The 142,829-nt window shown below is 51.2% G+C and overlaps 1 protein-coding gene and 2 long non-coding RNA genes across 5 annotated transcripts; 1 reads left to right on the top strand and 2 right to left on the bottom strand.

Moving 5' to 3' along the window:
• Positions 1–38,888: 38,888 nt before the first annotated feature.
• LOC128831852 (uncharacterized) lies at positions 38,889–98,382 on the top strand. Of its 3 annotated transcripts, XR_008443858.1 has the most exons (5): positions 38,889–39,029; positions 73,923–74,005; positions 83,160–83,340; positions 97,349–97,497; positions 98,017–98,382. It is a non-coding gene; the product is annotated as an uncharacterized LOC128831852 (long non-coding RNA). The 3 variants fall into 3 exon arrangements; XR_008443857.1 differs by lacking the exon at positions 83,160–83,340 and having other exon boundaries at positions 38,893–39,029; positions 97,273–97,497; XR_008443856.1 differs by lacking the exon at positions 83,160–83,340 and having other exon boundaries at positions 38,903–39,029.
• On the bottom strand, positions 49,271–52,707 carry LOC128831853 (uncharacterized). The gene is made up of 3 exons (XR_008443859.1): positions 52,418–52,707; positions 51,622–51,781; positions 49,271–51,072 (listed from the first exon to the last, which is right to left on the bottom strand). It is a non-coding gene; the product is annotated as an uncharacterized LOC128831853 (long non-coding RNA).
• Positions 52,729–55,847, bottom strand: ARC (activity regulated cytoskeleton associated protein). Its single transcript, XM_054018658.1, has one exon. The coding sequence runs from the start codon at positions 55,337–55,339 to the stop codon at positions 54,122–54,124; it is 1,218 nt and encodes a 405-aa protein (XP_053874633.1). The 5' UTR covers positions 55,340–55,847; the 3' UTR covers positions 52,729–54,121.
• Positions 98,383–142,829: the final 44,447 nt, after the last annotated feature.

Genomic DNA, 142,829 nt, shown 5'->3' with positions numbered 1-142,829 from the left:
CTCTCAGACCAGGCAGGTTGAGTGTGGCACCATGTGACAGCGTCGGTAGCTCACCGCTGTGGCGCCTCCTCCTGGCCGCTTCGGGGAATTAGTTTTGCGCCAGTAGAGCGCCCTCTTTGGGTGGTGTTCCGCCTGTCGTCTCGCCTCTGTGGGGTGCACGGATTTGCGTTGCTCCCGACGTCGGTGTCCTCTTCCGGAGCACTGCCCTCCGACAGTGTCCCTTTGTCCAATCACACCCCCTTCCGGGGGGGGGGGTAAACGACAGCCCCACACCTTCAAGTCCGATCCTCACCGTCTAGGATCTGGTGTGGTTCTGACCAGCCGCTCCCTGCGGCCCGTGGCTGCGCGTGGGGTAGCACAGCAAACAAAGGGGGAAAAAGGGGGGGGGGGACTCAGGCCCGCCCACTACTCTGAGTCCCGGTCCAGAGGCCCTCGTGTGACAGTCTCACTGTCTTCCTTCTCCTTCCTCCTCTGACTATCCCTCTGGACCGCTTCCCCAACTGCCCTTCACTACGCTAGGACTCCTCCTCCAAGGCCTGCTGCCTAGCAGGCTATGGAGTAGGGCCTTCTCCCACTCTCTCAGGCTGGCCTGCACTGCGCTGTCTGTGGTGCTGGCCTCCCAGCTCTGGAGACAGACCTTCCCCTCTGAAGGCCTGGGACAGACTGACTGCTCCTGCTCTGGGCAGCCTTTTATATGGCTAAGCCGGGCTCTGATTGGCTGGCTCCAATCTGTCTTCCTATTGGCTCCCAGTAAGCCCTCTCCTGATTGGCCGCGCGTCTACGCAGGCGCCTAGGCCTGCCGCAGCCCAGTCTCTCTAGGTGTGGGGTAATCGCCCCACCACACACCCTCCCCCTTAAGAACCCTCCGGGGGGTGGGGGGAGGGTTATCCTAACCGACCTAATGGCCTAGAGCACGGAAAGCAATCTTTGTCCCGCAGCGGCTCAGCTTACCGGCTCAAAGTCTAGAAACTTAGCCCTTGTCACTGGGCCTTATGGCCTACTGGCCCCAAAGTTCTGGAAATTAGTCTTTGCCTATGGGCAACCCGGCTTATCCACCGTCTCAGCGGGGGGGTCCCACCGAAACACGCTGAGGCTTACCGGGTCCGACGTACCAGTCCGTCTCGTCCCTTAAGCTGCCTCCTATCTGCTCCACTGCTGGAGTGTCCCACGGGTCTCCTGATTCTCCACAGGTCTCGTGGTTCACCGCCTCGGCTGGTCCCCCCCAGAGTGAGGCTCCCTCTTGACCTGGAGAAGTCGCAGTTCTCGGCGGTTCCAGGAGAGTGGGCTGGTCCTCCACCAGGGCTTCCTGCAAGGGTTCTCCTCCCACGGCCGCCTGCCTAGGCTGGGGTATGTTCCCTCCTCTCGCACTCTCTGTGCATTTGAGACACACCCCGTACAAGCGTGACGGATCCTCTGCTGTCAGGGCTAACTGTTTAGGTCCTCGGCAGTTGTGGGGGAGCCTGACAGCCCCCTCACGGACCACCCCCTGCGCTAAGGATCCCCCTCCTTGATCCGATTCTTCGCCCTCCTCCCCTAGCCTGGAGAAGAAATCGGCGTTAGTATGGGCCTTACCCGGTCGGTGGAGCACCTGGAAGTCGTAAGGCTGGAGGGCGAGGTACCACCGCATAATTCTAGCATTCGTGTCTTTCATGCTGTGGATCCATCGCAAAGGGGCGTGATCCGTGATTAATTTAAAACTATTCCCTAACAGATAGTAACGGAGGGCGTCGATAGCCCACCGTACCGCCAAGGCCTCTTTCTCTATTGTTGAGAAGTGTCTTTCTCGGGGGAACAGCTTCCGACTTAAATACAGTACAGGATGTTCCTCCCCGTCTACTTCCTGGGAGAGTACTGCGCCCAGGCCGACTTCCGAAGCGTCTGTTTGGAGTATAAACTCTTTCGTGAAGTCGGGGTGCCGTAGTACTGGTTCTTGAGTGAGCCGTTCCTTGAGTGTGTTAAAGGCTCGCTCGCATTGTGTAGTCCACTGTACCTGTCGAGGCTGGGAGTTCTTCGTTAGATCTGACAGGGGGGCGGCTATGGATGCGAAGTCTGGTACAAAACGACGATAGTACCCAGCTAATCCCAAGAACTGACGCACTTGTTTCTTCGTTGTGGGAGTGGGTACATCTCTGAGGGCTTGTACCTTGCTAATCAGGGGTGTTAGTTTCCCCCCTCCTACCGTGTATCCCAGGTAGGTCACCTCTTCTTGGCCTAAGTGACATTTCGCCGGGTTAGCTGTTAGGCCGGCCGCCCTGAGGGCTTGTAGCACTGCTGCCAGGTGGTGTAAATGGCTCTCCCAGTCAAGGCTATAAACCACGATATCGTCGATGTACGCCGCCGCGTATTGGTCGTGGGGCTGGAGGACCTTGTTCATCAGGCGTTGAAACGTGGCTGCGGCTCCGTGCAAGCCGAACGGCATGGTTACGAACTGGAAGAGGCCGAAAGGCGTAGGGAAGGCCGTCTTGCTCGGGAGTTTGGCGTCAGTGGGATCTGCCAATATCCTTTAGTTAAATCTAAAGTTGACAGGTACTTGGCTCCTCCGAGGCGCTCTAACAGTTCATCCACTCTCGGCATTGGATAGGCATCAAAACGAGAGATAGCGTTGACCTTTCTGAAGTCGATACAAAACCGGGTCGCCCCATCTGGCTTCGGTACTAAGACGATAGGGCTTCGCCACTCGCTCGTCGATTCTTCTACCACTCCCATCTCCAACATCGTCTCCACCTCCCGCCGGACGGTGTCCCACATTTTCTTGGGTAACGGTCGATGGTTGTCCGTCACTCTCTTCCCGGGGTCTGTGGCAATATGATGACTCATTAGGGTCGTCCGGCCTGGGCGGGCCGATAATACATCTGAGAACTTCTCCACCATCTGCTGCAGTTGTCCTCTCTGTCTGGGGTCGAGGCCTGACCCCACCACAGCCGGTCCGGGGTCGGGAAGATCTCCTGCTAGGGGTCCAAGTTCCGCCTCTGGGGTGGACGGGCCGATGAACATGGCTTCCCGGGTCTTCCAGGCCTTTAGGAGATTAATATGGTAAATACGGGTCTCTTTGCGTCGACCAGGTAGTCTGACCTCGTAATCGACTGGTCCCACTCGTCGGATCACTTCGTAGGGACCCTGCCATTTGGCCAGGAGCTTCGACTCGGAAGAGGGCAGCAACAGCAACACCCTATCGCCTGGGGCGAACTTCCTCCCTCTTGCCCTTCGATTATAGAGGCGCTCCTGACCTGCCTGGGCCCGTTCCACGTTTTCACGGGCGAAGGCCCCTAACGTTTGGAGTCGCTCCCGGAGCTGTAGCACGTATTGTGTGGTCCCAAGGACCCGTGTCTCCTGTGCTTCCCACTCCTCTTTCAGGAGGTCCAGTATTCCTCTGGGCTGCCTGCCGTATAGGAGCTCGAAGGGCGAGAACCCCGTCGAGGCCTGTGGTACCTCTCTTATCGCAAACAAAAGGGCCGGCAACAAGGTGTCCCAATGTGAGGGGTCCTCCTCCACAAACTTCCGCAACATGGCTTTTAGTGTACCGTTGAACCGCTCTACCAAGCCATCGGTCTGCGGGTGGTACACCGATGTCCGGAGGGTCCGGATATGGAGGAGGCGACATAGCTCGGCTATTAACTTGGAGGACACATTGGTGCCCTGGTCCGTCAATATTTCACCGGGTATCCCCACCCGGGCAAAAATCTTTACTAGTTCACCCGCAATGGTCGGTGCCATCGCTGTCTTTAGGGGCACGGCTTCGGGATAGCGTGTGGCGTAGTCCACGACTACTAGTATAAAGCGGTTCCCTGTCTTGCTTCGCTCAAGGGGGCCGACGAGGTCCATCCCGATCCGTTCAAAGGGTACCCCCACGACTGGCATGGGTACCAGGGGTGCAGGAGCTACCCCTTTCGGTCCGGCTCGCTGGCATTCTGGGCACGAGGCGCAAAAGTCTGCCACTTCCCGGTGGATGCCTGGCCAGAAAAACCGGCGGGCCACCCTCTGTAGGGTCTTCTCGCGTCCCAGGTGTCCAGCACAAGGGTTCGCGTGGGCTAAGTGGAGGAGGCCGGCTCGCAGTCTCCGGGGGACCAACAGCTGGCGGAACGTCTCTCGGGTCTGGGGTTCCTGCGCTATTCGGTACAGGCGGTCCTGCCATACCTCAAAGCGGGGGCCCTGCGGAGTCTGTACCATCCCGTCCCCCTCAACAGCAGGGTTGGTGGCTTGTTCCCAGGCTCGGCTTAGGGTTGGGTCTTCCCGTTGCTCACGTAAGAAGTCCCCGTTGCGCTCTAACTCTACCCGGGTGTCCTCCACCGAACGGGGTCTGGCTCCCGGACCACTCGCAGGGGTCTCCGCCGTCGAGGAGGTCCCCTCGCCGGGGTCATCCCTTAGCCTGCTCCCAAGCAGCCCCGTTCCCGGTGCTATAGTCCTGTCTGGTCGGGGCTTGGGTGGCTGATATCTTAGGAGGACCTCTCCAAAGCCGGGCCAATCTCGTCCCAACACCACCGGGTAGGCCAGCCTAGGGGCCACTCCTACTCGGAGACCCTCCTCTCGGCCGCCTACTCCCATCTTGACCCAGGCTGTGGGATACTGGCGGATGTCTCCATGCACACACTGCAGGTAGATCGGGGGCCCCGAAAGATTGAGGTTTGGGACCAGCCCCTCTCGTATGAGGGTCTGACTACACCCCGAATCTACGAGGGCATTGGTGGGGTTCCCTTCAACCTGGACCGGGACTATCAATTTTCTTACCCTTTTCTGCCGTGCCCGTTGTCCGGCCATCCAGGCCTGCCCGTAGCTGCAGTCCATAAAAGGGCAATCTCGACGGAAATGTCCTTCTTGACCGCAGTCCCAGCACCTCTCTCGGGACTCGGCTGGGCTTGTGCCTCCTCCGGGGGCGCCTGTTCGCTCTGGGGGCTGTCGCTCCCTCCAAGTCGTCCCCGGTAGTAACTTGGGTCGGGGTTCAGGGTTGGGAGGCCTCGGACGCCCATGGCTGTGGCCTGCCAGTGGTTCGGAGGCTCCCGCCCCACGAGAATTTACCTTCTCTGCGCCGCCCTTGCGACCAAGGCTTCCGGTCGCTCGGGGTGGTGCCTCCGCCCCCTCTGCCGACAAGTAATCCTCCATTAAGGCCACTGCTGCGGAGAGGGTGGCCGGGCGATGCCGTCGTACCCAGGCCCTCCCTCCCGGGGGTAGGATCTGGGTGAACTGCTCTAAGGCTACCATCTCCGCGACCTGGGGCCCCGTCAGGCCCTTAGGTTCAACCATCTCCAGCAGTGGTCTCAGATGCGTTGGGCCACAGCGCGGGGTCAGGCCCCCGGAGGATATTGTTCCTTGCGGAGACACTGTCGGTAGGTCTCTGGGCTAATGCCGGTATGGTCTAGGATGGCCGCCTTGACTCGGGCGTACTCGAGCGCTTCCCGGGGGTCGAGGCTCCGATATGCGGCCTGAGCCTGCCCCGTCAAATAAGGGGCTAGTAACGTGGCCCAATGTTCTGAGGGCCACCGGGCAGCAGTCGCCACCCATTCAAATGTCACCAGATAGGCCTCTGGGTCATCCTCGGGCCCCATCTTGGTGAGACGTATCGGTAGTGCCCCTGGGGTATCCCCCAGTCCGGTTCCCATGGGGACAGCAGGGGTGCCTCCTGCCAGTCGTAATAGTGCGGCCATCTGTTGCACCAAATGTTCCTGCTGCACCCGCTGCTGGGTGGCCAACTCTCGGAGGAGCTGCTGCTGATTCCCTTGGTGCTGAGTCATCATCAGCTGCTGCTGAGTGGTCATTTGCTGCAGCATTTGCATCTGCTGCTGGTGCTGCTGGGCCGACTGCTCCTGCTGCTTCTCTAGCAGCCATTTTAATAACTTCTCATCCTCCATGTTGGGGTTCAGCGGGTTACTCCCGGTTCAATCCCCACACTCTGGACCCCTTTGGTGGGTCCGGGTCTGTACCCACAATCTGGGTCGACCGTCTGTCCGCGCAAGACACTGTTCTGGGCAATAGTCCGCAGTCTTGGCGCTGGCCCCTCGTATCAGGGGTGGACCGCTATACCCGCATTCTCCACCACGTGTGACAGCGTCGGTAGCTCACCGCTGTGGCGCCTCCTCCTGGCCGCTTCGGGGAATTAGTTTTGCGCCAGTAGAGCGCCCTCTTTGGGTGGCGTTCCGCCTGTCGTCTCGCCTCTGTGGGGTGCACGGACTTGCGTTGCTCCCGACGTCGGTGTCCTCTTCCGGAGCACTGCCCTCCGACAGTGTCCCTTTGTCCAATCACACCCCCTTCCGGGGGGGGGTAAACGACAGCCCCACACCTTCAAGTCCGATCCTCACCGTCTAGGATCTGGTGTGGTTCTGACCAGCCGCTCCCTGCGGCCCGTGGCTGCGCGTGGGGCAGCACAGCAAGCAAAGGGGGAAAAATGGGGGGGGGGGGACTCAGGCCCGCCCACTACTCTGAGTCCCGGTCCAGAGGCCCTCGTGTGACAGTCTCACTGTCTTCCTTCTCCTTCCTCCTCTGACTATCCCTCTGGACCGCTTCCCCAACCGCCCTTCACTACGCTAGGCCTCCTCCTCCAAGGCCTGCTGCCTAGCAGGCTATGGAGTAGGGCCTTCTCCCACTCTCTCAGGCTGGCCTGCACTGCGCTGTCCGTGGTGCTGGCCTCCCAGCTCTGGAGACAGACCTTCCCCTCTGAAGGCCTGGGACAGACTGACTGCTCCTGCTCTGGGCAGCCTTTTATATGGCTAAGCCGGGCTCTGATTGGCTGGCTCCAATCTGTCTTCCTATTGGCTCCCAGTAAGCCCTCTCCTGATTGGCCGTGCGTCTACGCAGGCGCCTAGGCCTGCCGCAGCCCAGTCTCTCTAGGTGTGGGGTAATCGCCCCACCACACACCACCATAATTGAAAGCTCAGACCAGGGCTAATTTTTATAAATCCCTTTGTCTCTTTTTGTGCCAGTGGTGGATTTTTCAGTTCAAAATAAAATTAGCCCATAAGAGTTGAATCCTGGAGAGGCAGAGGCACCCTGGATTAGGGGGCAGGCACACAAGGAGCGACTGGGGGAGGCGTTATATTTTCATAAAGCATGTTTCCAGATGTTTTGTACTTGTATGAAAGACATAATATTGAAATATGGAAAGAGTAAAATGATCAATAATAATGCAAAACAAGAAGAGGTGTTCAATAAATGTTTCTGTTCTATATTTGGGGAAAAACAGATAATGTAGTTTCATCATATAACGGTGATAACACTTTCATTCTCACTAGCATATCAGGAGATGATAAACAGCAGCTACTAAAGATAGACATTTTTCAGTCAGCAGGTCCAAATAACTTCTATCCAAGAGTTTCAAAAGAGCTGGCTGAGGAGTTTGCTGGATCATTAATATTGCTATTCAATGAGTCTTGGAACACAGGGGAAGTTCCACAAGATTGGAAGAAAGCTAATATCATGCCAATAGTTAAAAGTGATAAACGGGATGATCCGGGTAATTATAAGTCTGTCAGTCTGACATCAATCCCAGGCAAGATAATGGAGCGTCTGATAAGACAGAACTCAAGTAATAAAGAGTTAAAGGAGGATAATATAATTAATGTCAATCAACATGGGTTTATGGAAAATAGATCCTGTCAAATTAATTTATCTTTTTTGATGAGATTACATGTCTGGTTGATAAGGGTAATAGTGTTGGTGCACTATACTTAGACTTCTGTAAGGTGTTTGATTTGGTATTGCATAACACTTTGACAAAAAAACTAGAACAATATACATTTAACATGGCGCACATTAAATGGATTAAAAGCTGCCTCACTCATAGGTCTCAAAATATAATTGAAAACTGTGAATGATTATTGATTGTGTGTATTTCTAGTGAGGGCCCCTCAAGGATAAGTTCTTGGCCCTATGCTATTTAACATTTTTATCAATGACTTGGAAGACAACATAAAAGCACCACTGATAAAGTTTGCAGATGGCACAAAACTGGGGGAGTGGTAAATAATGAAGAGAACAGGGCACTGATTCAGAGTGATCTGGACTGCTTGGTAAAGTGGGTGTAAGCAGACAGTATGTGTTTTAATATGGCTAGATGTAACCGTGCACATCTATGAACAAAGAACTTAGGCCACACTTACTGGATGGGGACAGTATCCTGGAATGGAGAAAAAGATTTGGGGGCCGTGGTGGATAATCAGCTGAACATGAGCTCCCAGTGCAACATTGTGGACAAAAAGGTTAACACGATCCTTGGATGCATGAACAGGGGAATCTCGAATAGGAGGAATGAGGTTATTTTCCCTCTGTATTTGGCACTGGTGCAACTGCTGCTGGAATCCTGTGTCCAGTTCTGGTGCCCACAATTGAAGGAGGTTGATAAATTGCAGAGAGTTTGGAGAAGAGCCACAAGAAAACCTGCCTTATCGTGATAGTCTAACATGAAGGTGAAGACAGACAAATTCAGACGGGAAATCAGGTGTCCATTTTTAACAGTGAGGGTAATTAGCCATTGGACCAGCTTACCAAAGTTTGTTGTGGATTCTCCATCGCTGACAATTTTTAAATCCAGATTGGCTGTTTCTCTAAAAGACCTGCTCTAGGAGTTATTTTGGGGGCAGTTTTCTGGCCTGTGTTACACAGGGGGTCAGACCAGATGATCACAATGTTCCCTTCTGGCCTTGGACTCTACGAATAACCTCCTCTCAGGACTAGCTGATGCACGGAGGTAGGTTAGCCCTTGGCAACTCTGCCAGCCCCCGAGCCACCTCTCCTGTGGGCGAGGCAGCACTGTCAGCACTAGGCCAGCAATAACCTCCCAATGTAGACATTGCAGCTCGGGCTGGAGCTCGGGCTCTGGAGCCTTAGGGGGTGGGGTGGATTGACACTCCAACCTCCAGCCCAGGATGCAATATCAAAGCACCGTCTACCAGCTATTTTGAGAGGGCTAGTGCAAGCCCCGCTAGCCCAAGTCTGTGGACTGGGACTGGGAGGCTCCCTCCCAGATGCAGAGTAGACGTGCCCTATAGCGCCCATAGCTGCAGTGTCTCCGTGCTTAGCAGTGGTGGAGCCGTCTCCTTCACGGGCACATTGGGAGTGGAAGAGCATCGCCGCCGCCTCCCATTCCACCCCTCCCAGCACAGAAATCCCCCATAGTGCAGTGTGTCCAGCTGTTGTATTTGGAGCCCGGCCAGTGCCCCTGTGACCTGTCACATGCTCAGTATGGTTGGACCTGGTCGGTCGTTGCACGGGAGAACCTCCTTGGAAGACTCAGATGCTTGTGACTAGGATTCAGTGCCAACCGCCACCTCACCCCTCATAGTGTTAAAGGGGTATCCTATTGTGGAGCTTGCTGGGCGGGGGAAGGGCTCCCAACACACCACCCCAGAGACAGCCACAGTCTGACTCTTAGCACTTCGTGTAACTGCAGACACCGCCCCGGCCCTGGCTGTGATTGTTAAATCCCTATGTTTGCCCTCAGCGCGATGAAAATACTGCAACAGGCACCTTTGGAGCACGTCCCTTTCATATGGGATGTAAAATTAAGCCTGGAATTTTAGCAGGCAACGATCAACAAAATCCAGCTTTATGGCTGAAAAGATCAGAAATGGCCTCATTTGCGAGTGAGGCGTGTCCTAGCATGACCTATATCCCGGTATAATTACAGGCGTGAGATTGTGTCAGGCTCAGGAACAGCTGCTCACCGGCACTGTAGTCCTGCTTTATGGCTTCTGAGCAGTCACTGAGCATATGCATACTCCGAAGCTGTAATAGGTTCAGAGCTGTGGATAAAAAACACCCCAGCGGAAGTACGTGGGGCTGATTTGCAGTGAAATAACCCTGGGTGGAAACAGCTGAAGTGTAATAACCATTGAATAAAATACCGCTTGACTGTGAGCAGCATCTTTCCTACAAACCGCACCCCATACCGCTTTGGAGGGGTAAGTAACGTTGCTGCGGAGTCAAACAAAACAGGTATAAATAAAAAACTAGCAGCGAGAGAAAGTCCCTGGAAGGCCCAGGCCAGCCCCAAAATGGCCGCTCAGTTTTGAAAATCCATGGTGAGCGGGGAAAGGGGAGGGGATGCACACGTGGTTCCAGGTGGCAGAGAAGGGTCTTGTGCCGGCCGTGGGGAGGTGGCATCAAGGGACAGAGTGAAGGAAGTGGATGGAGATGCGACGGGGAACGGGTCTCTCCTCCCACGACTCCCAGGCCGACACAGCTGAGCTTGCCCAGGGTTGTGGTCATTGGACGCTGGTCTAGATCAGCAGCAAATCACTTCCTCCCCGACCCTGACTGGGGAAAATTTGTGACTCAGAGGGTGACTCTGCATCACAGAGCCTCTTCGGGGAGGCTGATCATTCATCCTTGCTCAGGGGTGTGCCTAACCTCCCAATTTAGCCCACGCTGGGTGATTACGCCCCCCACACTCACATCAGCAGGTTAAATTCCACCCCTTGGCATCATGAGTTCTGCTCGTCTGTACCAGTGAATGGGACGCTTTGTTTGGCTTGGTGCTATCTGCAGCCAGGATCTCTGTTTACAGGAACACTGTCCGCTGATCTCCCGTTACAATGGCTGTCAGGCTGGCTGCGTGAACCGTCAGAGACAGCAGGACCGGCCCCGAGCACAAAAGACAGTCGAGGTGTAATGGACTTGTTAAAGGCAGGCTTTAAAACATGTACACACGTTGTATGAACTGGAGGGGAGGCTGTTCCTGCCCCTTCCTTCAAGGCCTCTGCTGTGGTGACCCAGAGAGTGGCAGGAACAGAGGTGTCCTTGAGATTCCAGTCTACCGTACTGGGAGGCGAAATACACAGCTTGCAACCAGCACCAGCTACTCCTCATTATTCTATGTGTTGCAGCAGCACTTAGACACTCCAGCTAAGATCTGGGCCCCGCTGGGCTCGGTGCTGTCCATGGCCCAAAGCGCTGCGTGCTAAACAAACAAAGGAAATGCTATTCTCTTCATTTTACAGATGGGGATCAGAGGCAGAGAAATTTGCCTAAGCCTATACAGGAAGTGATTGGCACAGCTAGGAACTGAACCAAGCATCCCAGCCCAGTGCCATCGAAACCCACACACCTCCTGGGCGTGGTGTTCTGTCCCATCTAGTGGCACCAAGACCATTTAAAAAGAGAGATACAATGAGTCTGCTTTACAGCCTTAGCTACCAGCCAGTTGGCTTTTAGCTCATTTGGTAGAGGCTCATGCCGTAAGCTCCAAAGGTCCCCGGTTTGGTCCCACCGCCGATGGCCGGGGTCTGTCGGTGTTACACTATCACCATAAACCCATCCTTCTTCTACGCCGAACCTCTTCCATCCAACGATCTCAAAGCGCTTCACAAGCATTGCATAATTACGTCCCACAATACCTGTAGGAAGGGAGGAATAGATCCACTTCGTAGGTGAGATACAGGGAGGTTCTGACTTGCCCCAGGGAATGGGTTGGTCTGGGGGTTAGAGCTCAGGAACGGAATCCAGGAACTCCTGAATTCCAATGCTGGCACCCGTGTAATCCTGGCCAAATCAACCGCAGCTCCTTGGTAGCTCATGCTGCAAAATGAGGATAACAATGGGCAGTAACCTCTCACCCAGGAGTGCCACATGAGGCATAACAGGTTGATGTTTGTACAGCGTGCTGAGCATAGAAAGGCCTGTATACATGCTAAGTATCATTAGCTACTAGACTCTACCATCTCCCCTGGGAGTGCCCTACCGCACTACCGTATTTGGGACTCCCATTCTACTGACAAAGATTAAAAACACATTGAAATTGAATAAAGACAAGTGCAAAGTACTACACTTAAGAAGGCCAAATCAAATGAACAACTACGCGGTGGGCAATAACTGGCAAGGTCAGAGCGCTGCTGAATACGATCTGGGGGCTAATAGTGGAGCACAAATTGAATAGACGTTAACAAGGTGATGCAGTTGGGAAAAAAGGCTAATCCCATTCTGGGGTACATTAAGAGGAGAGTTGTATGTAAGACACGGGAGGTCATTGTCCTGCTCTCCTTGGCACAGGTGAGGCCTTAGGTGGTGTACTGGGGGAGGGATAGCTCAGTGGTTTGAGCATTGGCCTGCTAAACTCAGGGTTGTGAGTTCAATCCTTGAGGGGGCCACTTGGGAATCTGGGGCAAAATCAGTACTTGGTCCTGCTAGTGAAGGCAGGGGGCTGGACTCGATGACCTTTCAAGGTCCCTTCCAGTTCTAGGAGATGGGATATCTCCATTAATTAATAATCAGCTTCTGGGTGCTATACTTTAGGAAAGATCTGGATAAACTGAAGAGAGAGTCCAGAGGAGAGCAACAAAATTGATAAACGGTTTAGAAAACCTGAACTATGAGGAAAGGTTAAAAAACCTGGACATGTTTAGTCTTGAAAAGAAGACTGAGGGGGGACCTGATAACAAGTCTTCAAATATATTAAGGGCTCTGATTAAGAGGACGGTGATCAATTGTACTCCATGTCCACTTACGGTAGGACAAGTAATGAGCTTAATCTGCAGCAAGGGAGATTTAGCTTAGATGTTAGGAAAACCTTGCTAACTTGAAGGGTAGTTACACTCTGGACTGGGCGTCCAAGGGAGGTTGTGGAATTCCCGTCACTGGAGGTTATGAAGAACAAGTTGGACAAACACCTATTGGGATGGTCTAGGTTTCCTTGGTCCTGTCTGAACACTGGGGGATGGACATGATGACCTCTCGAGGGCCCTTCCAGCCCTGCATTTCTATGATTCTATGAAAGAGAACTGTCTATGCAATAACATGAATCCTCCGCAGTTTCCATGTAGCTCCCAATGGGTCTAATCTCTGTTCCTCAGCTGATAGATCAGTTTCAGATCTGTTGGCCATTGGATCCATGTGAAGGATGCATGGCCAAGTTTGCCAAGGATTCATAGTGTTGGTGTCACTAGACATAGCTACCAGGTAACTCGGGAGAATGGAAGGCCAGAAGTGCCGATGAAGCTCTTCTGCTCTGGGTCTAGGTGAGCCACAGTAACTCCATCTTGTGAACATTACCCAGCCTAGAGTGCTGACAGCCTAAAAAGCAGAATATGTAATGGTCAGCTTTTCTAGCACATAGCTGCTGTTTCGTTCATACTAACAAGGTCAAAGATAAGCAGACGAATGGGAATTTTCCTAACTGTAACTGCTTGAGGACTATGAGTCGACAATGTGACGTGGCGGTGAAAAAAGCCAATGCTGTCTTGGGATGCATTAGGCGAGGTATATCTAGTAGGGATAAGGAGGTCCTGCTTCCGTTGTATAAGGCGCTGGTGAGACCTCATTTGGAGTACTGTGTGCAGTTCTGGTCTCCCATGTTTAAAAAATGAACTCAAACTGGAACGGGTGCAGAGAAGGGCCACTAGGATGATCAGAGGAATGGAAAACCTGTCGTATGAAAGGAGACTAGAGGAGCTCGGGTTGTTTAGTCTGACAAAGCGAAGGCTGAGAGGGGATATGATTGCTATCTTTAAATATATTAGAGGGATTAATACAAGGGAGGGAGAAGAATTATTCCAGCTTAGTACTAACTTGGATACAAGAACGAATGGATATAAACTGGCCGTGGGGAAGTTCAGGCTTGAAATTAGACGAAGGTTTCTGACCGTCAGAGGGGTGAAATATTGGAATGGCCTTCCGAGGGAAACGGTGGGGGCGACGGACCTGTCTGGTTTTAAGATTAAGTTAGATAAGTTTATGGAGGGAATGGTTTAATGGTAAAACATAGTAGTCAAGGAAAACCAAGCAATGGTAGGTAAATAGCATAATGGCTTACAGGGGGCAGGCTGGAGACTCTTGCCTATATGCTCGGGGTCTTACTGATCGCCATATTTGGGGTCGGGAAGGAATTTTCCTCCAGGGTAGATTGGCTGAGCCGCTGGAGGTTTTTCGCCTTCCTCCGCAGCATGGGGCAGGGATCACTAGCAGGAGGGTCTCTGCCGATTGAAGTCACTAATAACAGGATTGGGGACTTCAGCAGCAGAGTCCAGGGAAGGGGTAGGGACGGTTTTATGGCCTGCAGCATGCAGGGGGTCAGACCAGATGATCATAATGGTCCCTTCTGACCTTAAAGTCTATGAGTCTATGAGTCTATGAGGAGGGAGGGGACGGAGGGGTAGGGGGTAAAATAGACAAAGGCTTGCACAGAAACTGCTTGGAATATAAAAGGAAAAACTTGCTTGTATGTGCTGCGCTTGATTTGAGACATGCTGGTTTCCTAGTGCCTATTGAGAGATCTCGAATAAATTTGCTTTGTTTCTCCACCTCAGTGTCTTCATTGGTGCAAAGCACACCGGGCAACGGACCCTGTTGCCCCCTCAGGCCTTCTCTAGGCCGGCAACAGTTTTGGCACCCAACGTGGGGCTCGAGGCTGAAATTTAGCCTTGCCCGGATCCCTCCTGGCGGCCAACGGATTACAGTGACGACCGACGCCCAGCGCGCACCGGTGACTTCATCGGGGGCCTCGGCGGAGACATGGTTTGCTCGACCCCAGAGGGCACAACGGTGCAACGCACTCAGACAGTGGAGAACCAGCTGCGGGCGACGGTGAGGAACCGGTCCCGTGGATAGGGCGACGGTGCAGAACCAGACCCTTGGATAAGGTAGGAACAGTCCAGTGGGGACTTTACCTGTTTTGACCTGGGGACGCCCAGTGTCTCCCCAGAGTATGGGGCAGGGACAGAGTACAGCCGGCAGGGTACAGTGTACACCCTTAGAATGCATTCTGGTGAACTGGAAAGTGTTTGGATCAGACCAGTTGATTAAAAGTAAATTGAAAAGGTTCTGTACAGTTGATTGGCCTCAGTATCAGCTAGAGTGCCAAGAAAGGTGGCCACCGGAAGGATCACTTCATTACAACACGATCCTTCAGTTACTTTTGTTTTGTCAGAGAACAGGTAAATGGAATGAATATCTCTATGCGTATATGTTTATGGTGTTAAGAAATAGGACTAATATTTTGCACAAGTGTCATTTGACTCCGACAGGCTCGGTAGTAACGGCTGCTAAACCTCCGAACCCTCCCACTGTTGTAATGGCAGAATCGGTGTCCCCTCCGGCTCCTCCACCCCCACAGGCCCCAGAGAGTACCCCGTCGGTGGGATTGTATCTGTTGATTACTGAGAGTGTGGTAGCCCGTCCAGGAACACAGGAGCGTGCAGCCCAGATTGTGTCTGTGTATTCTCATGTTCCTTTTAACCCAGTACACCTAGCTGCTTTTAAGGCAGAGGCAGGGAGTTCTCGACGAATCCAAGCAGGTTTATTTCAATCTTTGAAGGGTGTCTGGCTAGCCATAAGCCTGACTGGGATGATTGCAATATACTTATGAGAACCTTGTTGTCTGAAGTGGAGCGGAATCAGGTTATAGCTAAGGCTAGGAAGGAGGCACAGAAGAGGCATGATGAGGATAGAGAAGGCAAACCCTTGCCGGAGGTCGCTGTCCCCCTAGTGCACCCCTGGTGGAATCCGAATGAAGAGAGGGATTTGAGGCTGCTTAACTCCTATAAGGAACTGCTTATGCATGGCCTCCGGCACTCAGTTGTCAGACATAACAATTGGGCCAAGCCCTATGAACTAATCCAGGACTCGAAAGAAACTCCAGGGGCTTTCCTGCAGCGTATTTGGGATACCATCAGGCAAACTACTAGTGCAAACCCAGATGATCAGGCAACTGAGGCAATTATAAAAGGTATCTTCACCAGCCGTGCGGCCCCTGATATTAAAAGGAAACTGCAGAAAAGGGAGGATTTAATGGGAATGTCTATGACTCAGATTTTGGAGACTGCAAATAGGGTTTATACCCTTAGAGAGGGAGAAGGAAAAAGAACAGAATGAGTTAACTGGGAAAATATAGCTAGCAAGCTCAGTCATGCTGGGCCTATCCAAGGACATTATTCACAGCTAAGACTTGGCTGACAACCAAGAAAAAGGGGGGCCTGAATGTGCCCAAGCAACTGTGAGATCTGCAAAATACTGCCAGGCACAATGAGGACAACAGAAGGGTTAAAAAGCAGCTTTGCTGGACAGTGTTGGCCCAGGGATTTAAAAATTCCCCCACTCTGTTCGGCCAGGCTCTGGCCAGAGACTTGGAGGAGTGGGACAATGAGGACAAAGCCCTCCTCCTGCAGTATGTAGATGATTTGCTAATTGCTGCTGTGGGTCTAATCCCTTGTCTCAAAGCCACTGTGAGTCTCCTGAACTTTATTGGACTCCGAGGATACAGGGTAGCTCGAAGTAAAGCTGAAATTGCACTCCCTGAAGTTCAGTATCTGGGATTTCACATCAGGCAGGGACAAAGAAGACTCTCAAATGAAAGAAAGGAGGCTATCTGCCAAGTTCCTATCCCTAGCAACCGTAACCGGTTTAGAGCATTTTGGGGCATGGCAGGTTTTTGCAGAATATGGATCCCAGAGTTTGGACTGTGGGCTAAACCTCTGTATGAATGTGTTAAGGGAGCGGATCATGACCCCTTTCACTGGTCGCGGACAGGGCATTTAAAATCTTGAAAAGGAAGCTGATGGAAGCCCCAGCCCTGGGTCTGCCAGATCTCTCTAAGCCATTCCAACTGTATGTACATGAAAGGAAAGGGATAGCCCTGGGAGTGCTTACTCAGCTATTAGGTGCCTGGAAACGTCCGGTAGCCTACTTTTCTAAGCAACTGGATCAAATTTCAAAGGGTTGGCCGGCATGTTTGAGGGCGGTCGCAGCCACTGCCCTAGTGCTTGGGGAAGCTGAAAAACTGACACTGGGAGGAACTGTGCAAGTGTATGTTCCCCATATGGTCCAAGCCTTGCTGGACACTAAGGGTGGTCTCTGGCTCACACAGGCTCGGGTTGCTCGGTACCAGGCAAAACTGTTAGAGAATCCTGAAGTTACCCTGCTACCAGAGACAGAAAAGCAGGAACATGACTGTCTGGAAATCATAGATGTCCAATACTCTAGCCGCCCAGATTTAAAAGATCAACCACTTCCGAATGCTGACTTGGAATGGTATACCGATGGCAGTAGTGCTGTTGTGGATGGGCAAAGGAGGGCTGGTTATGCTGTTGTGTCTCTCCATGATACCGTGGAAGCTGACAGTTTACCTGCTGGGACATCTGCCCAGCTTGCTGAACTAGTGGCCCTGACTCGTGCACTCGAGCTGGCAAAAGACAAACGGGTTAATATCTTTACTGACTCAAAGTATGCTTTTGGGGTATTGCATGCTCACGCTGGTCTGTGGAAGCAAAGGGGAATGCTAACAGCCCAAGGTTCTCCGGTCAAGCATGGGTCTCAAATTCTCCGGCTGTTAGAAGCAGTACAACTCCCCTCAGCAGTAGCAGTGGTACATTGCAAAGCCCATCAAAGAGAAGATCAAGATGTAACCAAGGGCAATGCCAGAGCAGACAGGGAAGCCAAGCGAGCTGCTACCCTGAAATCAGCAACTGAGGAGAATGCCCAAATGCATGCCCTCATCCCATCAGTAGGTAAGCTTGCAGCCCCTCACTACTCCCATGATGACAGAAACCTGGTTGACAGGCTTGGTCTCCAGGAAAAGGAGGGATGGCTTTATTCCACAGAGGGAAAAATCCTCCTGCCCAAGGGCCTGATTCGACTAGTGTTGCAGAAACTGCATCAAACCACACACGCAGGCAGAGAGGCTCGTACCCAGCTTATGAATAAGTATTTTCTAACCTCTGGACTTAAACCCCTAGCACCACAGGTACAGGCTGAATGTTTAATCTGCCAAAAGAACAGCCCTCGACCAGGAGTAGCAGTGCCACCAGCCACCCTGGAACCTACCCCAGGCCCAGGATTGGTGCGGCAAATAGACTTTACTGAGTTTCCCAGGACCCAAGGGTACAGGTACCTCCTCGTCTTGGTGGATCGATTCAGTGGATGGCCTGAGGCCTTCCCATGTCGTAACAACACTGCCAAAACAGTGGCTCTTAAGTTTGTCAAGGAGATCATTCCTCGCTTCGGCCTCCCCCAGTGGATGGAATCTGACAATGGAACACACTTCACACCTCAAATTGTTCAAAAGATATCAAGTGCTCTGCAAATCCCCTGGAAGCTCCACACTCCATGGCGACCACAAGCCAGTGGAGTAGTGGAACGCACAAATCAGACACTCAAGCGACACCTCTCAAAGGTCTGTCAGGAGGCCTCTCTTAGGTGGCCTGATGCTTTGCCCCTTGTGTTACTCCGCATTCGTGCTCTCCCCAAGGGCAGGTTAGGGCTTAGTCCCTTCGAGATTATGTTTGGAAGGGCATGGCCTATGAACGGTACACTGGTTCTGGCAGAAGAGTGGGAGATGGGGTGTGGTTTCTTGTCTCAGTACATGTGCTCTCTGTCTGCTGTTCTTTCTTCTCTTCACAGATACACCAAAGATTCACAGCCTCTTTTGCTGAATGCCCCGGTCCACTCCTTGCAGCCAGGCGATTCTGTACTCGTGCGGACCTGGAAGGACGAGCCTCTCCAAGAGAAGTGGAAGGGACCCCACACTGTCCTGCTTGTTTCCCATACAGCAGCAAAGGTCGAAGGACACAAGAACTGGATTCATCACTCTCGACTGAAAGCAGTACCCGCTCCTGAACAGTGGACCGTCCAGCCTGCAGAGAAGACTGCCAGTGACGATTTGGAACTGAAGCTGTTATTCAAAAGACAGTAAGGGACGTTGGGAATGCTTTGTAATCTCTCTGAACAGCCACAGCACACTCCCCGTGAAAAAACCTTGAGTATTTGTTACGCATAAGTTCTGAGCTGTATCAGCTTCGACTGCTGGCTTTGCAAAACCGCCAGGCCCTAGATTATGTGTTAGCTTCACGGGGCGGGGTCTGTGCCCTTATTGGAGAAGAATGTTGTACCTATGTCCCAGAGTTTTCACAGGATATTAACAAGCATATCTTGTCAGCCGAACAGGCCTTGAATCAGTGGAAGTCCCAGGAAGGGGAACCCACTATTTTTGATTCCCTTTGGGGTTGGTTACCTAGTCTAGGAGGACTAGGGGGAGGCATTGTTTGCATCTTGCTCACAGATGTTTTGTCCTTTTCCTTTTGCTCGCTTGCTGTAAAGTGCTCATACATAAGATTTGTACCTCCCATACCCCAGAAGTTCCCTTATACCCTCTCATTGATAATCCTGATTGCTTGGAGCTTAATCGCATTTTGTCTTGAGAGTATGAGAAAACTCTGACAAAGGTTTGTTGAGTGTTCTCAAAGGAGGGATTGTTGGTGTCACTAGACATAGCTACCAGGTAACTCGGGAGAATGGAAGGCCAGAAGTGCCGATTAAGCTCTTCTGCTCTGGGTCTAGGTGAGCCACAGTAACTCCATCTTGTGAACATTACCCAGCCTAGAGTGCTGACAGCCTAAAAAGCAGAATATGTAATGGTCAGCTTTTCTAGCACATAGCTGCTGTTTTGTTCATACTAACAAGGTCAAAGATAAGCAGATGAATGGGAATTTTCCTAACTGTAACTGCTTGAGGAGGGAGGGGATGGAGGGGAGGGGGTAAAAGAGACAACGGCTTGCACAGAAACTGCTTGGAATATAAAAGGAAAAACTTGCTTGTATGTGCTGCGCTTGATTTGAGACATGCTGGTCTCCTAGTGCCTATTCAGAGATCTCGAATAAATTTGCTTTGCTTCTCCACCTCGGTGTCTTCATTGGTGCAAAGCACACCGGGCAATGGACCCTGTTGCCCCCTCGGGCCTTCTCTAGGCCGGCAACAATAGCCACGTTTTTCTCCAGTTGCCTATATGCTGGCAAGGAAAGAACCCACTTTCTCCATGGGATACTGGAGAAACATTGCACATTCTAAGTGCCTTTCTGACATCATCGTTACCGAGGGCCCAGTTATGACCTATGGCAATCCCCAAAACAATACAAAGCAGCTAGGGCATACTAGTGAATCTAGCCCATAGAAAATGTTCAGTGACCAAATGACTTGATTTGAGCTGGTTAATTTTTGAGACCACAAATTTTTGATGGTATTTTGCATGAGTTAATCCAGCTACCGCCTCGGCCATGACCTCACTGCCTTGATTCAATTAATTGAATCACAGCATCCTATCTTGACCTGGATGGCGTGCGAGAGAGATCCATCACCCTTCTCTGCGATTGTCCCATCTGTAATATGGATGTTTCAAGAACAAAGAAAGAACTTTTGCATGGTGCCTCCTTAAAGGAATCATACATAGGATTTGCATTTTGCCCAGCAAATCCTAGACCCATCATGATTCAGCCAAGCTCTGTGGCTGAGGCTTAAGTAGAAGGAGAAGTGATTCTTCCCCAAGTGGCTTCATAATGCCCTCCTGTGCCCCCTGTCATTTCTATTCTTCCCCTCCCCTTACTCTTTTCCTTTTCTTCCGTGTGTTTTTACAAGATACTAGTTAACTCTATGAAGCCCATATCAGCGGCTGAACTGAAGACAACATGGGGCAGTCTCTGTCCACTGTCGGGCTCTATCTGTTGCATATTGACCGCTGAGTTATAATCCACATTCAGCATAATCGCAGCATCTCATTCCGCTAGAATATTAGTGGGTCGGCTAGCTGAGCAAAGAGCTAGACATTTCCAATTGATACCAGGTATTCAGCATGGGAATTATGGATGATACCTCTCAAGACCAGCTTGATGCAAGGGAACATAGAGGCATATGGGACACTGTGAATGGCAGCTCAGCCCAATCTGTAAGGAACATCAAGCTTCTCCGCAAAGAGTTCTCCCACCATCCAATGAAGACAGATGATCCTTGTTGGGGATTCAATACTCAGAAGAATCGGAATAACATTCTGCAAGGGACACACAGATAGGACGCTTTGCTGCCTTCCCAGAACCAAGAGATGAGATGTCATTCTGAGACTGAATAGGCTTTTGAAGTCGGTGAGAAAGGTTCCATTGTTGATGGCTCATATTGGCAATGACAACACTGCGTTGCAGGATCTCTCACAGAGAGCAGATGACTTCTGGGAACTCAGACGCATGCTGAAGAAGAAGAATGTCCATGTGATCTTTTCGGAGATCCTTCCTGGTCCCTGAGCAAAGGAAGATGAAAGATTCTGGAAGTGAACCACTGTCCAAGTCAGTGAGGTAGGTTGTAGGGATTTGGTTTTGTGGAAGATTGGTCCATCTTCAATGAAGAGAGGGGGCTGTAGAGTCTGGATGGCCTCCACCTCAGGAGAATGGGAACAATTTTCTCAGGGACAAGCTGGCTAAAATAGACAGGAGGACATCAAACTAACAAGGGGGGGGGAGAAGAGGGAAGATCTGAGGACTCAGCACAAAATTGAGATGTTGAGTGTAGAATTAATCAAATAATCAGAGGACATAATGAGAAGACATTCTTTGATTGCCAGTGCTAGGAGCCTCAGGAACAAAAAAGATAAATTGGAATTGCTCATTTATGAGCATACATTTGATCCTGTGAGCGTTACTGAAATCCAATACTATTGACTGCATACCTGGAATGTTAAAATCAACGGTTATAACTTATTTAGAAACTCTATGACCCTAACACTTTGCAGGGTTCCTTTGGAATTGTGGTGTATCCTGGAGTCAGCACAGAATTCTTGCAGGGGAAAAGATGAATGTATGTACAGATCGGTGACTTTCCAATGCAGAGATGATAGAAACTCACTTTGAATGGGGGGTGGGTTAATGGGAGAGCAGGGTGGGTGCTCTCTGCCTGGGGAGTGACGGGAGCTGAGACTCAGCACGGGGAAGTGGGTAAGCCCCGAAATGACTGGGACTCGGGAGAGAGAACATCTCTCCGGTGTGTGGGGCCCAGGCCAGAGAGTGGAAGGACCTTGCCCTGGGCTGTGGGGTGCGAGTGAGGTGAATCTCAGCTAAGGTGCATGGAGGGAGCTGCAGGGTCTGTGCCTCGGAGATGGGGGAGACGTGCCATGGTCAGTGGAACCCATGCTCTTTACAGGGCCTGCTATGGTGGGACCCCAGGAAAGCAGGAAATGTGAGGATTTGGGCTGGTAGCAACTCAGCCACACGGCCAGAGAAGCACTCAGGGCTTAACAAAGCTCCACTGGTTCGGCTTAACCTGCATTCAGCTTCCCTCAGTGCTAATGAGACACAGCAGCGGCGTCGGAGTGGGGAGTTCTCTGCAGCGCAGCAGCACGAGCTGGGGGACTCAGCCTGGAGCCCCCCGGAGCTCAGGATCTTGCCGACACAAGGCCAGGCCAGCCACGGGCCTGCTGGAAGGAGGAGTTCCAGCCGCTCACAGACCTGGCCATGCAGGGGGGTGACACTGGCAGGAAAGCAGAACTGTTACGTAACTTTTCTTCAAGCCTCAGAACAGTCCTAAGGGCCCTGGGCAACTGCTGCTCCCCAAAGCCAAACCGAGCGGTGGCGCGACATGGATTTTTCACTGGAGACCAATCCAAAGGGGAGGGAACAGACCCCGGTGTTACAGCCTGATGCACACTGGCTGCTACTTGCAATCTTGGAGACTGTGCGCTTTCTCCCCGGCTGCCCCTGGCTCTTGGGAGGAGCTCCACATGAACGCCTGCACATCTAACTCACTGGCTTCCTTCAAAATCCTCCTTACAACTCTCCTCTGCCGTGATGGCCACCATAAACTTAACAGCCAGGCTGCTGACATCCTGAGACCACAGCCTATCATGCTGACTGCTTTTGTCGCACTGTTTCCTTGTCCTCCCCAGTATGTCTGCATCCTTCTGTTGTTGCTCGTCTTATATGTCGATTGGAAGCTCTGTGGGGCAATGTAACGGGGCGGTTACCCCGCTCCAGCCCTGAAGGGGTTAAAACCAGCCCTGGGAAAGGGCTGCTCTGGGGAGACAACAGGGTAGGCTGATTGGGGAAGCAGCCGCATCAGGGGCCACGCCCCAATCAGGCCACAGCTGGCCTTATAAAAGGGCTGTGAGGCAGGTGCTGAGAGAGAGTCTCTCTCTGGAGAGAAGGACTGGGCTGCCCGGGAGCTGAGCAGGGTACCTGAGGCTGAGCAGGGCTGGGGAAAGGCAGGGGAGCTGGGGAGCTCCAGCCTGGCAACTCCCCAGGCTGAGGCCTTGGTGAAGGCCCAAAGCAGGTACTGGGGTTGCAGAGATGCAGCCCAGGGATAGGCAGGGGCAACTGGTCTGACCCCCTTGCCAATGATGAGTGGCCATGACGGATTGCAGTTTGCCCCAGTGAGCGGGGGCTAGATGATGACTGGCAGTAGCCACTGAGGCGAGGTGGGGATAGAGGGTTGGAAGTTCCCCTGGAAGGGGAGACCCAGAGATTGTGAGGGTACTGCAGGGGGCAGAACCCCGAGGGAAGGGGCACCGGAGGGACAGGGGGGCCTGAGGCAAGCGGGACATCGGCCTGCAGAGGGTGCTCCAGAGCTGGAAAGCTAATTCCCAGGATGACCAGCAGGAGGCGCCGCGACGGTGAGTCCTCACATCGCTCCAGGCAGGGGACTGTCTTTTTGGTCTGTGTTTGTACAGCACCTAGCGCCCTGGGCTGTGATTGGGGCTCCTATGCACTGTACACAAACAATAAATAATCGCAACTAGTATTAGCTCTCAGAGGATTGGAACAGAATAGTTTTAAGTGAAGGAAAATGTAAGGTTCAAGTAGGGGAACAAATAACCCTGAGAATTGTTAATAATTTTTCTCTGAAATGTGACAGAGTTAGTAAAGCTACAATAATAATTCAGTGCTCCCACAATCAAACCCCAGCCAGCCAATTTCCCTTGCGCCGCATGCACAAGCCGCCAGCTGGGAGAATGTTCTGGGAACTGCTAGGCAACTTATTAGCCCACTAAGCATCTATTTCCAAACTTCTCTCTCCGGAATGGAACAGAATGTACCATTGCGGTTGGCATTGATCTCATTCGCATATTTACATATTGACTCTGTCTCTGCTTGAAAAACGCCTCATCCTGGAGACTTCCGGCCCTGATTCTGATCTACCTCACATTAGCTTTACGCCGGTGTAACCCCGTTGAAGTCAATGTCGTTACTCCTGATTTACACCATTCTAAATGAGATCAGAACTGGCTTCCAAATGTGCATGAATTTCAGGGCTTCTTGGTAAGGGGAATAAAGCCTTTTGGTTCGAGGTGAAGTGCCCTTCAGTTGCGTGCTTGGACAAGGGACTAAACTCAGCCACGGGTAATTTCTCTGCTGGAGCTGGGTTTATGCAGGGACGTATCCAAATGTGTAATCAGCTCCTCGAGAGATCACCAGTGTGTGGGAAGATGGCCTGACCATGGTGCAACTGGGTATAAACAACCCAAACCAACATCATAACGGTCTGGAGGTTGAAGGAGAGGAAAGCTAGACCCCGTTCTGACTTAACTTGGGAATTCACTGACTCCCGTCCATCGCCATAGTATCTGGGCTCCAATTACTCTGCGATGTTCTCAGAGTTCGGGCATCAGCAACTGCACGCTGGAAGAAATGATCCGTTTTGTGAAGGAACAACTCAGTGAAACAAGTCTACCGCTCGGACCGCAGGTTGGGAACTTGCTGCTTTATTCAACTGCACCACAACAGATGGAGGTTGGGGGGAAATAATCTCCCACTAACTAAAACAGGTCGGAAGGAAGGAGGTGGAGCATGGCTCCATGCCAGAACACCCTGGGTAGCCTCATTAACACTGTCATGACCACTTTACTATGATATACAAATAAGCATTCTTCCTTGCTTCCAAATCCTTGTATCCCATACTGAAAATTGTTCCTAGGAAATCAGAGATGTTGGTAGAAAAGCTGAACCACCACCAACAAAACCACCTATGGCAGGTGTGACATTAAAGGACCCAGATGCATGCTAATGACCGAGAAACCCCCATGTCTCTCGGTCACCAGCGGGGCTTAGAAAACAGCCAAGAGTATTACCATCTGGTGGGCCCATTTATGGCTTACGTTCAAAAGAGTTTGGTGGGGCTGAGTCCAGTGAAAAGTGAGTGGTAGTGCCCAAACATTTTCTGTTGTGACCCCCTTACCCATAATGGAACCTGTCTACGTGCCCCCCACCCCCGAATTGCTGTCGGGAGCTGCGGCTGGGAGCCGGGCCAGGAGCTGGGACTCGCAGTTGGGGGCCAGGGCCTGCAGTCAGGGACGCGGGGCCAGGAACTGAGGCCAGGAGCCAAGGCTAGGGCTAGGAGCTGAGGCCAGGAATGGGGCCGGGAGCTGGGGCTGGAGCCAAAGCTGGGAGCGGTGCCGTGGGTGGGGCCAGAGCAGAGCTGGAGGCAGGACCGGAGTGAAGGGAACAGGGAACAGGGAGTTTCGCAAGGGAGTTCTCCAGGTGAAGGAGGAGCAATACAGCAACCTTTTGGGGTAAGTGACTGTCTGTAGTGTGTGTTTGTTTGTGTTTGAGGGTTACTTGCTGTGAGCTGAGCTTGTGTTTGTCAGTCTGTTTGTTTGTTTTGGTTGTTTGAAGGACCGTGTGCTGTGGCTGGCAGTTGGAAGCTGTGAGCTTCAAAGGAAGGTTTGAAAGCTAGAAGCCTCTGGTAAGTGGCTGAGCCTTAATCAGTGGGCGGGGCATTCATACAGGCCAGGGCTTTATAAAGCAGCGCACAAGCGACCAGGGGCTGCTAACAGGGAGTTTCGCAAGGGAGTTTGGAAGGGAGCAGGAAGGGGGCGAGGGTCCCTTGCCGGTTCCATCTGTTTTTCTCTTGATTCCCCTTAATACCTATAAAGCAACTACATTCTAACTGTTTGCTTAAACAACCCTTTCAGCTGACAGGGGGCTGCAGACGGGAGTTTGACAGAGGGAGGCTTACGATGGTTAGGAAGACCCGGAACACCTGTGCCAGCACTGCTGCTGTCTCCTCCACCTGTGCCTGTAGCCAGACAGAGTGCCTAAGCATGGATGCCTCTACCCAGATCCTGTACAAAGACTGTAACTTGCAATTTCCACTTACTGATATCCAGGCTGGGGGGACCATCCAATGTGAAAGGTGCCTGCTGGTGGAATCTCTCAGGCAGCAGGTGGGAGAGCTACAGGAGGAGGTGGCTAGGTTGAGGAGCATCCGTATCCATGAGCAATTCCTCGACAGTGTCCATGTGGAGACAGCTGAGGTAGCTGTCCCAGTACACAGGACTGCTGATACACCACTGGTGGAGGAGGAGATGGCTCAAGGTGGACGCTGGCAGCTGGTTACTTCTGGCAGCAGGCAGTGCTCCACCCTTGCTCCGAACCCTCCTGCCGTGGTTATAGGTAACCGTTATGCTCTTCTTGATACAGGAAAGAAGGAATCACTCCCTACAGTAAAGGAGGAGAAGCCTCGTACCCCTAAGGCTGGAGAGTCTGCTGCCACCACTGCGAATAGGAAACGTAGAGTAGTGGTGGTCGGGGACTCTCTGCTGAGGGGGACGGAGGCGCCCATCTGTCGCCCTGACATTTCATCTCGGGAGGTATGCTGCCTGCCGGGGGCCCGTATCCGAGACGTTACGGAGGCATTGTCGAGGATTATCCGGCCCTCTGACTACTACCCCATGCTACTCATCCATGTGGGCACAAATGATACTGCGCGGTGTGACACTGAGCGGATCAAGAGTGACTACAGGGCTCTGGGAGCACGGGTGAAGGAGTTTGGAGCACAGGTGGTATTCTCTTCAATTCTTCCTGTTAAAGGTAGGGGCCCGGGCAGAGACAGATGCATCATGGAGGTGAATGCCTGACTGCGAAGATGGTGTCGCCAGGAGGGCTTTGGCTTCCTAGACCACGGGATGCTATTCGAGGAAGGACTGCTAGGCAGAGATGGCGTTCACCTTTCGAGGAGAGGGAAGACCCTATTCGGACACAGACTGGCTAACCTAGTGAGGAGGGCTTTAAACTAGGTTCGACGGGGACAGGTGAGCAAAGCCCACAGGTAAGTGGGGAACATGGAGACCGGGGAAATGAGTCGGAAACAAGAGGGAGTGTGGGCTATATTGGCAGAGAGAAAGGAGAGTCAGGAAAAAACTGGGAGGAAAGATCAAACCAGTATCTTAGATGCCTATATACAAATGCGAGAAGTATGGGGAATAAGCAGGAAGAACTGGAAGTGCTAATAAATAAATACAACTATGACATTGTTGGCATCACTGAAACTTGGTGGGATAATACACATGATTGGAATGTTGGTGTGGATGGGTACAGCTTGCTCAGGAAGGATAGACAGGGGAAAAAGGGAGGAGGTGTTGCCTTATATATTAAAAATGTACACACTTGGACTGAGGTAGAGATGGACATAGGAGACGGAAGTGTTGAGAGTCTCTGGGTTAGGCTTAAAGGGGCAAAAAACAAGGGAGATGTCATGCTAGGCGTCTACTACAGGCCACCTAACCAGGTGGAAGAGGTGGATGAGGCTTTTTTCAAGCAACTAACAAAATCATCCAAAGCCCAAGATTTGGTGGTGATGGGGGACTTCAACTATCCGGATATATGTTGGGAAAATAACACAGCGGGGAACAGACTATCCAACAAATTCTTGGACTGCATTGGAGACAACTTTTTATTTCAGAAGGTTGAAAAAGCTACTAGGGGGGAAGCTGTTCTAGACTTGATTTTAACAAATAGGGAGGAACTCGTTGAGAATGTGAAAGTAGAAGGCAGCCTGGGTGAAAGTGATCATGAAATCATAGACTTTGCAATTCTAAGGAAGGGTAGAAGGGAGAACAGCAAAATAGAGACAATGGATTTCAGGAAGGCAGATTTTGGGAAGCTCAGAGAGCTGATAGGTAAGGTCCCATGGGAATCAAGACTGAGGGGAAAAACAACTGAGGAGAGTTGGCAGTTTTTCAAAGGGACACTATTAAGGGCCCAAAAGCAAGCTATTCCGCTGGTTAGGAAAGATAGAAAATGTGGCAAAAGACCACCTTGGCTTAACCACGAGATCTTGCACGATCTAAAAAATAAAAAGGAGTCATATAAAAAATGGAAACTAGGACAGATTACAAAGGATGAATATAGGCAAACAACACAGGAATGCAGGGGCAAGATTAGAAAGGCAAAGGCACAAAATGAGCTCAAACTAGCTACGGGAATAAAAGGAAACAAGAAGACTTTTTATCAATACATTAGAAGCAAGAGGAAGACCAAAGACAGGGTAGGCCCACTGCTTAGTGAAGAGGGAGAAACAGTAACAGGAAACTTGGAAATGGCAGAGATGCTTAATGACTTCTTTGTTTCGGTCTTCACCGAGAAGTCTGAAGGAATGCCTAACATAGTGAATGCTAATGGGAAGGGGGTAGGTTTAGCGGATAAAATAAAAAAAGAACAAGTTAAACATCACTTAGAAAAGTTAGATGCCTGCAAGTCACCCGGGCCTGATGAAATGCATCCTAGAATACTCAAGGAGCTAATAGAGGAGGTATCTGAGCCTCTAGCTATTATCTTTGGAAAGTCATGGGAGACGGGAGAGATTCCAGAAGACTGGAAAAGGGCAAATATAGTGCCCATCTATAAAAAGGGAAATAAAAACAACCCAGGTAACTACAGACCAGTTAGTTTAACTTCTGTGCCAGGGAAGATAATGGAGCAAGTAATTAAGGAAATCGTCTGCCAACACTTGGAAGGTGGTAAGGTGATAGGGAATAGCCAGCATGGATTTGTGAAGAACAAATCATGTCAAACCAATCTGATGGCTTTCTTTGATAGGATAACGAGCCTTGTGGATAAGGGTGAAGCGGTGGATGTGGTATACCTAGACTTTAGTAAGGCATTTGATACGGTCTCGCATGATATTCTTATCGATAAACTAGGCAAATACAAATTAGATGGGGCTACTATAAGGTGGGTGCATAACTGGCTGGATAATCGTACTCAGAGAGTTGTTATTAATGGTTCCCAATCCTGCTGGAAAGGCGTAACGAGTGGGGTACCGCAGGGGTCTGTTTTGGGACCGGCTCTGTTCAATATCTTCATCAACGACTTAGATATTGGCATAGAAAGTACGCTTATTAAGTTTGCGGATGATACCAAACTGGGAGGGATTGCAACTACTTTGGAGGACAGGGTCATAATTCAAAATGATCTGGACAAATTGGAGAAATGGTCTGAGTTAAACAGGATGAAGTTTAACAAAGACAAATGCAAAGTGCTCCACTTAGGAAGGAAAAATCAATTTCACACATACAGAATGGGAAAAGACTGTCTAGGAAGGAGTACGGCAGAAAGGGATCTAGGGGTTATAGTGGACCACAAGCTAAATATGAGTCAACAGTGTGATGCTGTTGCAAAAAAAGCAAACATGATTCTGGGATGCATTAACAGGTGTGTTGTGAGCAAGACACGAGAAGTCATTCTTCCGCTCTACTCTGCTCTGGTTAGGCCTCAGCTGGAGTATTGTGTCCAGTTCTGGGCGCCGCATTTTAAAAAAGATGTGGAGAAACTGGAAAGGGTCCAAAGAAGAGCAACAAGAATGATTAAAGGTCTTGAGAACATGACCTATGAAGGAAGGCTGAAAGAATTGGGTTTGTTTAGTTTGGAAAAGAGAAGACTGAGAGGGGACATGATAGCAGTTTTCAGGTATATAAAAGGGTGTCATAAGGAGGAGGGAGAGAACTTGTTCACCTTAGCCTCTAAGGATAGAACCAGAAACAATGGGTTTAAACTGCAGCAAGGGAGGTCGAGATTGGACATTAGGAAAAAGTTCCTAACTGTCAGGGTGGTTAAACACTGGAACAAATTGCCTAGGGAGGTTGTGGAATCTCCGTCTCTGGAGAGAGATATTTAAGAGTAGGTTAGATAAATGTCTATTAGGGATGGTCTAGGCAGTATTTGGTCCTGCCATGCGGGCAGGGGACTGGACTCGATGACCTCTCGAGGTCCCTTCCAGTCCTAGAATCTATGAATCTATGAATCTATGAAGTTGGAAGCAAAGCAGGGCTCCTTCCCCGTCTCCCATGAGGCCATGCCCCACAGTTTGTGGAGCATTACCATAGACTGAACGGGCCTTGGAGACTCAACGGTCCTCTATCTTTTAGGTTGGTCCAGCCAATTAAGGACTGGGATGGTACTTTTGTGATTAGCGGTACTACCCAGTGGCCCCAAACACGATCTGGATCCCATTTTGCTAGGTGCTGTGCAAACGCAGAGTTAGTCCCTGCCCTGAAGATCAGTCACAATAGACAAGACAGAAAAGGGAAACGGAGGCACAGAGCCGTGAAGTGATTTGCCCAATGCCACCCCACCAGTCAGTGGCAGAGCTGGGAATAAAGGTGCCCAGTTCATTTCCCCATCTAGTACCCTTGATCCCACTCAATGCTAGGGAGAGATACATGCGGTTGTCTGTGCCGTGGATAAGTGCTGGAGTTTAGAGCCCAGAGATGCCTACCCAGCACCTTCCCCCATCACTACAATTTTGCAGTGTGTTTTAAGGATGAAGCAACTCAATAGAGAAGCCTGGTCCTATTGCCCACCAATGTCAATAGCCCTTGGATGAAGTCACCTGCGGCGATTGGTGTTGCTTTGGCGCCCCCTACTGGAAGATGCCCTGTCTAGACAGACCCAAAGGTGCTGCCCCTGCAGGGCTCCTTCCCTTGATGTTAAGTTCTCGCGTGTTTCCGAAGTAGGGGAATACCCCTCGGGAAGGGCTGCCTGCAGCCCGCGCTCTTCCCTTCACTCTCTGCCCAGGGACACACTTAGATCTTCCCAGTCATTAGCTGCATGGAACTGGTGCAGTCTGTTCTTCCTTTGTAGCTTTAGCAAACTCCGTCTGTCCCGGGGAGGGGAAACCAGAGACCTGTCACTGTTTAACAATGGACCGCTGGTTCTGTCAAAAAAAAAAGGGAGGGGGGAAGAGCACTGGGGGTGCCACATACAAGCTGGGTAATAGAATATTGACGGATGCCCTGACACAGCCGCACGAGGCCATTAATCACTCCCATTGTCCGCTTTGATTTATTCTTAAGGAGCGCGGCGAGGAGAGACTAGCTGGACAGGGAATGCGTTCAGTTCTGCACGTGTCAGGCGTGTGGGACGGGAACGGGCAGTGGACCGGGGTGGAAGGAAATATACGAATCAAAGCCCCCCCTGCAACAAAGAACACCACTGAGACGAAACAGGGGAGGGGCCCCGAGCCTGCGATGCTGCTGAGCAAGATTTTACCAGCTTGCTGCCAAACGCTATCTAGGAGAGCGGGGCGGTTTTCAAGGGACAAAGATACTATTTTTAAACCGTCCTGCACGGCTGTGACACTGGGGATTTGCCCAGTTTTCCGCCATGAGGAGAGCGGCCTAGTCCCTAGAGGACAAAGGTAAAGTTCCTCTCTGCACCTGTGTCGTTTGTTACAGGAGGGCTGTAGAAAAGGGAGCGATTACTTCATGTATTGCAGTAGCATGCAGACACCCCAACAGAGATAGGGCCCCCAGGCTGGACACACACACACAGATAAATAAGTAAGGGGGGGGGGCAGTGACTTGTTCCAGGGCATGAAGCAACTGAGCTAGGAATAGACCCCAGGTCTGCTGAATCCCAGGCTAGTGCCCTATCCACTGGATCAGAGGTTTTCAAAATGTGGGGGCTCCAGGAGGTCATTGGGGATGCAAGGACCTGCCGAGGCCAGGGGGAGGCTCTGCGTGGGTGGTCTCGGCTGCTAGGACCTCTCCCCCCAATGCTGCAGCAGTCACACATCAGCAGTTCCACTCCTCTGCTGGGGGGGGCAGGCAAGGCTGACCCCCGGGAATACTGACCCCTCTTCTGTACAGAGCCCCCTCTGGACCCTGTTCGTTCAGCACAGCCCCAGGGCACAGACCCCATCTGCTTCCCACCTCCGGACAGAGCCTGCACAGGGGAAGCAGACAGGGGCTGTGTCCAGCTGTCACTCCTCTCCTGACCCTGGTCCATCAGCGCAGCCCTGTTCACTTGCCCTGTGGCGAGGGGGGGGGACGAGGGGCAGGGAACTGGGTCCTGGCAGCTGAGAGCACCCGACCACAGGGAGTGGAAGACTTTCTCAACTGCCACATGAGGTCCCCTCCTCATCTCTATAGGTACCAGGCATCCCTCACCCCAGTCCCCAGGGGTACAGGTATCCCTTGCCCACTGCCCCAGATCCCCAGGGTCACAGGGCATACCCTCCCTCCCATTTCCAGCTCCAATGGGTACAGGGCATCTCCTCTCCCCACCTTGGGCACCCCTCCCTCTGTCCCAATGTGAACAGGGCACCCCCTCCCCGAACTCCTGTTTCTTAGAAAGAGGGGTGCACACATGGGACATGAAACTCCAAAGCGGGGACGCCACACAAAAAGTTTGGGCACTTCTGCGTTAGCTCATTCTGCCTCCCTGTAACGCTGCCGTTGTGTATGTCTAGAGAAAGCCATCTCCAGAGCTCACCGCTGCATGAGGCCAGGGCACGGTGCACTGACCCAAGCTGCTATTCAATGCTAGCCACACGGGAGAGCCACACGGGAGGTTGTCCCTTCGTGGCTGTAACGGGGGCAAATCCCCAGCGCAGCCAGGGCCTTCCCAAAACGACAGGATGCCAGCTCTGACCCAACCGGAACGGCCCGCTCTGATTGCGCTGTGTGGACTCTGACTGCGATTTGCCTTCCTCTGAGCTGGTGTGAGACAGCTGACAGGGCAGGGGGGCAAAGACCTCCCCCCTCTGCTGGGACCAGCCAGCTTCCTCGTGGTTACTCGTCTCTGCACCCAGCACCCCACAAAGGAAATAGCCTGAGCTCCAGCCACGCTTCCTTTCCCCAGCCACCTCGGCTTCATGCCCCAGGTGCCAGGGTCAGGGAACACCCCGGTAGCCAGAAATTCTACCCAGTGGCACACAAGAGCTGAAGGGAGATATCACTTCAGGGGGTGTGACAGCTTGTGCTGTGGGCTCGCGTAGGGACACATCACCCAGGCTCATTGCAGGCAGCCATGGGCTACCATGCTTGTACTCCAGCCTTAATCAGAGCCCAGACCGGGCCCAAACTCACTCTGCCGGGTTCAGAAGGAAAACACATTAGCCACGGGAAACAAAGCAAATATCAAAGTCCCACGCCAGGGACTCTGGAGTCCAGCAGTCATTGGATAGATCCTTCAGTCAGTCTCTGGGTATGTCTACACGATTCGAAACCCACGGCTGGCCTGAGCTTGTTGACTTGGGCTTGGGTGGAGGAGGTGTCTAACTGCAATTGTGAACTTCCCGCATCAGGCTGGGGTCCGGGCTCCAGGACCCTGTGAGATAGGAGGGTCCCAGGGCTCGGGCTACAGCCCAAGCCTGAATGGCTACATGCAATTAAAAATCCCCCCAGCTGGAGCCCCACGAGCGGAGTCAGCAGGCCCGGGCCAGCCGCGGGTGTCTAACTGCAGTGTAGACATGTGGCCTGAATATCCCATGGCCTCATGCAGGCTTTTCTTCTAGATCCGTGCTCCAGCCCTAAAAAAGATCTGCTGGGATGCACGCCCGGTACTTTCAGTGAGCGATAGCAGTAGAAGCCCCGGAACTACAGTCACATCATTTCAGCTCACAAAGAGAGCCAGAATGGCCTGACGTGAGCCCTGCTCTGAATAGGCCCTAGGCCCAGCCAGGCCTTCGTTCAAGGAGCTAGCCCAAGAGGTCCAGCCCTCTCCCCAGTCAGTCACTGCTGAGCTGGGCTTTCCCCTTTGTAACTGCTTCCATAGGCGCCGACTCCGTGGGCGCTCCGGGGCGGGAGCACCCATGGAAAAAAAAGAGTGGGTGCTCAGCACCCACTGGTGGGCCCCACCCATCAGCTCCTCTCCTCCCCTCCAATTCCTCCTGCCCGCTGTGGAGCAGCTGTCCCAAGATGGGCAGGAGGCGCTGGGGGGAGGCGGAGGAGTAGGGGCAGGAAGAGGCGGAGCAAGGGTGGGGCACTTGGGGGGGAGGGCAGAACGGGGCGGGAAGAGGTGGGGTGGGGGAACAGCAGGGGCAGGAAGAGATGGGGTGGGGGTGGGGCACTTGGGGGAGAGGGCAGAACAGGGCGGGAAGAGGTGGGGTGGGGGAACAGCAGGTGCAGGAAGAGATGGGGTGGGGGTGGGCACTTGGGGAAGAGGGCAGAACGGGGCGGGAAGAGGTGGGATGGGGGAACAGCAGGTGCAGGAAGAGATGGGGTGGGGGTGGGGCACTTGGGGGAGAGAGCAGAACGGGGCGGGAAGAGGTGGGGTGGGGGAACAGCAGGGGCAGGAAGAGATGGGGTGGGGGTGGGACACTTGGGGGGGAGGGCAGAACGGGGCGGGAAGAGGTGGGGTGGGGGAACAGCAGGGGCAGGAAGAGATGGGGTGGGGGTGGGGCACTTGGGGGAGAGGGCAGAACGGGGCGGGAAGAGGTGGGATGGGGGAACAGCAGGTGCAGGAAGAGATGGGGTGGGGGTGGGCACTTGGGGAAGAGGGCAGAACGGGGCGGGAAGAGGTGGGATGGGGGAACAGCAGGTGCAGGAAGAGATGGGGTGGGGGTGGGGCACTTGGGGGAGAGGGCAGAACAGGGCGGGAAGAGGTGGGGTGGGGGAACAGCAGGGGCAGGAAGAGATGGGGTGGGGGTGGGCACTTGGGGAAGAGGGCAGAACAGGGCGGGAAGAGGTGGGATGGGGGAACAGCAGGTGCAGGAAGAGATGGGGTGGGGGTGGGGCACTTGGGGGAGAGGGCAGAACAGGGCGGGAAGAGGTGGGGTGGGGGAACAGCAGGTGCAGGAAGAGATGGGGTGGGGGTGGGGCACTTGGGGGAGAGGGCAGAATGGGGCGGGAAGAGGTGGGGTGGGGGAACAGCAGGTGCAGGAAGAGATGGGGTGGGGGTGGGGCACTTGGGGGAGAGGGCAGAACAGGGCGGGAAGAGGTGGGGTGGGGGAACAGCAGGTGCAGGAAGAGATGGGGTGGGGGTGGGGCACTTGGGGGAGAGAGCAGAACGGGGTGGGAAGAGGTGGGATGGGGGAACAGCAGGGGCAGGAAGAGATGGGGTGGGGGTGGGGCACTTGGGGGAGAGGGCAGAACGGGGTGGGAAGAGGTGGGGTGGGGGAACAGCAGGGGCAGGAAGAGATGGGGTGGGGGTGGGCACTTGGGGGAGAGGGCAGAACGGGGCGGGAAGAGGTGGGGTGGGGGTGGGACCTTGGGGGAAGGGGTGGAGTGGGGGCAGGATCTGGGGTGGAGCGGGTGTCAGGCTCCTCCAGGCATGACAACTGTCCCAGGTGTAGCAGTTTGAGTCCCCAGGCTCTCATTAACCCCTTCTTTGTCAGTGTCTATCTATCCCACCCCCGGGCCTGAGACGAAGCCTCGAAAGACTCCCCTTGCCTTTGATGGGCTTTGGGTCCGGCTTGTAGCGTGGGCCATGATCTGCGAGTGAGTCCCACCTCCAGGTTCTCTCACGCTGTTGCTTGTTCTTAAAGCTGCTGTGGATAGGTTTCCACCATTGCAGGGAAATGTTTAAATCACCCTCCATCCGCCCCCCCCCCCCCTCCACAATGGCAGCCCCAAACAACGCCAACCTGTTTTCACTGGAATTCTTCGAAAAAAATCATGAAAGGGTTTGTGTCAAGATCTGGGTCTTTAAAGTTGGTTATTGAAGAGAAGCTACATTTGGGGTCTGAATGACCAGCCAACATCCCTGCAAAATGCCATCCTGCCTCTTGCAAACTGTCGGCATAAGAAACATCCAACATCTCTGGCAGGGACCCAGCGGAGGTCTACGTGAATGGGCTGGCTTGGCGCCAGTCCTCTTTTAGACGCGGGTGTGCACGTCACAAAGCCACCGAGGGTCAGAGCTGCCAACTTTGCAGGCAGCCTCAGCAGAAAAGCCAAGGACGAGAGGCCTGACCCAGAGTCTTCTGAACTCAGTGGGAGTCTTTCCAAGGACATCAGTGGGCTTTGCATCGGAAGCTTAACGTGCCTGGACCTGTTTCCCTTTTCATCCCTGGAGCGTGTCGCTGGAGGTCAGGGTTGAGGCCCATTGGCAGGTCAGTAGCTGAAGCTTGCATCCCACTGCCTGTGACATACCCATTTGACAGCTAGACAGAGGACTCTAATCCCATGCTAATCTCAGAGTTACAAACACCAGAGTTAGGAACTGACCGATCAACCACATACCTCATTTGGAACTGGAAGTGTGCAATCAGGCAACAGCAGAGACAAAAACCCCCCCAAAAAAACCACAAATACAATACAGTGCTGTGTTAAATGTAAACTACTACAAAAAGGGAAAGTTTAAAAAAAAAGATTTGACAAGCGAAGGAAACTGTTTCTGTGGTTGTTTCATTTAAATTAAAAGGCATTTTTCTTCTGCAGGGTAAAGTTTCAGAGCTGCATTAAGTCAAGGCTGAGTTGTAAACTTTTGAAAGAACAACCAAAGAACCCCAAATGTTTTGTTCAGCGTTACGAACAACCTCCATTCCCGAGGTGGTTGTCACTCTGCCGTTCTACCCTGGATCAGTGATACTCAGAATAAGGCGCGAGCCACCAGTGGCTCGTTAGTGTGTCGCCGGTGGCTCTTTGCAGCACACGATATTAAAACAGGGTGTGATTTCATTATTAACCGATCGAAGTTATTAACCAATCAGGATGCTTTTACTATGTTATTAACCAATCGTAGTTGATAAAATAGTAATACTTGGTCAGTCATTTTGCTGTAAGAATTATATATATATATATACTAAATATCTCCCCTGTTGTACTGTTTAAATATGAATCTATAGTTCTAAAGTAAATGAAACAATGAATTCCCACAACTGTGGCTCTTTGGGGGTAATGCTGATTTCTAATTTGGCTCCTGAACCATTGAGGTCTGAGTATCACTGCGATAGCTGTATCACATGTTGGTATTAGACCAGTGCTAATAGTACATAGGGAAGCAATTCTTTTCCCACTTCCCATGTCTCCATCAGACGGCAAATTGGCTTTTTAGGGGTTAAAGATTCAGCATTCTAGCCTTAAAAAGAAACTTGGGCCTGTTTTTGTTGGTTATGGGAAAGATTTTTTAAAAAATCTTAGATCTCGGGTTTATTTTCTCTCTCCCTTTCTTATGTGGCCTGAGCACCTAATTCCTGAGAAGTCAAAAGAATAGACATTCTCATCTTGCGATACCAAGGAAGCAGTCTCCCTAGCAACAGAAGCTATGGAGGCACTTGGATCTGATTAACTCCACATCCCATTCAGGTGCCTTTCACTCCCCGTGGTGCCCTGGTTGAGGAATTAGCTGCCCTACATTTTGCTGTCAGCGCCCTGGGGGTCAGAGTTGCTTTTCAGTGAATCCTCAAGCTCACCTCTACTAGAAACCATCCAGCTGGCATGCAATCTCCTCATTCAAACTCCAGCAAATGAGAAATCTGCTTTGGGGCTGGAGTAAGGGCTCCCGCTGACAGCCCGGGAGATCAACGTCCTTGACTTATGCACCGAACAGGTGCAGCCCGGGCAGCAGCAATGCAAGCTTCCCATAGGCTGCCCCACTGATGGGCCTCCACCCTGACCTTCACCCTAGTAAGACCAGCTCTAGCCAGCGAGCAGTTCGGTTTGCAGGGACAGAACTCAGACCCTCTTGTTCTAATAGCCAAGGCTACTAAGCTGAGCTCCTGGAAAATCTCCTCTAGCTGGTGGCAGTATTGGCCATATGACACACAGTATACCGACCATGATTCCAGATCCAAAAAAGGGCTAGTGTGTATGAGCACTGCTGCCAGCTCGTTACAGTAGAGTAGTGGGGTGAGGTAGTTAGTGGGTAGCTTGATATCTCAGGACCAGGGCTGACGAGAGGGGGGGAAGCCGGTACAAATTACCGGGGCCCGGCGGTCTGGAAGGGGGTCCGGGGCCCAGCTTCTCCCCCTCTCGTTGGCCCTGTTTAGCCGGTCTGCCCTTGCTGGGGGGGCTGGAAAAAAAAATTTCACCGGGGCCCGAACCCACTCTCGGTGGCCCTGCTCAGGACTCTACTTGTGATCAACCTTTGGTAGTGAGAGAAGCTTTGAGACAGGGGAGAAAACATCAGGCATCTTCGTAAAACAAATACAGAGCCTTCAGAAATCCATATCACCCCCCACCCCCACTCAGTACACAGTCTTCTTTGTTTCAATCTGCCCTCCATGTCTGGCAAACCCTCCACACACTTGTCTTTCCTACCACTTAGGCTTCATCTATATCCCCGTTCTCTCCCCAACTCCTGTCCCTCATCTGGGACTGTACCCCTCTCTCCCCACTTCCCACACACTCATCGGCGCCGGAGCGAGAGAGCCTTCTCCTCTGCACCTGCAACAACCACTTGGTATCTTTCAAGCCCGTAGACTCCCCAGCTCCACTTCAAATGTCAGTTTCAAATTTTCTTCCTCGCATAGACAGTGCATTTGAATTTCTCCCTCCCTCTGCTTGTTATTTGGCTATATGCTAACTAGCTTCCGTGAGCCAGTTGCCATGAAGGGTGGTGCCCAGAGATGAGTGACTTCTGGCTCAGCACCTCACCTTGGCCCGGAGCCACAGAAGCAACCCGTCCACAGAATAACTTTGCTTCCTCGCCGGACCCCACTGACAAAATCAAAGTTGTAGGGGAAGATTTTCAAAAGCCTCTAGTCATATTGGGTGCCTCCAACCTGAGAGGTCTTTAAAGGGCCTTCACCCCTTTCAAGCTGGACACCCCAGAAATGGACGCGCTCTAAACCACTAGTCTTCTTTGCAAAGGTTGGCCTGGTTGTGTAGCAGTTGCAAATCCCTTTTATTCCTATAATGTCTGTACCACGGGAAAGCCATCAGCTGCATTTCCATCTTGCATCAATCATTAAACCATGTTTAATAACTACCAAAAGGAGGTGGATAAGTGAAACTAAGGCTCAGAGATTGTTTCTTTATTGAGATGTGAGGGGAGGAGGGAGTGTTGCCCAGATCCAGGGAGAATCTAATGCCCTTTTTATAGCAAAGGCAATATTAATATCGTATACGAATGTGAATGTTCAGGATGGGAATCTCTCCAGACAGCAGCCCAACTGGCGCCGTAATAACCTACGTCTCGTTTCCATAGAGACTTGGACCGTTTTCGCCAGCAGCAAAATCATGATTGACACCGAACACCTTCTGAGAGGTAGAACCCCGGTGTCATAGAAACGGGCTATGAATGTGCAGTAAAGCTTCTCGCCGCAGGGTGTTGTTTTTGTTTCCCTAAGTCAATTGCATGCCAGCGAAAGACGTGCTGGATCGACAGCTCTGGAGACGGAGGGCCCGTCTTTATTCCACCAAACAGGTACAGCGCAGGCAAGCGGCCCGTCCTCGCTGGGATGATGGGAGAGGGGGGCGAGTGGGTGGGGAGACAGAGATGCCTGATTGCTTTTGCTGAACAGAATTGCGTGGGGAAATCCAGATTATGTGCTGACTGCACAGTGCGTGGGTGGTTCTGGAGGGCTCTTCCGTGTAAACAGGCAAAGATGGTCTCCTCATACCACACTGCAGTGGCTGGTTTGCTTTCATTTCCAGTGTAAATTGGATGGTGCGTGGGAAGGGGGCATGGGATTGTTCCATCTCTAGGTTGACAGTTCACCCAGCAAATGAGTCAGACCTGAGAATCCAAACTCCCCTGTGAGAGGGGCTGTGTGGGAGTGGGAGTTGCTGCATTGGATCTGCACGGCCCGCTCATGATTTAGATCCAAAGTCCTGAGGGAACCATTTCCGGATCCAGATTAGGGTAAGGGGAGGAAGAAAGAGGGAAACAAAATCCATAAGGTGCCTCTTCCTGGTGGTTCTCTCTCCTGGCCCCCACATCAAACCAGCTCTCCCTCCCTCTGCCCATGTCGCTGCCCCTCACCCGCCAGCTCTCCCACCCCACCGGTCACCCTTGACTTCCAGCAGGGGTCTTCATTCTTTTCCCTCTGATGGGGGCAGGAAGGGAAGGAGGAGAAAAGGGGGGGGAATGCCACATAGTCTCACTGGGCCTTTCAGAGGGTTGATAGGTAAAGGCCACCCCTTCCCCACCCCCAAAACGTTCAGTATTGTCCTCCACTCCCCACAGCAAAGCCTGCTCCAGCCATCGCACTGAGCTACAGGCCTCAGACGCCCTACTCTGTGGTTCTCATGGGGGGCACCGCCCCGCAGAGGGCTGGTGAGGGAAGGACCCCTCTGATCCCTCCCCCAACAGGCCGGGAGGATGGAGAGGAGGAACAAGGGTCACTGCCCCCAGAAGACTGGGATGGTGAGGGGAGCAGAGAGGCTTGGCTGTGAAGAAGGTTTAATGTGGGGCTGGGTAAGAAGGAAGGTACCTGGGAAGGGTGGGTCAGAGGGAGGAGAGGCAGTTGGCCGGGGTGACATGGACCTGGGTGGGGAGGAGAAGGCCTAGGAGGAGGCATACCTGGGTGCGCAGGACAATGGGAAAGATGCTGGGAAGAGCCCAGGCTGCCATATTGGCACTTTATCCCACCGGGACCCTTTCCCCTGCATGTCCAGCCAGCTCTGCTGGCCGGTGCAGGATGGGGGCCGGGGCACAGGTAACTGCTCCCCATCCCGTGCACAGAGGCGCACTAGCAGGAAGCTGCATCCACACTTAGGAAATTGCAGTTGTGACCGCCCCCCGCCGCCCCCCGCTTTGTGCCCTGGTGCAAGGCAGAGCCGTTACCTGGCCTTTAGACAACACTCTCCAGCTCTGTCCAGGCACAAATTCCCTCCTGCTTCCCCTACAGCCCCTTATCTACCTAAGTGCTTGGTTCTTATTGGGTACATCCACACTGTGTTCTAAACCTGGCTTTACAATTGCTGGACCTGGTCTCATGACCTGGGTGACGTGTCCATACTCCACTGCGCAGCCCTTCTGACTCGCGTCTGTGGCTTGAGCTGCGTCCACAAATGACAGGCTTGGACCCGAGTCTCAGTGGTACTTGGGCTCTGATCCACCCTGCTAGCAGGGTCACAGTATGCGGGTCCGGAGTGCTTGCTGTCCTGACGCAGTCTGATCTGTGTGTGGACGGAAGGAGGGCCGTGGGCTCAAACCTGAGTCAGAACCTGGATTTAGTCTGCAGTATAGACATGTCCGTTGTCTCCGGCATCATCTTGTGGCTTCCTGGTCTGCCCCCACCCCATGTAGCTTCCTTTGCCTCCAGCAGCGTCTGCCTTACGTTCACTGAGGGGCTGCCCCATTAAGTCACTGGGTTTTGGATCAGGCCGCAAGCTTTCTTTCCTTCCTACTTCTAAAAGGACCAGGTAATGAACTGAACTCAACACCACATGCGTTCAAATCCCCGCCCCGGTGACTCATCCCGCCAAGGCAGACTTAGTGCATTAACTCTTAGGCATGGGCATCGTTATGACCAAGCCCTTTAAATTGCACCTTATATCTAAGCTACAGCTACATGGATACAAAAGATCCCACAGCACATTGCAAAAGAGCATCATTAAGCCCCTTCCAACCTTTCCCACTGATTGCCATGTCCTATTTGGTTGTGACCCTCCACTCCAGAGGTGGCTGCATTTCAGTGGGGCTCGGTGTGTATAGTTTGTGTGGGATATAAAGGTCCTGTGTTAGTGGGAATTGACAGGCCACAGTGTGGCTGGTTTGGATCCCCTCAAGAAGCGATAGGAGCAGGCACTGAATAGAGCATAAAGAACAGGAGTACTTGTGGCACCTTAGAGACTAACAAATTTATTAGAGCATAAGCTTTCGTGGACTACAGCCCAACACGGCTGCTACTCTGAAACCTGAATAGAGCATAGTCAGTCATGCAAGCAATGGGCTCCTGTGGGTACCACGGTAACTCTCTGTATAGACCTCATTGTGACATTGCGCTCCATAATGTTTTATGGAAATATGCTTATAAATGTGAATATGATGTAACTGGGATATGCTTCATGCAAAAGGTCTCTTGTAAGGTATCATTACAAACCTTATAATCTACTGAATATATTCATCCTATTTGTATGAATGGATCATTGTTGTATCTGAAAGTAGGAATATGAAGTATAACTCTGAGGTCCTATTGTAATTATGCAAAGTGTGGGCCATTAATGGTGGTTTAGAATCTTGATGGCTCCCATTGACTAGGACAATTGGTTGTAAATGGCTCTGTTTACTTGTAAGCCTTCCTTTGTACCTGTGTGCCAGCCAGTGGGTAATGAAGTCTTACAGTGACACGTGACCATGTCACATGATACTGGAATCCATTTTAAACCTGGTGCTTTTCCATTTAGAAGGAGGGGTGGGAACCCAGAGAGACAAAAGATTCCTGCCTTGTGCCAAATATATAAAAGGGGGTGGAAAAGAACAAAGGAGCTTCCAGTCATGAGAAAACCCCTAGTTTCCATCAAAGATGTCTGCTGGAACTGACAAGGACTGTACCGGAGAAAGGATTGGGCCCAGACTAGGAAGGAGTCTAGTCTGTGAAAGAAACTTATTGAAACATCTCTGAGGGTGAGATTTTACCTGTAATTAGTTTCTTAATGTATTAGGGTTAGACTTGTGTGGTTTTGCTTTATTTTGCTTGGTGACCTACTTTGTTCTGTCTGTTATTACTTGGAACCACTTAAATCCTACTTTTTATACTTAATAAAATCACTTTTGTTAGTGATTAATACTGGGGCGGGGGGAGGCAAACAGCTGGGCATATCTCTCTATCAGTGTAATAGAGGGTGGACAATTTATGAGTTTACCCTGTATAAGCTTTATACAGAGTAAAACGGATTTATTAGGGGTTTGGATCCCATTGGGAACTGGGTGTCTGGGTGCTGGAGATAGGTGACCTGCTGAGCAGTTTTTGGTTAAGGTCTGCATCTTTGGGGGCATGGACCAGACCTGAGTCTGTGTTGCAGCAGGCTAGTGTGTCTGGCTCAACAAGGCAGGGCTCTGGGGTCCCAGGCTGGCAGGGAAAATGGGCTAAGAGGTAAATTCAGCACATCAGGTGACAGTCCCAAGGGGGTCTTTGTGACCGAACCCGTCACACTCATTGTAACTGTCACATTATCTGAGCGCCTCACAAACATGAGCAGACCTTATCCTCACAACACTCCTGGGTGGTAGGGAAGTATTAGCTCCCTCATACTGATGATTAACAGAAACACAAGGTAGATTAAATGACTTGCACAAGATCATAAGGGAAATGGGGGGCAGAGCATGGCAAGGGAGCAGACCTGGGGCTTGGGAGACAAAGGTTATGTTCCCTACTGTGCCCCACAACTTCCCACTGACTATGTGACCTTGGGCAAATAATCCAGTTGCTCTATACCTCAGTTTCCCAACTGTAACATGTGGGGAATTTCCCATTTGTAATGTGAGGCTAATGCGTTTTGTGAGGCTCAGAGCTGTAAAGGTTTGAGGTGTTCAGATAGGATAGCCTGACATCAGCACCCTAGATAACTATGAATGGAACCCAACTCTCCTGGGTTCCAGCCCAGTGCCCCATCTCTTCTCACCCTCAGTTCTTACATACAACACAGCACCCTACAATGTTACACCTCTTCTTCCCAAGAGACACCAATAAGGGGTGTCCCACTCCATGCAATATACCCAATTCCTCCGACACCTGTTGCACAAAGCTCCTCCCAAAAGCCAAGACGCTCTCTCCCAAGCGATGACTGGTTGTGTGTCGGAAACAACTGTTGTTGGGTTTTTATTGCTTGGATTATTTGCTATTGCTCGACATGCTCACATAAGGTGTCCCCGCATCCCACGAGAGGGCGGCTGCTTGGTGGGTGCGGGCTGCTGCGTCCCAGAGCTGCGCGCGGCGCCGGAAGCCAGAATGCAGCTCTCAGGTGGAGGCAACGGAATAGTTCTTTTTCAATTCAAAGTTTGCCAGGGTTAATTCGAGGGATGTTTTAACTCCCCAGGCCCTAGACGTGATCCGCTGAAATAGAGTCCGGTAACTGACGAATCTGAGGAAATGCTAATGAAGGGAAGGGGTGCGGGAATTGAGAGCGCGGGAAGGTAGCGGGGTGGCTGCTGGGTGCTACCAGGTGGACGGGGGAGCTGGCTGTGATTGTGCTGGGCAGTGGATAAGGGGGATGCTATCATGCAGGGTGTGGGTGCCAAATAGGAGGGTGTCACTGGTGGAGGGTGCTGGGTGCCGCCGCCCTGGGGAAGGTGCCGCCCCAGGATGGCATGGAGCTGACAGAGTGCTGTGAGCAGGGGGTGCTGCAGGAACCAGGAAGCTGAGTGGAGGGGGATGAAATCACCCCAGGATTCCTGCCTCTGTTGTGGAGATGAGATAGCTCAGGAGGGTGGATTCCGTGGGCAGAGGGAGAGCTAGGAGCAGCTCATGCCATCCTGGAAACTCACTTTAGTGTTGCCTTTGGCTCCCTTAGTGCCCAGCCATGCCAGGCCATCTTGCAAAGGTGGAGGATCCCAGGAGGTCCCAGAGCTCGGGCTCCAGCCCGAGCTGGACAATGAATTCCCAGGAGGGAACAACAGCACCAATGGTTTAGCTCCAGAACCAGGGACAGTAAATGCCTCTGGGAGGAGGGTGATGCTGATTCAGTCTCTAATAGAGCTCTGGGGGGGTTATGAGAGAGGATTTTAACAGGAGCTGCTCTGGGTGTGTAGGGAGGAGAGATGTTGCCCTCTAGTGGCTGGGCCCATGGGGAGGCTAAGGGACCTACATCAGTAGTAGCCCTAGGAGATCTCCTCTGCTCATGTTACTGCCTGTGTAGTTTTTGGCTCCGGAGGACCATGGTTCTAGTCCCAGCTCTCCAGCAGCATGTGTGACTTATACTGAAGAGTATTTGTCTGTTGTCTGCAGCCCATGGATGTATTATGCTCAACTGAAGAAGTCGCAGCCTTCCCTCTCAAATGACCGTGCAGGGAGGGCCAGGGGTTAACAAGGAGCTCCATGGCACCACAAAAGTTGTGAGGCACAGTCAGTGTGAGTGAATTGGGCGCCTGTTTGCTGAGAGCTTTGGAAAAGTTGGAAGATATTTGGAATCCCACCATGCCGGGTGGGTGAGAAAATACAAATCTTCCCTCTCCCTGTTGTTATTTTGTATCGTACCCCTCCCCTTATCCATCTCCTCTCTAAACTAACCAATCCCAAGCCAGTCAGCAGCCTCTCCTCATAGAGAAGCCTCTCCAGGTTTCTACCCACCCCTCTCTGCACCCCCTCTATTTCTGCTATGGGATGGGGTGACCAGAAATGAACACAGTATCTCCAGGGAGGGCGAGCCATTGATCCCATGTTATTAGTGGCTGTCAAAGCCATCTCATGTGGGGAACTCCTTGCTCATCCTGTCATAAAAGCCAACACAAAACCAGCCACCTGGGCTTTCAAACTTTACTGTAGAAATAGAGAGTTTGTTGCATGTTTAAACTGAAGGCCCTGTCCCAGGGCTGGGTGTTTTGGGTTAGGACCTGAGAGCTCCTCTCCTGCCCTAGTGTCACCCAGCACTCTCCCTATGGAGGGGCAGACGAGGTGTCTTATCTCATCTGGTGGGCCCTGATTGGCTACTGCTTCCTGCCAGCCACTCTAGCCACTGGAGGACCAAGCCTTGTTGGTTCTGACAGTACCAGACCCTGAGCGACTTCTCTAGGCAGCACTCAGTGGTCTAAACTCACTGCCTCTCTTTTCCAGCTGACACTCTCCCTTCAGGTAGGGATGCCAGGGGTCAGAGAAAGCCTGGCATACCCTATCACAATGACTTACAGGTTGAAGAGGATAGAAGTCACACCAACATAGACTGCCTCTAGATGCCTGCTGAATTTGAGCTGGTATCACAATGCAAGGCAGGGTCAGAGTTAAGGGCACAATTTTAACTTTGGCATGGTGTTTAAACTGGTAGCCTCACTCCACCGCTGTCTACTGAGTGGAATCGGAACTGTTCAACTATGTGTCAGAGGCCCTCTACTGCTAAGCACTGAAGGAGTGCTTTGAGCTCAGATGGTAGGAAGCCTCTTTTCAGCAAAAGAGAATCTGAGTTCTACCCCCACAGGGGCCAGGACATTTTGCTTTGTCAGAGTATGCAGCCTACACACTCTATGCCTGCCTGTAGCATCCCCTGGAATGGACGTGGGACAATATCATCTCCAGTGATCATAGCAGCTAGCAGGCTATTAAGGCATCATATTGACATGGTAAGTGGAGCTGTTATAGCCTGTTGTGTCACTAAAGTAGGTTTCATTGCCTTCCTAATTACTCATTGACATACCACAGTATAATGGATCCGGAGAGCAGTTACTTTCTGTGTGCACCAACGCCTGACTTTCACAAGAGTCAATCAGTATGATTGACAAGATTGACCAGTCCAATTTCTTTGTTTAAAAAACAAACAAAGCAAACTAACAAAAAAACAAACAAACAAAGAAAAAAAAACCCAATGACACAGAGATTTAAAAAAATACCACGCAAAAGTATTCCAATAGGAACACCCAGATTGAAAGGTCCCTTCCATTGTGTTCTCTACGGTGTCCTGGCCAGTCAAAACCCAGGGATGCAAAACAGTCTTTAAACAAACCTGAAATAATGCTTGTTTTCTGCTCTCTAATGGCCTGATCCAAAACACCATTGCGGTCAGTTGAAAGATTCCCATTGACTCCAATGGGCTTTGATCAGGCCCCAAGAAACTTCAGGAAGGTCAAGTTTGGTCAAGGGTTTCAGGTTGGTTCTATGCTGATTGGACTTAATCCATTCCCAGCTTGTGAACATCCCTGGAGACTCCTTAATGGCTGAGCTTGGAGCTGTAATAAGGCATTTCTTCACTAAATGGAGGTTTAAGCCCCGTGGCTCCCCGGGGACCTGTGGGCTGCCCCAGCAGAAAGTAGGTAAAAACCACAATTATTTGGCTGCAGTTGGATTAAAATCCAGACGGGACTGAGACGAAATTGAAAACCTTGCTAATCTATAAAGCCCTCCGTGCTCCAGGCAACCTCCACAGCAAAATCCGTCTTTTCCCATCTTCAGTGAGCTAGCGTCTGCCCTCTCTCCATCCCATTACATGATCCAGTCACCAGTGATGCAAAAACCTTCTCCTCAGTCGCTTTTGCCACCTAGCCCAGCCTTTCTTATGTCTTCATCTCACTGACACCACATGGTATTTTTCAGTTCAGATCAGAAAACACCGCTCCTCCCCGTACCTTATATTTTCTCTCCAGGAGCTATTATTTATTGAACTTTATGGGGAATAGATTTTTTTAAATATTTTATTTTAACCCTCACTAGCGTCACTTTGTCCCCCTCTACTGGATGAGTTGGTTACTGTCTCTTGCTTAACGGGGCTGCTCCTTTTGCTCAGACTGGGAACACTCGTGAACACGTGTGAACCCTCGTGCTTTTAATTACAGCAGTCCAGGGTTCATTCCTTGCAGATGGCCCACTCCAGAGCATCATTACATTGGGTGCTATATCACACCGTGTTCCAAAGCAATCTTATAGTTGGATTTGCTGACTGAATTCCTATTGCTAAAAGTCCTAGAGCTAATGGTCCCACTGGAACCAAAACATGACATCTATTTCTGCCCGGTGGTGCTGAGAATCGGACATAGAAGGGGATGCCCAGCTTTCCCTGATCTAGACTGGTTCAGTGATGATCATAAATGGGTATCGTCTGATGACTGGGAAATTAATTCAGTCCAGTTCAGCGTCCTCCCAAACCAATGCAGTTATCACTAAGGTGAGCTTTCTGTATGGCAGTCAAGGCAGACAGACAAGGACTGAGAAGGTGTAACATCAACAGACCCTGGTCGGCGGCGGGCGGAATCGAACCGGGGATGTCTGGAGCTTAGGACATGAGCCTCTACAGCATGAGCTAAAAGCAAACCAGCTGGTAGCTAAGGCTCATTGTATCTCTCTCTTTAAGTGGTCTCGGTGCCACTAGATGGGACAGAACACCACCCCCAGGAGGTGTGTGGGTTAGATAGGGCTTGTCCACACTGCCACTTTACAGCGCTGCAACTTTCTCGCTCGGGGGTGTGAAAAAACACCAGCATCCAGGGTGGATCCAGGCTCCGCAGGGTTAAAGGGAAATACGTACTTTAAAATAGCATTTTGTTCCTGCAGACATGCCGGCGGGATTTTAGGGGATGAAATAATTTCTTCCGGGTGAGCCAATGCAACTTTTCTCAGGCTGGCGTGTACCTAGCTCTGCAGGGAATGAGGCAGGTAAAGAACAGAGAGCAACTTGAGCACAGCAAGTTTCAGCGCTGTGACGTGCTAGTGTAGACAGTGCACCAGCGCTGGGAGCTATTCCCCTCGTGGAGGTGGGGTTTTTTAGAGCACTGGGAGAACTCTCTCCCAGCACTCTGCCGCGACCACACAAGCCACGTTAAAGCCCTGCTGTGGCAGCGCTTTAATGTTCCCAGTGTAGACTAGCCCCTAGGCACAGAGGCTGAACTAACCCTCACCCTCTAGGTCAGGTTTGAAGTGCAAGAGCAGTGCAGAATCTTGTGCCGTGCTATAGAGAAAGAGTGATCTCCAACTCGGTCGGTCCAGCACATTTCAACAGCCCTAAGTTCACTTCACCTACTGAGCTAGATTCTCTGCCCTGGAGAGCTAAAGCCGTGGACCCAGTCAATGGAAAATATCCATGGTGGAGAGAGATTTCCCAGCTGGAAAGGGCCAGCATGATGGCTTTCCACTTCTCCTCCTCGCTGCTCCTGACATAGGGCACTTGGTGGGCGTCGCTTGCGTGCTCTGGCTATTCTGAGCTGCTGATCCCCGCTGGGCAGTTGAGCGTAGTTAGAGCAGCTCGGAGGCTGCTGTAACTTGCCTCTGATTGGACCCAGAATTGGGGAAGCACAAAGGTGACTGTAACCAGACATATGCCTCCCCACCCTAGATGGCGCTGCAGCACTCTGCCTCAGTTTCTCTTTCTCCCAGCACCCCTTCAATTGACTCCACCAATCCAGAGTCCTTAGAAACATCCCTCTTTTGGGTCTAATTTAGTTATATAAAATTCACAACACTCGGTCCTGGGGCTTCTCCCCAGAGAGGCTCCAAGACCACTTTCCCCCGAGTCAATCCAGGCCTTCCCACTGAGGCTTCCCTTGCTTTCGGTAGGCCACTCCCAGCCCTGCCTGGCTGGAGTCATTTGGGTCCTGAAGTCCAAGGCTTTTCTGCAAACTTCCTCTCCTTGCAGCCTGCAGGAGCTTTCAGCTCTCTGCACCTTCGCTCTCTTGCATCCCTCTCCCTCCAGCTCTTTATAGAGAGGCTGTTAACGAGGCACACATTGACAGGACCTGTTCCCTCTTAAAGGGCCAGGCCACCCTGTAACAGTGACTTAAAGCCATCTTTGTCCTGCACCTCAGACCCATGAAGAGCGCAATTTGATCATAACAAAGACCTGCTCCCCCCTCCCCCCCTTTTAGTTAAGTAGATTGCCTACTGCGTCCAGGGTGGATCCAGGATCCGCAGGGTTAAAGGGAAATATGTATTTTAAAATAGCATTTTGTTCCTGCAGATATGACGGCGGGATTTTAGGGGGTTAAATAATTTCTTCCGGGTGAGCAAATGCAACTTTTCTCAGGCTGGCATGTACCTAGCTCTGCAGGGAACGAGGCAGGTAAAGAACAGAAAGCAAGAAGCGGAATAGTGTAAGCAGATGTTTCAGCGTTTTATTAAATAAATCTACAAAAGGCTCTTTTCTAAGAACAGACTTTGCTACAATGGCAAACAGAATGGGGTGTTGTTCTACTGACAGATTCTAGCGACTGACACCGTTTGGGTGAGTCAGGAACTCCAAGGTGACACATGAGGAATAAACGAGCAGATATAGTCAGAATTAGGTCAAGTTATTTCACCGTGCAAAGACCTTTGGCTTCCAACCTAATACAGTGAATACAGTGGCCTGTAATGGCTCCATACAGTCACCTTTTATACAATACCATATGAATTAATAAGTTCTCTAGTAAAAATAAACCTATGGAACAGCTTTGTCAGAGTTAAAATTGCCTAAGAAAATGATACAGTGGTAGAATTCTGTCTAGGTTCCACAGACACAACACACACCAACTCACACACGTCAGTCTGCCCTGGGACAGAAATACTATCAGTCCTTTCACGAAGAGCTGATTATATGAACCAGGGTGCTACAAGTAAAGCTCCCATCTGCTAGGAGCAACCAGTGAAATAAAACCAGTACCAGAGATTCAATTCTGCATACTCCAAAAGGTCAGGTGAAAAATATCCCAGAGCCAAAAGGTGCCATGGCTCGGTTGGCTTCATGTATTTAACGAAGTGAGAATAAATGTTCAGGAAAAGAAAATGCCAAAAGACAATGCCAGTGGATATTGGGGGTCCCTGAAAAAGCCTTCGTACTGAGCACTGCAAAACAGAAAGGATTTTTACCCCGGTGGTCTAACTAGCCCCCAGTTTCCTGTGGCATCCACATAATCTGGTCCCCGGGCATTTTTGCTGCCTGATCATTGGAGTATGCATCAGATATCATCAGTTCAGTCAAAATGTAAGAAAATGCTGCAGAATTTGGTTATTGGGATTGATTTGGTTGCTCAGCGCACACACACACACACACATGGGACGGGTGGATTTGGAAGAAATAAGAACCGACCCGACCCTTCAACCAACACATGAACCAAAACTTTCTTGAAGTTCAAAAAAGTTGGGTCAATTTTCATTCACATGATTGTTTTTCACACACCATTACACTTCCTGGTTCTGGGCGGAAAGAAAAGCACCAAAGTAGCACAAGAATTACCAGTTCTTGCGGTAATTCTGGCCCATCCAGAATCAGGAAGTGCCTATTATCTCACAAGAGGGTCTGTGCTCGTGAGCAGACTGGCCCAGTTGTGCAGACTCACGTTGTTCAGACAAGCATCTGGCTTCCAGGACGCTTTTCTGAACCTCCAAAGCTATTGAGGTTTGACCACGGCTACCTGCATGAAATGAAACTACCCACAGTCAGTTCCAATGAGTTAAAACGTTAACAACCAGGAGGGTTCGCGGCCCGCTTGGATCTGTCACTTTCGGCAAATTGAATCAGAGCAGGATTTTAGTTCACAACCAAGGATTGAGTCTTTCCTCCAGCCCCCATCAGCCTCCAAATTCCTGGGTGCAGTTACGCCTAAATCAGCAGGGAGTATTGCTCAGTTACAGCACAACTCCAGCGTCCCTGCTGTCCCCAAAGTCCAAGGACCGGCTTGTTCCTTCATGCCCACTTTTGCCTTTCCTTCCATCCAGAGCTTGCTCTATTCAGCTTGGCCCAGCTCCCTCTTCGTCTCTTCATCACTGTGTCTTTAAAGCCGCTCTTTCATCCCATCACGTCTTTCTCTGGCATAAGGCTCTTCTGGGAGCTCTGAGCTCTCCCGTTCTTCCCACTGGAAACAGCGGCTCCCAGCCACACGGAAAGAGTCTCATCAACAGTAGCAGCCATCCCTAAAAGCAACAACAAGCAGGATTAAGTGGAGGGTGCAGGATGGAGCAGGGGCTGGAGGGCGGGGGGGAGGGAATACTTTCAGGGCTAGGCCACCAGGGTGGAGCCCGGGCTCTAGGACCCTGCAGGCTGGGAGTGTCCCAGAGCTCGGGCTTCAACCCCAGTTAGGGTGACCAAGTGTGAAAAATCAGGACGGGGTGGGGAGTAATAGGAGCCCATATAAAAAAAAGCTCCAAATATCGGGACTGTCCCTATACAATCGGGACATCTGGTCACCCTAACCCCAGTCTGGACATCTACACAGCCTCGCAGCCCCAGTTGACTAGCTCCGGCCAGCTGGATTTTTCTTTTCTGTGTAGACATACCCCGGGTGGCCTGGGTCAGACCCCGATGGCTGCTTGGTGGCCTGAATGTCATAAGCAGAAGACAAGGCTGTGATGCCCACTCCCCCTATCAGGAATCAACTCCTCTGGGTGGTGCATGCAATGGCACCGAGCACCCTTCAGGGGGCACTTGGCATCAGACCCTTTAGGAGGCTGGGCACTAATTACCTGGTCTGGGTGTTTTCCTCGGGACTGCAGATGAGGCCCACGGTGGCTTTGAATTCTGACATCCGCTCCCCCTTGCTGAACCCTTGGAATTCAAGCCTCTTTTCTTCTGTGCTAGGAGCAGTGTGAAGTGAATTCTTCAGAGGAGAGTCTGAGTGAGTCACTGGAACAAAGATAATACCCGTGAGCCGCAGGGACAGATACTACTTTGTACTGACACTCTGTCATCCATTCCCACACATCCCAGCTCGCTCGTGTAAAGATCCCCCTTCTGCGCTGACACGCAGTCAAAGCCAAGCAAAGGTGTCTCCGCAGCAAGGAAAGAACGCTTGCTCTCTGTCCCAGACATGGGTAAAGTCCCCAGTGCTGAGACTCAACTCATACTGTGCAGGTTACCTTCCCCGGGACTTGAACTTGGAAACTCTTAGTCTAGTAGCTTATTCAGCTGTGCCAAAGAGGGAGCTGATAGGTTGTGTAGCTAGCAGGAAGGGTAATTATCTCTGTTTTAAATGTCCCACCCCTCCCCTCAGGACATTATCCCACAGTTCAATGCACTTAATTTCCCTTTGCTCAATCTGCTCCCATTACTCCGAGCTATTATACCCCCTTGGGCCATGCTAAGCAATCTTCATCCTTCTCGCTGGCGTTACACGCTTCAGCGGCGCACCTACGTTTAGGGACCAAGGTCAGTCTTGGTGCAACGCCCCTGAGTTCGGTGTTATGGGACCCCGGGGCTGAGTTAGCGCCTATGACACCTGCCTTAACACTTGCTAATTGCAAAGTGGGGAAGTTGTCTTACCTTCAGCCTGTGGGAAGGTGTCGCACCCAAAGGCTTTCAGAGCCACCTGGGCAGCTGCGGAGTCCCAGGGAAATTCCAGCTACTCCTTGTAGTTTCTCTTTTCCTCTCACGTGCTGGTGCTGCCTGTTAAATCAGGTGATGAATGCTATGCAGTTGCTGAAGTACAGCTGTGGGTGGTGTGGGGCTCTGTTGCTGGCACACCCCCAGTAAAGCCTTCCTCAGTATGTTAGGTGGGCCTGAAGAGCAAGAAGGTCCAAATGTCCTGTCTCAAAATCCCATCTTCATGCTTGAGTCAAAGTGCAGCCAGCTCTGGTCTTTGATATTTAACGTGGAAAAGTAGCACAGAGCCCAATTCCAGCTCCATCTAGTTCCAGTTTGCAGAACGAAGGGGCTGGTTTAGAAAGTCCATCGGTTTTAGACACAGTTCTGCCATCAGATTCCTCAGACCTAGGACATCAGACCTTCCAAAAGCAACGTGTATGTAGATCTGCCATCCAGGAGTCTTCTTTGCAAGCAGGGTCTGGGACCCAACACATATACCACCTCTTAACTTTGTTTCTGCTTTCCTGTAGCAAAGTCCCACAGAAACAGACTGATGATGTCCTACTGTCCTGGCATCTCCAATGGAGGGGCCTTGCTTTGCTGCTTGGGGGATATTTGCTCTGAGTTCAGAGTGTGTTTGTTTGATATAAAAAAAATAGGAATTTACCCCTGTACAACGTTGGTGCCTTGTCTGATTGCCCCACCTCACATCGCCCAAAGTAGAAAGATCTCTGGCTTATCCCCATTAATCTGCCTGGTCCTGAATCTCAGATAGAGAAGACTAATGCAGCAAGGAACAAAGGTTTAGTTGCGCCCAGTCTAGTGGTGAAACAGCACGTGCTGAATTGCCACCTGGAGGGATGGTGGGGGAGTGAGTTTGGGCTTCCCTCCCCATGGTAGCAGCAGACATGGGATGAAATTTCCCTTGTTGCTGCAACGGCCTGTTGGCATGGGTCACCCACGGGGAGAGAAGGAACTGGGAATGGAAGAGAACCACTGGGAGGAAAAATGAGAGCAGGTGCCGGGTGAGATACAACGGCAGGTGGTAAAATTGATCAAACCCCTTCAAGTTGCCATTTGCCGCAGTTCTAGGCTCACTTCGAAACCATTATGAACTTTTAAAAAGTTTCCTCCCTGAAGCTTTGGTGGGAGGATGCGAGGGAAGCGGAAGCCAGTGGTTTCCTCTTGGGCTGGACGAAGCCCCGTCAGTAAGGCAGAGATGGGCAAGAGTCAAAACAAGGATGTTCCACTGAGGAAGGGGACCCCTCTCCAGAGGATACGAGACTGGTGGGTAGGTTGGAACTCTTGGTCAATAGCTGCACCTGTTTGAAGTCCTTGAAAGGCGCCAGCATAGGGTGGCTGCCTCTGCAGGGGGGAACTGTCTAGCTTCCTGCCGGGAGTATCATAAAACTGTCCACCCCACAGTGGTTAAAATAGTATCCTCAGACTTGCCCCCACCCCCGTCACATGACTTGGGTGAGGCAGGCAGCTACGTTCTCACGTGGCCCATCCGTAAACAAAGTTCATTCCTCTGCCGAGGGCCATTGGACTGAGTCCAGCCATGACTGGTCACAGCCAGAACCTCTCACTAAGGAGAAGCTTCCTAAATCAGTCCCCTCCACACCTTTGTATAATACAGGCCAATCCCGTACTTGTACTAGCTCATATCACCGTAGCTGGTGGGGTAGGGAGCTCGGGTTGCGTCTCATCGCTGGCAATGGGACTAGCTGTGGTTGAAGGTGGCAAGCTATTAACCGAGTCCCCTGGCTGATGCTCTGGGGTTCTCTGCGGGGTCGGCTCTTCTGACTGGTCAAAGTCACTTAGGACTTCCTTCCCCCTCTGGATCAACTGCTCTAAGGTCTTGGGCAAGGGGTGACTCAGGAAGTGCTTGAATTTGGGCCGGAGGGTGCCTACCACATACTGGATAATTTCCTCCTCCTCTGCATCAGTGTAGAGTGTCTGATACAGGTCTCTCTTACGCCAGAGGAACTCGTCCAGGGGTTCCCCCTGCTTCTGGGGTAGATCCAGCTCCCGTTTGATGGCATCCCTGGTCAAAGTGCCCTCGCTATACTGCAGGAACTCCTTCTTGAACTCCACCCAGTTCTTGACCGAGTCCTGCTTGTATTCCCACCACTTTTTAGCTGGGCCGTTCATGTGGTTTTGGATCTGAGAGAGCCAGTACTCCTCAGTCCCTCCCACCTGCTTCAAATATTCCTCTAAGTGGCTCAAGAACTCCCGGGGGTCCTCAAAGATCTGGGTCTCCACCGGGGAGGCCGGAGCGTCCTCCGGGGCAGTGATCCACTGGTAGGAGTCGTGGGGCTGGGGCATGCTAGTTATCTCCCCGGGAGAGGGAGTCAGTGCATACATCTGGCTCATGTCAAGGGCGTAATCGTAAATCTCCCCGTCATTGCCCCTGCTCTCCGGGCCGCCCACCCCGACGGAGACAGTCTGCCTGGCATGGTCCGTGGGGCCATATTTGCCCCCCATAGACTCCAACCGGTCTGCCCATTTCTCCAGGCGGAAGAACACCTCCCTCCAGACATTCATCTCCCTCTTAACCCACCTCTCCAGGTGGGCAATAGTCTCCTGGCATCTGGCCAGGCAGGCCTTGATGGACTTTTTCCACCTCTGGTTGTCCGTGGATGGGACATGGTCCTCCAGGTTATTCTCTAGCTTCCCCACTGATTTCTGCAAGCCTTTCAGCTCCCGCTCCACCTGCTTGGACACCTCCGTGAGGAGGTGCCGGTGGGTCCTCCTGACATGCTCCAGCATCTCAGCCCTGCACTTCCCTATCTGCAGGATCACGTTGGGCTTATTGGCTACTCCGCGGTGCCCCTGGAAGGTGTGGACGCTCCCATTGGTGATGCTATCCAGCTGCATGGTACCTGTGGCGTGAACAGGCTAAACCAAGCAGCAATGCAACAGAGCTAGCGATAAAGCCCTAGTGGTTACCCGGGGCTTTTAATTTATTAACACTCCCGCCCTGCTTTTAAATCCTCTCCCGAAAGGCACACACCGCCCCCTCTTGCCTCCCCAAGGATGTCTCACACAAACACAACCGAGTCAGATATCACCCCAAGGAGAGCTGTCCAGTCCCCTTTGCAGCCAGCAGGAGTCGGTGGCAAATTCGTTCAGGCCGTTCCCAGCGCGCTGGTCCCACGTGCCTCGGGTGACTCCGTCACGGCGGTGAGCGTCTGGGAAAGAGAGGGCGTCCCGGCCTGGGATCTCTGGTGTCTGCTGCTCCTCGTCCGGAGTGAGGGATCTTGATCGGCTGAGAGTTCCCTCTGCACAAACACACACACAGCTAGAAGCTGCTTGCTAAGATCCTAGCGATTTCCAATCTGCTGTTAACTTCGAGTGCCAAGTGCCGGTGAAAGCGAGAAAGAGCTCCTTCGCTTCCCTGTCGGAACTGCTACTGTCTCAGGCATTCCCTTGTACTTATACCTCGCCCAGCTCCACATGTAGGCGGCACCCTGCCTCTTCCTCCACTCGCAGCTCCGCGCTCATTGGAGGAGAGCGGGCCGATGGCTGTGGCAACACAAATCTTGGCAGCCCTCCCTCTGCTTCCCGCCCCCTCGCGCACACCCCCAGCCTCAACGCTGAGAAGCGCTTGAAAGGTTCTGGAGACAGTTGGATGGATGGATGAGTAATCCCACCTTCTGCCTTTCAACTCCCAGAAAGCACTTATTCATCCCTCAACTATTTACTCAGCAAGGTCATCATTAGCATGCTTCCCCCAGCGGCGCTCACAGAGGGGGGAAACGCATATGAATTCAGTGTGTCACACCAAGCCAGCCGCCCACAGTCCCCCGCACACCCCCTGCTCACACACACACACACACACAGGCAATTGTTGAAAATTGTGATAATTCAGCAGAAAGGAGAAAGGGGAGGGAGTGGAGTGGCCGGAGCCACTGGGATTCAAATGAAAACACTCTGGAATTTCTAACGCTCTGGTAGGTGGGAGTTGTTCCAGTCATTTAATGACACCAGGCCAGCTGCTATCTTGGGGATGGTTGTGATGGAGGGAGGGAAGGGAGAGGAGGGGGGGAAATCTCAACTAGGTTTTCCACCAAATTAAATCCGCCCATCCAAAGTGCGTTCCTTACTAATCTTGAATCAGATGCTTTAATTGTTCTGCCAGCCCACAGACGCAGATGAAGCTGCATTTGTTCTTGGCAAGGCAGGAAAGCCAACCATAAAAGGAGACCGGGGCCTTATATAACCGACGGATGAAGGATTCCCTTCCAGAGAGAGTTCCCTTCTGGAAGAGCCGTCATACGGATGGGGGGAGTGGTGGGATGGGTGCGTGTGCCTCCTCGTTCCAAGGAGGAGGGAGTTGTCCTGGGTCGCTTACTCAGAGGGGTCGCAGTGTTATGTAATGAGGTGGCTCATACCGGTCCCCAGGGGATGTCTCCCCCCTACACTCTGGGCAGCATGCCAGCCATGCCAAGGCAGTGTCCGCACCAGGCTATTTGCCAAGTGTCTCCTACCGTCACAAGGGCTGGTTCAGCTCTGACGCTGGCAGGGAGAGCGGGAGCCTGAGCGTGGACAGGATGCCAGCAGTTGCTAGTATTTTAATGACCCCCTGCTCAGAGGAGAGCCAGCTGGTACGGTGGTTCAAAGGCTGGTGGCCTCTGTCGCTCCCACGGGAGCTGGGGTGGCAGCGCGTAGACCAAGCCATAGTGGCTGAGATCAAGCCACACAACTCCCAGCTGGTGCCTGATGCATCCTCCTCTGCTGGCATGTTGTTATGTGACATGCCATGGACCTAGGGTGCTTCTCTTCCTCCCTTGGTCCCCTAGTAGCAGGTATCCAGCTGTCCGAATCACCTGCTGCCCTGTGGGTCCCTCCGGCCACAGGACCGATATCCCAGGGATCCTGTCTTAAAGCTCCGTGGCTGATAAGCATCTAGTCTCAAGGATTTCATGGAGTCGTAGACGTTAGAGAAGGAAAAGGACAATCCCGCATGGGCAGCACCGGGTCGTTCCCTAGAGGACAGGCTTAGGTGTTCTATCCAGCCCATGTCCCATGTAGTGAGTTAGGTGAGTGCATCAGATTACGAACCCAGTTTTCAAGGGTCTTGCTTTGCATGCCCAGTCACCAGGGGTGTGCACGTCACTTGGGGAACTGCTTGCACAACTGCCGCAACAGAGTACACACTTTGCACACCTACCTGGACACCGGCCCCTGTGCAACGCTTCTCCCCCATCTTCCACCGCACGCACGCACACACACACACACACACACACACCCCTAGCTCCATCCGGCTGTGTCCCGCCGAACACTGGAGTTACACCAGCGATGAATTCGGCCCACGATGTAAAGAGCGACTAGTGTCTCACTCCACACACAAACCCCACGCCCAAAGCCCGAGTCGCCAGGAGGTTGGGCTGGGCCCGGATGGTGCTTTCGATTCAGTTTGTCTGATTCCAGCTCTGCTTTCTGCAATGCGCTGGTTCCCTCCCGAGCTGTTTGGCTTTCTGGGGGCTGGGAAGGGGGGGTTCCTTCTGGGCTTCCTAGGGAATGTCTGGCTGGTGGAAAATACCATGACAACTGTTTTCCTGGTATTGCTAATTAAAGGAAGGTGAGTAGGCAGCAAGGAAAGAAGGAGGGGAGCCGGAAGCAAAGGGAGGGAGAAAGAGAACTGGCACAGACACGGGGGAATGGGGACAGTGGGAGAGACAGACAGACCCAGCCAGAGGGTCACTGCGACCATGGAGAGGGACAAACAGGAAGAGCGGGGCCAGGAGGGTCACAGGGAAAGGAGACTCTGCAGCATAGTTTTTATGATTGCCACTGTTTATCACTGGCCACCATGGTGCTCTGCACTGAGCTAGACACGCGGAGCCCTCGTGCACAGGCTGATCGGAAGGGGGCACGAGCTGGAGAGAGGATGACAAGCTGGAGAGCAGAACAGAAGGGGAGATGAAAGGCTCTTTCTCGCCCTGTCACCGGTGGAGCCGAACCAGCTCTAGCAAGCAGAGGAGACACTGGGCAAAGGGAGAAAGGAAAACCAGGGCGGGCAATGAGCAGCCGGCTCCCATACTGCTGAGAGAGGAGAGGGGAGCAGAAAGAAAGAAAGAGGGAGGGAGGGAGAGCAAGCTAAATAGAAAGAACAGAATTCATCTCTCACTGACACTGGTGTCAACTGGGGTTTATTCCCCTGTGTGAGATCAGAATCAAGCACAAAACATCCGAAGAGGGGGGGAAAAGGGCTAATTAGACTGACCCCGAAACGAGTGCACTCTGGGAGAGAGAGCACCGAAAACCCACACCGACCATCAAAAGGAGTAGCTCGTCATTCTCCAGTGGAGTCCCCTCAGGGCTGAGTTTGAGCCTGTACCTTTAAGAGTGTGGCCTCCCCCCAGAACCCTGGGCTCCCCAGAGCTCAGTAGCCCCCCAGTGCACTGGCCGCTACAGGAGAAACAAGAGGCAAGCTGTGGGGAAGAGTTCCCCTGGCCACCTGCGGTGGGGTGCTTCAGCTCCCTTCATGTGCTAGGGATGTGCGGAGATGCTGCCCCCGGTGCCACACGAGATGTTTCCCCTAGGGCATCAGTGGCAGTTGTTGACCAAAAGGAAAAACGCCTATCACAGTGAGTTTGTGTGGGTCCTGTAGTTACCGTAAAGGGAGGCTGAATGGCCAATGGAAATAACTTGGGCTTGGCACTCCTGGTTTGAATCCCAGTTGCACCGCTAGCTCTCTGTGACCCTGGGGAGAAATGTCCTCCCTGCCTCAGTTTACCCATCTACAAGACAGATGCTGTGTGCTAGGCTACAGGAGAGCAGCTCAAATCAAGGTGCTAAAGGAAAGCACTGAGGCTGCGTAGTGAGGTGCGCAGCTGAGAACAGGCAGAAGGTGCTGCATTTGCAGTATCTGCATTGCCTAGAGCCTTACTGTGAAGACTAGCAACGTGCTCTAGTCTGGAGCAGAGCTGGCCCCACCACATCAGTTTCTGGTCAACTCGACTGCAATCACACTGCGGGATTACAGCTTGAGCTGACATCCGGAGTAAGCTCTGATCTAGCTAGCTCAGGTTCCAGAGCTGCAAAGGCGGGACAGCGTGAACTTCTGCACAGGCTGTGCAAACCTGCCCACATCCTGGGGAATTATTCATGAGGCTAGCCTGTGATTCACAGATTCCAAGGCCAGCGGGACCTTTGTGGTCATCTAGCCTGACCTCCTGCATAGCACAGGGCAGAGAACTGCTCCAAATCAATTCCTAGTGCATACTGCTTAGATAAACAGCCAGGCTTCATTTAAAAATTGTCAGTAATAGAGACTCCACCACAATCTTTGGTAAATTGTTCCAGCGGTTAACTACACATACTGTTAAAAGTTTCTGCCTTATCTCCAGTCTGAATTTGGCCTGCTTCAAGTTCCAGCCATTGGATAGAGTTAGATCTTCCTCTGCTAGACTGAAGAGCCAGTTATCAAATATTTGTTCCCATTGGAAGTCCAGATAGACTGTGATCAAGTCACCCCTTAACCTCTTGAGTCTGTCTATAAAACATGCTTTCTAATCCTTTAGTCATTCTTGTGGCTTTTCTCTGAATCTCTCCAATTTATCAGCATCCTCCTTCAGGAGGGAGGAAAATTGTTCTTCTTAACCTCTCAGGATAGGACAAGAAGCAATGGGCTTAAATTGCAGCAAGGGCGGCTTAGGATGGACATCAGGAAAAACTTCCTAACTGTCAGAGTGGTTAAGCACTGGAATAAATTGCCTAGGGAGGTTGTGGAATCTCCATCATTGGGGATTTTTAAGAGCAGGTTAGACACCTATCAGGGATGGTCTAGATCAGGGGTCGGCAACCTTTCAGAAGTGTTGTGCTGAGTCTTCATTTATTCACTCTAATTTAAGGTTTCGCGTGCCGGTAATACATTTTAACGTTTTTAGAAGGTCTCGTTCTATAAGTCTATATTATATAACTAAACTATTGTATGTAAAGTAAACAAGGTTTTCAAAATATTTAAGAAGCGTCATTTAAAATTAAATTAAAATGCTGATCTTACACCACCAGCCTGCTCAGCTCGCTGCCAGCCTGTGGCTCTGTTCACCTAGGCCGGCAGCGGGCTGAGCAGGGCCTGCGCCCGGGACCCCAGACCTGGGGGGGGATGTTTCAGGGGTCAGGGCAGAGGGCTGGGGGAGGGGGTTCAGGGCAGAAGGCTGGGTGTGTGTGGGGGTTCAAGGGTCAGGGCAGAGGGCTGTGGAGGGTGCAGGGCAGAAGGCCGGGTGTGTGTTGGGGTGTGGGGGGTTCAGGGCAGAAGGCTGGGTGTGGGGGGGGGTTCAAGGGTCAGGGCAGAGGACTGGGGGTATGGGGGGTGCAGGGCAGAAGGCTGAGTGTGTGGGGGGGGTTCAGGGCAGAGGGCTGGGGCTGTGGGGGTGCAGGACAGAAGACTGGGTGTGTGTTGGGGTGGGGGAGTTCAGGGCAGAGGGCTGGGGGTGTGTTGGGGTGGGGGAGTTCAGGGCAGAGGGCTGTGGGGTGGGGGTGCAGGGCAGAAGGCTGGGTGTATGGGGGGGTTCAGGGCAGAGGGCTGGGGGCATGGGGGGTGCAGGGCAGAAGGCTAAGTGTGTGGCGGGGTTCAGGGCAGAGGGACGGGGCTGTGGGGGTGCAGGGCAGAAGTCTGGGTGTGTGTTGGGGTGTGGGGGGTTCAGGGCATAGGGCTGGGGGTGTGTGGAGAGTGCAGGGCAGAAGGCTGGGTGTGGGGGGGTTCAGGGCAGAGGGATGGGGCTGTGGGGTGCAGAGCAGAGGGATGGGTGTGTGTTGGGGTGAGGGGATTCAAGGCAGAGGGGTGGGGGTTCAGGGCAGAGAGCTGGGGTGTGTGGGGGTGCAGGGCAGAAGGCTGGGTGTGGGGGGGGTTCAGGGCAGAGAGATGGGGGGGTGCAGGGCAGAGGGCTGGGGTGCTCGGCTCGTGGGGGTGCTCCCAGCCCCCTGTCCTGAGCAGCTCATGGCAGGGGGCTGGAAGAGATATGCCCTGTTCCACCCCCTTCCCCCAGGCTGCGTCCCCTACAGAGCTGTGTGCATGCTGCCGCTCTTCCCCTTACCCCTTGCTAGGGCCATCAACTGATTGGCGCAGGGACGGAGAGGGGGAGGGGAAGGAAAGCAAGATGCTGGGGGGAAGAAGCGGGAGAGGGGGAAGCTTGGCTGCTGCAGAACCAAGCTTCTGCCTCCTGCCCTCGCAGGGGAGAGCGGTGGGCGGGGGGGCAGGGGGGGGCTGAGTGGGGCTGGGGGCCGGGACCGCGGCAGGGAGCTGCGTGCCACTCAGAATCGGGTCGCGTGCTGTGTTTGGCACGTGTGCCGTAGGTTGCCGACCCCTGGTCTAGATAATACTTAGTCCTGCCATGAGTGCAGGGGACTGGACTAGACGACCTCTCGAGGTCCCTTCCAGTTCTATGATTCTATGATTCAATTGCAGCCACCCAAACTGGGCACAGGATTCAAGTAGCCGTTCCACCAGTGCCAAATTCAGGGGTAGAATAACTTCTCTGCTCCTCCTCGAGCTTCCCCTGTTTATGCAGCCCAGGACGGCATTAGCCTTCAGGCCACAGCGTCACACTGGGCACTCGTGTTCAGCTAATTATCCACTACAACCCTCAGAGCTTTTTCCGAGTCACTGCTTCCCCGTCCCCTGTCCTGTAAGTATGGCCGACATTCTTTGTTCTTAGATGTATACATTAGCCATAGTATAACACATATTATTTGCTTGTGCCCTGCTTACCAAGTGATTCAGATTGCTCAGTGACCTGTCCTCTTCTTTATTTACCACTTGGCCACACCCCAAGGCGCCGGTAAAGTCACAAGACAGTTGTTTTCTTCTAACACTGAACAAGGAACTTTACTGGAATAAAGAAAACAGTGGGTTTGTCTTCACTGCAGCGGTTCGCTTGAGCGACGCCTCTCCGCCTAGCCTTGCAAACCACTGGAGCTGCCCAGCGGGACTAGATTAGCAGTTGGTGAGTTGTGCTAACTCCAGCTGGAGCTGCATCACCACTGCATTACTGGCTGGAGTGTCAACCACACCGGATCTTCGGCCTTCCCACCGCCTGGAGGGGCCAGAGAGCTGGAATTTAAAGCACCACTTAACTCAAGTGAGAGATGTTTGTGCATGAACGGGTGCCCTTTTAGGGGCAACATTGGGGTTATAGCTTGAGCTGACAAACCCACCGCATTATCCGTAAGCTGCCCAGCCTTTCTCCCTCCTTCACTGCAGAGGTCAGCCTAGATTAGAGGTTTCCCCAGCCTCAACCCACCAGCCCTCCTGCTATAGATTTAAGTGTGCGCCCTCTTAGCTCTGCATGCGGCAGAAAGTCGGCCGGTCGGTTGTTTTTTCTGGAAGCAACGTCTGCAGGAAGGGTGGTCGGAAGGAGAGACAGAGATGTGTAAAAAAAAAAATAACAATAATAATACCTTTAGAGTACAGTCGAGCGCTCTAGTCATCCGTCTCCAGGCCGGGAACATTCCATTCCATTCAAACCGCACTCAGAACGCACAACATACCAATCACAACACAATTCATGTCAGCACCTGCACTGTTCTTGCCGCCTCAAAGTGGGCATCCACTGTACTTCTTTGTCGAAACCCCCTCATTTTGTGGCGGCGGGGAGCTCGCAAGTGGGGGACATCAGAGGATAAATGCTTTATTGGTATTAATTATTATTATTATTGCTAATAGCTGGGAGCAGGGAAGCCTGCGAGTTCTTCCCATTTCCCCCCCCCCCAACTAGCACTTCCTTTTGGAGCCAGATAAATCTTGTTCCAGCATTAAAAAAAACAAAAAATTCAGAGTGGCCTTTATTTTCTAATGCAATGTTTTTTGGTTTTGTTTCCTTGGTGGGCGGGGAAAATATTAACAAGCGATTGAATATGCTGCTCTTACAATTGTGTCCCCGCAGCGTCAAACCAGCAGAGGCTTAATCAAGGAAACAAACTCACGCTCTTTATTATTTTTGCTGTTCTTTTTGCCTTTCCAATCTGAACGGTGCCCTTGGCTGTTCTGACACTGATGGGATTAATGCGATTATAGGGACGTAGCTAAATTGGCCTGGTATATTTGTCACATATCGAGCTGATTAGCTGAAGGGGTACACGTCTGTTGCTAGAAAAGTAACCAAGCCACATTCGGATCTTGTTTACATTGGTGAAAATCTGGACTAATGCCAGTGAAGTTATGGGTGTAGCGTGGCGTGGAATCCAGCCCCCATTGATTAGCTGGGGTTATTTTTAAGTGTGTACTCCTCTTCCTTTTAGCATTGAATTGTCTATCCACTGTTTCTGACTTATGTCAGTTTTAACACCTCTTCAGCAGTAAATCTTAAAATGATGGGGAGGAGGCATTCTGGTTTGATTTCCAGCCACCCCAGGGCCTGGTTTCCATCAATGGGTGAGATTACTGACTGCATCCGCAGAGTTCTCATCAGTCGCTATTGTGCAGTGTTGCTAACCTGAGCCTGAACCAGCTTTGCATCAAAGTCATCCGGGGACACAATAATCATCCAGGTTCTTGAGGGCTAATGAAAAGTGGCACTTTCACGTTGGTACCTACGTTCGAACGGAGAAATAAACAGCCCACGTGGTGTCCCTGATGCCTGCACCGGGATCACGGCATTCCTATGTGGAAGGGGTGGTCTTGGCACCCTTCCCACTGTCCCAGCACCGGCAGGGAGCCCCTGGTGGGTCTGGGGGTCTCTTGTGGGGCTGGAGTGGGCTGGGGCCTGGATGTTGTCCCCCCGATGTGTTGATATATCAGCAGAATCCCCTGGTACTAGGGAATCCCCTTTACAGAAGCCAGGAGATGCCTCGTCAGCACGGGTAAGGAGTGGACATCCGGGCAGGTAGGCCCAGAATCAAGGGAGGCCCCAGAGAGATATCATCCAAGAGCTGCAGGATCTGGGGGTCAACCCCTTGCTCGTTCCATGGGGCGGAGGATAGGCCAATGCTGGGGCAGGAGTTTAACCCCCACCAGCGCCTGTCTCCAAGGAACAGTCTGGGAGAGTCCCATGAGAGGAGCTCCATCCACATCTCCAGCATGACCTGCGCACTAGCTAGCCCAGGGAAGAGAGGGCTTGGCTGGGACACTGCGCTATGCTGATCCGTGATGGTCTTTTATAGCCCTGGGTGGCTGCTACAGCCTGGCATGGCTACTCAGGGCAGGGGCGGCTCTAGCTTTTTTGCCGCCCCAAGCACGGCAGTCAGGCTGCCTTCGGCGGCATGCCTGCGGGAGGTCCCCGGTCCCGCGGATTCGGCGGCATGTGTGTGGGAGGTACGCCGGTCCCGCGGCTTCGGCGTACCTGCCGCCGAATTGCTGCCGAATCCGCGAGACCGGCGGACCTCCCGCAGACATGCCGCCGAAGGCAGCCTGACTGCCGCCCTTGCAGGGACCGGCACACCGCCCCCCGCGGCCTGCCGCCCCACACGCGCTTGGAGTGCTGGTGCTTGGAGCTGCCGCTGACTCAGGGGCACTGGCCTGCACAGAGCCACAGCAGGATCAGGGTCATGTACAGGCGAACTTACAGCCACCTGCACTCTGCACACTGCGTAGCTGCGGTGGTCCGTAACTGGTCTGGATAATACCCCTGTCCTATTCATCCAGCAATGTGGGGTTGCTTGACTTTGGCTTTGGAAGCTCCTAGGTTACTAGAAAAGTTTTCTTGAACACTGTTGGAGATATCAGTGTTGCCAGACTTCACTTGTCTTGTGATGGTCGATGTTTTTTCTTAAAGCACCAGCCCCTGGAGTCATGTGATGACACGAGAATCTCAGCTTACACTAAAAAAAAAAAAAAAAAAAGTAAGACTCTGGCCCTTCATGACTGGGGAGAAAAGCTGGAACGTGGAAACCCTAATGGTTAAAAAAGAACAGACGGCGAATAAAAATAGCCCAACCTTTCTGATTTTTACGGTAATTTCATGAATTTGGGAGTCTGAGTTTTGAACACTACAAGATTGAAATCCCCGGTAACCATAATCACCAAAACACTCCTACCAATAGAGCCTGCCTTTGAACTGTGAGAGACGGGGATCAATTTGCTCTTTCGCATACATTCTCTCAAGTCAGGCTTAAATGTGAAGCCTCAGTCAGTGCCTGTAGCATATTAGAAAACTCGCGGTCTGACCCTCAGCCAGTGTGCACTGAAGTTAACGGAGCTACACCAGCTGACAATCTGGCCACTGGTTCTTGTCTCTGATTTCCAGCTGTGGCCTTTACATTTTGCTGTGCACCCCTCTTTGCCAGGAGACCCAGGTTCAGTGAAAAGGGGGACAAGGGGAAATAAGAGCTTCCCAGGGTAATAATAATAACAACAATACCCAGCTCTTGCTCAGCAGATCTCAAAACACTTCACTGGGAGGTCAGTATTACTACTGGCCCCATTTTACAGAAGGAAAAATGGAGGCACTGGCCCAAGAGCTAAGACTAGAACCGGCCCTAAGGCCCAGCCTAGGGAGCTCCCCACTCCGCTAATTAAATGGGCTGCATTAATTTACCAAGCCTCTTGTGTTGGCTAAACCTTCATTCCAGCCCATCAGGCTGCATTCCGACCGGTATCAATCCCCAGCCAACTGCCTTCACTGCAGCACAGACTAGCCCACGGCGGGTGCTGAGGTTTGTTTATTTCCCCTGTTTTGCTTTCTGCTGCCTCTCTGCACAGACTAACCCACAGCGTGATTGCTTCCTTCTCTGATCAGTGCTACTCCTGGCTTTCATCCACTAACCTGCTCCAGCCAGTGGGAGGTTCGGCTTGATTAAATGCATGCAGCCACCTTCTGTTTGCTGAGCCTAGCAGTTGAGTAGCTGGTTCCAGGGTGCTCTGGGGAACCCGTGCCATGGCTGATGGAGAGGAAGGGAAAGGTTACTTCCTGTGGTCAGGGGGCCTGATTCTGAGCTTTCTTAGCCTGGTTTTACACCAGTGTAACTCCACTGACTTCCGTGATGTTACTTTTGGACTTCTAGTGCTGTAAATGAGAGTTGAATCTGGCCTGGTTAGGAGCAGGAAGGTGACTCGGGGGGGACAAGAGAAAGCAGAAGGCAGTGACAGCTCTGGGTCAGGAGACTGATAGGTGAGGTTGAGATCTAATGTGGGCAGCAGCTTGTCCCACATCTGCCTACTGTGGGGTTCTGGCACCAGCTCCTGAAACACCTGGTGCTGGCCTCCATCAGAGACAGGATACAAAGTGGATGGACTATGGTCTGATCTAGTCTGGCAATTCTGGAAGGCAGGAAAAATGCAATTAAAAACCCTCTTGACTTGTAATTACCTGTGTGATGGGTTAGATCACAGAAACCCCCTGGGAGCTGCCACCCAATGTGCCAAGACTACTTCTACCCCTGCTTTCCCTGCCAGCTCAGGACTCCAGCATCCTGTCTTGCTGAGCCAGACACGCCCGTCTGCTTCAACACAGACCCAGGGTCTGAATGACTTGCTCCAAAGCTGCAAGTTTACCTGAAAGCAGCTCACAGAAGTGTGCCTGTCTTTAGCACTCAGATGCCCAACTCCCAATGGGGTCCAAACCCAAATAAATCCGTTTTACCCTGTATAAAGCTTATACAGAGTAAACTCATAAATTGTTCACCCTCTATAACACTGATAGAGAGATATGCACAGCTGTTTGCTCTGAGTTAATTAATAAGTAAAAAGTGATTTTTATTAAATACAGACAGTAGGATTTAAGTGGTTCCAAGTAGTAACAGACAGAACAAAGTAAGTCACGGAGCAAAATAAAATAAAATGCTCAAATCTATGTCCAATAAAACTGAATACAGATAATCTCACCCTCAGAGATGCTTCAGTAAGCTTTTTCTCAGACTGGACACCTTCCAGGCCTGGGCACAATTCTTTCCCCTGGTACAGCTCTTGTTGCAGCTCAGGTGGTAGCTAGGGGATTCTTCATGATGGCTCCTCTCCCCTTTGTTCTCTTCTACCCCTTTATATATCTTTTGCATAAGGCGGGAATCCTTTGTCCCTCTCTGGGTTCCCACCCCTTCCTTCTCAATGGAAAGACACCAGGTTAAAGATGGATTCCAGTTCAGGTGACATGATCACATGTCACTGCAAGACTTCATTGCCCACTTGCCAGCACACACATATACAGGAAGACTCACAGGTAAATACAGCCATCTGCAGACAATGGGAGTCATCAAGATTCCAAACCATCATTAATGGCCCACACTTTGCATAATGACAATAGGCCCTCAGAGTTATATTTCATATTTCTAGTTTTAGATCCAAGAGTGGTACATTTCTACAAATCGGATGATCACACTCAGTAGATTATAAGCTTGGTAATGATACCTTACAAGAGACCTTTTGCATGAGGCATATCCCAGTTACATTATATTCACTCATTAGCATATTTTTATAAAACCATATAGACTGCGACGTCACAACCTAATTTTACAGATCTGTCTTATAATTTTGCAAGCCTGGGGGTGGCAATAATTGGACCCCTTGTTGGTGCGATGTGACACCCTGTGACATTTCTCTTGTGTGTGTATACCACATAGCCAGCAGCTTTGTGCCTAATAATTGATTCAGTCAGAGAGACTCACATGCAGGGAGAACAAACTTCCAGTGGTATGGTCAGTTTCTAAAAAAACCTGCATCTCAACTAACAGCAAAGCATGTCTCCAAGATCTAACGGCCTATACGTTCAGTTAAACTTGTAAAATCACCTGTAACTCTTTTCAGCTTGGAAAAGAGATGACTATGGGGGCATATGATAGAGGTCTATAAAATCATGACTGGTGGGGAGAAAGTAAATAGGGAAGTGTTATTTACTCCTTCTCAGAACACAAGAACTAAGGGCCAACAAATGAAATGAATAGGCAGCAGGTTTAAAACAAACAAAAGGAAGTATTTCTTCACACAACGCACAGTCAACCTGTGGAACTCTTTGCCACAGGATGTTGTGAAGGCCGAGACTAGAACAAGGTTCAAAAAAGAACTAGATAAATTCATGGAGAATAGGTCCGTCAATGGCTGTTAGCCAGGATGGGCAGGAATGGTGTCCCTAGCCTCTGTTTGCCAGAAACTGGGAATGGGCGACAGGGGATGGATCACTTGATGATTACCTGTTCTGTTCATTCCCTCTAGAGCACCTGGCATTGGCCACTGTCCGCAGACAGGATACTGGGCTAGATGGACCTTTGGTCTGACCCAGTATGGCCATTCTTATGTTTTTAACAGAACCATCCAGTTGCTTTTAATAATATTACAGCTGGCAGAGACCAGAGACTGTATAGGTCCTGACTCCTCACTCACCCGTAGGGGTGGGAACGTCTCAGGTAATGGCTGATACACCTTTAATAATGACAAAGAATTCCTAAAGACCGTGTATATTTGGCAGGGGTTCTGTGCATGGGAAATTCACCCTGCCCCTGCTACAAACCTTTAGCCTCCCAGTGTGTCAGGACCGGGGTGTGGGTGGTCAGACCTAATGGTTGGAGCCACAGCAGTCAGGAACCAGAAGTCAGAGCAGAGAGCCAGGAAGCGAGCAGGGGAACAGGCAGGAACGGACTAGAGCAGGGCAACAACGAGGCTAGGAAAAAGGCAGGCATCGGAGCCTCACTTCAGCCATGCAGGCTGTCCTACCGCAAGCCAGTCTGCCTCGAGGCTCGTCCTCAGGCGTGGCTGACAGGGCTCGATCCTGACCCAAAGCCGCTAAACTCCTTCCACCAGCACTAAATTCACCAAGGGCCAGATTGTGAATGTGTGTGTGCAAGGGGTGGGGGGAAAGTAAGCTCCCCCCCCTTCTCCTCCATTGCCTGCTATAGCTCTTCCCAAAGGGGGTTATGAGTCCCTGAAGCACAGCGCCTCCTGCTGGTCTCGCCGGGGTAGTGCAGCGCTGCACCATGGCCAGTGAGGGCCAGCCTTCACAATGCCATACAATTCAACAGCTCGCTCCTGAACCCAGCCAGGGGCTGAGAGAGAGCCTTGCTCCGAGGAAATGCCCACACCAGGGGCTGTGCTTGTGGAGGGGGTGTGAGCCGTGCTCCTCCGAACGATAGACTTGTAGGTAAGAGAGAATGAGTCAGCCTGGGGGCAGGTCCCCGCTGCACCGCAACCGCCCTGGGTGACCCCGAGCAGATCATTGGATCTCTCTGGGCTTCATCTGGGAAGTGGGGATAACCAGGCCTCCCTTTGCCTGTTGGCTGCTTGGGGCAGGTGTGGACAGCTATGGGTCCATACAGCACCTGCGGGGCCCTGATCTCAGCGCTACCAGGACCCAAATAATTCCGGAGGCATCAGGTCTTCGGCAAGGCTCTTTTGCTGCTCACGGGTGTCTTCCTCCATTTCACCCAGAATAGCCTGTGTCACCACTTGACCTTACAAAGCAAAGGTGCCTCGGGGGGAGGATATCTGGGTTTCCCACCCCACCTCCCTTTTTTCTGTCATGTTTTCCCCAGCACCTGCTTCGAACGCCCTGGAGAACCAAGTTGGTCTGGTCTGTATCTGCTCCCTGCCTTAGTGAGGCTCAAAGCCGGGGTGGGGAGAGACTGAGAGGCAGGAGGGGGAGCGAGAGGATGACAGGGAAGGGGGGAGTGAGGCGTGGGAGGGGTAGACGCGTGGGCTGAGCGTGTGTGACAGGTGTAGAGAGAGCCATCTCCTTGACTCCCAGACTCCTGTACATGCTGCTGTCATTCCATGCAAACACCCCCACCTCCACATGCTTCCCCTGCTCTGGAAAGCAGTGAGACACCCTGAGACAGTCAGAGGTGAGAGGAGGAATGCCTCAGAGCCATGGGGAGAGGGGGCGGAGATGCCATTGTGCTGTGTAGCCACCTCCCGCTGGACACTGCTGAGAAAGCAGAGCCCCTGGCCTGGATGGGTCATGCCCCCCCTGCCCCGACAGACAGCTGGCCGGTCTCTGTCATGCTTGGCAACACCCGTCATGCCCAGAAAGTCTCCTCGAATTGAACGGAGAGTGATAGGGATGGGAACAGCATGAGAGGGGGAGATTCTAAGGCATCCTAACAGCAAGCTGAGGTCGTTACGTACCCCCAGGGGAAAGCATATACCAGCCCCACGCCCAGGACTCGGGCCAGCCTGAACCGGCTGTTGTCTGGGCTGTGTCACTTCCCTACACAATGCCTCTTGGTCTGTAGCTCAGAGCCCCAGCCAGCCAGGTACTCAGTATCCCCGATCCCTAGCAAATCACCAGGGGCGGAAGACCCCGGGCGCCCTGCCGGCGCCTCCCAGTGCTGTAAATTCGTAAGCTCCTGAGGGCGGGGGTCTTGGCATTGTGGGCAGCCCATCCTTAGTGAAGAGGGCAGCCCCACTGACATCAGTAATAACTCACGCGAGGAAGGGTTTGCAGGATCATGTCTACACAGCACCTTAAGACTATAACAGGGTTCAAAAAGCACTAGATAGATTCATGGAGGATGAATGCCTATTAGCCAGGATGGGCAGGGATGGTGTCCCTAGCCCAGGGGTACGCAACCTATGGCACGCATGCCGAAGGCGGCACGCAAGCTGATTTTCAGTGGCACTCACACTGCCCGGGTCCTGGCCACCAGTCCGGGGGGCTCTGCATTTTAATTTAATTTTAAATGAAGCTTCTTAAACATTTTAAAAACTTTATTTACTTTACATACAACAATAGTTTAGTTCTATATTATAGACTTATAGAAAGAGACCTTCTAAAACCGTTAACATGTATGACTGGCACGTGAAGCAGGCTCAGTGCCTTCGCTGGAGTGTGGCGCTCACTGGGGTTAAGGGCAGTTCATTCAGCGCTGCCGGACCGGCTGGCGCCGGGTTCCCTGCGACATGGGCAGAGGGCTAACCCAACCAGGGACTGACGGAGACACTGGTGCGACATTCATTGCCAAGGTGCCAGTGCTGTGTGCGGTACAAGATTGAGAGCTCTGGAGAGATGGACTGGAGCTCCCCCGGAGATCAGGCATCTCCCCCTTTCTCTCAGCCTCAGCGTGTTCCCCGACCTCCATGTATCAGGAAACCACCATCCACTGCCCCCTCTCCGCACAAACACACACACCAGCTCTGGATTTGTTTCCCTTCCGCCAATGGCGCCAAATCCTCCTCCCTAAACCTGCCTAGGCGGGCTGGCAGGGGGCAGAGTGCTAGGGTGGGTCACAGTACAGGGCACTGGGGCCTGTCCCGGCGCAGAGAGCGGGGGCATGCCACAGCGCTGGGGCATGTTATGATGCAGGATGCTGCAGCGTGCCCTGAGTCAGGGTACCGGGGTTGTGCCAAGGTGCAGGATGCAAGGACATGCCAAGGTGCAGAATGTTGGGGCATACCATGGCTTTGGCTGCTAGGGTGTCCCAAGGCAGGGGGAGGGATAGCTCAGTGGTTTGCGCATTGGCTTGCTAAACCTGGGGTTGTGGGTTCAATCCTTAAGGGGGCCATTTATGGTTCAGGGGCAAAAATCTGTCTGGGGCTTGGTCCTGCTTTGAGCAGGGGGGTTGGACTAGATGACCTCTTGAGGTCCCTTCCGACCCTGATATTCTGTGCCAGGGTGTACCATGGTACCAGATGTTGGACTGAGCTTCAGCACAATGCACTGGAACCTGTCACAGTACAGGATTCCCCACAGGCTGTAGCCAGGGTCACATTCAGACTTGATTCAAGAGAGTGAAACTCCCTCGACAGTCAGCAGCACTACCCCTGCCAACACCAGCTCTCAATCTGCTTCAAACCATGACAAAGTGCCTCTTTTTCTCCATATTTGGGGCATCCGGTGCACAGCACAGACTTTGTTCCCTTTTTCTTCCCTCTCTTTTCTCGCCAATATGTTTGCACGTTGCCTGTGCCGTTTAGAGCAGCTAAAATTATCTCACTGAAGCATCTCCGTTGTCTTCCTTTGTTGTTCTTTTCTTTCTAGCTCTTTCCCGCTGGGCAGCTGGAGCCTGTCCCGGTACTTTAAAGAAAAACAATCATGCAACTCAGTTAGGTCTTTAGGAACATAGAAGGAGAGGATGATATGATGAAACCAAAAACACCCAAAGCGTTTTGCGCAGCCTTCAATCACACGATGCGTCCTGCCCACTTGAGCCTAGTGGACAACCTTTACTAAGTGCTTCAGAAGAAGGTCTCCTTGCTACCCCATCAGCCCCCCAAAATCCCTACTAATCTGCAGCGGAAGGAAAAATTCTCCCCTGCATCTAATCTGGCAGCTGCTGCATCCCTGTGCATGACAGCATGAATCACCATTGTAAAGTAACAGAATCCATTTATACATCGAGCTACTGTTAGTGTCCAAGCAATTATCCTCGTTATTCTTTAATCCTGATCCCTATTGTGACGCTGGCAGACCAGGTGCCAGCTCATGCCAAGGCCCCCTAGGCCTCACGGAACAGTGACAAATGCACAGCTGGAAACCAGCCCGGTTCCCCTGTGTGTTAGCATTGTTCAACTAGGTGTTACATTGATCAGAATAGGTACAGTGTTTAGAGCTGATGAAATGCTTGGAGGATGTTGCCTGCCTTGATCTCACTTACAGCTTCTATAGCCCACAGTATAAAGTTATGTAGAGCATTTGCGTTTTAAAGCTCTGTTGAAATTGTGTAATTCACCAGACAGGAAAGATGCATTCATCAATGTAAGTGCTGGTCTTGAAGGCCCATTGAAAGCAAATGAGTCATTGTGAAACATCAAAGGACAACGATTTCACTGATTTCCTACCCCGCCCCACCACACCCAGGGCCGGCTCCAGTATTTCTGCCGCCCCAAGCAAAAAAAAAAGCCGCGATCGGCGGCGGCAGGTCAGTGGCAGGTCCTTTGCTCCTAGAGGGAGTGAGGGACCTGCCGCCCCCAATTGCCACAGGTGCCGCCCCTCTCCCTTGGCCGCCCCTCTCCCTTGTTAAGCTGGTGCCTGGAGCCGGCCCTGACCACACCCAGGAAGAGGAGACAGGTGCAAACACTTGTCTCATCAGTTTGATCTCTGGGGGAAAGGAAGAAAATCCCTGACCAGAAGGAGCTGTGTTACTACGCTGCTTGGAATTTGGGGATGGCAACGTTTCTAAGCATAAGCAAGGGATCCCCAAGGTTCTTAGCTCGAGTTAGTGCTAAAGGACGTATTGGGTATGTCAATTAATAACCTGTGCTGGCCCATGCCAGCTGACTCAGGCATGCGGGGCTCCGGCTGTGGGGCTCTTTCATTGCAGGGTGGACTTCCAAGCCCGGGATCTGGGACCCTGCGAGGTGGAAGGGTCCCAGAGCTCGGGTTGCAGCCTGAACCCAGAAGTCTACCCAGCAATGAAACAGCCTTGTGAACCCAAGTCAGCTGGCACGGGCCAACCGCGGGTGTCTGATTGCAGTGCAGACACACCCACAGAACTTGCATATTACAACAGCTTCCATCACCTTCTGGAACCTAAGACCGTCACTCATTCACACGACGCAGGAGAGCCGTGCTGCCCACTTGATCCTAGTGGACAAAGCTGCGTGTGTGTGTTTACCTGTTTAAACTCGTAAATAACTCTCATTTCTTTTTCTTAGTTAATACATCTTCAATTAGTTTATTGTAAGATTGGCTACAAGCGTTGTCCTTGGTGAGAGATCCGAGATACAATTGACCTGGGGTAAGTGACTGGTCCTTTGGGACGGGGCATAACCTGAATATTGTTGTGAATTTTGGTGTAAGGGACCATCTATCACAAAGGCAGGCTGGCCTGGGTGACAAGCTAGCCTGGGTGATCGGCATTCCCAAGGGGACTGTCTGTGACTCCATATTAAGGCTGATATAGCGCCTGAGGAGTTCACACTTGGTGCTTGGTTGGTGAAATCGAAGTGCAGAACTCACAACCCGTTTGGGGTTTGTGCCCTGGGTTATAACAGTCTGTCCTGAGGCCGGGATTCACATTTGTGAGCCACTCCAGACAGTTTGACACCTGTCACTGTGGATTCTGTCAATACTATTTTATTCCTCTTCTTTAGTTCTTCATTTTCCACTGTATGATTTTCTGGCATCTCCTTGAATGTCTGCAGCTTTGTATAGACCTGGTGTTTTGGGGTATTGCAAAACTAGGCAGAGTTTGGGAATGTTTTACTTCCCTTCCCTGCTCTGCCTCTTCCCTGGCAAGGGACATGTGCGTTGCTTATACCAAATGACATGCTGCCTGGCTTTTTTTTCCATTAGATTGTTTTTCTTTCACACAAATACTCACCTCTCTGCTGCTTTTATTCACACTCTCTCCTCAGACATTTTGTTCTCTTCCTACCCTTTGCGCGGTTGGTTGCCCTCATTCTTCAGAAACGTGTGCTTAAGGGAAAGCTCCTAAATCCATATTTAGGAATTTCGGTGGGAGCCACTCTTTTGAAAATGAGGCCATGCGTAGGCTTCAGAGCCTAAAACTAGAATCATATTTTTGACCAGCTGAAGCTGGGTAAAGAGACAAAATACCAATATTATACTTATCATGGGAACCGTATGGTGCATTGTGGGTTTAGTAAGGCAGCAAGACATTCTGGGATGTTACTGGATTTGGGAAAGGACTGTTGGACTAGTCTACTAAGTTTCACTAGAGGTTCGTAGAATACAGTACCTTTCTTAAAGAAAGTGCATCCGGGGCTGTTCATAAATATATTTGGAAAGGAAGATGATGTCTGTCTGTATCTGTACGAGTTTTTTCATGAAGTTGATGGATTTCCACTCCATATGGCTAAATGCAGTGCCTTGCATAATGAAAGGTTTCAGAGTAGCAGCCGTGTTAGTCTGTATCCGCAAAAAGAACAGGAGTACTTGTGGCACTCTATATGCATCCGAAGAAGTGGGCTGTAGTCCACGAAAGCTTATGCTCTAATAAATTTGTTAGTCTCTAAGGTGCCACAAGTACTCCTGTTCTTTTTGCGGATACAGACTAACACGGCTGCTACTCTGAAACCATAAATATATTCTTTCTTTAACATTTTTAACTGCCATGAAAGATCTGGTCTGCCAATGAAGTTCTCTATCTACCAAAACCTAAGATTTTCGCTATGTGTCTGTTGCGTGTTTTGGAGGCAAATAATAGCTTGTATAATTTCTTGAGCAGTCTACTTTTGTTAATCCGTTCACGTCGGTGTCTGAAGGATGGGGTGACAAGGAACTCTCCTGCTGGGCAACCTTTATAAAAGCTTCAGTCTCTTTCCTGAAGCAGGAGTTCAGTGTCCTTAAGCAGATCAACTTGAGAAAAGAAAAGAAAAGAAAAGAAAAGAAAAGAAAAGAAAAGAAAAGAAAAGAAAAGAAAAGAAAAGAAAAGAAAAGAGCCACAGCAGAATGGAGAGAATCACTAAAACACTTTCCCAAGTAAATGAGAGGCCCACTCAGTGGAATGAGACAGAAAAATTCCAGAGACCTAGAAAAAGAGCTTGTGTATCTGTTTTCTTTGACATTTGGGAACAAAGTTGGTGCGTAGGAAAGGTGTCAGAACTATATTGCTGTCCTGTGTTTCTTTACAGTACTATCACGAGGGGGAGTTTGGTGTCCATGGCCTATGGAGTCCCCAGCCTCTCTGCTCAGGCTGTCAGCAATCGCACCAAATGTTAAGAGCTGGATTCAGGCCACCACTAGCAGCGCATAACAGCAATAACTTTATCAAAGCTACTAGGGCAGTGGTTTCCAACCTTTTTAAGCACAAGATTACTTTTTGAATTTAAGTGCAACCCAGGAGCTACCCTTCCCTGTCCGTGAGGCCCCGCCCCACTCACTCCATCCCCCCTCCCTCTGACATTGGCTCTCCCGCACCCTCACTCACTTTCACCAGGCTGGGGCAGGGGGTTGGGGTGCTGGAGGAAATGTGGTCTATGGGCTGGGGCCGAGGGGTTTGGAGTGTGGGAGTGGGCTCCAGGCTGAGCCTGGGGCAGTGGGTTGGGGTGCACGAGAGGGTGAGGGGTTCATGCTCTGGGAGGGAGTTTGGGTGCACAAGGGGGCTCTGGGCTGGGACTAGGGTGACCAGATGTCCCGATTTTATAGGGACAGTCCCGATTTTTAGGTCTTTTTCTTATATAGGCTCCTATTACCCCCCACACCCGTCCCGATTTTTCACATTTGCTATCTGGTCACCCTAGCTGGGACAGGGAGTTGGAGTGCAGGAGAGGGTTCAGGGTGTGGTCTCTGGAAGGGGGCCCAGGGCTGGGGCAAGGGGTTGGGGTGCAGGAGGGGATTTGGGGTGCTGGCTCCAAGAGGATGCTCAGGGGTGGGGCAGGGTGTTGGAAGGGGCTAAGGGTGCGGGCGTCCGCCAGGCGGTGCTTACCTCAGTCGGCAGCGCAGCGGTGCTAAGGCAGGCTCCCTGCTTGCCCCAGTCCACGCCGCTCCCAGAAGTGGCCAGCATGTCCCTGTGGCCCCTGGAGTGGGGCATGTGGCTCCGAGCACTGTCCCTCCCTGCAGGCACCGCCCCTGCAGCTCCCATTGGCTGCAGTTACCCATTCCCAGCCAATGGGAGCTGCGAGGGCGGTACCTGCAGGCAGGAGCAGCGCACAGAGACCCCCTGTTCCCCTCTCCCACAGGGCTCACAGGGACGTGCTGCTGGCCACTTCCGTGAGCGACGCAGGGCCAAGGCAGGCAGGGAGCCTGCCTTAGCCCCACTGCGCCACCAGCATTTTAGGGGCCGGATACTGTGATCGACTGGCAAAGGCTCCACAATCGACCAGTCAATCACGATCTACCGGTTGGTGACCACTGTACTAGGGTGAGCAGATGTCCCAATTTTATAGGGACAGTCCTGATATTTGGGGCTTTATCTTATATAGGCACCTATTCCCCCCCACCCCCTTCCCAATTTTTCACCCTTGCTGTCTGGTCACCCTAAAAGCTACTAACTTCTGAACAATGCTGCTATTCCTGAAGGTAGATGGCACTCTTTATATTAACTGTCTGCACACGTACAGTTCTATCAGCTCTCCTGTAACACCAAGCCAAGGCACACACCCGATGGCAATGACTTACTACAGCCACTACGATGCCGGATTAGAGCCAATGATTAGCTCTCAGCAAAATTTGTCAGCAGAAACCCTTTTTTCCCCCGGTGAGAAACACAGATTTGGCAACACCAACATGTTTTATGAATTCATGTTGCTATTGCCCATTTGCTCATTTGGGGGAACAAAAATCCAAAAAACACTTACATTTTTTCATCTCAAACAACTTTTAGTTTCAAAATGTCCTTCAGTTTTTAAAAATTCAAAAAATGAAAGCACATTTTGATATTGTCAAAACAAAATATTTCATTCGACCCAAAAATGAATCCCCTCCCCCCCCCCCCCCCGCCACTTTGAATTGGCCAAAATATTTTTTAAAAAAGGCCGACCTGAAATGATTTTTTGCTTTGACTTTTCAAAATTGCCAGTGAACAGAAAACTCTGTTACTCACTGAGCTCTCCAATGATCTAGTCAAAGACAACGTAACCCTTTGCCAAAACCTGAGCTATCCGTCACCTCTTTTTATACCGAATGAGGAATGAAAGAGCTGTGTTTTGTCTGATTGTCAGTTTGGAATAAAATATTTCAAGAGACCTCAAAGACTAATAACGTAAATCAGTCTGGGGATAATTCATCTGTCGACATAGGCTGGGTTTCTCTGTCTCCTCTTTGATGGGATAAAGTCCAGGTTCCAAGTTCGCTAGAAAGGAACCTGATTTAGTCCATTTAATTGGCATTGATGTTGTATTCCCATCGTCTTCATAATCTCATTACAAAGCCCTTTCAGCTGGCAGCTGGCGTGTTTTAATATTTTAAAGATCAAACTGCAGAGGGATCCAGGCTTTGAAATCTCTGATTTAGATACAGCATGTCATTTCTCCTTGCGTGTGTTTCTCTGCCAACTGGCTTAACGTTTCTTTTCTCAACCACTCACGGCGTCTGATACCATTTATGGATGGTAGCACGCCATCCCTTTAAGCGGGAGACTTGTATCCGATTTATCCATATCCTTGTGCAGGCATTTGCACCAAGGCAACATGGGTGCAAAATGGCATCACCATTCCCATCTGGTAGTGTTTGAGCCCTACCTCGGACCGGTATAAATAGGACCCTATGAAATTCACAGCCGTGAAAAACGTGTCACAAACCATGAAATCTGGTCTCCCCTGTAAAATCTGGTCTTTTGTGTACTTTTATCCTATAGCAGCATTTCTCAAACTGGGGGTCCCAACCCAAAAAGGGATCATAAGGGTATTGTATTGTCACCCTTACTTTTGCACTGCCTTTGGAGCCGGGCAACCGGAGAGTGGCGGCTGCTGGCTGGGCGCCCAGCTCCGAAGGCAGCTGTAAGGGGGCACGGTATTGGGGATTTGTCACTTTTGGGGGAGAGTCATCATGGGCTTGACATGTTTATATTTTGCCAATTTTAAATACATATTCATGCTTGGTTACCGCACTGTGAAATTTAAGATTTAAATATGTGAAACTGTGAAATTCAACATTTTTAAAATGCGATGACTGTGACATTTATGAAAACGGGCCGTGAATTTGGTAGGGCCATGGGTGGCACAAGTGCAGGGCAATGCTGAACCTCCTATGCCTGTGATCGGAGCCAGTTACCCTGTGCTACCCCCAGCAGAGGGTCAGGGGCTATGTCCAAAGATCCCCGGTATGGTGCTGTCTGGGGGTGTCTTTGCCAGCCAGCGCCCTCTGATGGCTGTGCATGGTGTTGTGGCAACTCTGCCCTTTCCTGCACCCCTCCAAGAGTCATTTGGCCCTGTGCCGGCTGGCATCTTCTTATGACTCCAGCCCTCCGCCCAAGCTGTTCATAATCTCTCCTCTTCTGGGGCAATAGAGTCTGATAGACCAGCAGTCTAGTCAGGGCCGGCTCTAGGATTTTTGCCACCCCAAGCAGAAACAATTTTGGCTGCCCCCCCCCGTTTTTTTTACCCCACCCCCGGCCCCGCCTCAGCTCCGCCCCTTCCCCAAATACCCAGCCCTGCCTCCTCCCCCCAGGCTTTCAAGCCTAGGAGGGAGGGGGAGAAGCAGCGCGCCGTGGCCACTCAGAGTCTCCCCCTCCCTCCCAGGTTTGAGAGCCTGGGAGGGAGGGGGAGCAGCGGCGCGCGAATCAGCTGTTTCGCGCGCCGTGGTGCGCGAGCGGCAGCAGCGGAGGTGAGCTAGGGCGGCCGGGGCACATTTTTAGTGACGGCATTCTGGCGCCGGCCATGCCGCCCCTAAAAATGTGCCGCCCCAAGCACCAGCTTGTTTTGCTGGTGCCTAGAGCCGGCCCTGAGTCTAGTGACCCTAGCGAAGGGTCAATAACCTCAGGCCCCGTAGAGTCCTGACTCCTTTGCTCCAATGGGTTTTACTATCCTTTGCTGGGAATGGTAGGAGAACTCAGGCCCACCCACGCTGTGTTCCAGTCCCTCCGTCTCTCTGGCAGCAGCTTTTCTCTTCTGATCTGCAGCCCTCTTATCCCCAGATGTCATTTTCCCAGGGATTAGCCACAGATGAGGAAACAGCTAGCCTCCTGTTAAACCCTTAATAGCCTGCCTGTTAACCCCTTAGGGTATGTCTACACTGCGGCTAGGAGCGTGCCTCCCAGCCCAGGCAGACATACACATACTAACTCCACTCCAGCTAGCATGCTGAAAATAGCAGTGTGAGAGTTGCAGCTTGGGCTACCACACAAGCTTGGACCCAGGAGTCTGGGGGGCTTGATCTCAGGCGGCTAGCCAGCACTGCTGCCCATGCCACAACGTTCACATCACTACTTTTAGCCTGTTAGCTCAAGTCATGCTAGTGCTTCTCTGTCTACCTGGGCTGGAAGGCTTGCTCCCAGCTGCTGTGTGGACGTACCCTTAGTGGCCATGGTAGGATGGGGTGGACGCCCCATCACAGGTGCATTTACAGAAGAACATCCCCTGTCTTGTATGTTTCTCTCATTTGGAGCCCCATTTGAATGTACTGCTGGGTGACATCGTACAACTGAAATATTTTTCAGCAAAAAAGGCAGATTCTATGACACCGAAACATTTCACAAATTCATGTCGATTTCACCAAATAGTTTCGTTTAGAAAAAGAATGGAAGAAAAACTCTGAACAATTGAAATGTTTTGTTTTCACATTTTAAAACCAGAATGTTTCCATTTGTCAATTCGTTCATAACTTTTCATTTTGAAATGTTCTTTAATTTTTTTTTAATGTAAAACATCAGCAAAGCTCAACGTCAAAACAAAGTGCCTTGGTTTGGGGCAAATCAAATTTAATTTGACCTGAAATTATTTTTTTACTTGGCAATCAGCTGAAAATTACAAATACATTCATTTTTGGTTTGACCCAAAACATTTTTATTTTCTTTTATAGAATTGCAAGTAAACTGTAAAAAAGTACTTGCACGGCTCTATTTGTATGTCACTCAATACACTTGTCTTTTCAAATTTACTATGTGAGAGGATTTAAAGCGCTATATCCTTCAACATCTTTTCTGTGAAATTAAATGCCAAACAGAAGAGGAACACACTGCATTTTCCTACAGTCCATTTAATATTCATTCGCTCGTTTAACCTAGAGGCTTGTCCATCCCTTATTTCATACCCACTTGTTTTGAGTTGACAGTGGCATGCACGGTCTCTAGATCTCTTCTCCAGATCCAACAGAAAGAAAGAAAGAAAGAAAGAAAGAAAGAAAGAAAGAAAGAAAGAAAGAAAGATGAAGCAATGGGTAGGGCTGGTTGAAATGCTATATACTCCCTGCCTTCTCTGGCACAGAAGTCCTGTTCTTGCACATCACACGGAGGAATGCAGCAGGCTTAGCGACTGGGGAGTCCTAGGAATTAATACTAGCAAAACACACACCACATGGGAGGACTGTGGGGTGGGGCAGCTGCTTAGGGGGATCCAGAGAGTGATGGGGTAACATTAAGCAAGGAAAACTGTAAGAGGATCTCAGGGCAACTATTCTATCAAGCAGGCTGTGGACTAGTCTCCCAAGGGAAGGATGTATCCTGTCGCTTTAAGAGCCTGATAAAAAGCCCACTGGGGTCAATGTAAAGACTCCCATTGAGTTCAACGGGCTTCGGGTCAGGCTGTAAGCCATGTACAGCTGAATCTGGGGAAAAGTGTAGAGATTGTAGCGAGGGGGCAGCCCGCCCTGCCAAGAAGGGTGGCCAAGATTGGCTCTGATAGGTCTTGTCGCTTCTCTAATTTGGATGTTCCCTGTTGCCCAGGCGCGGGTGAAAGCAGCGCCGAGTTCTCTGGCTCGTTCTCTGCCTCAGACCGAGCTGCCGGGGAATCTAGTGCTCGTCGATGTGTGAGATTCATAACACAGGCATGAGTCAGGCACAGCGTGGGCGGCCTCTCCCCCACACAGCTCTTCTCAAAGCACTTCAGTCCTCAGCCACAGCGCTGCCCTGGTATTCCACGGCCCAGCTCCCCTGCAACTGTGCCCGTGCTCTCCAGCCCTGGCTGTGTACTCACTGCCCTTCTGCTCCTGGCCGCCCCGCCAGCTCTGCCAGCCCACCTTCGTCCTGGACTGCAGCCCCTCCCCTAGCTCTGACAGCCCACCTGTGTCCTGCCCTGCAGCCCCCTGCTATCCCAGCCCTGGGCCCTCCCACCCCAGCTCTGCCAGCCCACCTCCGTCCTGCCCTGCAGCCCCCTGCTATCCCAGCCCTGGGCCCTCCCACCCCAGCTGTGTCAGCCCACCTTCGTCCTGGCCTGCAGCCCCTCCCCTAGCTCTGCCAGCCCACCTCCGTCCTGGCCTGCAGCCCCTCCCCCAGCTCTGACAGCCCACCTCCTTCCTGGCCTGCAGCCCCTCCCCCAGCTCTGCCAGCCCACCTCCGTCCTGGCCTGCAGCCCCTCCCCCAGCTCTGCCAGCCCACCTCTGTCCTGGCCTGCAGCCCCTCCCCTAGCTCTGACAGCCCACCTGTGTCCTGCCCTGCAGCCCCCTGCTATCCCAGCCCTGGGCCCTCCCACCCCAGCTCTGCCAGCCCACCTCCGTCCTGCCCTGCAGCCCCTCCCCCAGCTCTGCCAGCCCACCTCCATCCTGGCCTGCAGCTCCTCCCCCAGCTCTGCCAGCCCACCTCCATCCTGGACTGCAGCCCCTCCCCTAGCTCTGACAGCCCACCTGTGTCCTGCCCTGCAGCCCCCTGCTATCCCAGCCCTGGGCCCTCCCACCCCAGCTCTGCCAGCCCACCTCCGTCCTGCCCTGCAGCCCCCTGCTATCCCAGCCCTGGGCCCTCCCACCCCAGCTCTGCCAGCCCACCTCCGTCCTGGCCTGCAGCCCCTCCCCCAGCTCTGCCAGCCCACCTCCGTCCCGGACTGCAGCCCCCTGCTATCCCAGCCCTGGGCCCTCCCACCCCAGCTGTGTCAGCCCACCTTCATCCTGGCCTGCAGCCCCTCCCCCAGCTCTGCCAGCCCACCTCCGTCCTGGCCTGCAGCCCCTCCCCCAGCTCTGCCAGCCCACCTCCGTCCTGCCCTGCAGCCCCCTGCTATCCCAGCCCTGGGCCCTCCCACCCCAGCTGTGTCAGCCCACCTTCGTCTCAGCCCTGGGCTCTCCCACCCCAGCTCTGCCAGCCAACCTCCGTCCTGGCCTGCAGCCCCCTGCTATCCCAGCTCTGCTCCCCACCAGCTCTGCCAATGCATCTCAGTCCTGACCTGCATCCCTGGACTTTCTCTCCCCCTCCCTCCAGCTATTCCAGCCCTGGGCTTCCCTTCCTCCAGCTCTGCCAATCCCCCTCCGTCATGAGGACACCTCTCTGCTACTCCAGTCCAGGGGTCCCCCCACAGCTCTGCGAACGCCCCTCAATCCTGATCTGCAGCCCCCTTGCTATTCCACAGGGCTTTGAGGTCTACTGATGAAAAGGTCCTTATAAGAGCTAGAGATTCGATAACAAGAGACAGTTCTTCCCTCCTCCCCGCTCTTCTCTGAACCCTCTCCAATCAACATCCTTCTTGAATTGTGGGCACCAGAACTGGACACAGGATTCCAGCAGCGCTCGCACCAGCGCCAAATACAGAGGTAAAATAACCTCTCTGCTCCTACTGGCGATTCCCCTATTTATGCATCCCAGGATCACATTAGCTCACACTGGGAGTTCCTGTTCACCTGATTATCCATCACAACCTCCAAATCTTTCTCAGATGCCCTGGGAAGCAGGGACGAGACCCCTCTCCTGTACGTAGGGCCGACATCCTTTGTCCCCAGAGGTATTTTACATTTAGCTGTATTAAAACCCATATTGCTTGCTTGCACCCATTGTACCGAGTGATCCAGATTGCTCTGAATCACAGACTCACAGACTTTAAGGCCAGAAGGGCCATTATGATCATCTAGTCTGACCTCCTGTGTGGCACAGGCCAGAGAACCTCACCCACCCACTCCTGCAACAGGCTCTTAACGTCTGGCTGAGTTACCGCCAGCTCTTGATTTAAAGATTTCAAGTGCCAGAGACTCCACCATTCAAACCAGCAAATGACCCGTGCCCCATGCTGCAGAGGACGGTGAACCTCCCACCACGGTCTCTACCAATCTGACCTGGGGAAAAATTGCTTCCCATCCCCAAATATGGGGATCAGTTAGTTCAAATAGGATTTAATTCAAAGAAGTCCTATGGCCTGGGCGATGCAGGAGGTCAGACTAGATGAGAGGAGCGGTCCCTTTTGGCCTTGAAATCTGTGAATCAATGAAAATCTGGCCCCACTTGCAATCAGAAGAGTTGCAATCCATCCCTAGGTGACATGCCCAAGGTCATCCAGCAAGTCTGTGGCAGAGACAAAACCCTAGCCTGCATTTCCTAACAACAATTGGCCTCGTTCATTACCAATGGAGTTAAGCCATGTAAATAGGCAAACTATATTTAGAAATGCACTGGGGCACTTGTCCTATTGCTAATGAGATTCGGTGCCTTTCATCTAGGTTCCTACGGTAAATTCAGCCCAGGACAACAGTTGCTGACCACTGTCTCGCTATTAGAGCTGTGCGAATATCTGATTTTTTGGTTCAGTGGCATACCGGAAACAGTTAAAAAAAAATAATTTGGGGGTGAATGAAACAATTCTTGAGTTGTTTTACCTTTTTTAAAATTAAAATGGAACTGAAATTTAAAATGAAAAGTCATTTGGAATAAAAAAAAATGGAGACATTTCCCTTTTCCCGGAATTTATTTTGTTTGCTTATTTTCCACTGAAACAATTCGGCGATTTTGACACAAATTTGCAAAGTGTCTGGCTCACTCACAGGAGGCAGGCCCCCCAAACTCACAGGAGGCAGGCCCCCCAAAACTCATGAGACTGGCTTAAAAATGATGAGATTTTAAAATGATAAATATAGGGCTTTTTATTTGCTTTTGGTTTCTGAATGTTTGGGTTGCATTCGGATCCCATTTTCAAGCTTTCCTCTGCACGTACAAGGGTAAGAAACGTACTTTCCTTCACACACACCCCCATGAAAGATGAGATTCATGTTAAATCTCTCAATTCCAGCAGCTGGGACTTTAAGAGAAACACCAGCTATTGTGAAACTCCCAGTAAAATCCCAAGAGATGCAACGGGGGTTGAGGGGAGGGAGATTTAAAAAAAACCCTAAGGCAGATATGAATGGAATAAATTGTCCACAATTAATATTTTGGCCAGCTCTGATCATTACTAAATGACAGCCAGGCCGTATGTAATATTGGAGTTCTGGAGAACTTTCTGATGCCTGGCCCCAAAAAATCATGGGCTGGGTTTAAAAATGATGAGATTTTTAAAAGATAATAATTGTGGGGCTCTTTTCATTTCACCCTGACACAGGGAACTCCTTGAGTCGTTTTTATTCAGTGCGTCTGCCTCAGATATTTTCACACCAGCCTTCTTATGTGGGTGATTCTCTGCTCTAGTTTCCAAGCCGAAGAAATTTGTACAAATTGGCGGAGGAGGGCTCGGCATCTCAGCAGGAGGAGAGAGAAAAAAATCAGGAGGAGGAGGCATGGAATGGGCTTTTGAAAGTTATAAAATTAGCATAGAAAACGACAGCAGTTTTTCTTAACTCACAGTGAGCGAAAGGCACTGCCGTTGCCTGGAGATTCGGGAGCTTCCCCATTAATGATCTTGATGGGTGGCCAGAAATGTATTCGATTCTCTCCAGCATGAGGCAGGGTGGTTTTTCAGTTAAGGCAGCGGATGCAAGGGGCTCAGAGAGAGAAGGGGTAAATTCCCAGCTCTGCTAGTGTTACCCTGTATGACCTTGGGCATGTCACTTAAGCCCAGATTTTTAAAGGTATTAAGCCGTTGCTGAGCTCAGCGTTGCAATGCTGAAATACCTTTAAAAATCTGGGTCTTTGTACCTGGTCTGAAGTCAGGTAGAGTCTAGCCATTGACTTCCAGGGATCCTGCCTCATGGTGGTAATGTCTCTGGGCTTCAGTCCCCTCTCTGCAAAACGGTGGTGTCAAAGATCCTTCCTTCCACCCAGACTCACTCCATCTAGCTAGGACCCTAGTGCAGTGGGGCCCTGATCCTGGCACCCAGGAAACAACGTAATACAAATGCTCATATTCAAATCAGCGCTGTAGGATGGGTCGCACCTCGCACGGCTCCATGCAGGGGGAACTCTGCCGGCTGCATTAACTCCACAGGGATTTTCAATGGAGCCTTTCAGATCTCTTGTCCCACGTCGGCACTGCCTGGAGCAATCGGCAGGCTGCACCTTCGGGAGGAGGCCCTGCTGAGGATCTGATATTAGGTCTCAGTCCTCACCATCAAATAGCCTGGCTGAGACTGAGCGAAACGGACCCTCTTGGTTCAACGTGTGGCAGCTTCTCTCCCTCCCCCCCACCCCCCGGGCCCTTTGGAGACGTGGCTGGCTAAGGAATGAAATCCAGGAAAGCTTCTTGCCAAGCCTGTAAATAGTCTTGCCTTGGTGGGTAACAGAGGGAGGCAGGGACACACACGGAGCAGGAGGTCTGGGGGAGCACAGAGGAGACCTCCCAATGGGTTGGCTTACAGGGACACAGGATCTGAAGTTCTACGGGGCTGATTCACCAATCTGCGTCCTCCAGCGATCGATACTGAACCGGAGTGACTAGCAGGGAATCCGGCTGGAGGAATCCCCGGCGTGCCGTGCAGGGTGCGAGCCAGCGAGGTGCCGGGCTCTCTCAGCTCTAGTTGATTTCAGAGGGAGCTGAGGGTGATCGGCACTTTGTGGGAGCCACACAACTGCTGGCAGGATTGGGACTGCAGTTAGGTGGGTGAGGGGCTCCCTTCCCCATCCTGCTTTTCTTGCCACACATAGTTCCTCGTGGAGGGCAGGGAGTAGTGGGGGGCCCAGGATGGGAGAGAGAGGCTGGTGGAGGTCTTGGCTTCCAGTCAGAAAAGGGCTTCCTTTAAGACACAGGTAGCGGAGGCTGGGTCACAAGACAGTCATCCTGCCACATATGCCTCCTGACGCCCCACTTCCTCCATCCCTGGCTGAGAGCTCCAGCAAATAGTGGAGCAGCGCCCAGGTGCACCAGCAGAGCTTGGGGTCCGACAGCAACAGGTGCTGCTTGTGTAATCCACACACCTCCTGGGTGTGGCACTCTGACCCATTTAGTGGCGCCGAGACCAGTTAGAGAGAGAGAGATTAATGAGTCTGCTCTCCAGCCTTAGCTAAGGGCCATAGGGCTTCTAGCTCATGCAGTAAGCTCCTGATGTCCCAGGTTCAATCCCGGCCGCTGATGACCAGGGTCTGTCAGTGTTACACTCGTACACACAGTAAATCAATCTCTGCCCTGAGACGCTTACAAGCTAAGCAGGCAAGACAGACAATGGACAAGTTATCACCTGCACTTAACAGGCAGGGAAGAAGGAGAACATGACTGGCCCAGGGGTCACACACATGAGGTTGGTAGTAGACCTGGGTATTGAACCCAGCTCTCCTGTAGCCGACTGTCTTATAAGGTACATCCACATCCCTCCTCACCACCGCGTGTCCTCGTGACACCTTGTGAGGCAGGGCAGCATGCTCAGCGTCCCATTGCACGCAGGAACTGAGGCACAAAGTGGCTAAGGGATTTGCCCAAGACCCCAGAGGGCACCTGTGGCAGAGTAGGGGATTGAACCCAGCATTCCCAAGTCCTAGGCTAAGGCTCTAACCACTAGACCATCCTCCCCGAGAAGTGGTGCCTACCCCCCCCCACCTTTGGAGGCTCTTTAACCCCAGACGCAGGCTGACTCTAGAAACTCCCTCAGGATCTGCACGCTAGCAGGGTTCCCGGCCCTTCCTCGCCGCCCCTTCTGCTGCGATTCTCCCCCTGGCTCTCTCAGGCTGGCTCCTCCTGGCAGGTGGGCGTTGTCAGGCTGGTGCTGGCGGGCAAGCCAAGGCGAGTGGGTGGGCAGCACAGAGCGCTCAGGAAATGTGCTACTAGTTATTTCTGTTCCCCGCCGGGGGCAGGAGGGGGATTGCACGGCTCCTCGGGGGGAGCACGACTCACCAGCCGTGTCCACCCACTGCCAGCAGCCGCCGTCGCTGGCAGAGATGGGCAGGAGAGGGGCATTTTAAGCTAAAACTACTGCGAGGTCCCTGAGTCAGCTCTCTGCTCCCACGCAGCTCTCCCTGCCTCCCGTAACTCCTGTCGCCAGACCTTTGCACACCGAGCCAAGCCAGACCCCCAGGAGTCATTCCCATCCCCCCCAGTGGTGCTCCTGCCTCGCAGGCCCTATCAGGGAAGGATTTGAGGGAGACAAAGGGCAAACTGACTCCTATTCCCTCCCCGGCCCACGAGCACGTGGGAACTGGGTCCCACCCCCTGGCAGAACAGGGGTGATTCCCACTGATTTCAAGAGGAGTCGTCCCTCGTGTCCTGCAGGGGGTGAGGCAGGCTCCGTCTAATGAGCCATCTGACTGGTTGGGATCCAGGACCTTGTCCCACTCTGCACCCTGGTGCCAGTGGCAGTGTGGAAGTGGCCTCCAGTTCCCTTGGAAGCGTGAGATCTTTGAAAGAATAGGGCCACATCCTTGCACACCCTCCAGCCCCCCAGCCTCCCTTCCCAGTGGGCCTGTCCTTGCACATGGTCTGTTCAAGAGGGTGGAGTTATGCAAATTGCCTCTTGCCTAGCAGCTGTGATCCTGGCTCCACCCCTCCCCGAGCCGGGACGGCCGCACCTCCTTGGCCTCTGCCAAGGGGGCAACACAGCGAGGGGATGCTGCCACACCACTGACATTCCCCTCGACACATCTCATTCCCTGCCCCATGAACCTCTATGGCTTCTCAAATTTTGCTCATCTCTGAATCAATCTAAGTGGTTAAGAAAAACACTTCTTCACATGACATTTAATTAACTTGTGGAACTCACCGCTTCAAGGTTTCATAAAAGAAAATAAGAGGCAGGTCTACATTTAAAAAACTGCATCTGTAGCACTTTAATGAAACCGCTTTACACTGACGGGCAAGAGCTTTCCCATCGTTGTAGTTAATCCACCTCCGCGACAGGCAGTAGCTATGTTGATGGGAGAAAATCTCCCACTAACATAGCGCTGTTTACCCTGGTGTCCAGGTCAGTATAACTACGTTGCTCAGGGGTGCGGATTGTGCACACCCCTGAGCGATGTAATTTGCCAAAGTAATTCTGTAGTGTAGACATGCCCTAATATAGTCAGGTCCAAGGAAAGGATTGGACTGCAACAGGAATTAATGAAGAAAAAAAGAGCAGTAATTGTTTAAAAGGGAGATGGCAAACACAAGGCGAGCTTAATATATTCTGCAGCACACATGACACATGGATCCTGCCGAATCTCACCGGTCATTCCAAAGAAGTTAGTTTTTAGCCCTCATGATTGCAAAAAAACCCTTAAAACCATGAACTGAGTCTAATCAATGTCTGATGTCTGCCCGAATCTGCAGAGAGCCTGAAACAATGGCTCTGGGAAGTGTGAACTTTCCTGCCACCCAGTAATGTCATGGCAGTTATTCACTCTCAAGCCTAATGGTGACACTTTAAATATCAATGATCAGTATTGCGATGGGGTGGGAATCAAGTGAAGTCCATGGGCGCGGGAGAAGGAAGTGTAGAGGGGAGAAAGGCGGATGGGGAAAGAACAGGAATAAAGGTGATGTGCTTCCAGGGCAGCATATTTTCACACTGACTCTGACAATAAGGTACTGGACACATAGTGATAACTAAAATCTTCTGGGCTAGATCCACCAAAGAACTTAGGCAGCTAACTCCAACATTTAGGCATCACAGACATCCTTAAAACTCAGCCACTGCCTAGCTCTGGAGGCATCTTAAATCCATCGGGGACTGAGTTTCCACTGTTACAGTCCCTACCGCACCTACATGTCTGATGGTGAGCACACCTGATCCAGTAGCCATTCTTAGCACACACACACAAAAAGACGAGCACCCTCTCTGATAGTCTGTAGCCCAGTGGTTAGCACATTCCCCTACGATGTAGAAAATCTGGGTTCAAGTACCCATTTGCCTTATGGGGAAAATGGAATTTAAACCTGGATTCTCCACCTCTCAGGTGAGTGATAGAACCACTAGACCATGCAGTTCTCCTCACTTGCTCTCTGGCCCAGTGTATATTTCATTAGTTATACCCGTGGAATAGCTTCACCAGGAGAAACTGAGCCAGGCTAGCCTGATGGTTATGGCACTCGCCGAAGAGACTGGAGTTCAAGGTGCCTAAAAGTACTTTTATGGACCTAGCCTTTGTTACTCCATAAAAGTTGTAATAGATCTCTCTTCTGCCATCCATCTCCACCCTCTGACAAACAGAGGCTAGGGACACCATTCCTTACCCGTCCTGGCTAATAGCCATTAATGGACTTAACCTCCATGAATTTATCCAGTTCTCTTTTAAACCCTGTTATAGTCCTAGCCTTCACCCCGCCTCCCACCCTTGACCTTTGTGCAAACCTTCCGTTGCAGTGGGACAGGAAGGATGGCTTGGTGGACAGGATGCTGGTTTGTGACTGGAGAGGGCTGCGGCTGGGATAAAAGGAGCGAGAGCAGCTGAGGGAGTAACTGACCACAGGTGTGGCCAGTTTGATTAGGGCCCAGATCACCCTGACAGGAGGGCTGGGGGCCAGGAGTTGGTAGAGTCTCACTCCAGCCCTGGAATGAGAAGGACCTGGCTGCCTGGGAGCAAGGTGCCTGAAGCGAAGCGAAGCAAAGCAGGGCTGGGTAAAGGCGAGAGGATTGGGGTGCTCCAGCCTGGTAACTCCCCAGGCTGAGGCCTACAGAGGTGCTGGGGTTGCAGAGATACAGTCCAGGGATAGGCAGAGGCAACTGGTCTGACCCCCTTGCCAATGATGAGTGGCCACGACGGATTGCAGTTTGCCCCAGCGAGTGGGGGCTAGATGATGACTGGCAGTAGCCACTGAGGCAAGGTGGGGATAGAGGGTTGGGGGGCAGGGCCGACTCTAGGATTTTTGCCGCCCCAAGCAAAAACAATTTTGGCCGCCCTCCCCCCCCCCCCCGTTTTTTTCTTACCCCACCCCCGGCCCCGCCTCAACTCCGCCCCTTCCCCAAATCCCCAGCCCTGCCTCCTCCCCCCAGGCTCTCAAGCCTAGGAGGGAGGGAAGGAGGGGGAGAAGTGGCGCGCGTGCCGCGGCCGCTCAGAGTCTCCGCCTCCCTTCCAGGTTCTCAAACCTGGGAGGGAGGGTGAGCAGCGGCGCGCGAATCAGCTGTTTCGCGCACCGTGGCCACTCGGGATCTCCCCCTCCCTCCCAGGTTTGAGAGCCTGGGAGGGAGGGGGAGCACCTGGGCGCGAAACAGCTGATTCCCGTGCCACGGCCGCTCGGATCTCCCCCTCCCTCCCAGGTTTGAGAGCCTGGGAGGGAGGGCAAGCAGCGGTGTGCGAATCAGCTGTTTCGCGCGCCACGGTGCGTGAGCGGCAGCAGCAGTGGAGGTGAGCTATGACAGCTGGGGCACATTTTTAGGGGCGTCAGGGGCGGCATTCTGGTGCCTAGAGCCGGCCCTGGTTGGGGGTTCCCCTCAGAGGGAAGACCCAGAGTGGTAGGGCACTGTTGTGGGATGGCACTGCTGTGGGGCAGCACCGCAAGGTAAGGGACACCAGGGTCCAGGAGGGACATGGGGCCTGAGGCAGGCAAGACACTGGCCAGTAGGAGGCGCTCTGTATGCTGGAAAAGAGCTAATTCGCAAGGCAACCAGCAGGAGGTGCCATGCTGGTGAGTCCGCTCGATCTGCTACAGGGACCCAAGAAACCTAGGTCCAAATTCCACCTCACTCAGGCTTTCCTCTGTGACCTTGGGCAAGTCACTTAGCCAAGCTGCTGTTTCAGGTCCCAACCTGCAGAAAGGGGAGGTTGCTTCCTTACCTCACAGGGGTGTTATGATGATAAAATCCATGAATGATGGCAAGGTGCTATGATAAAGAGGGGGTGCAGGTGAATACATCATCCTAAATGTTTCCCCCAGCCCATAATGAAACATGGAATGTGACCCTCTCCACAGAACAGCTTTGACAGCCTTCTTAAAATGATGCTTGTTGCTGCTAAAATGGCACAGAATCATAGAACTGGGCTGGAAGGGACCTTGAGAGGCCATCAAGTCTAGCCCCTGTGCTGAGGCAGGACCAAGGAAACCTACATAAGCCCCAACAGGGGTTGTCCAACCTGTTCTTAAAAACCCCAATGACGGGGATTCCACAACCTCCCTTGGACGCCTGTTCCAGAGCTTAACTACCCTGAGAGTTAGAAAGTTTTCCCTAATATCTAACCTCAATCTCCCTTGCTGCAGATTAAGCCCATCACTTCTTGTCCTACCTTCAGTGGCCATGGAGAACAATTGATCAGTGTCCTCTTTATAACAGCCCTTAACATATTTGAAGACTGTTATTGGGTACCCCCCAAGGCTTCTTTTCTTGAAACTAAACATGCCCAGTTTGTGTAAATGTTCCTCACTGGTCAGGTTCCTAAACCGTTGAACTTTTTTGTTGTTTGTTTTGTTTGTTTGTTGCTCTCCTCTGGACTCTCTCCAAGTTGTTCACATCTTTCCTAAAGCGTGGGGCCCAAAACTAGGCGCTGACTCCATCTGAGGCCTCACCAGTGCCAAATGGAGAGGGACAATGACCACCCATGTCTTACATATGACACTCCTGTTAATACACCCCATTATGATATTAGCCTTTTTCGCAACTGCACCACACTGGTGACTCATATTTAATTTCTGATCCACTATAACCCTCGGCTCTTTTTCAGCAGTACTCTTACGTAGTGCATCATGCACCATTGTGTAGTTGTGCATTTGATTTTTCCTCCCTAAATGAAATACTTTGCACTTGTCTCCATTGAATTCCATCCTGTTGACTTCACATTGAAATGCACAGAATCATAGAACATCAGGGTTGGAAGGGACCTCAGGAGGTCATCTAGTCCAACCCCCTGCTCAAAGCAGGACCAATCCCCAACTAAATCATCCCAGCCAGGGCTTTGTCAAGCCAGGCCTTAAAAACCTCTAAGATGGAGATTCCACCACCTCCCTAGGGAACCCATTCCAGTGCTTCACCACCCTCCTAGTGAAAAAGTTTTTCCTAATATCCAACCTAAACCTTCTCCACTGCAACTTGAGACCATTGCTCCTTATTCTGTTATCTGCCACCACTGAACAGTCTAGATCCATCCTCTTTGGAACCCCCTTTCAGGTAGTTGAAAGCAGCTATCAAATCCCCCCTCACTCTTCTCTTCTGGAGACTAAACAATCCCAGTTCCCTCAGCCTCTCCTCATAAGTCATGTGCTCCAGCCCTCTAATAATTTTTGTTACCCTCCGCTGGACTCTCTCCAATTTTTCCACATCCTTATTGTAGTGTGGGGCCCAAAACTGGACACAGTACTCCAGATGGGGCCTCACCAATGCTGAATAGAGGGCAATGATCACGTCCCTCGATCTGCTGGCAATGCTCCTACTTATACAGCCCAAAATGCCATTAGCCTTCTTGGCAACAAGGGCACACTGCTGACTCATATCCAGCTTCTTACCCACTGTAATCCCCAGGTCCTTTTCTGCAAAACTGCTGCTTAGTCAGTCAGTCCCCAGCCTGTAGTGGTTCATGGGATTCTTCCTTCCTAAGTGCAGGACTCTGCACTTGTCCTTGTTGAATCTCATCAGATTTCTTTTGGCCCAATCCTCTAATTTGTCTAGGTCCCTCTGTATCTTATTCCTACCCTCCAGCATATCTACCACTCCTCCCAGTTTAGTGTCATCTGCAAACTTGGTGAGGGTGCAGGCCACGCCATCCTCCAGATCATTAATGAAGATGTTGAACAAAACCGGCCCCAGGACCGACCCTTGGGGCACTCCGCTTGATACCGGCTGCCAACTAGACATGGAGCCATTGATTGCTGTTGTGATGCATGTTGTGATGTCGGTAGACTGGAGGTCCTTTCAGGAATTAGCCATACAGCGCATTGAACTTTGATGTGGTTCCCAGCTCTACAGTCATTCCATCCAGCTAGGGTTTGACTCATGTATATGCTAGTCTTTGATGCACAGATGGGGGATAGAGAGATTGTAATTGTGCCTGCTGGCAGCATACCACAGGTATCCTGGGGGCTTAAGGAGAGAAGAATTTATTTGCATAATCCCCTCCAGCTATTTTCTTCAGATGCTGGCCCCCTTATATGACCACCCATGGGACAAGCAAAAATCAGTTGCCTATGGCAGCAAAGCATGTTCTTTAAGCAAAGGTTAGACAAGATTCACCCAGCAGTGCCTTGGGGACACTAGGCAGCGTGGCATGAGACGAGGGGTTGCCTGGAGAATATGGCCTTCTGTTCATGATTCAGCTAGGCTGGCGCCAGCCTTGTGCTTCTGTGTTTTCATGGGCAATGCGGCTGTTCCCCGTGGTTGCAGAAGTTTTAGAAAAACAAATGAAAAGGGACTTGAGAGGTGCATGAGTAATAAGAACGGCATCTGCAGAGACATGTGCCAGGAGAACACAAACAACCAGCCTGAACACTCATAATATGCTTTTCATCTCCCCAATTAACCCTCCCAACGCCCCACGAGGCAGACGATCTCAGCCTCGCTGTTACAGATGGGGAAACTGAGGCACAGAGCCTTGCCCAAGGTCACACAGTTGGCCTAGTGCCTAGGAGACTCTAAAATGATGGAATTGATACTTTCTTCCGGCTGCTAGAGGTGTGAGTTACACCAGCTGAGCCTCCCTTACGCTCAGAGGGCCAAATTCAGAGCTGATCCTAAGGGAGTCTCCATGTGTGCAATCTACATGCTGACGGGGCTGGGAGGATTCCATCATTGGAGGCTCCCTAATGAATTTAACCCAACTGGCTCAATAGCAGAGCCAGGAAGAGAAGCCGGGTGTTCGTGATCCCCGCAGTTACATGCTTCCACTGTCAGATCCCCACCAGTCTTCAGCCTCGCCTGCCTTAATCAACCCCCGGCCTCTCACTGATACCAGGAAACCAGTAGTGGCTGGATAGTTAGATGGGGCCCTTCCTTAGCCGCTTTTTAACCAGTTTGAAAGTGCTCCTCAGCTCTCTGCTGTAGCTGCCAGGGGAACCACCCACCGCAGGAGTCAAGTGCCACTCAAGCGAAGTCAAGGTGGCAGGAGTACCGGAACATGCTGTTTCCTAGGAAGTGGGGCAGATGAAAGACCCAGCTGCACAGAGCTGGCTTTGGGCTCCATCCACCAGCTTCCTCCACCTCCAAGGAAAGCTGCACATCCTCCGGAAAGGAACAAACACGCCAGAGAAGGGCAGCAATCTGTGCCGAGCGCCGCGGAGCTGGGACGCACAGATGGTGTCTGCGGTACCAGCGGAAGTTTAGCCGGGGCTCGGCGCATGACGTATTCTTGCCGATCAAGTGACAGATGACAAGTGCCGAGGCCTGGGAGCTGGCAGTGAAATGATTGTGAGCCAGCCTCCCTTGACACAGATAACTATTAGCTTGTCAGAAACGCCCTTAGTGCTGCGAAGGTCCAGGCCTCCAAGAGCAGGGCCGTTTCCTTGGGCACGTCGTTGGTGTGTGAGCGTGACCTATGATGCACGGAAGAACGACTCCTGACCACAGCTGAACGGCGAGGGCATGTGGACTACAAATCGCTATTCCTGAGGGCTGGAGGAAGGAGACAAGCAATTACAATCCATTGGAGAGTCTTTCGGTGGCAAAACCTTGCAGCAACACACAAAGAACATATGACAGCTCCAAGGTGATAGATAGCTTGGGGTGGATTTGCTGCGGCTGTGAGGTTCCTCGGCGGGCCTTGGATTTCCCTGCTATATATGGGACCAGATTCCAGTTACCCTAGTATAAAACGGGAGTATCTCCATTCAGTTCAGTATAGTTACTCCAGACTTACCAGCACTGCGGTGATCTCCGATTTTGGTGCTGTTCAGCAGGTTGGTAGCGAGCAGGACTGGTTGTCTCCAGGGATCTCCTCCTCGTCAGCCATACAAACACTGCATTGGAAAGTAGCTATCAATCCGTCTGCCTACGCTGTTACCTGGTGCTCATCACCATGGTACCCTAGCACCCTCCCAAATTATGAATGTAACCAAGACCCCCTCAGTCCTCCTCTAGTGGTCTCGAGGCAGTGACTGAAAATCAGAGCTGTTTGGTGGCCCCTGTGAGACTCAGTGGAGTTCCTGCTGGGCAGATGTCCGTATCACAGAAAACAGCCTCACGTTTGGCACAAGGCCCAGATACTCAAAGGGATTGAGATGCCTAATTCTCATTGGAATCAAAGGGAGTTAGACACCTGAGGAGCTTTGAGGAGCTGGGGCTAATTGACAGCCCTGGTAGGAATCTTAGCAGACAGCTTAAGTACTGAATGGGCACATTCTATTCTGGTTCTTATACTGCACCCATCACTGTGGTATTTGGGCTCCCTGGATTCATTTGGACAACCTTTTCACAGCACTTGGTGCCCCCTCCAGGCCAGAGGGGGAGGCACATTCATGGGACAGTGTGGGAGAGGCTTGTGCTCCGGGACGCTGGAACAATTTGCATGGGGGGGGGGGAGGGGGCTGAAAGCCATTGAACCAGACTGTAAACCCCGTATGCGTTGGAAACCATTTCAAGCCAGGGGGTGCGACAGCACCTCCAGCACCCCTAGTTTCAGCGCCTATGTTTGTGCTGCCCATCGACCTACCCTGTGGATAGAGGACTTCACTTGTCAGGATTGACAAGCTGACATCTTTCACCAGCACTAAATTCACTTCCCCCCTAAAAATATATGTAAACGGCACAGTAAATTTTCTTTGTCCTCTAAAAACTGGTGGGGAAAGATGTAGAAAATACACTTAATCTAGGGCTAGATGTCCAGCTGGACAGAAGCTGATATTACCTGAGGAGATTTATTAGATAGCAGTCCCTGATACCCAGGACTTTACAAACTATCTGGCTGGTCCTGTCCTGGGGAACTTTCTAAGGGGTGACTTTCACACTGGGGAAAACTTTCAGTCATTCCAGCTCTAGACTGGGCCACATAGATCTCCAGCTGCCGTGAATCAGTGTCGTTCTGCGGAGTGGGTCTGGCCCTCTGACCTGAACCCCTTTGCATCATGGATCTTTAAAAAAAAAACATTAGCAAGCAAGGCAAGAAACAGAATCATGGATCAAAGCTGAAGTCAGGGGTAGCTTTGGCGGAGTACAGATGTCAGGATTTAGGCCCAAACACACAGCGCCTTTTCTGCTAACATATATGCCTAGCTCCCTGCCTCATGGATTATTAGTGGAGATTCCATCCAGGACCCTGAGTGCTAAAAATGTAGAGGACTACCACCTGAGATAAAACAGCTCATTAATTGCTGGCTATAGTAGACTTATCTTAGGTGCATCAGCCACTGGATGGGGACAAAGATCCTTGGGGATTTTGTAGAAAGGAAGTATAGAATATCAGGGTTGGAAGGGAACCTCAAGAGGTCACCTAGTCCAACCCCCTGCTCAGAGAAGGGCCTATCCCCAGACAGATTTTTATCCCCATTACCTAAATGTTCCCTCAAGGATTGAACTTACAACCCTGGGTTTAGCAGGCCAATGCTCAAACCTGTATGAGATGTGGCTTACTCTCCTCTGGAAGGTGGTGCTAGAAAGCAGGGACATCACGCCTGCCTGAGATCTGCATCTGAACTGAGTTTTCTATCAGAAAAAGGATCCCAGAAAATTGGGAGTGGACCACATCCACCCTGACTGAATTGGCCTTGTCAACATTGGTTCTCCACTTGTAAGGTAACTCCCTTCTCTTCATGTGTCGTATATTTTTGCCTGTATCTGTAATTTTCACTCCATGCCTCTGAAGAACTGGGTTTTTTACCCATGAAAGCTTATGTGCTGATAAATCTGTTAGTCTTTAAGGTGCTACTGGACTCCTTGTTGTTTTTGTAATGTATGGAGATATACCTATCTCATAGAGCTTGAAGGGACCCTGAAAGGTCATTGAGTCCAGCCCCCTGCCTTCACTAGCAGGACCAAGTACTGATTTTGCCCCAGATCCCTAAGTGGTCCCCTCCAGGATTGAACTCACAACCCTGGGTTTAGCAGGCCAATGCTCAAACCACTGATCTATCCCTCCCCCCATATGGACATAGATTAACACAGCTAGCACTCTGATACTTGATGGTCTGTTTGTAACTTCTGAGTAAAGCTGCTGTCCGTCTGGAAACACCTTGACTGAGGTGTCAGAGTGCTGCTGTGAAATGTAATTTGCCAGACTGGCTCTAACCAGGATCTCTCCTCCTGATTTCCTAGAAAGATCTTTCGCCACCAGCTGGTAATGAAGCTAACATCCCCACCTGTCTTGAGGCTGTTGGATTGCTGCTTGATTTTCAACGGCGCTTGCCCAGTGCACAGAGGGAGAATAGGTGACCGATGGTACCGTACCACCAACACAAAGAAGAGGAGCTGGATGGAGGGTGGAAGTTCCATTTCGTGATGGGTTTCGAGATTTTGACATTTGGTTTCGTTGCAGTTCAGAGCGAAAACTGAAAATTTCAAAATTCTCTGTAAAGAGAAATTTAACCCACTTCCACCACCACACCTTCTTTTCAGGTTGATCAAATGGTTCATTTCAATGTGAACTTTTTAAAAAGTGGGAATACACCGTAGAATACAAAATAAAAAAAAAAGAAACAAAAAGTCGTTTCTAAGTGAAAAATCAAAAGGAGACAGCTCAGCCTTGTCAGGACGTTTGTCTCCCCTCCTCCTCCGCTGTCAGTGCTAGCTAGGCCGCTGCATTAGACCCTTCAGAGCTAGGGCCAGAGCAGTCTACGTTCAGCAGATGGCCCTTGTGGTAGGCAGATGTTGCCGGCACAGAGGGCCTGAGGGGGCAACAGCGGGGTTCGTTGCCCGGTGTGCTTCGCGCCAATGAACACACCAGGGTGGAGAAGCAGACAAAGTTTATTCAAGAGCTCTGAATAGGCACTAGGAGACCAGCATGTCTCAAATCAAGCGCACCAACATAAGCGGTTTTTCTCTTTTTATACTTTACTTTCTTCCCCCCTTTCTTCCCTACCCCTCCCTTCCTCCCTTTCCCCCTCCCTCCTCCTACAGCAGTTACATTTAAGCAGTTAAGTCATCTTGGCGGCTATAAGTCTAGCTCGTTAGTAACTCTTCTTTGAACCGTTATCTTGTCCTTTTCCCTTTGATCTGTTATCTTGCCTTTCAGCCAGAAGCACACAGGCCTTATTACTATCGCTTCCCAGCTGCTGGCCTGTGAGGTTAGTAAAGTTTAACATGCAGGGGCTTCAGTTCACTTTGGCCTAGAGCGGGGGGGGGCCTTCATCGACTCTCGTGGTCTTCCAACCCCCTGAGTTACCTAGGGTGATGCCTAGTGACGCCAACACAGAGGTAGCTCCTTCAGAGTCTGATGCAATCTCTTAGTATCCCCGTCACAGGCTAGTGCTGCCATCAGCCTCCCCCAGCTATCGCACCAGGCACCACCGTTTAAAGTGATTTGAGGTTCAGGGCTTCGTCGGGGCTCTTTCAAATGATTAGGAACCAGAGACTGACCCAGACTTCCCCAAGGGCAGGCTGTTCGGATCCTGCGTTCCAGTTGGGGCCACATCTGTTTGGAAGTCCTTCCTCGTATTCATCCTAAATGTTGCTGTGTTCAATGTCCACCCTGGAGCTCCAGTTCCACCCCGTAACTGCCCAGGAGGACTCAAAACTGGAGCAGAGAGGTGGATGGCTCAGGCCTGAGCCCCACTCCGGTCTCCCTGTGCCTGTGGGTGCAGCAAGAAGGGATCGGGAAGCAGCTGCATTCTCCCAGCTCTGAGTTCCCACAGATGGAGGGAATCCCCAGCTGGCACACACAGCCAGCACAGATGACTGCTACCAGCCTCCCCTGGGCACCGGGAGGGCATTGTGAGGGGGAAGTGGGCATGAGCGCCGGCAATCCCTTGCAGGCAAACAGCCCCTTGAGAACAGAACTCCTAGGTGCCTTCAGGATTAGGGAGCTGTAGATGACTCCCAGTTTTAGTATCAGAGGGGTAGCTGTGTTAGTCTGAATCTGTAAAAAGCAACAGAGGGTCCTGTGGCACCTTTAAGACTAACAGAAGTATTGGGAGCATAAGCTTTCGTGGGTAAGAACCTCACTTCTTCAGATGCAAGTCTGAAGAAGTGAGGTTCTTACCCACGAAAGCTTATGCTCCCAATACTTCTGTTAGTCTTAAAGGTGCCACAGGACCCTCTGTTGCTTTTTCCCAGTTTTAGCTGCCTACAGCACCTGCAGGACAGGGCTAAGGAATAAGGCCAGAGGCTTTCAAGGAGACCAGACGTCAAACTCCCAACCTTTCCCCCCGTGGTATTTCCCCTACGTTAGCGACGTTAATGGAGGAAGAGCCTGGAATACTGCAGCAGGTGTGCAGCCGCAGAAGAATGATTAGAGGCCGGCCCTGAAGTCTAAATGAATGCTCCTTTATTATTTATCCTCTTAGCTTTCCAGCTGGTGTCCTATAGGACCCCGGGATCAATGAGACAGAGATATTATTGAGGAAGCCAGGGGACCCTGAACCACATATGTCTCTCTAATTGTTCAGCAGGGACTTTTTACCTGAAAGCTTAAAGGACACCAAGGGAGAAATCTGTTAGCTAATGGGAAAACTCAACATCGGGGGTTGGGCCAGGGCTACGCATTTATATGTAAACGGGAGGTATTTATTCTACCAGCCTGCAGCCTCCTGCCCGGATGAAGGATTATACGTACTTTACCGCAGAACAGCACTTGCAGCAGGAGTCTGTTTTCAGAATGATTTTTTTCCCCTTCTGTGGCCTTGTTTGTTTTGTTGGTTAAATGAGACTGGTAAGGAATGCAGTGTTGTGCATACTGGTTAATTATTGTAGGGTCCCTCAGGGGGGACCACTGCTGGGACCTACTTTTTTGGCCTGACCTGAACTGGACCCAAGCTCACCTGACCAGTTCCAAGCCCGAGAGGCTCCAGTTGTTTCTCCAGCTGACTCACCCAGACCCAGCGCCTCTACTTGGGTCTGGGTTGGGTTGCAGTATGTCAGGGTATGTCTACACTGCAGCTGGGAACACGCCACCTGGCTAGACAGGCTCATGCTAGGACACTGAACATTGGCGCACAGGTAGAGAGCGAGAAAGCCACCTGAGTGCACGCCCGCCCTACCCTGGCTCCAAGCTTGGGTGTCTAGCCTGACCCTCCGTCGGTGGTGCAGTGTTCACGCAGCTATTTTTAGTGTGTTGGGGAGGCATGAGCTAGTGCACGTCTGTCTACCCGGGCTGGGAGCCTCGTTCACTCGCAAACACTGAGCTGCTCCTGCTGGGTTGTTATTGTAGGGTTGCTCGTGAGTGTTGCGCTGCTGGAATTGAGCTTTATTGGTATTTCAAATGTAATTTTTTTCTTAAAAAAAACCCCAACACTCCAGGGATCTCTTTGGAAGCAAACCGAATGGAAGCACTTTGCAAACAGCTAGTTTTATTTTGGTGTCGTTCCCCCCCTACACCCTACACCCCCAACCCTGATAGCATTTTGTAAATACGGTAAATAGCCACATAAGAAAATGCCAAGATAGACAACACACATAGCGGAGAGACGGGGAATGTTTTCCAGGCTCCCTAGTGCTGTGCACCATAAAACATGTGATTCGGTGTCAATTCTAGTGCACACAAGTCACTTTTGGGAGGTCACATCCCTTTCCTGTGACTCAGTCTCCCCATCTATAAAATGGGGATAACAATATCTACCGGCCTCACAAGGATGCTGTAAATGGATTAAGACTCATTCTCTATAGAGCACTGGAGCCCGTGAAGTGGAAGATACTAACTATTCTTCTTATTACAGCTGGTCAGTCATTTTCCAATGGAACATTTTTACACTGGAAAAACACCCTTTCGTGGGATTTCAATGCAATTTCATTTAGCAACTCCTCACACACAAAGCGTTTGGACGCCCGCTGAACAGAATGTTTCCACTTTTCATTTCAAAGGGACCTTTCATTAGAAAATAAAAATCTTTTAAATTTTTTTTTCAAAAGTCAAAATCAGAAAAAAAGGTTGTGTTATCAAAATGAAGCATCCAGTTGACCCAAAGAGACATTTTTGAAAAAAATTGACCCCAAATGAAATTTTTGAAAATGTTTTTATTTTGCTGCCAATTGTGCAATGTTTTGTTTTCATTCCGATTCAGAAGAAACACAAATTTCAAAATGTCCAAATTTCTGAGGGAATGGAAGTGTTGAGGTTTGACCATCTCTAATTATTGCTGATGATTAATACTACTTCTTATTCACCAGTCTTGGCACTTTCCGCTTCTGCAGTCAATAACAAGTGCCAGGAGAGGGCTTTTCTGATGGCGATATCAATCTGACTGGGAAATAGAATGGACCAGAAATCTCATGAGAAGGCCTGTTCTCTTGAGATTAACTGCTTGGTTTTGCAGATCCAGGAAATTTGGAGAACATTACTAATTTGCAGGCATTTACCCAGAGCTTGAAGGCCAACACTAAGAAAATTAGCCTCTGATTTTCCATCCCTTAATGTTTGGTTGCCCAGCCAGAGACACCAAGATGTCTGAAGTTGGCCCAAAACCATTAGGACCCCTCTCCACTATATCTCAAACTGTGTCAGCAACACACAGCCTTGTCTGGTGAATTTGGGGCAGCCTCATTCTAACGTGGTTTCACGTTTGTAGTGTGGCCAAGGAAAACATTGTCATGAGCTGTAACCACATTCCCTAATGTGGCTCTCCAACTGTGTTGCCCTCGGCACACTACAAGCAAACAAAAAGGGAATGTTTCCATTGCAGAGTTGACTCAAGTGACTGGCACCTGGGTTTGAGCACTTGTGTTAGCTTAGTCCAGCTCACATCAGCCACACTGTGAAGCCCTGCTCGAGTTACTCGGTCCTCACTGGTCCTGCAATACCTTGTGTGTGTGGCTAGGGCTTCTGGGGGCGTAGTCCACAGTTCTTCATGCTGCTGGAAGCTGAGACGCTCTATCATTCTTTCCTGATAAATTGTGGAACGACTTGTCTGTCCTTCCAGGCACTCAGTGGGGAATTGTGGGAAGGAACTGGAGGACTGTCAGCACTTAAGTAGTTTAGCTTGTGTCCTTAGTGCAAAGTGGGCAGGTTTCAGCATGGGTGAAAGAGGAAACTGGGCTGTACCCCACACCCCGGCGGGGCCAGGTAACCTGGGATGAAAGCACTCCTTGAGTTGGGTGAGAGGGTTGCGTGTGTGGACAGGGGTTAGGGTAAGAGCCCAGGCTAACTCTGGAATGAAGACAGGCCCACATGTGAGAACACTGACACTCCAAATTGTGCCAGATAGCCACGCACTGTAGGGCCGGATCCTCAGCTGGTGTGAATTGCTGTAGTTCCCTGGAAGTCAAAGGAGCTCTGTTGATTTACACTGGCTGAGGACCCCCGGGCTACAGCATCCTGGTCCCTTAGGGGACGGCTACATTGCAGTTAAACACCTGTGGCTAGCCTGTGCCAGCTGACTCGGGCGGGGCAAGAAGGGCTGTTTAATTGCAGTGTAGACGCAGAACTGCAGCCAGAGCTGTGGGACCCTCCCAGCTCACAGGGTTTTAGCCCCCAGGCTCCAGCCCGAGCATCTACACTGCAATTAAATAGCCCCTTAGCCTGAGCCCTGTGACCCCGAGTCAGCTGGTACGGGCCAGCCACGGGGGCTCTCACTGCAATGTAGGTCTGCCCTCAGTTTCACTTGGCACTGGTCACTGTGTGTATGCAGCATTGGAGAAGAGAACAAAGAGCTGAATGGACCAAACAGGACAAGTCGCCAAGGTTCAGTTGTCTGGAGCTCTGCTGTTGTTCAGTTAAGCAGTGACAATCGCTTAACCAAAGGGAACGGCCTGTGGGATTGTCCCCCGCCACTCCAATACAGTTTGTGCCGCTTGTTTTAAAGAGAGAGGCGCTAGATCCAGACCCAATCTGCCTCCGAGTTCAAGGGAGCTCAGAGACAAAGCTTAGGTTGACCCAGGGTCAGCCACAGGGATTAGGTCCAGATCTAAGGTGTCCCCAGGGTTCAGGGGTGGGTGCATTCCATTTCAGGTGATAGAACAGAACATGCAGCTCTTCTCAAATCCAGTGGCGCCACCTAATGGGAAAATGGCAAGGGACCCAGTTTCTCTGAAGCAAAATCCTTCCCTGCCTTTCCACCAGGTTGCTAGGTGACATGGGGGTGTAAAGAAAAGGGCCCTGATATAATCCTCTCCTTCCCGTTGTGACTGTCCCCTCGTCAACCCTGCCCCTTTTCCCCAGTGCTGAAGCCACCCGCAAAAATGCAAACCCCACCACTTTGGTAATGGGACTAATCAACCAAACAGCAAATCCCTCTAGTTCCCGTTCAGATCCTCTCTTTCCAAGCACTGACGAGCCAGACTGTTTCCGTGATCGCTCGGCCGCTTGCAGTTGGTCTGGACTGAAAAGATAAAAAATTCACGAGAGCTTCTGATGAGGGGAACTGTGTGCAGGTCCGACGAGCTGGAGCAGCCGGCTGCTAAGTGCAGATCTGTATTTAAACTCCCAACCACTCCTCCCCCGTCAGAAAAACACAGAGCACTCTGGGTCCGATTCTCCTCTCCCACATTTAGCACCAGGGTCACCCCACTAATCTCAATGCACATGTTCACTCACTCATTGGCACCGGTGAGAGTGACACCGGATCCTGTGACTCCCAGGGAAAAGGAGTGTGATTGGTGAAATCACAGATTACCCAGTTGCACAGTGATTTGCCAGGTTTTCAGCCTTACCCATCTCCTAGAACTGCTCGTAATACTAAACAACAACCGCAGGCAGAAGTGAATTTCAAATCCTCTCCCAGGCCCAGGGGGTTAGTTCCTCATCTGACTGTAAAGATTTCCCATCGCCTACTGCTGTTTCTTCATGACAGTCTAACTCACGAGAGGCTCGGGAGTGTGATCAGGTTGGAGGAGTGGAATCTAGTGGTTAGAGCAAAGGGCTCGGCAGCTGTAGTCCTTGCTTGGAGTCCAGGCTCGGACGCTGATCCCTGTATGGTTTTGGCCACGCCACTCTGGGTATGTCTACACCGTAATTGGAGGTTTGACTGCAGCTCGGATAGGCTGGCCTGAGCTAGATTTAAGCTAGCTAGCGTGGCTAAAGATGGCAGTGAAGACATGCCAGTGTAGATCCTGGCGTGGGCTCGGAACGGGAGTACGTACCCCAGGCTCCTGGCCGGTGTGTACAGCCCTTACTGACAGCGCTTCCCAGACAGATTACAGCTGGAACGGGTATGCCTACCCGAGCTCCAATCACAGTGTAGACAGCCCCTTAGCTGCTCTGTGCCTCAGTTTCCCTCACTGGGAAATAATACTCCTCAGACTCCCGGGGATGTTCATTCACTAATGTTGGCAGAGTGCTTTCAGATCCTCCAGTGGAAAGGGAAATAGGTGGGAGCCTTAGCAAGGAGCCGGGCATGAGACCAAAGTGCTGGGGCTACTGCTTTCAGGGACAGCAGCTTCTGCTTTATCTCCGCGCTTCCCTCGTTTGAATGCAGGAGAGGGCAGCCCGTGAAAAAGACTGTGCAGGTTCATGCCTCGAGAAGCGATTGCCGTAAGGGCCAAGGGGGGAAACCTGCTATCAAGCAGGCTCAGTCCATTAATTCCCAGTGAGGTGTTCAGCTCTGCAGGTAACGCCTAGTGTTCCACTGACGGCTGTGAGCTCAGGGTATGGCCTCCTTGAGTGGGTTTCTTTTCCATGAGTCTAGTGCCAAGCTGAAGACGTCCTCTCTGGAGGGGTATCACGGTTGTAATAGACATGAGTCCAAGGTGCAGAGTTTGGAGCCAGAGCCAAACGTCCCCAGTGTGTGGGGGTGTTCGAGATTGGAGGGGGGTAGGTTTGGTTCTTTCTAGAGAGAAGGGTCAGGGACATGGCGTGGACCTCATCAGGGTATGAGCGTTTCCCAAACACTCAGGGTGGGTGTTCATATCTAGACGTTACTTTGGGGCTCCTTTCTCATCATGTTGTGAGCACCAGTGGTTCAATCAGTGACATATAGACTGATAAGAAAATGACCTCTGTAACATACGGACTGGGCGTCCTGATGAGCGACGGTGCCCTCTACTGGCTGGGCTCCCAGGGAGGGTCTGGGACCTACTAACACAAGCTAGGGGTGTTTACAATGTACGCTAAGCCCAGGTCTGTGGGAGCTGGGCTTGTGTATCTGGTGTCCCTCAGTCTGTGCTCTAGTAACCCCCCTGCATTGTAAGCCTGGGTTTATCATTGCTGGGCTGGGTCTCACGGCCAACATGTAACGCCAACAGACCACAGTCGTCAGCAGGATTGAACATGGGATCTGTGAAGCTCAGTGTATGTGCCTCTACTTCATGAGCTAAAAGCCACTTGGCTCTTAGCTAAGGCTGTAGCAGACTCATCAATCTCTAGCTAGGCTGGGCGTCACTAGAGAGGGACATAGACTCATAGACTTTAAGGTCAGAAGGGACCATTATAATCTTCTAGTCTGACCTCCTGCACAGCGCAGGCCATAGAATCTCACCCACCCACTCTTGTAACAAACCCCTGACCTATGCCTGAGCTGTTGAAGTCCTCAACTTATGGTTTAAAGACTTCAAGGTGCAGAGAATCCTCCAGCAAGTGACCCATGCCCCACGCTGCAGAGGAAGGCGAAAAACCCCCAGGGCCTCTGCCAATCTGCCCTGGGGGAAAATTCCTTCCTGACCCCAAATATGGCGATCAGCTAAACCCTGAGCATGTGGGCAAGACTCACCAGCCAGACACCCAGGAAAGAATTCTCTGTAGTAACTCAGATCCCACCCCATCTAACATTCCATCACAGGCCATTCGGCATATTTACCGCTAATAGTCAAAGATCAATTAATTGCCAAAATTAGGCTATCCCATCATACCATTCCCTCCATAAACTTATCAAGCTTAGTCTTGAAGCCAGATATGTCTTTTGCCCCCATTGCTCCCCTTGGAAGGCTATTCCAGAACTTCACTCCTCTGATGGTTAGAAACCTTCATCTAATTTCAAGTCTATACTTCCTGATGGCCAATTTATATCCATTTGTTCTTGTGTCCACATTGGTACTGAGCTTAAATAATTCCTCTCCCTCCCTGGTATTTATCCCTCTGATATATTTATAGAGAGCAATCATATCTCCCCTCAGCCTTCTTTTGGTTAGGCTAAACAAGCCAAGCTCTTTGAGTCTCCTCTCATAAAACAGGTTTTCCATTCCTCGGATCATCCTAGTAGCCCTTCTCTGTACCTGCTCCAGTTTGAATTCATCCTTCTTAAACATGGGAGACCAGAACTGCACACAATATTCCAGAGCGCCACACCAAGCAAGCATAGGTTACATACTTCCCCTAGCTGAGGAAGCACCTCCCGAGCTTCGGATACTTCCGGTCTGATATCCCAGATAAGCCCCTGGTTCTAAGGCCAGTAAAGCCCATTCGTTGGCAGGCAGCATTGAATCTCGGATCTCTGAAGCTGAGTGTATGAGCCTCTCTGCATGAGCTAAACGCCAGCCTTCCAGGCTACGCTTCAGAGGTCCCAGATTCGATCCTGCCCGCCGACAACTGGGGTCTGTCAGTCCATATTACACTACACAGACCTTCTGACTCAGGTCTGTGGCTTGAGTTGCATCCACATGGCAAAATGACAGGGCTTGGACCCAAGTCCCAGCAGGACTCAGGATCTGACCACCAGCCTCTCCTCCCTCCCTAAACCCGTTTGTAGGGTCCTAAGGCCCAGGCCTTGCGTGTTTGTTGACTCAAGTCGGACTCATTTGTGCATGGACGGAAGTGGGGCTTGGACTCAAACCTGAGTCAGGGCCCGAGCTTAGTGTGCAGTGTAGACGTACCTGCAGTTAGCTTGGCAGGTTCATCCTTTAGCTCAAGATAGTTACTAAACTGCTCAAGATAGTTAAGACCAGAGCAGACTGTGAAGAACTTCAAAAAGATCTCACAAAACTAAGCAATTGGGCAACAAAATGGCAAATGAAATGTAATGTGGATAAATGTAAAGTAATGCACATTGGAAAAAATAACCCCAACTATACATACAATATGATGGGGGCTAATTTAGCTACAACGAATCAGGAAAAAGATCTTGGAGTCATTGTGGATAATTCTCTGAAGACATCCACACAGTGTGCAGCGGCATTCAAAAAAGCAAACAGGATGTTAGGAATCATTAAAAAGGGGATAGAGAATAAGACGGAGAATATATTATTGCCCTTATATAAATCGGTGGTACTCCCACATCTTGAACACTGCATACTGATGTGGTCTCCTCATCTCAAAAAAGATATACTGGCCTTAGAAAAGGTTCAGAGAAGGGCAACTAAAATGATTAGGGCTTTGGAATGGGTCCCATATAAGGAGAGATTAAAGGGCTAGGACTTTTCAGCTTGGAAAAGAGGAGACTAAGGGGGGATATGATCGAGGTATATAAAATCATGAGTGATGTGGAGAAAGTAGATAAGGAAAAGTTATTTACTTATTCCCATAATACAAGAACTAGGGGTCACCAAATGAAATTAATGGGCAGCAGGTTTAAAATAAATAAAAGGAAGTTCTTCTTCACGCAGCGCACAGTCAACTTGTGGAACCCCTTACCTGATTAGGTTGTGAACGCTAGGACTATAACAGCGTTTAAAAGAAAACTGGATAAATTCCTGAAGGTTAAGTCCATTAATGGCTATTAGCCAGAATGGGTAAGGAATGGTGTCCCTAGCCTCTGTTTGTCAGAGGGTGGAGATGGATGGCAGGAGAGAGATCACTTGATCATGACCTGTTAGGTTCACTCTCTCTGGGGCACCTGGCATTGGCCACTGTCAGTAGACAGGATACTGGTCTGGATGGACCTTTGGTCTAACCCAGTACGGCCATTCTTATGTTCTTATGTTCAAGTGACACAGGCCCGTGGCTGCAGAGCGGAAGCACCAGACTTCAAGTCCCTGCCACCATAGGGACAGAGGGTGGATCCATCGCATGGGATTACATTGCAAGACCACTCGAAAACTAAATCCCTGGGGAATGTAACGCTCTCCTTACTGAGAGGCGCTCCACACAGGAGCAATCACACCAGGGCAGCAGCGCTGCCTGTAGGTTTCCAGGTGGCACTGAAGACGCTGCTTAACACCTTCAGCTCTAAAGGCCGCATTGCATGGTCCCTCCACTTGAACCTCTCCTCCCCCATAATCCCCAGCCATGGGGCTCTGGTGCTATGGAGGCCTTGGACGGGCCATCCACATGGGGGTGAATGTCACCCGTCCCTCATGTCAGTGCTTGAGAGCCACTTCCCCTGGTGGTTTCACACAGAATGACATCCGGGCAGGTCTCTCTCCGGCTGTAATTACTGGCATTGGTCACCGGAGGGAGGGATTATTGGGGTGACTTGTCTCCCCATCCCTTCCTGGGTAACAGACTCCCACACAGCAGTACTCCAGTGGCCTTATGCCAGGCTTTGGCCTGACTCCGGCCTCAGGGGTCCTTCCAACCCTTATATCAGGAGGCTTTCCTGCCTTGGTGGCTGGCAGGGAAAACCAGGCTGCCCCTCTATTCTGGGTTCCAATCCAGGGACGCTGAAGCAAGCAGCTCAGCTCTACTCCCTCCCTAGGCCAATTCCTCCCTCAGCCTGTCTCAGTCTAGGCCCTTTTCTCCAGGCCATCCCCGGGCTCACCCCTCCACAGACTCTTCTCCCGTCCCAGGCTCTGCGGAGTTCTCTCCAGCTCCTGTGCCGAGCCACCTCCCCCAGCACTTTCTCATTGGGAGCCCAGGCCCTGGTTCTCTCCACCGCCTTTGTATCCGCCACCAAGCTCCTCCCTGGCTGGATCTCATCCTAAACTGGGCCTGCTCTGCCCTGTGGATACCGGCAGGTGCCACATTGAGCTCTCCAGCTCCCCTTAATCCTGTCAGGACCAGTGTGGGGCCGTGGAGCTGGAATACTTTTAATAGTGGGGGTGCTGAAAGCCAGCCCCCTTACCCCAGTCCACCTCTCCCCCTGCCCGCAGAGCTGGGAGCAGAGCCATGTCTCTGGGAGGGGGGACCCAGACAGGGGTAAAGGGGCTGAGGCTGTGGTCACAGCTGGGGCTGGCAGCTGGGACCCTGGGTGGCAGTGGAGTGGTTGCCAGGACCCCAGGCACAGGGTGTGGGGTTTATTCCCCCCCCTCCCCATCACAACATGGCTCTAGGCTTTCCTTCCCTTCCTAACCTGATTCTTCAAGAACTGGGGAAACCTTCCAGCTTCATCAGATTCAAAGTGGTTGGCACTTGTATAGTGACTTAAATCCAAGGATCTCAAAGCATGTCACAGACACTGAGTTGAGTCCCCTGTTAGCTGGGGAAATATTATCTCAAAGTTGCAGATGGGGCAACTGAGGCAGAGAGTGATTTAAAAGCCTTATGTTTAGAGGTACTGAGGACCCCTGGCTCACGCTGATGTCACTCTTAATCACTCTCTGCCTCGGTTTCCCCTTCTGTAATGTGGGGATGCTACTCCCCTACCTCATAGGGTTATTGAGTAAAACAAGTGTGACATTGGGCAAGTCACTTAGCCTGTGCTTCAGTTCCCCATCCATACAATGGGGCTGAAAGCATTTCTTCACCTCCCAGGGATGTTGTTGGGATAAATACATTAAACATTGTGAGGAGCTCAGCTACTGCAGAGCATATAAGTACCCAGGACATATAGCATCACAGTCCTCTTGTCAGCACGGGAGTAGCACAAAAGTCAACTTCCCAGCCCCACAGCTGTAGACAGATTTTAAACTTCAGGATACTCCGATCCTAGCTAATGCAAGTGGTTGGAAACGACTAACGCAGGAAAAACCCCAGACAGTTCAAGCAGTAATTGCTTTTCAAGGAGAGAAGTTTGCCTGCTGCTTTTCAAGGAGAGAAGTTTGCCTGATGGTTGTGTGTGTGGGCCACTTTGCCACCCATGGACTGACCTGCCTGAGGATAGATTGATAGGGTCACCTGCAAGAGCCAGACCACTGGTGCAAGAGAAAAAGAAACACGCCAGAAAACTCAGTGTGGAGTTTACAGAAGCATTAACTCCCCAAACCACACTAGTCTAACTTGCACATTTGAATCTGTTACATAAAATAAAGAGGGAAACTTTAAATTTCCTCTGCTGAATACTTCAGATACTGTGCCACATAGTACAATTGCAAAACAATTTTAAACTCGCCTTAAAACACATAAATCACCTTCAGGCATTGCATTTTCCCCCCCAAGAGCCAACATTTTCCCTTTCCAAAACACAGCAATCTTGTCGTTTTCGGTGTAATTATCTAACACACACAGCTCATTGCCACCTCTTAAATACACAAAATAGTGGGTATTCCACAGTACCAAATCAAATGCATATCATTTTTCTCGTCTATAATTGCTTTAAGTACCGAGGCAGTTGTCATGGTTATGAGGCTTATGTTACATTACTCTTTAGCTTAAAGGTTTTAATGGAGAGAGTTGGAAAAAATGACTCCAGCCCGTAAATGCAAACGTTTAACATCTTAACTTTGAACCGCATACTGAAAGATCAGAGAGAAACACTGGGTCTTTATCTCAGTTACACCAAAGTGGCTTCACGCTGCCGGGGCCTCTTCAGCTGGTATGGAGCTGGCCTGAGGACCCTCTTCCCAGCCAGGGACATATTGGAGGTGCAGAGGAGAGAGCCCGGCATCACTCCAGAATATGGAGAACACAATGGAGACTGAAAAGCCACTTTAACAACACTACATGCCTGAAGCACAGGAGCGCGTGCGTGTGTGTGTGTGTGTGTGTGGTGAGAACGGGGCCATTGGCCTTTATTTCTCCTTCTCAACACCATCCTCTCTCAGTGTCAGGGCCTGATCCAGAAGAAACTTGGCTGAGCATCACACTCCCCACTCTGAGCAGTCCTGCTGACGCCCGTGGGACTACTCATGCAATAGTAGGCATTGCACCCAATACTCAGTGCTACCAAGAGCCCATAGCCCTCATTTTTCCATAGCCCCCTGGATGTTCCCCTGGTGTTATCTGGACCGGTGATCTGCTAGGTCACTCCAATCGTCGACTCTGGAAGCCAGCCTTACCCTGCCCTGCTGTGAGAAGCCCCACTCCTGGGCTGTTCACACACAGCCTCTGCATGTCAGCTGCTCCCAGCTACGTGAGTGAGCACTCTTGGCCAGCTGTTGGTTGGATTGTGCAACCAAATGACACTAGCCAATATCTCCGGTCCCAGACACAACTCTAGGAACCTCTGTCTTGCAGTGTCCAGTTATGCCCCCTGGATGCTGCAAGCTTATATGAGTTGATCAATTTAACAAAGAAATTGATACGTACCAGGCTTGTTATCCCAAGGGGAGTCTCTGACATGCTTCAAACCAAGCGCACTGCTTCAGGTAGAATAAACAAACAGATTTATTAACTACAAAGATAGATTTTAAGTGATTATAAGTCAAAGCACAACAAGTCAGATTTGGTCAAATGAAATAAAAGCAAAACACATTTGAAGCTGATCTTAACACTTTCAGTGCCCTTACAAACTGAGATGCTTCTCACCATAGGCTGGCTGGTTGTTCTTTGGCCAGGCTCTCCCCTTTGATCAGCGCTTCAGTCGCTTGGTGAGGATGTCTGTAGATGGAGGTGGAAGGGAGAGGAAGAACATGGCAAATGTCTCTCCCTTTTATCATGTCCTTTCTTTCCTCTTGGCTTTGCCCCCCCCCCCCACACACACACACACACTTCAGGGTCAGGTGAGCATTACCTCACTGTAGTCCAAGGGAAGTGGGGTGACTCACTCGAGAGTCCAACAGATCCTTTGTTGCTGCCTAGGCCAGTGTCCTTTGTTCCTGTGAGGCTGCGCTGAGTTTGTCCCATACATGCCCTGATGAGGTGTGAACTGCCCCTCTGCTCCTGGAGAGTTTTTCCTGGGCTTGTTTTAAGCCATGAGGACACATTTTCAGCCTCATAACTCTATACATGACATTGCAACCTATACCATCACTATAACAACAATGCTCAGTGCATTATGAGCCTTCCGAAGACACCTGCCATGACAAACTTTGCATTGGATACCACACAATCATATTATAAAGATGAACGTGGGGGTGCAGGGTGCTCCCCTGAGGTACAGAGTCTCACACCCCTATTTTACCTCCTTTTATTAGCCTTCATTGCCATATGGCTATATGCTCTCCAGTGCAAACCATGGGTGCACAATCTAGCCCTTAACTTTCAACATCCTTGGGGCAGTAACCTGTCTGTCACTTGTCTGGAAAGCTCCATGCACCCCTATGGAAGGATGGCCCAGTGGTTAGGACACTAGTCTGGGCCTTGGGAAACCCAGGGCCACTTCCCTGCTCTGCCACAGCCTTCCTGAGTGACCTTGAGCAAGTCACTTACACTCTCTGGCAGGGGTGGGCAAACTTTTTGGCCCGAGGGCCACATTGGGGTTGCAAAACTGTATTGAGGGCCGGGTAGGGAAGGCTGTGCATATCTGTGCATATCAGCATATCTGGCAGCCGTGCCACCTGGCCAGAGCTAGACACGCTGCCGCTCTGCTCCACAGGAGCTTGCAGCCCCGCTGCCCAGAGCGCAGCCCGCATGGCGGCGTGGCTGCGGGGGAGAGGGAGCTGCGGGGGAGGGGCCGGGGGCTAGCCTCCCCAGCTGGGAGCTCCAGGGCCAGGCAGGACAGTCCCGCAGGCCGTAGTTTGCCCACCTCTGCTCTATGGGCCTGGATCGCACTGCCCTCCCTGCAGGAGTCCTGTGAGGATAAACACATTATAATCTGGGAGATGCGCCAATGAGATGGGAGCCTCATATGTACCTTAGCTAGGCAAATAAACCCGGCACATACAATAACAATGCTAATACCCCCGCCTCTCAGCATGCAATCGATTTGACAGGGCTCACGCAGAGGCATAAAATGGATTCTCAGATGTTTTGGCTGTTAATTGGAGTTGATTTGAAGCTGAGTTTGGCAGGAATCTTGAGGGGTTTGCTCGACCTGAAAGGAAGGAGAGAGAGAAACACACACACACAACATCTTGAAATCTGGCCAGGAGGGTGTCAGAGGACAGGTCTCCTCTGCTTTTACACAGTGACCCAAGGTTCACCTGCGCCCTGCTGTGGAAGCGAAGGGAGGCAGCAGTGTCTGATCTATTGCATTCGTCCCGGCTTTCAACTGGGTTCCTCTAACACGCTGGCAGGAGAGCAAACAGCAAGGGATGTTTCTTGTCATAGGTCCTCTGTCACTGCCAGCTGCCATTTTCAAGGAGAACAGTCTGGCCAACTCCAAATATTTTAAAAAATTACTAGTTAGCCCCCTCCCCCCCAAAAAAAACTCATGAGAGTGTCTTAAAGATCACAAAGTTTAAAAACAAACAGATTATGGGGTCCTTTCCTTTGCCTTCTAGTTTCTGGTGTCTTTAGGCTGCAATCAGGGTACATTCTCAAGCATCTGTGAGGGCTAGAAACTTGCTTATTTAAAAAGAACTGGAAAAAAAGAAATCCGGGAGTCACACCTAACCACATGACTCCAGGAGCTGGGGCTTTAAGTAAAACAAATATCATGAGAGTTGGCACACGCCGGAGCCCGGGCAGAGGCAGCACTAGAAGGGGAAGAGACCGTCTAGGAAGGAGTACGGCAGAAAGGGATCTAGGGGTTATAGTGGACCACAAGCTAAATATGAGTCAACAGTGTGATGCTGTTGCAAAAAAAGCAAACGTGATTCTGGGATGTATTAACAGGTGTGTTGTGAGCAAGACACGAGAAGTCATTCTTCCGCTCTACTCTGCTCTGGTTAGGCCTCAGCTGGAGTATTGTGTCCAGTTCTGGGCATCGCATTTTAAAAAAGATGTGGAGAAATTGGAAAGGGTCCAGAGAAGAGCAACTAGAATGATTAAAGGTCTTGAGAACATGACCTATGAAGGAAGGCTGAAAGAATTGGGTTTGTTTAGTTTGGAAAAGAGAAGACTGAGAGGGGACATGATAGCAGTTTTCAGGTATTTAAAAGGGTGTAATAAGGAGGAGGGAGAAAACTTGTTCACCTTAGCCTCTAAGGATAGAACAAGAAGCAATGGGCTTAAACTGCAGCAAGGAAGGTCTAGGTTGGACATTAGGAAAAAGTTCCTAACTGTCAGGGTGGTTAAACACTGGAATAAATTGCCTAGGGAGGTTGTGGAATCTCCATCTCTGGAGAGATTTAAGAGTAGGTTAGATAAATGTCTATCAGGGATGGTCTAGACAGTATTTGGTCCTGCAATGCGGGCAGGGGACTGGACTCGATGACCTCTCGAGGTCCCTTCCAGTCCTAGAATCTATGAGCCGGTCTCATCAGCTGTTGGAAGGATTGGGACCAAGACCATGAATCCTGGCAGTGGAGAGGCTTATGCCAGGCAAGGCAGAAGATGTGACAATGAATTCTGGCAGGGGGGCTGCTGGGCTAGAAGGTCTACACAGTGTGTGGGGAGCTGTGTGAAGCTACCTAGAGAGAATTTGCCAGCAAAGAGCTTGCAGGAGGGGAGGGTGAGGAATACCACACACTCAGGGCTGAGACATTCAGGTTTATTAATTCATACCTTTATGAAGCATGACCTTGTGTTTTGCGGTACCTATAAAAGCAATGAATGACAGATGTGTCGAAAAAGATATTGATCAATTACTTCTCCTGGGGTGTAGTCAGCACACAATGGATTTCTCCTACGAGTCCCCAACTCTGCCCTTGTACTCTAGCATATATACCTTTCTACCTTATCTGACCATCATAACCGGCACCAAATGCATGCATAGGCATCAGTTTGCAGAACTTTGCTCTCCGTGCTATTTTCATGTCATCATGTCACCTTACTCCATATCGGGAGGTTCCTTTTTTTCCCAATACAGGGACTTTTTTCACATTACATTATGTGTATTAAGAGGGTCCTGATTAACTTCCTCTTATCTCCATCCTTCAGCACAGTACAAAACACCTTTATCCTACATAGCCATAAGCATCATTTAAGCAAGTCCGCCAGAGGCAACACTCATGTCAAGCAAAGATTAGGCCAAGTCCGTTAGCTTAGCATAAATATTACCCTAGCCTGTAAACATGACCCACACGTGTGATATTTCCAACAGGCAGATGGAAGATAGGAAGTTCTTTGTGGCAAGGACCATCTTTTGGTTCTGTGTTTGTACAGCGCCTAGCGGAACGGGGTCATGGTCCATGACAGGGGCTCTGGAGAGACACCAGACTAGAAATCATAGTAAGAAGAACTGTAGGGGAAAGTGAGAGCTCGGCAGATTGGTGATTCTCATGGGAGAACCAGTTGACATGGCTCAGTTCTTCACTGAACATCAGTCTTTGTTATGTTTCAGAGTAGCAGCCGTGTTAGTCTGTATCCGCAAAAAGAAGAACAGGAGTACTTGTGGCACCTTAGAGACTAACAAATTTATTAGAGCATAAGCTTTCGTGGGCTACAGCTCACTTCTTCGGATGCATATAGAATGGAACATATAATGAGGAGATATATATACACACATACAGAGACTTCAAAAACAGACTCCAAAGAGAGACTGCAGAGCTAGAATTGATATGCAAACTAGACACAATCAACTCCGGTTTGAATAAGGACTGGGAATGGCTGAGCCATTACAAACATTGACTCTATCTCCCCTTGTAAGTACTCTCACACTTCTTATCACACTGTCTGTACTCGGCTAGCTTGATTATCACTTCAAAAGTTTTTTTTCTCTTAATTAATTGGCCTCTCAGAGTTGGTAAGACAACTCCCACCTGTTTATGCTCTCTGTATGTGTGTATATATATCTCCTCATTATATGTTCCATTCTATATGCATCCGAAGAAGTGGGCTGTAGTCCACGAAAGCTTATGCTCTAATAAATTTGTTAGTCTCTAAGGTGCCACAAGTACTCCTGTTAGTCTTTGTTATGGCTTTCTTGGCGGGTCAAAAATAATAAAGCGTTTGCCAGGCACAAGTTTGAACCAAACCAACAGGTTTCATTTCATTCACAGTTTTTCTCCCCTTTCCCTTCTCTCCTCCCCTCCTTTTTCAGAAGTTAAAAAAAGAGGAAAACTCCCCAAAGACAAAGTGAAAATGTCCATTTCGGCAAATATTTTTGAAGAAAACCAACATTAAAAAAAAAAATTCTTGTTCCCTTTGAAAATCCATTTTCCATCCAAAAGCAAAACATCCAATGAAATGTCCTTGGCTCGCTCCCGTTGGGATTAAGGACAGAGATTCAAACCCACGGCCACACAGCACAGATCAGGAGAAAGAAGCAGGGGCTGCACACCAAACCCAGACTGCAATAGGGCTGTTGGTGAGATCCAATATTGCTAGAGAAATGCAGCAAAATCAGAACTATTCAAGCCACAGAGTACTCCCAGCAGGATAAAGAGGGGCCCAGAATAGCACATCGTTTTATGTGCCAGTTGGAATCTAGAGCCCCTATGGGTACATCTACCCTGGGATAACGAACTCACGGCACTGAATCTCAGAGCCTGTCTCGGTTCACAGGGCTTGGGCTGCAGGACTACCGAGAGCCACGTAGACGTTTGGACTCAGGCTGCAGCCCGGGATCTGAGACCCTCCCCCTTTATGGGGTCTCAGAACCTGGGCTCCGGCCCGAGCCTGAATGTAATTCTATAGCCCTGCGAGCCCAAGTCAGCTGACCCAGGCCAGCTGTGGCTGGGCCATGGGTCTTTTACTGCAATGTAGACAAACCTTATTACTCCGGCCCTGCCAAAAGCATGGTCCATTTTTGTCAATTTCATGGTCGTAGCATTTTAAAAAACTTGACTTTCCTGGTTTCGGATATTTAAATCTTAAATGTCACGGTGTTTTGCCAAAACATGGCTATGTATTTTAAAACTGCAAAATATAACCATATAAAGAGCCCTTAAGACTCAACATTTCTCAATCTGGGGGTCCCAACCCAAAAAGGGGGTCGCAAGGCTATTGTAGGGGGTCAAGGTATTGCCACCCTTATTTCTGCACTGCCTTCAGAGCTGGGTGGCCGGAGAGCAGCGGCTGCCGGCCAGGTGCCCAGCTCGGAAGGCAGTGCTGTTGCCAGCACAGAAGTAAAAAGTGGCATACTTATCTTATCGGGTACTTTTATACTGTGAGGTAAAAGTACATAAAAGACCAGATTTCATGGGGGAGACCAGATTCCATAGTCCATGGCGCGTTTTTCACAGCCATGAATTTGGTAGGGCCCTACTTATTACATCAGTCCCTGAAACAATTCCCGCCGAGTCAGCTGGAATCTCCCGTTTTGGCACCGCCCCCTCCAGGAAGAGATGGGACATAACTCCACAGTCTGGCCCTTTCAAGGATCTGTGTCTTATTGTGCTACCAATCAACAGGGCCTGCCTACTGGGTGCCTGCCAGCATTGAAGCTAAGGGTACGTCTATACCTACCTGCTGGTTCGGCGGCAAGCAATCGATCTTCTGGGATCGATTTATCACGTCTTGTCTAGACACGATAAATCGCGTCTTGTCTAGACGCAATGAATCTATCCCGGAAGTGCTCGCCGTCAACGCCGGTAATCCTGCTCCGCGAGAGGAGTAGGCGGAGTCAACAGGGGAGCTTGCCTGCCGTGTGTGGACCCGCCTTAAGTACCTTTAAGTTCGAACTAAGATACTTCGACTTCAGCTACGTTATTCACATAGCTGAAGTTGCGTATCTTAGTTCGAACTGGGGGCTTAGTGTGGACCAGCCCTAAGTGTGCCAGACTGAATGCCGCTTCCTTTTCCGGCCCTTGGCCCCGGTCCCTCTTTGGTTCCAATTGCGAAGTGGAGAAGCCAATTCCAAATCCAGCCCCCCTCTCCACAAGGGATTAAAGCCCCAGCTCTGCCATTGAGCCTGGGATCCAAACCTCCTGACATGATCGAAACCTTGGTCAAATGGCCCTACGGAGCCCCTGGGAAGGAAAGGAGCCACTTTCCCCCATGCTCTGCTCTTAGCCCGTCAGCCTAACACAGCATCTCCTCCCATTCTTCTCCCTTCCCCGTAGGCTCCTGCCAGCACTTCGCCTTCTTCTACCTCTGCTGAAAAAGTCCTCCAGCTTCAGAATGACTGGGGTCCAGCTTTCACGAGCCTCATCCCTGGTGGAGGTGGAAAGGGAGAGAAAGGAACCTGTAAACAGACGATGACAATGTTACTCCCCCTCTCTCTTCCAGCTGCTCCCTCTCCCGAAGCCTGCAAACTGATGAGTCACTGAGCCACTTGGCTTATGGATGATAAACCCTGGCTCTCTACCTGCAGAGCCAGCATTGAGCTCTGCCAACCTGCCATCCTCTGCCATGACCGTGGCTAGCGTAACTCCAACAAGCTCGCCCAGACAGCGAGCGGGCCTTGCGGACTCACAGCGGGGCCTGATCCTGGGGTTGGTGCCCAGCTCAGGACCCAAGGAGGGCGGGGAAGAAGGTGCTTTCACATCACTTTTGTGATTCCCCAATTCCACCCTGCCTCACGGCACGGGGAAGGTTGGCCAGAACCCTCAGGGGTCTACCCCCTTTGGGGAGTGTGCCACCACTCTGGGCACTGCAGCAACAGTCCCCACTCCCCAGTGAGAATGACCGGAAGGCATGAGAGGAAGATTGCCTGATTTCGCTCCTTACCCCTTGCATACTCATCTGCAGGGAGGGAAATACACTCAGCCACCTCTGGGGTGGGATGTGGCAGGTGTTTAACAGCCCACAGGAATGCTATGCAGCTGAGCCGGTCAGGAGATACCGACAAAACATTGTATCCGAGTGAAGCAACAAGAAGATTTTAGCAATTCTGAATCACAGCCAGGGCCTGATCCAGCAAGGTACCAAGCACCCTCTGCTCCCCCGGACATCCCTGGGGTTAGCAGGCATCACCCTGGCAGATGGCCATGCGATGGGTGATACAGAAAAAATGTATATACATATACCTGGAAGAGGCTTTGGAAGGTCATAGAGTCCAGTCCCCAGCCTTCATTAGCAGGACCAAGTACTGCTCCTGAGAGGTGTGTGTGTGGTTTTTTTCCTTCTCCCCAGATCCCTAAATGGCTCCCTCAAGGACTGAGCTCCCCCACATAGTAGAAGAGAGCAGCGTCCCCCTTCTTACAGCTGACCACACCAGAACTGTCAGACTAGCTGCAGATTTCTCAGGGGTTAGCTGGGATTGGAGCTTGGCGATGGTCCAGACAAGGCGCGGGTTCAAACGGTGGATGGGAAATGATTTTGCTGCTTAAACACCCTGTTCTCTGTTTGCCGAGGCTGCTCCCTGCCCAGCTCCCCTAGATGAATGCGGGGGCTTACTTCCATAGTGCATTCCGAGCTCTCCCAGTGGAAGTAACAGAGCCCAGGGATAATTGCCAGACTTAGCTCAGGTATGCAGCCAGGCAGCTGGTAGCCTGCGATTATTTAAAACATTCCCCTGACTGGCCAACTTTCTAATAGGAACATTTGCACCAGTCCAGGCTGGCTGCCCTAAGCATTCAAATTAATCAACGTTGCAAGGCCATCAGCACGTCTAGTCTAGTCTAGTCTAGTCTACATGTAGGTTCTTAATCCAGGCTTATCATTGTACTATCTGAGTCAGGGGTGCCAGAATGAGCAGGGGCAGGGGACCATGCCCCCCCCTTTTTACTGGCTATAAGGGCGAGCGATGGGGAGAGGGGGCGAAGAGGAGCGAGCAGGGGGTGGGGTCATGGGGAGAAGAGGCAGCATGGGAGCGGGACCTCGGGGGGAAGGGGCAGTGTAGGGGTGGGGTCTTGGGGGGAAGGGGCCGTGCAGAGGCGGAGGGTCAGGGAGAAGGGGTGGTGTGGGTATGGGTGTGGAGATTGGGGAGGGAGAGGCAGTGCAGGAGGGTGCCTCAGGGGAAGGGGCAGCACGTGGGCAGGACCACGGTTCGGGCACTGGTGCCCTCCCCCCACACTTTTAGGGACCTTCTGCCAGTCCTGATCTGAGCACCTTGCAAGCCACCCAGGTCTGTGTCTTGTCATGGGGAGGGGTGAGGCAGAGAGGGTTGGTTAAGCCTGGCAGTGCAGGAACCCTGCCAAGCCTCAACTTCTGGTGAATGTGTTTCCCTGCCTTGGTAAAGTCCCTAGGGATCTGGGCCAAGTCCTCATTGGATATTCATTAGCCTAGCTCCACAACCCCAGCTGAGGACTGGGCCTACAGTGTTTGGGGAGAATGCTGCTGGAAACCAAGCCGTATGGCACTGCACGGCTACCCTTGCTCCATGGTGGTTGTGGATGATGTTTCATGCACACAGGGTGTTGCCTGATCCAATTGGGTGGCCTGTTATTCACACTCCACACTTCGGGAAACTCAGCAACATCATCTCAACTTCAGCTCACTACCGTCGTCCCTGATCATGGGAAGAGTCATAGAATCATAGAATCTCAGGGTTGGAAGGGACCTCAGGAGGTCATCTAGTCCAACCCCCTGCTCAAAGCAGGACCAATCCCCAACTAAATCATCCCAGCCAGGGCTTTGTCAAGCCAGGCCTTAAAAACCTCTAAGACAGAGATTCCACCACCTCCCTAGGGAACCTATTCCAGTGCTTCACCACCCTCCTAGTCAGGGCCGGCTCCAGGCACCAGCTTGTCAAGCAGGTGCTTGGGGCGGCCGCTCTGGAGGGGGGTGGCACGTCCAGGTATTCGGCGGCAATTCGGCGGATGGTCCCTCACTCCGCTTCGGAGCGAAGGACCTCCCGCTGAATTGCTGCCACAGATCGCGATCATGATCGCGTCTTTTTTTTTTTTTCTTTGGATGCTTGGGGCGGCCAAAACCCTGGAGCCAGCCCTGCTCCTAGTGAAAAAGTTTTTCCTAATAGACAACCTAAATCTCCCCCACTGAAACTTGAGACCATTACTCCTTGTTCTGTCATCTGGTACCACTGAGAACAGTCTAGATCCATTCTCTTTGGAACCCCCTTTCAGGTACACCTCTACCTCAATATAATGCTGTCCTCGGGAGCCAAAAAATCTTACCGTGTTATAGGTGAAACCGCATTATATCGAACTTGCTTTGATCCGCCGGAATGCGCAGCCCCACCCCTGCCCCCAGAGCATTGCTTTATTGCGTTATATCTGAATTTGTGTTATATCAGGTCGTGTTATATCGGGGTAGAGGTGTAGTTGAAAGCATCTATCAAATCCCCCCTCATTCTTCTCTTCTGTAGACTAAACAATCCCAGTTCCCTCAGCCTCTCCTCATAAGTCATGTGCTCCAGCCCCCTAATCATTTTTGTTGCCCTCCGCTGGACTCTTTCCAATTTTTCCACATCCTTCTTGTAGTGTGGGGCCCAACCCTGGACACAGTACTCCAGATGAGGCCTCACCCATGTCGAATAGAGGGGAATGATCACGTCTCTCGATTTGCTGGCAAGGCCCCTACTTATACAGCCCAAAATGGCAACAAGGGCACACTGTGAGAGAAGAGACATGGAAGGCTGGGGCTCCCCCACCCTCCAAACTTTCTCTTTCCCAGCTTCCTTTCTGTCTCCATCAGATCCATTTGCATCAAGGAACAAATCAGAGAAACGTAGGGCTGGAAGAGAGCTCCAGAGCACATGTAGTTCAGCCCTGTCATAACTATAAAGGGAAGGGTAATAGCTGTCCTGTGTACAGTACTATAAATCCCTCCTGGCCAGAGACTCCAAAATCCTTTTCCCTGTAAAGGGTTAAGAAGCTCAGGTAACCTGGCTGGCATCTGACCTAAAGGACCAATAAGGGGACAAGATACTTTCAAATCTTGGGGGGGGAAGGCTTTTGTTTGTGTTCTTTGTTTGGGAGTGTGTTCGTTCTCGGGGACTGAGAGGGACCAGACATCAATCCAGGTTCTCCACATCTTTCTAAGCAAGTCTCTCCTATTTCAAACTTGTAAGTAAATAGCCAGGCAAGGCGTGTTAGTTTTCCTTTGTTTTCTCAACTTGTAAATGTACCTTTTACTAGAGTGTTTCTCTTTGTTTGCTGTACTTTGAACCTGAGACTAGAGGGGAGTCCTCTGAGCTCTTTAAGTTTGATTACCCTGTAAGGTTGATTTCCATACTGATTTTACAGAGATGATTTTTACCTTTTTCTTTAATTAAAAACCTTCTTTTTAAGAACCTGATTGATTTTTTCCTTGTTTTAGATCCAAAGGGGTTTTGGATCTTGATTCACCAGGAGTTGGTGGGAGGAAGGAGGGGAATGGTTAATTTCCCCTTGTTTTAAATCTAAGGGGTTGGATTTGTTTTCACCAGGGATTTGGTGAAGGTTTTTCAAGGTTTCCCAGGGAGGGAATCCATTGAAAATGGTGGCAGCCGAACCAGAGCTAAGCTGGTAATTAAGCTTAGAAGTTTTTATGCAGGCCCCTACATTTGTACCCTAAAGTTCAAAGTGGGGATCTCAGTCCTGACAAGCCCCCTGTACTAAGGCAGGACCAAATAAATCTAGACCATCCCTGACAGGTGTTTGTCCAAACTGGTCTTAAAAAACTCCAATGACAAGGATTCCACAACCTCCTTAAGGACCCTGTTGCAGCCAGTGCTTAACTATCCCCATAGTTAGAAAGCTTTAACTTGTATCTAACCTTAATCTGCCAGGACCCGGCACACTGATGCAGAGCTCTTCGACTGACTCACCCTCCTGCCCACCCAGGTGGGGCCTATTAGCTCCAAGCCAGCTTTATAGAAGGATTTGAGCAACTTTCTCAGGCTGAGGGAATTAGAGGCAGGGAAAACCCTAAGAACAGTATCTTCAGTCAGGCCCTCACAATCCCCAACCACTTCTGAAAATCCTGGCCAAAACCTCCATCTACCAAACCAATGAATCCTGCGAGTCATTCTATTGCCAAGCCAGGTCAGGGGGATGGTAATGGCCTCTAGGTGGAGCTCCTGTCAAGTGTGACATTCTTCACCCTGCAGGTGAGCGCCTCCCAGAAAGGTGTAAAATTCTTTCCTGCCTTAGGCCTGATCTACACAGCTATGTCAGCTGGGGGGGATTTTTTACTGACATGTCAGGATTGGTCTACACTGGAAACTCACCCCGACGTAGCTACTGCAGTGACCCGGCAAGGCCAGGCTATGCTAACTGAGAGGCGAGGCAGAGGAAAAACAAGACAAAAGGAATCCCGTTAAAAATTTAGAACTTGATCATTGCACCAGGAACTCGAATAAGATAGAAAGTTCCCAAGTACTTACTACTTGTCATACTAAACGATCGGTTACCAACACGTAAACCTTGGCAAGCCTGTACACGCTACTCTTCCTCACTCTGTGTGCAGTTAATACCAAAGGCATTGTTATCAACAAGAACAAAAGAGATTACTCAACAATACACCGTGTCACTTCAGAGAAGCATCGACTTTTCCATTCCCTGGCTGTAAATCCAGCTCTGCTCTTGCTGCCCTCTTCTTTGATTTTCTCCAGCTTGAAAGTGCTGCTTAGATTAGCTGCACCTCTTTTCACCCAGTTTATCCCCAAGTGGGGTTCCTTCGCCGAGTGGGCCCTTATTTGTCCATTAGGCGCCTTTGAACTATGTTCCATCAAGAGCTGTTCAAACAGGCATTCTCTCTGTTCGGCTACTTTAGGTCCTTTGTGGATGGGCTTCTCGCTTTCTGTTTTCAGGATCCGTTTTCATCTCACACGGCTTTTTGATCAGTTCCCTTTTTCACCAATTATATTTCCTGGCAGTTTTCCCCCTTGATACCCTCTCTCCAGTCCATCTGTAGATTTGATTTCCTTCTCCTTCCCTTCTCTCATAGTGCCAGCTCACACTCCGAGCGCTATTTCGTCTGCTTTTCCTGGCCTGAAACCCTTCCCCCTTTCCTTCTTTCCTCCTTCTTCTTTCCCAGGCCCCTACTTCATTCTCTTGTTCTTTATTTTATCACCTCACCTCCTACCCAGCCTCCGGTTCATTCACTAGCTCGGCATCTAGCTTCTTCTCCTTCCCTTCTCCTCTAGCAGCTTTTTCCAACTGTCCCCTTTCGGTGGATTCAGAGCCCCCTGCCCAGCACTGGCTGCCCTCTCACTGGCCGTCTCTCTCCCCAGGACGTGCTCTGGGCTGCTGCCCCACATGGTAGTGTCAGGGGCAGGGTTACTCAGAGGTGTGAAAAATCCACGTCCTTGAGAGCCGTAGCTATGCCGACCTAACCCCCGATCAGGGGCAGCGGAGCCTTCCCGAAAGTGGGGGGGCCAGGAGCCAATGGTCCCCACCCCCTCTGTGGCTCCATCCCTACCCCTTCCTTCCTTCCTTCTGAGCCCTGCCCTTGGCCATGCTGGAAACTAGAGTGGCCAGAAGCCACAGACCCTCCACCTGCCCGGGGTGGGGGAGCCCCGGCCCGTGTCCCCACCCCATGGGCCCCCTGCTGCCCAGGTCAGGAGCATCTACGTCTCCCCACAGTTGCCCACGGGCTCCAGCTGGGGTGCCACAGCCCGGCCATGGTAAGAGCCACGCAGGCAGCTGTGGGGAGCCGTGGACCCACCACCTGCCCTGGGTGGGGGGGGCGCATGGAGTGGGGACACGGGCTGGGGCTGCACTGCCCCCCACACACACACACTCTGGGCAGGGGGAGGGTCTGTGGCATGGCGTCCCACCTCTGCCCAGGCTCCCTAGCCAGCATCCAGCTGCTGGCCTGGCCGGGGATGTGGGACCTTGCAGGGAGAGGAGAGGCAGGGCCCTGGTGAAAAGCGGAGGGGCCAGGCCCCCTATTCCGGCTCCCCTGCACCCCATGTAGACAGTGCTAGGAAACGGGAGAATTCTTCCCTTGACGTAGCTGCTGCCTCTAGGGGAGGTGGATTAAGTACAGCAACGGGAGAACTCCTGCAGCAAGCGCTATGCGGACGTCCTGCCGTGGCGCACCTGCGGCGTTTCTAGTGAAGGCGTGGCCTCAGCAAACAGCAATGACATCACATCCACGCTAACCCTCCCCCACCTGATTACACACTCACTGCAAATGACATCAGCACCAGGACTCAGTTCTGTCCCTGATAGCAATGCCTCTGAGGGCCTAGCAAAGGGAAGATCCAGGATGTCAGGGTAGGATTGCAAGGCATGCTTTCCCAGGGTGGCGGGGGGCAGCCATTTAGACTGCTCAGGCCCCGTGGGCTACATATGACCACGCTGACCATTACGTCTGGAAATGAATTTTTGACACCCCTAGAGAAATGATCAATACGAGCAGTGATGGATTCAGCTGATTTAGTTGGGGAGTAGGTGATTTAGTTGGAGATTGGTCCTGCTTTGAGCAGGGGGTTGGACTAGATGACCTCCTGAGGTCCCTTCCAACCCTGATATTCTATGATTCTATGATTCTAACCCTAACTCTAGCCTAGGTGCTCAGATACCACCATGATGAGAACCTATATACAATAGAACAGCAATCCAGTCTCAGACTAGTTTCTTTTCCTGAAACAGGACAAATTCTCATATTGCCACACTGTGAAGCGAGCAATTTTATTGAAGGGGCTAAAGCCATCCAGAACTTAAAGGTGGATCCGTTCCTAGCTTATTCCACGTCAGGGCTGGGGGCAGAGTCCCAAGTTCCACTTGCCTGCCAACGTCACTAGAACAAACAATCTCACCCAAACGCAATATGGCATGACGAAGCTGGGGGTTCGACTGGCATTTTTCTCCCTGTGATAGAACCTTAAAGGTTGCTTATCAAGTTAATGACACATCTGGGCAAAGATCCTTCAAAAAAAGAACTAGATAAGTTTATGGAGGATAGGTCCATCGATGGCTATTAGCCAGGATGGGCAGGGATGGTGTCCCTAGCCTTTGTTTGCCAGAAGCTGGGAATGGGCGACAGGGGATGGATCACTTGATAATTATCTGTTCTATTCGTTCCCTCTGGGCACCTGGCACTGGCCACTGTCAGAAGACAGGATACTGGGCTAGATGGCCCTTTGGTCTGACCCAGTTTGGCTGTTCTTATGTTCTTATCCTTCTGCAGCTTAACTTATTGAATTGGAGAAATAGCGGTGGGGAAATTATATGGCAAAAGAAAAAGACCTCCCTCCATGAAACAGCTCTGATATCTACATTCATAGCCATAAATCTGTGAACAAATGTGCATATGCAAGGCATTTTGTCAATAGCAGACAAGTTCCTTTTCTTTGGAGGAACACAATATGAAGTCTACTGGCTGTGAGTCTTTGTATTGTTTTCCACTGTTAGCATGTAAACTAATTGGAACAATCACTTGCTTCCCTGAGAGCAAATCACAGCCCACACTTGGTGTGGGTGGCCAGATGAAAAGTAGGCCATGGCATACAAGATTTCGGGTAGTGACTGACAAGTATTTCCCTCCCTTCTTTCATCAGGCCTGTTGAATGCGGTTAGAACTCTGCCTGTCTAATTAAACCCTGTGAGTTAGGCCTGGTCTACGTTACAAAGTTCAGTTGACCTAAGTCTGCTTGCGACAACCTAACTGTGCATGTGTTTACACCAATATTTGTCTCCTGGCAATGTAAGTGCCCCGTTCCAGTGACCCAGTAACACCACCTCCCTGAGCGATGTGGAGAGACCACTTAGGTCAATGCAGTGGGAGCATAAATACTGCATGACCTGTGTCAATCTTAACAGTCCTCCAGCAGCTGTCCCACAATTCCCCTATCCCCGTGTCAGTGAGCGCTCTGTTCACAATGTGGAACTCAGAGACCCAGAGGTCACAAAAACTGGAACACTGCCCCCTCTCCCTACAGGGTTGCCACCTTTCTAATTGCTGGTATCTGGACCCCTGAGGCCTCGCCCCCTGGCCCACCTCTTCCCCCAAGGCTCTGTCCTGCTCCACCTCTTGCCCTGAGGCCCCGCCCCACCCATGTCTTTCCCAAGGCCACGCCCCTTCTCTGCTTCTTGCCCAAAGCCCCACCCTCATTGCGCATTCCTCCTCCCCCCACCCCCCATTGCTCACTGGACCCTCTCAAGGAGCCTACCTGCAAGTAGGCTGAGCAGGGACTGACATGGGTTAATGACCCGGGGCCTCCCCCTGTCCCACTGTAACTGGACTTTTGATTCAGGTGCCATTTAGGATTGTCAGGTCCCCTTTTCAAATGGACTTTCCAGTTGAAAACCAGGCACTTGGCAACCCTAAATGGCACCTAGACACAGAAGCCAAAAACCGGACTGTCTGGGAGAAACCCAGATGGGTGGCAACCCTACTGCCCCATTTAAAACCTCAACGTGTTTTGGAAATGCCTTTTCCTGACTGCCCACCTTGGTGAGCAAATCTAGCAGCTCACCTTTGTTGTATTCATCTGACCATGCGCACAGAGAGCTTCTAGACCCCTCCTGCCTGGAGCAGGCAAGACGCCTGGGATCTTCTCAGCCTGTGGGGAGAAGATAGGGTGAGCAGATGTCCCAATTTTTATAAGGACAGTCCCAGTATTTGAGGCTTTGTCTTATATACGCGCCTATTTCCCCCCAACTCCCTGTCCCGATTTTTCACACTTGCTATGTGGTTAGCCTAGGAGAAGAGTCTGTGTAAGCCCAGTTATGCAACAGCTGTAGAAACATTGACATCTACCAGCAGATCATAGGTGCCGACTCCGTGGGTGCTCTGGGGCTGGAGCACCCACGGGGAAAAATTGGTGGGTGCTTAGCACCCACCGGCAGCTCTCCGCCCCGTCCCCCCCACCCCAGCTCACCTCTGCTCCGCCTCCTCCTCTTCCCCTGAGCGCACCATGTTCTCCCTCCTCCCCCCTCCCTCCTAGCCTTTGCTGCCGCGAAACAGCTGTTTCGCGGCACAAGCGCCGGGAGCCATGGGGAGGAGGGGGAACGCGGTGCGCTCGGGGGAAGAGGCTGGGCCAGGGCGGGGATTTGGGGATGGGTCCAATAGGGGGCAGGGAGGGGGCAGAGTTGGGGAGGGGACTTTGGGGAAGGGGTTGGAATGGGGGCAGGGCAGGGGTGGAGTCGGGGCATGACCGGGGGCAGCGCGAGCACCCACCAGCACCGGGAAACGTTGGCGCCTATGCAGCAGATTGCATGGGGGATGCTGGCAAAGAGGCACGGCAGGGATCAGCAGCACTGCCGCATGAAAGCGAAGGCGCTATACCAGGCATACCTGAAGGTGCGGGAAGACAACAAGACATATGGGTGCATGCCAGACTTGACAGGGACCCCACAAGCAGCCCGCAGACCACTGTGGACACTTTGCGGGAGTCCGAGCTCCCTGCTGTAAACAGCGATGTGATGTGACGTGGCCAGGGACTCAACCCATGCCATGAGTGAGGAGCTGTTTGCAACTTCTTCGGAGACAAGCCAGTCCTACCAGGTAAGCACAGATCAACCTGCTGATGAAGGGGAAAGGAGCTTGGGGAAGGGAGCTTGGGGAAGCTTGTCGAAGATTTATTCCTTACCGTAATTTTTCCCCTTTTTGTGCCCCGAGAATTCATCTCCCTCACTCTTCCCCCTCCCCCCTCTTCCCATCTGCAGCTTAGGCGAACATTGACTTTAGATTAATTACACTGGTGTCATGTTAGAAAACACAGCGTTAGGAAATACATTCTAAAAAATAGGACTGGAGTCCGATTACACAATCTGCAGCCGATCAGTGGCCTGTGCTTGGGCAGAAATAGGAGACGCAGAGGCAGAGGGAGCGTCTGCTTTTCTAGTCTTTGGTTTGTCGGGTGAGGCAGCGAGAGTCATGGGGAAGATGGCATGTAGCCGATCTGCAATTGTTAGCAGCAAATATCTCCAATTGCCAGTGATGGGACACTGGATGGGGCGGGCTCTGAGTTACTACAGAGAATTCTTTCCCGGGTGTCTGGCTGGTGGGTCTCGCCCACATGCTCAGGGTCTAACTGGGAAGGAATTTTCCCCCCGGTTAGATTAGTGGAGACCTTGGAGGGGGATTCGCCTTTCTCTGCAGCACGGGGCATGGGTCACTTGCAGGTTTAAACTAGTTTAAATGGTGGATTTTCTGTAACTTGAAGTCTTTAAACCAGGATTTGAGGACGTCAGTAACTCAGCCAGAGATTAGGGGTCTATTCCAGGAATGGGTGGGTGAGGTTCTCTGGCCTGGGATGTGCAGGAGGTCAGACTTGATCAGTGGTTTTCAAACTTTTTTTCTGGGGCCCCAGTTGAAGAAAATTGTTGATGCCCAAGACCCAACGGAGCTGCCCACAGCTCTTCCTATTACCGTCACAAATCTGAGCCTTGAGCTCATACGGATCCGGGTTGAGAACGGCATCGCAACTCATTGACCCCCTCAAGGAATGATGCATGAGGACACCCATCCGTCAATGTGCATGGGTCTGTCGCAGACCACATGGGATTTGACTGCTAGGTGCAGGATTAAACAGAGCTGATCGTTGAGGAGACAATCAGGGTCAGGGCCGGGTAAAGGAATGCCAGGACGACAGCCGTAGCTCTGCCAGGGGGCAGCACAGGCTCTGTGACCCCTGGGACTCGTGCTGACCTCTGCACAGGGGTAGATTTCACCCCCTGCCTATATCCGTACAACCTTCTAGATGAATCAACTCCAATTGCATCCCCGGCGTGTTTTGCATTGTTCCCCTCCCCTCACCCACTCAATATAATATTCCAGTGAAGGAGTTTCCTGGTGGAAAAAGTCCAACTTGTCGGCTCAAGCACAAGAGTGCAAATAAAGGGTTTACTCTTACTCCCAGTGAAGTCAATGGGAGCTTTGCCAGCAGCAAACAGGGATAGGATCACACCAAAGAGGCCAGATGCCTCCACTCCGGCTGGGTTCTCCCGTCCTTCCTCACATCACACACACAGGTGGCCACAGCAGGAAGGGAAACGTGGGGAGCTCCAATGATGTTGCAGAGCAAGGCTGGACGGAGGGCGGGAGCATGGGGGGATAATGGGAAGCAAGGGAGTTTCCACAATGCTGCAAGGTAAGGCTGGGGAGCAGAAATGGGGCTGGTGTAGACGGGAGCAGGTTCGAACACATCCTCGTATTAACCCTTATTCCTCTCTGATTGCATCTCCTATAAACTTACTCTGGATCCGTTACATTTCTCCTTTGGGGGGAGGAGTGGTTTGTTCAGGATGACACTCATTTCCCTGCCCCCCTTTAGGCATTGATTTGAGGGGCTGCCTCTCCTCACCCCTCGCTAATGCAAAATAAGGCAGGGCAGAGCTCTTTGGGGCCCTACGTACAGCCACACTCTTTGGCCCAGATCTACAAAGGTATTTAGGCTCCTCACTTGCATTGAAATCAACAAAACACCTTTGGGCGTAAATACCTCTGTGGGTTGGGGCCTTTGTGCCCGTGGATTTCTGAATGCTAGCAGGTAGATGCATGCCTCCCTGGGTGGGTGACAGGTATGTGTGACGAAGTGGGACTGTTCTTAATGTTTCCTCTGAATACTGTGTGGGTGCCTCAGTTTCCCCTATGCATTTCTTAAGTCTCCAGTGTGCATAAATGGCCAACACTCTGTCTCCTGGCAACAAATGGCCAGAGCCCTTCCCCCCTGCAAGGGGATAGCTAAAGGTGAACAAAGACATCAGGTAACCTCCTGGCCCGGGAAAGAGACAAAGGCCAGAAAGGAGGGGCTGGAGGGGGTTTCAGTTTGGAGCTGGCTGGGGACGGGAAGTGAGGGCAGATGGGGTTGTCTGGCTCGCTGGGCCCCAGAATGGACCCGGCTGAGAGGTCCCGTTCTCTGTACCTACAAGCTCTGTTTTAGACCATGTTCCTGTCATCTAATAAACCTCTGTTTTACTGGCTGGCTAAGAGTCACGGCTGACTGCGAAGTGGGGGTGCAGGACCCTCTGGCTTCCCCAGGACCCCACCTGGGCGGACTCGCTGTGGGAAGCACACGGAGGGGCATATGTTAAATGCTCCAAGGTCAAACCCAGGAAGGTGAAGCCGTGTGAGCTTCTTGCCCTGAAGACAGTCTGCTCCGAGGGAGAGGAGGCTCCCCAAAGTCCTGACTGGCTTTGTGGGGAGCAGTTCCAGAGCATCGCCCGGGGACTCCGTGACAGTATGTCTATGCTGAAGCTGGAGGCATCATTTCCAGCAGATGCACACGCACTCGTTCTGGTCAAGCTGGCGTGCTAGGAATAGCCGTGTCGCTCTGGCAGTGCGGGCAGCAGGGGGGCGTTGGCTGCCCCTAGTACGATCCCATCCAAGACCGGACGCGTTCGGAGCAGCTAGCCAGGCCTACCTCCCGGGCCACTGCAGTGACACTTCCGTTTCGCTAGCGCAGGTCTGTCTGCTTGAGCTGGTAATGACCCCGTCCAGGTATGGTGTAGACATACCCTACGAGTCTGATCCTCAGCTGGCATCAATCAGCATAGTCAATGGAGCGACTCCAGTTTACACCAGCTGACGATCTGTCCCTGTGGCTTTCCAAGAGGGGGTCTCAAACCACCTCTGAGCTCTGACATGCTGACGGGGCCTAGATGTCTGTGGCCTCTCCTCGTTGTTCCAGGTTTGATGGCCTGGCTGGTAAGTGGCCAAGGGTGTAGAAAGACCTGATGTACCCATCTGCACCTTTATGGCTTCGATTCCCCGACCTGCTCCGGTCTGCTGAGCCCAGATCCAGCCCAGCAGCACGTACGACTATAAAGCCATTCAAAACAAGAGTTCATTACCGAGCGGGGAGCTTTTAGGATTTATAGATAATAATGCTTTCAATGAAACGGTAACAGCCTAGCCAGCTGCGGCCTCTGCCACTCACTCTGGAGTCTGTGCTCTGACTTCTCCTCTCCTCCTCGCTCCCTCACGGCCTACTCTGTCCCTCTGCTTCAGGCCGGACCTCCTGCTGACTTCCATGGGACCCATCCCGGTGGCCTCTCTCTGCTTGGGCGAGTCATTTACCTGCCATGCTGGGCCCCTACTCCCCCATCCCGGAGGAGGGGGACAGTTTGTACCTGTTGCCAGCGCTTACCTACCCTAGGGGCGTGGTGAGGGCTTGTCAATTCATGTTTAATATATAATATTTAATAAAATTAACACAATCCCCAAACTGGGCATGCAGCTAACCTGAGTAACTTCCTGGGCCATGCTGCTCTTACCCATCCCTGTGCCTGCTGTTTGCTGGCCCCCCTCGTCGTTAGCCAGCCAAACCTCCAGCATCAGGATCCGCTAACACAGCCCCGTGGACCTCTTTGGAGATTCAGGAGCAGGGCCTTAACTTCTAAGCCAGCTGTGGCTTCTGCGAAGTTCCTGGCCCACTTCTGGGCACTATCAAATGATGCAGAACTGTCCTGTTTACGAAGCACATTGGGCTCAGCAGAGGGGTGATTTCACACTGATAAGGCAGGGGCCCCAATCAAGATCCAAGTCCCTTTGTGCTACAGGCTCTATGGACAAAGGTTTCTAACCATCAGAAGAGTAATGTTCTGGCACAGCTTCCACAGGGGAGCAGTGGGAACAAAACCCCTAAGTGTCTTCAGGACCAAGCTGGATAAGTGTCTGGAGGGGATGGTACGATGAGGTTGCCCACAATGCCATGTAGCCGATCTGCAACTGCTAGCAGCAAATATCTCCAATGGCCGGTGATGGGACACTAGATGGGGAGGGCTCTGAGTTGCTCCAGAGAATTCTTTCCCAGGTGTCTGGCTGGTGGGTCTTGCCCACATGCTCAGGGTCTAACTGATCACCACATTTGGGGTTGGGAAGGCATTTTGCCCCTGGTCAGACTGGCAGAGACCCTGGCGGGTTTTCACCTTCCTCTGCAGCGTGGGGCACGGGTCACTCTCAGGTTTAAACTAGTGTAAATGGTGGGTTCTCTGTAAATTGAAGTCTTTAAACCAGGATTTGAGGATCTCAGTAACTGAGCCGGAGGCTAGGGGTTTATTGCAGGAGTGGGTGGGTGGCAAGGCCGGATTAACTCTCCTGTGGGCCCGGGGCTATTAGAGTTTGTGGGGCCCCTGAATACAAGTCTTTTTCCTGGGAGGGAGTTTGGTGCAGGAGGGGGATGGGGCAGGGGATTGGGCTGTAGGAGGGGGTGCAGGGCCGGGGAGGGAATTTGGGTGCAGGAGGGGGTTCTGATCTGGGGCAGGGGGGTGGGGTGGAGGAGAGGGTGCGAGGCGTAGGCTCCGGCTGGGAGGCGCTTCCCAGAAACAGCTCCTGGCCAGTGGCGCTGCAGGGATCGGGCTGCCTGCCTGCCTGCCATAGCCCCACGCCGCTCCCACGTCTCTGCATGCCCCTTGTGGGGAGGGGGGCAGCGGGTCTCCGTATGCTGCCCGCACCCGCAAGCACTGTCCCTGTAGCTCCCATTGCGGGAATGGTGCTGGGGGCGGGGGCAGCACGTGGAGCCGCTCCCACCTTCCCTGCCAGGGGCTGCAGAGATGTGCCAGCAGTCAGCCGCTTCCGGGAGCGGCGTGGGGCTGGCGTAGGCAGGCAGCCTGCCTGAGCACCCCTCTTAGCGGCCCAGAGATCGCTGCCTGTGATTTATTTTTGCGGGGCTCCCCTTGAGCCGGGCCCCTGGGCTGCAGCCCCTAAAGGCCCTGCCTTAATCCGGCCCTGGTGGGTGGGTGAGGGTCTGTGGCCTGTAACGTGCAGGAGGCCGGACTAAATGATCACGATGGGCCCATCTGATCTTAAAACCTATGAACCTATGAGGCACCTCAGAAGACACCTGCCCTGAAGAGCTTCCAAGCCATAGATCCAGGGTGTTGGAAAATGTCTCTGAGTGAGTGGGAGAGCTGGCTGTGAGACGAGGAGGAAGCATAGCATTTGTGTGGCTCAGACCCATAAGCAGATAAAGTTTGCCACGTCTCAAAATTATTTGGAAGCCAAACTGATCAATATTCCAGGCTGTTAGCAGTTCATTTCCTCATTCACCACACAGCCCCTAATAAATCGTCGGGTCAACAAGCATGATATGAAAGCTTCAGAAAATATGATAGCAAGTCAGTAGTGTATGGAGAAGACTTTTTAAAATAACACCGCATCGCCCCAGTTTTTCAGCCAGCTCCTCGGTATGTGCATAATTTAGAAAGTTGTGGTCCTCAGAGATAAAATTCCAAATAGATTTATGGAGTGGTCTCCGAGGTCGTTAGAGAGATGGAATCTGAGTTTTAAAGGCAGTTGTGTGTATAGATGGGTAGGTGTGTTTTCCACCCAGATTGAGCAATGTACCACACACACACAATACTGGAGGGGGGAAAAGTATATTCTCAGTTCACAGACAAATGAGCTAACCTGAGAACCTCATTTGAGAAGGTGCGAGCTGTTTCATTTGCATGTTAATATTCACATAAGCGAAACAGACAACTTAAGTCAGTTTCATAAGGCAATTGCAGAACAAATGAAATAAACCCAGCTGTCTGGAGGACATGTGGTTTATTGTTTATATCGCTGGCAGAGTGGTTTATTGTTTGGGGCTTTATAGCCTTAACTCAGTCTGCTGGCTTATGTTCTATGATGAAGACCTGAAAATCAAATTCGTACTGAACCTGTGCGGGGAAATGATGAGAAGGCAGGCACCAGTTTTTTAAAACGGTGCAAGGCACGACTGACTTAGCTTTGCAGTATTGCTGGGTTATAATTTAGGCTGTTTGTCCAGTCTGAGCCAATAACGATACAAAACACCTTTGTTTTGCAGAGTAAATTTCCTGCATATGCAACCTAAAACTTTAGAGAGCTCCATAGTGATGGGGGAAACGGGGCAAGGGAGAAAAGAGATCATAGAATCATAGAAGATTAGGGGCGGAAGCGACCTCAGGAGGTCATCTAGTCCAACCCCCTGCTCAAAGCAGGACCAACCCCAACTAAATCATCCCAGCCAGGGCTTTGTCAAGCTGGGCCTTAAAAACCTCTAAGAAAGGAGATTCCACCACCTCCCTAGGGAACCCATTCCAGTGCTTCACCACTCTCCTAGTGAAAAAGTTTTTCCTAATATCCAACCTAAACCTCCCCCACTGCAACGTGAGACCATTGTTCCTTGTTCTGTCCTCTGCCACCACTGAGAACAGCCGAGCTCCATCCTCTTTGGAACCCCCTTTCAGGTAGTTGAAGGCTGCTATCAAATCCCCCTTCGTTCTTCTCTTCTGCAGACTAAATAACCCCAGTTCCCTCAGCCTCTCCTCATAAGTCATGTGCCCCAACCACCTAATCATTTTTGTTGCCCTCCGCTGGACTCTCTCCAATTTGTCCACATCCCTTCTGTAGCTGGGGGACCAAAACTGGACGCAATACTCCAGATGTGGCCTCACCAATGCCGAATAGAGGGGAATAATCACTTCCCTCGATCTGCTGGCAATGCTCCTACTAATACAGCCCAATATGCCGTTGGCCTTCTTGGCAACAAGGGCACATTGTTGACTTATATCCAGCTTCTCGTCCACTGTAATCCCCAAGTCCTTTTCTGCAGAACTGCTGCTTAGCCATTGGTCCCCAGTCTGTAGCAGTGCATGGGATTCTTCTGTCCTAAGTGCAGGACTTGGCACTTGTCCTTGTTGAACCTCATCAGATTTCTTTTGGCCCAATCCTCCAATTTGTCTAGGTCACTCTGGACCCTATCCCTACCCTCCAGCGTATCTACCTCTCCCCCCAGCTTAGTGTCATCTGCGAACTTGCTGAGGGTGCAATCCATCCCATCATCCAGATCATTGATAAAGATGTGTCAGACCGTTTCAATACAACATAAACAGGAGACACTTTGATCAAGATAATAAAGTAAGAGGTTTCAATCAGGACTAAGTATCAGCTGCCCTTAATGATTTTAACAGTAAAATCAAAATATAATATTTGAATTATTACCCTATTTATATTACGACACATCATTAGCAGTAGCGCAGTGTTATGACTAACTTGCCAACCAATAATACAAATAGTAGAAAAGTGAAAAAAGCAACATGAAATGTCAAATTTCTAATGCAAAATTCTGAAAGGTTCCTAAACCATTTGTTCCACGTGAATTTTAGTCTATGTCGACACATTTTTCGAAATGGTTCCATTTCAATGATTGAAATGCAGCCTCTGGGAGTGGCCTGTAGCAGCTATTTAACATCGCAATACTACCCAGCCTAGGACAGCAGGTGAAGAGGAATACGAGCCTTTGTCTAGCTGAAATTGCAGTCAGCAAAATGTACATATCTAGGTTTGAAGTTAGCCTGGAGCAAGGGCCAACGCTGAGAAACAAACACACATTGCGGATCTTTCTGGCTCTGTGCCACTCATTCATCATGAAACACAAACTCACGAACGATGGTTACAGGTGCCATTGCAAATCCAAATCTCAGCCCATGAATCTGTGGAGGGCAGAATTCAGAGCAAGCTTTGGTCTGAGTTTCCAAGCAAGCCAGGAAATCTAGGTTTGGAGTGATCCCAGGGGCAGCTGAGTGAGCTTGGGATGTGGCCGTTCAAGACGCCTGAGGTTAGAGCCAGTCAAAATCTTTTCACTATAAAGCAATTTTGACCCCCAAATGGTTCTATGGTGAAAACACAACGTTTCATAGAAAAAAAATATTTTGGATGACATTTTTGCAGGTTTTTGTCAGCTGAGAACCAAACGCGTTTGGGTAAAAGGTCTGCGTGTTTCACTTTTCAAAGACTGGAGAATTCTGCCACAGATTTGTGACTTTTGAAAACCGACCTTTCTTTCAAGTTGAGGTTTTTCATCAAAAACAAACAAAAGGTTTGGGGGGAAAGTCTGAGGAAAACAAAAGAAAACAAGTGCTCAGCATTTCTCACCAAAAATAATCTGTATTTTTCTACCAACTCAGCCTGAGCTCCAGCCTTTGACCGAGCCCAGCGGCCTTTCAAATGAGTTTTCACCTGAATTTGCAGCAAGCCTGCGTCTGGCTTTCCACTGAGGCTGAGCCTCGCTTTCAGAGCGAGGCTGGGCCCTGAGTTATGAAGCCCTAGTTACAGCATGACCCTGGAGGGCGACTTCTGGCATTACCCTTGAGGTGCATTTTGATCCGAACCCTGAGGCTGAATTTGAATGCAAGGCTAGGCTGGGCCTGGTTCCCTCTGAAGCCCAGTGAATCCTGGCTACTTTGGTCATGCGTCCCTTACAGAGTAGAGGATTTGTTCAAATTCCAAAGCAAACCATGGGAGACTGAAGCAACGGGGGACCTTCTCCACCTGCCACTGAGATGCCACCTGCCACTGAGTTATAAGTGCCTCTGGTCCCTTCCTACTGAGTCAGGTTTGTGCCACCTCCCTCCGACCTGGCAAATCTTGATACAGTCTAAGCTGAGAACACATCAGGGGGAATAAATAAATAAATCAGTCAGATAAGCCCACTGAAGTACCTGTGAATGCACCCAGGGGCTTGTCTGTGCTTCTTAGGATTGTAGATGGGCTGGGAAGACCAGCTTTTCCGAACACCGCTGCCCATAATTGTTTTTGCTTTGTATTTGTAATCACTGCTGGTAACGCCAAGCCTGACAGTTTATTTATAACGTACTCCACCTAATGCCCCCCATGAAATGAAACACCCCCCTGGGGCTTTCCTATTTTCCTTCCTGCATTTATTTGCCATCTCACGTTTAGTGCCTTTCTTCTTCTCAACAGGTTTATAATAACTTTGTTTTGCCTCACTACTTTCATTGCTCTCGTCCCCAGGTTATTTACCAAGCAGAGGGACGGCTGCAGAAAGGGCAAACGGATGATGGAATTTAGAGCTCCGACGAGTTTATAAGAAATGTGCACATGCGCCCATGCACCAACCCAGCAGGAAGGAGAAAGAGGTGATGAGGGTATGCCAGTTAACAGCTGGACTTTGTCTAAACAGATCAGAACGGCCACACTGGGTCAGACCAAAGGTCCATCTAGCCCAGTGTCCTGTCTCTGACAGTGGCCAATGCCAGCTCTTTTAGAGGGAATGAACAGAACAGGTGATCATCACGTGATCCATCCCCTGTCGCCCATCCCCAGATAAGACAATCAGGGTACATTCAGGTACAGTGTATCCACCATTCTGGACATGTCCAGATGGACCTTTGGTCTGACCCAGTATGGCCATTCTTATGTTCTAACTCATCTCTCATACCATCCCTATTCCCAGTACATACAGACAGGGTGCATCAGCTTGTCAGGCCAATGAAATGTACAGGTAAGTTAGTCCTCTAGTGCTGTGTATTATTTCAGGTGCATCGGAGTAGGACATTTCCATTAGCAAACTTAACATGTCCAGATGGAATTCATATGCCACCCAACATTACAGGGGCAGCATATCTCTCTTGTCGCCAACTGTTCTCATTACTTCTGGGTAGAGGAACAAAACATTCCCTCTGCACGCACTCACAGCAGACCTGCCATGTCACTGAATGTTGCAGGAACCGTCAGGTAGTCTGTTCCATAAGGCCAATGAAGGTAGAAGACATTCATTCTATCGCTCTGCATTCCAGGAACGTTCCATCGTTATTACACGGCTGCTTTTCATCAGCAGACACTTCATAATCTTCAGATGATCACAGTGGTCCCCTCTGGCCTTGGAATCTATGAATGTACTCGCCTTGCCTGTGAGGTAGGGCAGGGTTCTTAGTCTCTTCTTGCAGCTGGTGATCTGAAGTACAGAAGAGCTAATTGACTTGCCCACCATCTGTGAGAGAGCAGGGACTTGAATCTAGCTCTCGTAAGTCCTTGGGTAGTACCTGCACCACTGAACCATTCTCTATGACAGGGGCTGCTGGTGACTGCAGGTCTGGTGAGGTAGGGACTGGATGCGAACAGAGCTTTGGGTACACAGAATTACCCCTTGGCACTCAAACTGAACTATTTCTGGAGTATAAAACTTCAGATAACTTTTTTTCCCCAGCTCGGCACTTGTGGGCTCCAGCCAGGATTAGAAACAAAAGAGGCAACGTAGCATTAGGTGATCCGCCTCTTCTTTCATATGGCAAGCCAAGGGACTCGCAGTGTTCAGGTAACCACGGCCACACTAGCGAGCCAGCAAATAGCTTTGCAAGTGTCTCGGTGTACGTCTGAGATGCCACCTGCAAACAATCAAAGCAGGCACTGCCGTACAATGGGGGCCATAGTTTGTGACTGGTGTCCAGCGTCACGTTGTGCTTTGTCTCTCATCTTCTGGAGATGTAAGAGATGTCAGCATCTGCCGCGCGATCTTCAGAAGTGGTTCAAAGTACAGGGTTGCCAACCTGGTATTTAAAAATACTGGACAGACCTCAGGTGTCCCCAATCTTGACTTGAACCTCTGGGGACAAGTCCCTTTCCCAGCACCCCCATGCGGCCGAGAACCTAGGGCCTAGTGCTTGGCCTGCAGCCACTGCAACTCCTCTGGAGGATCTGCATGGGCACCAGGAGCTGAGTTGGAAGCTGCAGTTGCTGGTCTTTGCCTGCTGCAGCGCTGTGCACTCTGCTGGGGAAGTTGGCAGAGAGTCTACAAGCGGGGAGGCTACTGTACGGGGAGACTTTGGCAAACCTGTAAAGTGCCTGAAACCACTATGGCTTATTGTTAAAGGCGGCCTAGTCAGCAAGCTGTAAATTGGCCATTCAGCAGTCTCAGCTTGACCAAGGCAGGAGCGGGGGAGAGTTCTGGGTGCCTCAGAAAGGGCAGCTTGACCCCACATCCTTCCTGATAAGAGTTCTGTTGAAGTTGCTGATACACACATTTGAAAAGAGCAGGATGTGTCCCAGGAATGTCTATTGGGATCTCAAGGCTGCAAACTCTGGAAAAACCCACCCCTGGTTAATCAATAATCAGAAAGAGCCTCTTGCTTGCCCATTGGAACTGCTTGCTTAACAAGTTTTCTTTAAGGGACCTGTCATTCTATTACTAATGTATAAATAAGCGGAAAAAGCTTGAGATAGTTGGACTCGTCTGGGGACTCTTTTGGACTCTCCCTCTGGATACATCTTGCGGTCTTCACCGGCAGACGGAAGATTTGGCCACCGGAAGCCTGCCGCTGTGTCACTCGAGAGCCACACTCAGCTGTGGTAATGATCAAGGGTTGGGGGTGTTTTATTAATCTTGTTGCGGACGTGTGTAAGCGCTTGAGACTATGTAAAGTTTAGCGTTAAGTGAAAGCACTCTCGTGTTGTCCTGTTTGTGCCAGACATCTATCGGTCAGACGTCCATGTCTCCCCTGATTTATTTCCTGACATCACCTCGCACAGAGTAAAAGTTACCAAGAGCTTTGAGTTGAAAGAACCCCGGGTAACAGCTACAACAAGGGAATACTGACCCCCCCTGCCAGACAGAGCCCCTTCAGCGCAGCTCCAGGGCACACAGCCTCATCCACTTGCCCTAGTCAGACAGAGTCTGTGCAGGGAAACCAGACAGGGCCGCCCTCAAGGGCTGGAGTCAGTAGCGGGCATGGTGGAGGGGGTGTAACATCTCAAGTAGGGGATTGCTCGTTGGAGCTATGCCATCAGCGATGAAGGCTTGTTCAAAATATCACCTTGGGCATTACGTGAGGTGGACAAGTCTAGTGAGAAGCCTGGAAATGATGGCGAATACAGGCAGCGAAGATGTAGGGCAGTAGCTGCAGTTAGCTATCTGAGTTGAGGGAAGTCATTGAGAAAGACTCAACGTCTCGGACCGCATAGCACAAAGCCAGTACTGTTAGACCAGGAAAAGGTTTGGGTTACTGCGCCTCCCTCTCATCCCAGTGGGACAAGGCATTCTCTGGGGCATTCGTTCGTTCACTTGAGGTCTTCACTGAACACTGACAAGTACAGAGGTGGAACCCGTCTGGCTCAGCTGGGTATTAGTATTGTTAAAATAGGGATTTGAGTTATAAAAATATGTTTAGACTTTATTGAATGACTTTAAGTTGCTGCCTGCATTAATCTCACGTAGAATGTCTGTAGCCGGTGTTATAAGGTAATATGCAAGTATTTTCTCTGTAACTGTACAGCATCAGATAGCAGAGAAGCATTAATACTAATCTCCACCAGGAGGTCTTATCTCTTGGCCAACCAAGAAGGCCCATCAACACCAGACTAACTATTGTGGAACAGCAGAGGACAAAAGACTGTGTTGATTGCTTTCCCCACACCGCCATCCGCATGAAGAGGAGGTGCAAGTGAATTCCTCCCATCAGGTGAACTAGCAACTCAGAGAATGGGAATGGGATACACCTCCCTAACAAGAAACTGTATCTCTGCACTGCTTGGACTCTTGAGGGCAAAGTTTGCTAGGCATAAGGAAGAGATCACCAGTGTTTAGCCTGGGTTAGCCCTAAGGGACATATAAAGCTTGCTTATTACAGAGCCTTCTATTACCTTTTGAAATTTAAGACTATAGCTCATTTGTGTATATAGATGTTCCCCGGGTTGCGCAAACCCGACTTACGGAAATCCAGACTTACGGAAAAAGTTCTGTAAGTTCCATAAGCGCCTTTTTTTTGCATAATTGTCGGAGATACATTCCTGACTTATGCAAAATTTGATTTACGCAAGGCATTCCAGAATGGAACGCTTGCGTAAGTTGGGGAGCTTCTGTATATATTTACCTGCTTTAACCTTGTAAATAACTCTCTTACTTCCTTTTCCTAGTTAATATACTATATAAAGATTTATTACAGAATTGGCTACAGGCATTGTATTTGGTGTGAGATCTAAGGTGCAACTGACCTGGAGTAAGCAACTGGTCCTTTGGGACTGTGAGTAACCTGAATTTTGTTGTGATTTTTGGTGTAAGGGACCATCTAGCACAAAGGCAAGCTTAACTGGGTTGTGAGATGGATCAGTGTATCCCAGGGGACTGTCTGTAACTCCATGTTAAGGCTGTTATAGTGCTTAAGGAGTTTACATCTGATAATTGGTTGGTGGAATCAAAGTATAGAACTCACAACCAATTTGGGGTTTGTGCCCTGGTGCTTAAGAGTATGGCCTGAGGTTGGTGCTCATGCCCTTGAGCTACTGATGGGCAGCTTGGCAATGCCCTTTAGTGGCTGTTCCACAGAGAGGCTGTTAAGGCTCTTTCCCCACTCTGGCACTTCGAGTGCAGAAGGTGGGGGCCCGCAAGCACTCCAAAAAATAATACTGGCCACTCCAGGCTTGTATTAAACTCCCAAGGTTACAGCTTTTCTCTGACCTTGGCTTGATAGATGCTGCCACCACCCAAGTGCAGAACCTTTTGAGAGCCCAGGAAGGGGCACTTGGGAATTCCTTCCTGCGGGGTACCCTTAAGCCCTTTCAACCCCCACCCCCTCCGGGGAAGAGCTGAGAAAGGAAGAAAAAAGGAAATCAGCTGTTGCCACCAGCTAATTAAACAACACATGCACAAATCTTTTAAGACACAAAAATC

The sequence above is a fragment of the Malaclemys terrapin genome, chromosome 2 (genome assembly GCF_027887155.1).
Source record: "Malaclemys terrapin pileata isolate rMalTer1 chromosome 2, rMalTer1.hap1, whole genome shotgun sequence".
In the NCBI taxonomy this organism is placed as follows: Eukaryota; Metazoa; Chordata; order Testudines; family Emydidae; genus Malaclemys; species Malaclemys terrapin.
Note: the sequence above shows the minus strand (reverse complement) of the source record. Positions and strands in the feature narration are given on the sequence as shown.

Excerpts from the sequence above, each read along its gene's own strand:
- ARC (XM_054018658.1), bottom strand. The coding sequence starts at position 55,339 with ATGCAGCTGGATAGCATCACCAATGGGAGCGTCCACACCTTCCAGGGG.